This window comes from Mustelus asterias, chromosome X (assembly GCF_964213995.1).
Source record: "Mustelus asterias chromosome X, sMusAst1.hap1.1, whole genome shotgun sequence".
NCBI lineage: Eukaryota > Metazoa > Chordata > Chondrichthyes > Carcharhiniformes > Triakidae > Mustelus > Mustelus asterias.
In genome coordinates, this window is record NC_135834.1 from 14677749 (window position 1) to 14821927 (window position 144179).

Below are 144179 nucleotides of genomic sequence, written 5' to 3' on the forward strand. Positions count from 1 at the left end.
ATTAGTATAGATTTAATGTTGTTTTGTCAGTGCAGACTTGATGGGCCGAAGGGCCTCTTCTGTGCTGTATGACTCTATGGAAGGTGGCTAGTACCAATGGCAGCATGCCTCAGCATGAGTGAAGGCCTTTGGGACAAACTGGAAAGAAAATGAAAGTGGTTTTAAGTATCGATAAACTTAGTGTTTCCACAGGAGTACAAAAGAACTGTTTGACCTGCCACTCTTCAAAGGGCACAATAATGAAAGTGAATCCTTTTTGTCGCATGTATCTCTTCTCTGGTCTCACCATCTCCCTCACCTTCCCCAACACTCCTGCTAAGTGCTCGTTGTGCTGACAGTATGACAGTAACAGATGATGCCTTACTAAAATTACCAGGCCACAGTACAGAGGCATTACAATCGCTCAAATTGGGACACTCTTCACCCACACTCCTTCCAGTTTCAGTCAACCAAGTGGGTTTGTGTAAAACAGAAGTAAAACGAAACAAATTAAACGGATATTCAACCGAAAATAAAAATACATGATCAGAATTTCCTGTATTTTTGAAAGGCAAGTCAGAAATGTTCTCAGAAACTCCAGTCCCATTGGGTTAATGAGTGCCTTAAAATAGCGCCAAAAGGGATTTGTCCAAATGGGTCCCATTGGAAACAGCACATAGAAACGGCAATAGAGACAAGCTTTTTTTCAAACACCCACCATAGTAAATTATTATTCTATTACAAAAGAAACATTTCTTCTGAGACTATTGAGGCCATATAGTGAAGTGACACAGTGCACCTGTTCAGGTTTGTGGAAGGAGGAAATGAGTTACTAGATTTCTTTCACAAGCCTTCCACTCTCTGGCTTCATAGAATCATAGAATGGTTACAGCGCAGGAGGAGGCCGTTTGGCCCTCTGTGTCTATGCCAACTTTGTGTAAGAAAAACTTACCTAGTCCCGCTCCCCCACCTTTTCCCCACAGCCATGCTTTTTTTTCCTTTTCAAACAATTCTCTGAGTCTGCCTCCATGTCACTTTCAGGCAGATCCTAACCACTTGCTGTGTCAACAAGTTTTTCCTCATGGCGTTGTTGCTTCCTTTGCCAATCACCTCGAATCAGTGTCATCTGGTTCTCAGTCCTACCTCCAATGGGACCAGTTTCTCCGGATCTACTCTGTCCCCAACCTCTCATGATATTGAAAAATCTCTTAGATCTTCCTTTCTCCAAGGAAAACAGCCCCAGCCTCTCTCACCTATCTATCTAACCGAGCAGAATTGGTGGGGATCTAAATCTGATTTTCTGACAAGCTCTTTCTTCTCACCAGACCTAGCTTTAATAGTATTTGGATCGTCAACAGAAATAATTATGATTCACAGTAAAATAACAGCAAAACTGGCTCTAACATTTCTCATTCCCAAATGTTCATTCATTCAAGAATGCTTAGCAGGTGTTAACAAACAAAAGCACGCTGGCGTACTTATCTTCACATACTTACTGGATTCCTCCTGCCATCTCCTCGTTGGCGATTCCCAGGCCTGGAATTGACTGTCTGCACACCAGCTCCCTGTCCAATGTGTCAATTTCACTTTATTCGTTCAGAATCTTTATTAGAAACACACATGTTGACTTCTGGTTTCAGTGGGACTTTCCCGGCAGTTGTGGCAAACAGCGGTAAAGTCGGTGGAACAGGAAATGTTGAGCTCTGTTCCGTTTTCATTTTGAATCGCCCTCTTTTATTTCTCCCCAATTCTTCTTCCTGTCAAACATTCACTGGCAACCTGACCAATTCTTTTCTGATGCGGTACCCCTTTCATAGCTTATAGTCACCCTGGGTTCGCTTTCAGACTCAGGCTATGTCCCTTTCTCTCACACACCAGAGTCAGCTTTGCTTATTCCAATAATATCAAGCACAATTTTTAAAAAAATCATGGCCCAACTTTTGTAGGAATTGAATAGCGAGAGGCTCATTTGTTGCATTCTGGCTATACAGTGCCTCAATTTAACATTTCATTGAAAATCGGCACCTTTGACAAGGCAGCACTCCCCAGATTCAAAGAAAATACTGCGGATGCTGGAATCTGAAACAAAAACAGAAAATGCTGGAAAATCTCAGCAGGTCTGACAGCATCTGTGGTGAGAGAATAGAGCCAACGTTTCGAGTCTGGATGTCCCTTCGTCAGAGCACAACTGTTCTGATAAAGAGTCATCTCGACTCAAAACGGTGACAGCACCCCCTAGTGCTGTCCCGGCCATTGACAATGTCGCACTCCCCCAGTGCTGTCCTGGCCTTTGACAAGGCAGCACTCCCTCCCCAGTGCTGTCCCGGCCATTGACAATGCAGCACTCCCCCAGTGCTGTCCTGGCCTTTGACAAGGCAGCACTCCCTCCCCAGTGCTGTCCCGGCCATTGACAATGCAGCACTCCCCCAGTGCTGTCCTGGCCTTTGACAAGGCAGCACTCCCCCAGTGCTGTCCCGGCCATTGACAATGCAGCACTCCCCCAGTGCTGTCCTGGCCTTTGACAAGGCAGCACTCCCCCAGTGCTGTCTCGGCCTTTGACAATGCAGCACTCCCCCAGTGCTGTCCTGGCCTTTGACAAGGCAGCACTCCCCCAGTGCTGTCTCGGCCATTGACAATGTAGCACTCCCCCAGTGCTGTCCTGGCCTTTGACAAGGCAGCACTCCCCCAGTGCTGTCCTGGCCTTTGACAAGGCAGCACTCCCCCAGTGCTGTCTCGGCCATTGACAATGTAGCACTCCCCCAGTGCTGTCCTGGCCTTTGACAATGTAGCACTCCCCCAGTGCTGTCTCGGCCATTGACAATGTAGCACTCCCCCTGTGCTGTCCTGGCCTTTGACAAGGCAGCACTCCCCCAGTGCTGTCGCGGCCATTGACAATGTAGCACTCCCCCAGTGCTGTCCCAGCCTTTGACAAGGCAGCACTCCCCCAGTGCTGTCCTGGCCTTTGACAAGGCAGCACTCCCTCCCCAGTGCTGTCCTGGCCTTTGACAAGGCAGCACTCCCTCCCCAGTGCTGTCCTGGCCTTTGACAAGGCAGCACTCCCCCAGTGCTGTCCTGGGGGAGTATCAGCCTAAATTATAGATAAAAACAAAAGATTATAGGCTTATTTTAGAAGCTGGCAGGGCCCATTTTTAAATATACAGTATGGGTATCAATGGAGTCAGCAGGCCCAATGCAATTTTAGCTCAGTGAGGAAGACAGGCCAACCCTGAGGGAAGCTGATGGGGCGAGAGAATACTTTTCAATTTTGACACCTAGATTCACCATTGTTCACTTCCAAGATAAGTATAGCAAGACTATAAAATGTTTACTCTCCTCTGTCTCAACAATAGGACTTCACCTCTCAACGTGATGTCACGCCAGTGCAGACATGAAGATACTACATTTTTAAAAATGATTCATTTTAAAGTGGACCCTGATGAACTGTAAATTGGCTACTAAGGGGTTACCTTTTGCAACTTCAGCAGCCTAGCAAGCTTTCTGGAAAGTTTCAAATTGGATTATAATGGGCAGGAGTTTCCCTCGAGTGGAAATGCCTAAATTGAACTCTTCTGTGGAATTTCACACCTCTATTGTCAATGCTTACTCCAAAACACATGGATAATAAACTCGCAGACTCTCTGAATCCAGATTTACCGTGTAACAAAGGAGGGCTATCAAGACAGAGTATCCTCAGTGAAGTGCTAAAGACCACCATCTACTTTCTATTGTATATCAATGGCTTCCGACTGTGTGGCAAACTCCTTCTTCACTATGAGTGACCATCATTTTCAGTTCATTGTGGGACAACGGCCATTCATCACATGATTAAAATTGCCTCTTGATTACGAAATCCTTTTATCCAAAAACGGAGAGACTGGGCAGTCTGTAGAACAGTCTGTAGAAAGACTGTGCCATCCTGCCTTTCCTGTGAGCTTTAAAGTCTCTTAAAAGCCTCCTCCAACCTGTTTCGAACAACTCTTGAGTTTGCCTGTAAGAAATTGGACCTCGGGTTACAACGGGCATCAGAGCGTCTACGTGACCTGCTGAACAATCTTTACTCCGGGATTGACCCCAGCCATCTGAACTTACCCAACTTTCAATTCCAGAGTCGGAAAAGCTTCCTCCTTCACTGGCATTTCATAGAAATATGAACTGCTAATAATTATGGTTTAATATTTGTACAAGGGCGCTACAGTCTTTAATTGTATTTGTCTTGGGTGTGTGTTGTGTGATTGGCATAGCAAACAACCTATCTGGGGTAAAAGTGTGATAAATAATACATTCATGCAGTCTTGGCTGGAGTCAAACCTGTTCTTTCCTCTCCGGGACGAGTGAGCTAACTCACTGTACCATTCAGTCCATCTGAATTATCTGTCTCTGATGATATCAACTGTGATATCACCAGCAAGACCGCAAGAAACTACAAAGGGTCGTGAACGTTGCCCAGTCCATCACGCAGCCCAGTCCATCACGCAAACCAACCTCCTATCCATTGACTCCGTCTACACTTCCCGCTGCCTCGGAAAAACAGCCAGCATAATTAAGGACCCCACCACCCCGGACATTCTCTCTTCCGCCTTCTACTGTCAGGAAAAAGATACAAAAGTCTGAGGTCACGTACCAACCGACTCAAGAACAGCTTCTTCCCTGCTGCCATCAGACTTTGGAATGAACCTACCATATATTAAGTTCATCTTTCTCTGCACCCCTAGCTATGATTGTAACACTAAATTCTGCATCCTCTCCTTAGCTTTTCCCCTATGTACTCTATGAACAGTGTGGTTTGTCTGTATAGCGCAAGAAACAATACTTCTGTATTCAAATACATATGACAACAATAAGTCAAATCAAAGCGATTGTATATTTGTCAAGTGCAAAGATGCACTTTCACAGACTTCATTAGTGAACACAAAGGGTAGTTATTTATAAGAATTGCACAGCAACCTCATAGCTATAGCTAGCTCCCAAAATGTCTCTTTGTCTTTGGAGCTTCTCTCACCATGGCGTGATTCCACACTCAAGTCCCGATTGGTCGCACAAGCCATGTGACCCTTACTCTGCTGTGTTGCCCTTAAAGAGACAATCACCACAGTCAGTAACTGACTGTAATTGTAATCTTTAAAGGGATAATTGACTTTGAGCAATAGTGTAAAACAGGAAATATTGATTCAGCCACTAATTATATATCTCTGAGTCAATGATTGATGTGGATCCTAACTGCACGGAATCGACAGACTCCTCTAAAACAATTTCCCCAATGACGTCCATGAGAATTCACTGCATGGATAGAAAAAAAACAGAAAGATTCAGACAAAAAGAATGTTGAAAAGTTAAATGCAATCACAAGACTCCTCCTTTAACTTCAGTGAGGACAAGTGGTTAAACTCTGGCTTGCAGAGTCAGATAAGCAACACATACTCTTTGTCATCTTGCAACCACAGACTGATAGCAGTATTTTTCCCATATGATTTTTTTTTCATAGTAAACTAACTGTTAAAAGAAAAGTATACATGCTACTTTGGTGGTTAAATGGCAGCTGGTTCAAGACTGTGATTCAACCAAGCAGTTCAGATAACAACATCATAAGCCACAAAAGTCACAATAGGGTTGAAGTACAGAGAGATGGTCAAAATGGTCAAATGCTCTGACAAACACAATGGTCCTGATTTTACCAGCACGCCCGCCTGAAGCTTGCAGAACAGCATTCTCCTTTGGCCTCGGGCACGATCTTAGGAGCCTCGGGCGGGCATGCCGGTAACATTCCGGCCATTGGCTCTGACACTGCTGGGGCCATGGATTGGTCATTTTGTCAGAGTGGTGCTGTCTGTTAGTTTGGTTGATATCCTAAAGTTCTCATGATTGTCCTTGGCTTTCAGGGAAAATCTTTATTGAACTCAATCTTCCACTCGTTACATGTGGTCAATGATCCCTTATATGACAGCATGGGTTAGATCAAGTCCATGATAATGAAAATTACATGTGGCTTGTGAAGGGCTTATTCTTCCCCTGGTCCTGGTGGTGTCAATTCCTTGCCCTCTACTTCCTCATCCAAGAGATCTTTCTCTTCATGTGAGCCCAGAAAGTGAGTGCAGGACGCATTCATAGCTGAGCCAGATTCTATCCTCATAAAGTCCACACCTCCACGATCAGGAGCTGGAACACTCCTCAATTTTTTCCTGTCCCTATCCTTCAGGCACGGAGACCACTTCCACAGCCCCCTCGAGCAAGGGATCAAACCTGGGATCTTCCTGAATACTCACCGGCTGAAGCAGCTGAGCTTCTGCTTTGTTATTCTGCCTAGGAAATAACATTTCCTTGGGCCGGTGATAGCATCCTCACTTATAAGTCAAGAGGTTTGGATGCAATTCCTTGAGAGCATCATCCAGGTGGACACTCCAGCGCGGTACTGAGAGACTGCTGCACTGTCTGAGGTGCCATATTTCCAATAAGATGTTAAACCAAGACCCTGTCTGTCCTGGGGTGATGTAAAAGATCCCACTAGACTATGTTGAAGAGGAGCGGGGAATTTTCCCAGTATCCTTACCAATATTTATCCCTCATCCAACATCACTAAGAAAAATAGATGATCTGGTCATGAATCGCATTGTGGGACACTGTCACGTACGAACTGGCAGCTGCAATTCTCTACATTACAATAGTGGCTACACTTCACAAGTACATAATTGGCTATAAACACTTTGCCATGTATAAAGTGCAATTTATTTCTTAATCTTCCTCCCTCCCAGTAAATGTGCACCCAAGTCATACCATCTGACCCATTACTATTATCAGCAGTGACTCCCGGTACAGTATATACAGCACATTTTCAAAGTTTCCCTCCAAGTTTGGTAGAAAGTCCGAGAGAAATAGAGAAAGTAAAATGGAAAAGCACGTGGTGCAAAGGAACATTGTGTGTCGGCTTGTGGTTTGGACGCAGACAGTGTGTGCAGGCCTCGACTGGCATTCACATTGAAGCTTCCTCAGAGAGGTGAGTTTCTCCAATCTCAGCTCCTAAGCACCACTAATTGACAACTGTCAGGTCAGAAGGCTGTGGGTTCAAACCCCCCCACGCCAGGCCAAATGTCCGGTGCAGTATTTAAGGGAGTGTTGCACCATCAGAAGTGATGCGACATCAAGCTGAGGCCCTCGCTGCCTCTTCCAGTGGATGTAAAAGATTGAATAGCACTATTGGGAAAGAGAGCATGGCATTCTCAAGGTGTCTTGGTCATCATTCCTCCCTCAACCAACACCAGCTAAAACAGATTCTCTGGTTGTTTGTCTCACTGCAGTTTAGAGGTCATAGAGTCATAGAGGTTTACAGCATGGAAACAGGCCCTTCGGCCCAACTTGTCCATGCCGTCTAGTTTTAAACCCCTAAGCTAGTCCCGATTGCCCGCATTTGGCCCATATCCCTCTATACCATCTTACCCATGTAACTGTCTAAATGCTTTTTAAAAGACAAAATTGTACCCGCCTCTACTACTACCCCTGGCAGCTTGTTCCAGACACTCACCACCCTCTGAGAGAAAAACTGCCCCTCTGGACCCTTTTGTATCTCTTCCCTCTCACCCTAAACCTATGCCCTCTAGTTTTAGACTCCCCTACCTTTTGAAAAAGATATTGACTATCTAGCTGATCTGTGCCCCTCATTATTTTTTAGACCTCTATAAGGTCACCCCTCAGCCTCCTACGCTCCAGAGAAAAAAGTTCCAGTCTATCCAGCCTCTCCTTATAACTCAAACCATCAAGCCCCGGTAGCATCCTAGTAAATCTTTTCTGCACCCTTTCTAGTTCAATAATATGCTTTCTATGATAGGGTGACCAGAATTGCACACAGTATTCCAAGTGTGGCCTTACCAATGTCTTGTACAACTTCAACAAGATGTCCCAACTCCTGTATTCAATGTTCTGACCAATGAAACCAAGCATGCTGAATGGCTTCTTCACCACTCTGTCCACCTGTGACGCCACTTTCAAGGAGCTATGAACATGTACCCCTAGATCTCTTTGTTCTATAACTCTCCCCAACGCTCTACCATTAACTGAGTAAGTCCTGCCCTGGTTTGATCTACCAAAATGCATCACCTCGCATTTATCTAAATTAAACTCCATCTGCCATTCGTCAGCCCACTGGCCCAATTGATCAAGATCCCGTTGCAATCCTAGATAACCTTCTTCACTGTCTTGGTGCCATCTGCAGACTTACTAACCATTTGTGAATGCTTGCTGCCATACTTGCCCAGTGTCACTGAACTACAATTGCCCTTAGTATCTCTTAGACAGGGATGGGAGAAATAATCATCCTCGATCACTATCCAGTAACTCCTGTTGGAAAGTGGGTGTGTAAATGTCACAGAGGGACAGGGTTCAGATAGACTGTGATGCCTCCCACAGTTGAATAGCCAGGCTATTTAGCTCACCCTTATGGCCATTTGGCCAAGGGCACCCAGAACCCATGGAACCCACAGCATCCAACGCAAGCACCTGCACCTTGAGAAGCCCAGGCTGGGGAAAGGGAAACTGGAGTTGGAAAAAAGCATCCAACAATCTTCCAAGGTTCCTGATCTGGAGCAAGCCTTTTTTTTTGCTGAGTCGATAAGTTTTAAAAATCTGTTCACAAGCCTGTCTTTGGTGTTTGAGAGGTAACTGCTTCACCTCGGAGCTGTACAGATCAGGAAGGTCCCAGGGTATCCCCGATCTGTGTGGTGTTTAGCTGGCCAATTGGGGAATTCACAATTGTCTGAATTAGCGAGGGGAAAATACGGTTAAATTTCCCACTCTCGCTGTAGAGTGAATCCTTGCTGGATGTGCATCGATGTGGACACCAGAATCAGGCTTGGTTGAGAAGTTTCACTCAACCCTGTGTAGTCAAATAGCCCCTTAACACTCCCACACGAATGATGGTCATTTGGATGAGGTTCCAGAGGGCATAAAACTTCAGAAGGAGCTTCCAGAATAGAACAGGAAAATTGTAAAGCAAAAGACCGAGAAGGAAAAAAGAACAAGATCTGTTTGTTACATGTGTCTGTTTTCTCGCTGTCTTTTCTTCAGTCGAGTTCCCGACCTGAATTGAGTTGGGGGGTATGGGTGGCATGGTGGCACAGTGGTTAGCACTGCTGCCTCACAGCGCCACGGACCCGGGTTCAATTCCCGGCTTGGGTCACTCTCTGTGTGGAGTTTGCATGTTCTCCCCGTGTCTGCGTGGGTTTCCTCCGGGTGCTCCGGTTTCCTCCCACAGTCCGAAAGACGTACATTGACCCGAACAGGCGCTGGACTGTGGCGGCTAGGGGAATTTCACAGTAGCTTCGTTGCAGTGTTAATATAAGCCTTACTTGTGACGAATAAATAAACTTTAAAAAGACTTCCTCTTTCACTGTGTTTGCTTCTTCTCTCAGCTGTTTGGCTGGCAATGGGATGATGTGCCCCGATACCAGCGAGGACGATAGCGATATAGCACCAGTGTTGATCTCTGCAGATACACACAATGAATTTGCCACCATGTGCTGCTTCCTAGTTTCTCGTCTGGTACTGCAGTCGAAATATTATCTTAAAAGAGAAAGTAACATGTTCTTCTGTTAGAATCAGTTTTCTTTTTCTCTGAGTTATTTACGAGGGACAGGATGTGTCCTGTTTATTACAGCCCTGCGACTGGCAGATGGAACCTGAACACAATGGGCGGAATTTTACGACCTCTTTGCGCCCGTTTTTTGGTCGGACAATGTCGTAAAATCAGGCGTAAAGTGGCTAGCGGGAATGGCACCCATTTTCATGCCCATTCCCATCTTACATAAGAACATAAGAACATAAGAAATAGGAGCAGGAGTAGGCCATCTAGCCCCTCGAGCCTGCCCCGCCATTCAATAAGATCATGGCTGATCTGACGTGGATCAGTACCACTTACCCGCCTGATCCCCATAACCCTTAATTCCCTTACCGATCAGGAATCCATCCATCCGCGCTTTAAACATATTCAGCGAGGTAGCCTCCACCACCTCAGTGGGCAGAGAATTCCAGAGATTCACCACCCTCTGGGAGAAGAAGTTCCTCCTCAACTCTGTCTTAAACCGACCCCCCTTTATTTTGAGGCTGTGTCCTCTAGTTTTAACTTCCTTACTAAGTGGAAAGAATCTCTCCGCCTCCACCCTATCCAGTCCCCGCATTATCTTATAAGTCTCCATAAGATCCCCCCTCATCCTTCTAAACTCCAATGAGTACAAACCCAATCTCCTCAGCCTCTCCTCATAATCCAAACCCCTCATCTCCGGTATCAACCTGGTGAACCTTCTCTGCACTCCCTCCAATGCCAATATATCCTTCCTCATATAAGGGGACCAATACTGCACACAGTATTCCAGCTGTGGCCTCACCAATGCCCTGTACAGGTGCATCAAGACATCCCTGCTTTTATATTCTATGCCCTTCGCAATATAGGCCAACATCCCATTTGCCTTCTTGATCACCTGTTGTACCTGCAGACTGGGCTTTTGCGTCTCATGCACAAGGACCCCCAGGTCCCTTTGCACGGTAGCATGTTTTAATTTGTTTCCATTGAGATAGTAATCCCATTTGTTATTATTTCCTCCAAAGTGTATAACCTCGCATTTCTCAACGTTATACTCCATTTGCCATATCCTCGCCCACTCACTCAGCCTGTCCAAATCTCTCTGCAGATCTTCTCCGTCCTCCACACGATTCACTTTTCCACTTATCTTTGTGTCGTCTGCAAACTTCGTTACCCTACACTCCGTCCCCTCCTCCAGATCATCTATATAAATGGTAAACAGTTGCGGCCCGAGTACCGATCCCTGCGGCACGCCACTAGTTACCTTCCTCCAACCGGAAAAACACCCATTTATTCCGACTCTTTGCTTCCTGTCGGATAGCCAGTCCCCAATCCACTTTAACACACTACCCCCAACTCCGTGTGCCCTAATCTTCTTCAGCAGCCTTTTATGGGGCACCTTATCAAACGCCTTTTGGAAATCCAAAAACACCGCATCCACCGGTTCTCCTCCATCAACCGCCCTAGTCACATCTTCATAAAAATCCAACATGTTCGTCAAGCACGACTTTCCCCTCATGAATCCATGCTGCGTCTGATTGATCGAACCATTTCTATCCAGATGCCCTGCTATCTCCTCTTTAATAATGGATTCCAGCATTTTCCCTACTACAGACGTTAAGCTGACCGGCCTATAGTTACCCGCCTTTTGTCTCCTTCCTTTTTTAAACAGCGGCGTAACATTAGCCGTTTTCCAATCAACCGGCACTACCCCAGAATGCAACGAGTTTTGATAAATAATCACTAACGCATCCACTATTACCTCTGACATTTCTTTCAATACCCTGGGATGCATTCCATCCGGACCCGGGGACTTGTCCACCTTCAGTCCCATTAGTCTACCCAGCACTGCCTCTCTGGTAACATTAATTGTATTAAGTATTTCTCCTGCTGCCAACCCTCTATCGTTAATATTTGGCAAACTATTTGTGTCCTCCACCGTGAAGACCGACACAAAAAACTTATTTAAAGACTCAGCCATATCCTCATTTCCCACTATTAACTCCCCCCTCTCGTCCTCCAAGGGTCCAACATTCACTCTAGCCACTCTATTCCTTTTTATATATTTATAAAAACTTTTACTATCATTTTTTATATTAATTGCTAGCCTAGCTTCATAGTCTATCCTTCCTTTCTTTATCGCTTTCTTAGTCTCTCTTTGTTGTTTCTTAAATTTTTCCCAATCACTTGTTTCTCCACTATTTTTGGCCACGGAAAAAAATTTGGGCACGACCGGGAGCTCGCCCAAAACAGGAGAGACGTCAGTTTGGATGTCGGGGTGGGGCGGCTGATGTTGATCACGGAGTCCAACCTCGGACTCTCAGCACGGATCAGAGGGGGGGGGGGGGGGGTTATGGGGAGTCTGTGTTGCAGGGGGGGCTGTTTTGCTGGGGGAGCTGTGGGGAGGGGTATGGGGCGGGGCTGTGTTGCTGGGGGGGTATGGGGAGTGTGTGTGGCTGGGGGAGCTGTGGGGAGGGGTATGAGGCGGGGCTGTGTTGCTGGGGGGGTATGGGGAGTGTGTGTTGCTGGGGGAGCTGTGGGGAGGGGTATGGGGCGGGGCTGTGTGGCTGGGGGGGTATGGGGAGTGTGTGTTGCTGGGGGAGCTGTGGGGAGGGGTATGGGGCGGGGCTGTGTTGCTGGGGGGGGTATGGGGAGTGTGTGTTGCTGGGAGAGCTGTGGGGAGGGGTATGGGGCGGGGCTGTGTTGCTGGGGGGGGGGTATGGGGAGTGTGTGTTGCTGGGGGAGCTGTGGGGAGGGGTATGGGGCGGGGCTGTGTTGCTGGGGGGTATGGGGAGTATGTTGCTGGGGGAGCTGTGGGGAGGGGTATGGGGCGGGGCTGTGTTGCTGGGGGGGTATGGGGAGTATGTTGCTGGGGGAGCTGTGGGGAGGGGTATGGGGCGGGGCTGTGTTGCTGGGGGGGTATGGGGAGTGTGTGTTGCTGGGGGAGCTGTGGGGAGGGGTATGGGGCGGGGCTGTGTTGCTGGGGGGGGTATGGGGAGTGTGTGTTGCTGGGGGAGCTGTGGGGAGGGGTATGGGGCGGGGCTGTGTTGCTGGGGGGGGTATGGGGAGTGTGTGTTGCTGGGGGAGCTGTGGGGAGGGGTATGGGGCGGGGCTGTGTTGCTGGGGGGGGTATGGGGAGTGTGTGTTGCTGGGGGAGCTGTGGGGAGGGGTATGGGGCAGGGCTGTCTTGCTGGGGGGGTATGGGGAGTGTGTTGCTGGGGGAGCTGTGGGGAGGGGTATGGGGCGGGGCTGTGTTGCTGGGGGGTACGGGGAGTATGTTGCTGGGGGAGCTGTGGGGAGGGGTATGGGGCGGGGCTGTGTTGCTGGGGGGGGTATGGGGAGTGTGTTGCTGGGGGAGCTGTGGGGAGGGGTATGAGGCGGGGCTGTGTTGCTGGGGGGGTATGGGGAGTGTGTGTTGCTGGGGGAGCTGTGGGGAGGGGTATGGGGCGGGGCTGTGTTGCTGGGGGGTACGGGGAGTGTGTGTTGCTGGGCTGGGGACGAGCAGAGAAGGTGGGAGCTGAGACCTCGGCAGAACTTCGAGCAACTGTCGGACATCGCGTGCCGCCGATGGCTCTGACTCCGAGAGGAGACAGTGCGATACCTGTACCATTTGTTACAGGACCTGGCACCTCGGGGCACAGGGGGGCACCCACTCCCAGTGGCTGTGAAAGTGACGGCCGCCTTAAACATTTACACCACCGGGTCCTTCCAGACCCGCCAGTGGAGACCTTTGTGGTATTTCCCAACCATCCATCCACAAGTGTGTGAAGGAGGTCACGGATGCCCTGTATGCCCGGGCTGGCCAGGATATTAAATTTCACCTGGACCAGGCCCAGCAGGAAGCCCGGGCTGCAGGATTCACAGCCATCACGGGATGCGTGTGTTTGGTGGATTGGCCATGGTAAATTGACCCTAGTGTCAGGGGGATTAGCAGGGTAAATGTGTGGGATTACGGTAAATAGGGCCTGGGTGGGATTGTGGTCGGTGCAGACTCAATGGGCCGAATGGTCTCCTTCTGCACTGTAGGTATTCTATGCCAAATGTGCAGGGGGCTGTAGACTGCACCCATCTCGCCCTCAAGGCCCCGGTCAAAAATCCAGGAAAATTCATGAACAGAAAGGGCTTCCATTCAATAAATGTGCAATTGCTGTGTGACCATCAGCTGAATATTATGCACATCTGCGCCAGATACCCTGGCCGCGTGCAGGACAGCTTCATATTGAGGAGTTTGGATATCCCGGAGGTCTTTGAGGAGGAACCTAGGGTGCAGGAATGGCTCGTGGGGGAGATGGGGTGAGCATTAGCCAGCTGCCTACCGCACCCCATGGCCTGTGATGCCCTTAGTGAGTGTCCTCTGGAGGGCCTGGACATTGAGGGCCCTGGCCGGCTTCCAGGTGTCTGGGATGTTTCCATGACACCCTCTGAACCCTGCTACCCCCGAGAGGCCCCGGTGTCAGGAAGGGGGGAGTCAGAAGGTCTCCTGGCTGGAAGGCCCCAGCATGGGCTCGAGCCTTTCCTCCTCCCTTGGGGTTCCTGTGGAGCCCCTGGGTCACTCCATGGGACGACGGAGCTTCCACATAGAGCTCCAGAAGCTCCGGCGTCACCTGGCCTTGCCAGTTCTGGAGGACCACCTGTGTCCTACCCATGGTGGTTGAGCCCTAAGCGATGGCCACCTGAGTCGGGGGCCACCTGTCAATGGCACCAGCAAGTGCCTTCTGAGACTGGGCCACGCAGTCCCTCAGCCATGACCCTCTATGAGTGGGCCACGTTCTCAAAGACTGCAGCCATAGCCCGCTGTGTCACAGTGCTGTCCCACTGGGTTTCCTGCAAGCTCTCGAGCCTCTCAGCCATGGGCCGCAGAATCTCGAGAAGCCTGTTCAGTCCCTCAGCTGTGGCCTGCTGTGACTCGGCCATCGCTTGGAGCCTGCCACTTATGGCGAGGATCTCCTGTCCCAGGCTTTCCACTGCGGACGCCACCCTTGCAGTGTTGTAACCTACTTGATATTTCTCCATAAAATGGAAGATTGACAGATGCTCACTTCTATGCTCCAGCCCGACCATGCTGTCACTAATGGTCCACATGCCCCCCAGCAAGCTCCAGTGCCCGCTCCTCAAAGGGGGTGAGGACTCGGAGGTCAGGCTCGCCACCTGCTGTCTTCCCCTCTCCAACAGGCACACAAGGTCAGAATAAATCAGTGGTGGGTCAGAGCATTGATCTTAAGTGACAAAAGTTGAGTTGGGAGGGGCACAGAAGCAGGAATTAAATCAAACAGTAATGGATGTGTGCGCAATGGAGCTGACTGACACGAGATATGATCTGGATTAGAAAGATAACATGTATCACTGTATGTAAAATTCCTTCATTTGATTAAAATAGGCAGCTAAAGAAGTTATTAATAGTGTACTGATTATTTAAAATTGATATTTCAAAGATGTGGAGATGCCGGCGTTGGGCTGGTGTGGGCACAGTAAGAAGTCTCACAACACCAGGCTAAAGTCCAACAGGTTTAATTGGCATTACGAGCTTTTGGAGCACTGCCCCTTCTTCACTCACCTGATGAAGGGGCAGTGCTCCGAAAGCTCGTGATACCAAATAAACCTGTTGGACTTTAACCTGGTGTTGTGAGACTTTTTACTGATATTTCAAAGGCAGCTAGGTTCTTAAATTGTGTACATCGAATGCTGTCTGTGTGGAGTTTGCACATTCTCCCTGTGTCTGCGTGGGTTTTCTCCGGGTGCTCCGGTTTCCTCCCACAGTCCAAAGATGTGCAGGTTAGGTGGATTGGCGATGTTAAATTGTCTCTCAGTGTCAGGGGGACTAGCTAGGGTAAATCCACGGGGTTATGGGGATAGGGCGTGAGTGGGATTGTGGTCGGTGCAGGCTCGATGGGCCAAATGGCCTCTTTCTGCACTGTAGGGATTCTAAGATTCACATTGCTGTCTGTGAGAGATTACTGTGTACAAATTGGCTGTCACGTTTCCTATGTTACAACAGTACCTACATTTCAAAAAGTAATGCCCTTTGGGATCCCCCGAGGTTGTGAAAGGTGCTACAGAAATGCAGTCCTTCTTTCTATATGGTGCTTGCCATTTTACAGACTGGTTGGTTTCACAGTGTGTTGCCCAGCAGACAGAGAAGCTCAGTATTCCAGCTACCTCTCTGTACCACCCCATCACATCCAAAGTATTTTTGCACAATGATTTTGTTTGTTGTTTTTTGAGCTGTCCTTTATGGAGACAGGCTTTGGCAGTCAGTCTGCACCATAGCATCCCACAAACAGCAACAAGATGAATGGTTACTTCACCTGATTCTGTTGCTGGTATTGGTTGAGGGAGGAATTTGGCAAGGCACGAGAGCTTCTTTCTTGTCTTTGAGTTGTGTCACCTGACCAGATAGATGGGGCCTCTACTGAAACATCCTAAAAGCATCGGCCTTAAATCCCATTTAGTATTTCAGGGGAATGGCAAAGCTACCATGGCAGACTTTGAAGGGCACGGTGATCTCCTGGTGTCCAGGCCAACATTCATCCCTCAACTAACACCACTGAAAAACAGGGTGACTGCTCATTCATTTCAATGCAATATTAAAGTACCTTGCTGTGTGCAAAGTAAGTGCTCAATTTGTCTGTGAAGGCAGTGGTGTAGTGGTATTGTCACTGGACTAGTAATCCAGAGACCCAGGGTGATGCTCTGGGGACATGGGTTCGAATCCCACCATGGTGAAATTTGAATTCAATAAAAGTTGAATGAAACCATTGCCAATTGTTCCCATACAGTGGCTCACTAACGTCCTTTAGGGAAGGAAATCTGTTGTCCGTACTTGGTCTGGCCTACATGTGACTCCAGAGCCACAGCAATGTGGTTGATGCTGAAATGCCCTCAGGGATAGGCTATAAATGCTGGCCCAGCCAGAGATGCCCACATCTCATGAACAAATAAAAAAAACATGACAGACATTGTACTTCAGCAATGTTGTATGTTCACTAGGTCTGACAAAGACGTTTGGAGTCTTGTATTGTTGAATATTAAGTGTACAGCTCAAGCTAGGAGCTAACTCCATGCTTGCTTCTACACAGGTCTCTCAGCAATCCACAACTGACTTAGGTCATGTGTCACGACACCACTGTGGGTGGTACTGTTTCCCAGTCCCATAATAACTCTTGCTATACCAGATAGCCTTATAAGCATAGTTAATTGTTTATGAAGCATTCTGAGCAGTAATAAGGCACTATAGAAATGCAAGTTATTTTTTTCCCTAGAATGCATAACCTTGGTGTTCTATTTAACCCCAAATTAACCTTCCAACCCCACATTCTCTCCATCATCAAGGCCACTTCAATCTCCATAGCATTACCATGGGCAGCACGGCGACACAGTGGTTAGCACGGTGACACAGTGGTTAGCACTGCTGCTTCACAGCGCCAGGGTCCCGGGTTCGATTCTCGGCTTGGGTCACTGTCTGTGCGGAGTCTGCACGTTCTCCCCCCGTGTCTGCGTGAGTTTCCTCCGGGTGCTCCGGTTTCCTCCCACACTCCAAAGATGTGCAGGTTAGGTGGATTGGCCATGCTAAATTGCCCCTCAGTGGCAGGGGGACTAGCTAGGATCAAGGCATGGGATTATGGGATTGGGTCTGGGTGGGATTGTGATCGGTGCAGACTCGATGGGCCGAATGGCCTCCTTCTGCACTGTAGGATTCTATGATTCTATCGTTATTTGGATTCAATGACTGCCCATTTTAGCTTGCCTGCTGCTGAAACCCTCATCTATATTGTTGCTTCCAGACTTAACTATTCTTATGTACCCCTCGCGGCGTCTCACATTCTACCCTCCGTAAACCTGCACTCAGCTAAAATTCTGCTGTCCATTTCCTGGATCGTTCCAAGACCTGTTCATCCACCTCCCCGTGTTTGCTGATTTATATTGACTCCTACTCCACCAACACCTCGATTTTACAATTTGCTGCCTCTTATTCAAATCTCTCATTGGCCTTACATTGCCTTCTCTGTAACTTCCTCCTGTCCAACAACCCGGAAAAATATCTGCGCTCCTCCAAATCTGGCCACATTCCCGATTGTAATTGCTTGGCCATTGGCAACCCATGCCTCTATCTTCCTTAGCCCTAAGGTCTTGAACCTCTAAACCTCTCCACTTCTCTCTCCTCCTTTAAGTCACTTACGAAGACTACACCTGTTTTAATCTCTCTTTATGTGGTTCGATGTCAGACTTTGTCTGGTAACACTCCTGGGAAGTGCCTGGGGACATTTTTACAATGTCAAAGGCACTAAATAAATGCAAGCTGTTCTTGTTGTTGCTATCCTGCATGATATAAAGGTAACTATGGGAACAAACAACAGTTGCCTTATGCAAATATATATTGGGTTACATGTTCATTTTGAATTAATATATGGAATTAATTGCAAGTGCTGTTGGCTGCCTTATTTTTCTCACTTTAAATACAATGTTACCAGAGGACATGGACGTCATAAAACGGAGATACTTAATCACTATTTTTGTGGAGAAACACTATCTCTGACGTGATTTACTGTCTGTTGTCTTACTGTAATGTGCCTCCCACTGCCCTTGTTACCACATCTGTTAATGAGTTGAGGGCCATATTTTCACATTACAGTAAAAGTAAAGGCAGGGAAGTTAAGAATGGAGTTAGAGATTTCAACCACAGTAACACTGGGGTTTATTTTACTTCCGGAGAAAAAGTGATAGACTTACTTTGCATGATATTACATTCATCGCAAAAAGAAACCAGCTATTGGAAAAACTTATGCAGCTGAGTCAGAATGTTCAAAGTCTAGATGTTATCTTGAAATTTAGTTTTTACAGTAACTGAGAATGTCCAAGCTCTCCTGGGAATCAAGAGCAGATCATGTTTCAGTGTCACCTTATAATTTATAAGGCATGGATTAAGATAACCATCCATCTACTTTTACTCAATTGGTTCAAATGCACAAATACACATGCAACTTAAGTACATTAAAGCAACAGTAAAACGCCCGACAAATAAAACTAGTATTGGTGAGCTTTTCCCAGAGTCATCACAGATGCCAACAGCGTGAGTTCAATTCCCGTATCGGCTGAGGTTATTCATGAAGGCCCTGCCTTCCCAAACTCGCCTGAGGTGCCATATCTTCAGGTTAAATCACCACCAGTCAGCTCTCCCCCTCAAAGGGGAAAGCAGCCTATGGTCATCTGGGACTATGGTGACTTTCCCTTACCTTTTACAGAGTCATACAGAGCAGGAAATTCCCAGGTTCCATCCACATTATGTGTTGAGTTAGCAGTTTACAATCTGATTATTTTAGCAGCACTATAGTTAACAACAGGCCAGAGCGAGGATCGAATAAAACTAGCTTGGGTTCCACTCTGGTCATGATCCAGCGAGTCGTGTGTGTGTACTGGATTGGATTTGGGGTGGCACAGTGGGTTAGCACTGCTGCCTCACAACCCCAGGGACCTGGGTTTGATTCCCGGCTTGGGTCACTGCCTGTGTGGAGTTTGCACATTCTCCCCGTGTCTGCGTGGGTTTCCTCCGGGTGCTCCGGTTTCCTCCCACAGTCTGAAAGACGTGCTGGTTAGGTGCATTGACCCGAACAGGCGCCGGAGTGTGGCGACTAGGGGAATTTCACAGTAACTTCATTGCAGTGTTAATGAAAGCCTTACTTTTGATGAATAAATAAACTTTAAGTTTAGAACAACTCACTGACACTCATCATATACAGGCTCAATCTTCCTTTTTTAATTCACTCAGAAGAGTTGGGTGTCACTGGTAAGGCCAGCATTTAGTGCTCATCCCTGTACAACAGATTGGCTGCTGGATCAACTAAGAGGCAATCACATTGCTATAGGCCCGGAATCTCATGTAGGCCAGACCAGGTAAAGCCAAGAGATTTCCTTCCCGAAAGGACATTAGTGAAGCAGGCAGATTTTTACAACAATCCAATAGTCTTGTGATACTGACACTCGCTTTTGAAGCGAGATTTATTTAATTTAGTTAACTGAAATTATATTCCCCCAGTGGTTGGATTTGAACTCATATCTCCAGATCATTTGTCCATTCCTCTGGATTACCAGTCCAGCAACATACCCACTTATGCTACCATACCCTTAAAAGAATGAAAGAAGGTTGCTCAGGAGAGTAACTGACAACCAGATAGCAGCCACTGAACTGTATCCCAATATTAGTCAGAACATTCAAGAAAGAAGGGAAGAAAATTCAAGCAGAAAATAAAGAATCAGTGCCAGTATTGGAGAAAATAACAAAGCTGCGAGTAGGATCCATAGAATCCCTACAGTGCAGAAGGAAGCCAGTTGGCCCATCGAGTCTGCACTGACTCTCTGAAAGAGCATCTTTCCCAGGCCCACACTGGACTCTATCCCCGTAACCCTGCACATTTAACATGGCCAATCCACCGAACCTACACAGATTTGGACACTAAGGGGCAATTTACCATGGCCAATCCACCTAACCTACACATCTTTGGACACAAGGGGCAATTTAACATGGCTAATCCACCTAGCCTACACATCTTGGGATACTAAGGGGCAATTTACCATGGCCAATCCACCTAACCTACACATCTTTGGACACTAAGGGGCAATTTAGCATGGCCAATCCATCAAACCTACACATCTTTGGACACTAAGGGGCAATTTAGCATGGCTAATCCACCTAACCTACACATCTTTGGACACTAATTGGCAATTTAGCATGGCCAATCCACCTAACCTACACATTTTTGGACTGTGGGAGGAAACCGGAGCACCCGGAGGAAACCCACGCAGACACAGGCAGAATGTGCAGACTCCACACAGTCACCCAAGGCTGGAATCGAAACCAGGTCCCTGGCGCTGTGAAGCAGCAGTGCTAACCACTGTGCCATCCCGAAGGCAACAATCCTTTAAACTGCAAAACTGTCCTTTGTATCCAGATATCAGAAAGCTACCTGTGACTATTTTCTAGCATAACGAATATAATAAGGTGCATTTATCGAGCACTTTAATGTAAAAAAACATTAGTTTTAAAGTCCAAAAGACGTGCTGGTTGGGTGCATTGGCAATGCTAAATTCTCCCTCAGTGTACCCGAACAGGTGCTGGACTGTGGTGACTGGGGGATTTTCACAGTCACTTCATTGCAGTGTTAATGTAAGCTTATTTGTGACACTAATAAATAAACTAAACTGTAAAAATGTCCCAAGGCACTTCATAGAAGAAATTTTCTTTTAAAATCCAAAAAAGGTCTCTTTCTCCAACCCCTGGAATATGTTACATGTTAAAGCTCCCTGCATCCACTGCTTATGGGATTGTCGCGATTAATTATCAAAAGGATTACATCTGCATCTAATTGAAAATGTCCGTAACAAGACACTGGTTCTGGAATGACACTAATTCACACTAATTACAGTATTAACGTAATAGCATCCCATGTATCAGCATTGTTTATTAATCATGTTATGTATAAAAGCCTTCATGGATGAGCTACTGCTGAACAAAAGAAATTAGGAGACTAACCAGACTAATGACTTCCTCCATGCACTGTATGCTTATAAAGTTGTCCTTATTCTAGCCAATCATCATTGAATCTAGATGCTTATTGAACTACTCAATATCAAATGCAAACAGAAGGAGGAATTCTCCAATCTGGGGTTAAGTCCTGTGGCGGGGGTTGGGATTGTGGAATATTTCCCAATGCAGAAGCCAGTCGGAAAACTAGGCCGTATCATTCAGCCATGCCCTCATTAATTATGTAACCGTTTGTTCTGCACCATATTCCATAGCGGGGCAGACTTGGTGACGGGTAGTGCGCTGCTGTATCCGGGCACCATATTGAAAAGCCCAACATGACTGACCCACAATTAAAGAAAGAAGATGGGCTTCCTGAGAAAGAAGATGGATCTCTAGGAACACTCTGAGGCTGGAAGTTGGACCTCTTCATCGACACTGAATCTGGAAGATCCACCTGTAGATGCTGCATTCACTACTGTGGTATTCCGGGGTCCAGGGTTGCTGGTGGCCTCCATTCCCAACTCCAGAGGCAGACCCAGATATTATTCAGGTGAATCCCGACATGTACATGACATGTTGTTCCAGATGTTTTCTGCACCGGAGTGTTTTCCCGTTGGCGTCACGGAGAATCAGGCGCGGGTGGAAGATTCCGGTTGGGCCTTCATCTGCGTCCCATTAGCGGGATGCAAATCAGTTTCACGCTGGCCTCCAGCGAGTTTCCCGATCCACCATGGCGGGAACCACCAGAGGATACTGCAGGAAATTCATGCCGCCATGAAACCGATTTTTGTACTCCTGCCAAATTCTCCACCCACCCCGCACCCCTGTCATTGAACCGGCCAGCGGCGGGATCCTGGGAGAGTTTCACCCTGAGAATGCTGGAAAGTGAGCGAGTTGGTCAGAATCTGAAAAAGCAACTCCTGATTAATACCTGACACTCTGTTCCGATGCACGATCTCACCCTGAACATTAATCTCGCTCTCTCTTTCAGAGGCCAGCTTTCCGTACCAAGCATATTCCAGCTTTGTTTCAGATTTCCAGCATTTTTTTTCTTGTTATTTAAGGCATGCTATTTACATCAACAGTGATAATATTTTACAGGTTACTGTCCCATTTAATATGGATAACATCTCAATCGTTGCATCATGAGTTGTGAACTTTGATGCTAAATAAAGTAATATTGATGCTGTTAAGGGAAGATAGATATGTACATGAGAGATCGAGCTCCCACCCTAACAGCACTGTGGGTGTACCTACAGTAAGAAGTCTCACAACACCAGGTTAAAGTCCAACAGGTTTATTTGGTAGCACGAGCTTTCGGAGTGTCACTCTTTCTTCAGGTGAAGAAGGAGCGACACTTTGAAAGCTCGTGCTACCAAATAAACCTGTTGGACTTTAACCTGATGTTGTGAGACTTCCTACTGAGCTTACCCCAGTCCAACGCCGGCATCTCCACATCATGGTGTACCTACACCTCAGTGATGCAGCAATTCAAGAAGGCATCTCACCACCACCTTCTCAAGGGGAATTAGGGATAGGCAGTAAATGCTGGCCGAGCCAGTGATGCCCACATCCCAAAGATTTTTTAAAAATAGAACGTTATGGTGATAGGGTGAGATGAAGAGGGGTGGAAGGAGGTTCATGGGGAGCATAACGCCAGACCAGTTGGACCGAAATGCCTGTTCCTGTGCTGTAAATACAGTGTGACTGAGAGATCTCCCTTTACTTGGTGAATCTGTGCTGATCAGAACAAGACATATCAATGCTAGAGAATAGATTATTGGGGCAGCTAACAGGGCGGGGAGGGTTCTGTAGCCTGTGATGAACCAACATACTCAGGGGCGGAAATAGATTAAAAGCTAAAATAACAGTGTTACTCACAAAAAGAACATTGTGATTCAGTGTGTGGGCCTTGCCTTTGAACTTGACCTTCACCCAGCTACAGATACTGGAAATTCAGAGCCATATACACAGCCATGTGATCGGTTTAGACAACCTTTTTTTAAAAAACAGAAGCAACGAACTGTGGATATTTCATGAAAGCAGGTTTGCAAAGTAATAGTGCACCTCCGAGTTGGAGCCCCAGATACATGTGCATGGTTACCAATGGCTAATAGTAAGTCATTACTATTTGTAGTAAAAACTGGTATAAAAGCAGGAAACATGCAGAATGGGGAAGAGAACACAAAAAATAATGAGCATAAATAAATATATCCCCAGGTCTGTCATCACATTCAGTCTCACAATCTTACACTGGCCTAGGTTGAAATTTAGCCCAAGCTTCTGGGATAAAATTCGCTTCTGTTTCTGTATGGATCTTATTTAGAATCCCTGCAGTACAGAAGGAGGCCATTCCGCACCAAGTCTGCACCGACCACAATCCCACCCAGGCCCTATCCCCATAACTCAACATATTTACCCTGCTACCAAAAGAGAAAATGCTGGAAAATCTCACCAGGACTGGCAGCATCTGTAGGGAGAGAAAAGAGCTGACGTTTCGAGTATTTATCCTGCTAATCTCCCTGACACTAAGGAGCAATTTATCATGGCCAATCCACCGAACCCGCACATCTTTGGACTGTGGGAGGCAACCGGATCATCCGGAGGAAACCCACGCAGACACGGGGAGAATGTGCAGACTTTGCACAGACAGTGACCCAAGCCAGGAATCGAACCCAGGTCCTTGGTGCTGTGAGGCAGCAGTGCTAACCGCTGTGCCACCGTGCTGCCCATAATAAATTGAATTTTGGATAAGCGCAAAACCAGTTCCAAGTTTGTAGGGACTCAAAAGGATTAAATTGTCTTTAATTTAGCAATAATTGAGCATGTTGAAAGTATTGTTCCCTGTGATTGCCTTTTGGGTTGTTCAGTCCTTTTATGGCACCGTGCAATCCCTTCAAGATTGCAATGCATGGACACATAGAACATAGAACATAGAAAGCCACAGCACAAACAGGCCCTTCGGCCCACAAGTTGCGCCGATCACATCCCCACCTCTAGGCCTATCTATAGCCCTCAATCCCATTAAATCCCATGTACTCATCCAGAAGTCTCTTAAAAGACCCCAACGAGTTTGCCTCCACCACCACCGACGTCAGCCGATTCCACTCACCCACCACCCTCTGAGTGAAAAACTTACCCCTGACATCCCCCCTGTACCTACCCCCCAGCACCTTAAACCTGTGTCCTCTCGTAGCAACCATTTCAGCCCTTGGAAATAGCCTCTGAGAGTCCACCCTATCCAGACCCCTCAACATCTTGTAAACCTCTATCAGGTCACCTCTCATCCTTCGTCTCTCCAGGGAGAAGAGACCAAGCTCCCTCAACCTATCCTCATAAGGCATGCCCCCCAATCCAGGCAACATCCTTGTAAATCTCCTCTGCACCCTTTCAATGGCTTCAACATCTTTCCTGTAATGAGGTGACCAGAACTGCGCGCAGTACTCCAAGTGGGGTCTAACCAGGGTCCTATAAAGCTGCAGCATTATCTCCCGACTCCTAAACTCAATCCCTCGATTAATGAAGGCTAGTACGCCATACGCCTTCTTGACCGCATCCTCCACCTGCGAGGCCGATTTAAGAGTCCTATGGACCCGGACCCCAAGGTCCTTCTGATCCTCTACACTGCTAAGAATGGTACCCTTCATTTTATACTGCTGCTCCATCCCATTGGATCTGCCAAAATGGATCACTACACACTTATCCGGGTTGAAGTCCATCTGCCACTTCTCCGCCCAGTCTTGCATTCTATCTATGTCTCGCTGCAACTTCTGACATCCCTCCAAACTATCCACAACACCACCTACCTTGGTGTCGTCAGCAAACTTACCAACCCATCCCTCCACTTCCTCATCCAGGTCATTTATGAAAATGACAAACAGCAAGGGTCCCAGAACAGATCCCTGGGGCACTCCACTGGTCACTGACCTCCATGCAGAGAAAGACCCCTCCACAGCCACTCTCTGCCTTCTGCAGGCAAGCCAGTTCTGGATCCACAAGGCAACAGCCCCTTGGATCCCATGCCCTCTCACTTTCTCAAGAAGTCTTGCATGGGGGACCTTATCGAACGCTTTGCTGAAGTCCATATAGACCACATCCACCGCTCTTCCTTCGTCAATGTGCTTGGTCACATTTTCAAAGAACTCAACCAGGCTCGTAAGGCACGACCTGCCCCTGACAAAGCCGTGCTGACTACTTTTGATCATACTAAACTTCTCTAGATGATCATAAATCCTGTCTCTCAGGATCCTCTCCATCAACTTACCAACCACTGAGGTTAGACTCACCGGTCGGTAATTTCCCGGGCTGTCCCTGTTCCCTTTCTTGAATATAGGGACCACATCCGCAATCCTCCAATCCTCCGGAACCTCTCCCGTCTCCATCGACGATGCAAAGATCATCGCCAAAGGCTCCGCATCTTAAGAAATCACTGCTGGTGCCTCGCCTGCTTGCCCCATATGTGGCACATTGCCGCACAGCCCTGCAGCTGAAAGAGAAAGTTGCTTGGGACATTAATCTACATTAAAAAAAGGTGCTCGGTTTAGCAAATCTTGTAGATTGGTCATCTGGCTCCAAGAGTTCAGAAGAGGCTTGGCAAATTGAAAAAAGACATGGAGCCGCTCCTCCCTCCTGGGGGTATCCCAGCCAAAGTGACAAATTGAGGAATGTCATCCAGATCAACAACTTTTGGGGAACCTCACCTGGGCGGGTCATAACCCTGCGGAACTCCTGCAGTGATGTCCTGGGACTGAGATGAATGACTTCCAACAACCATAACCATCTTTCTATGTGCCAGGTATGACTCCAACCAGCAGAGAAATTTCCCCCCTGCTTCCCATCGACTCCAGTTTTGCTGGGGCTCCTTGGTGCCACACTTGGTCAAATGCAGCCTTCATGTCAAGGGCAGACACTTTCGCCTCACCTCTGGAGTTTAGCTCTTTTGTCCATGTTTGAACCAAGGCTGTAATGAGGCCAGGAGCTGAGTAATCCCCATGGAACCCAAACTGAGCATCAGTCAGCGGGTTACTGCTAAGTGCTGCTTGACAGCACTGTCCGTGAAACCTTCCATCACTTTACTGATGATCGAGAGTAAACTGATGGGGCAGTAATTGACCAGTTTGGATTTGTCCTGCTTTTTGTAGACAGGACATACCTGGGTGATTTTCCACATTGCTGGCTGGATGCCAGTGTTGTCGCTGTACTGGAACAGCTGGTCTGGAGGTGCATCTGGTTCTGGAGCACAAGTCTTCAGTACTATTGCTGAAATATTGTCAGGGCCTATATCCTTTGCAGTATCCAACGCCTTCAGCCCATTCGTGATACCACGTGGAGTGAATCGAATTGGCTGAAGACTGACATCTTTGATGTTGGGGCCAACTGGAGGAGACCGAGATGGATCATTCACCCGGCACTTGTGGTTGAAGATTGTTGTGAATGCACTGATGTGCTGGGCTCCTCCATCGAGGACGGGGATATTTGTGGAGCCACTTCCTTCAGTTTGCTGTTTAATTGTCCTCCACCATTCACAACTGGATGTGGCAGGACTGCAGAGCTTAGATTGGATCTAAATAAAAGCAAACTACTTGAGAAGCTGGAAACCTGAAATAAAACAGAAAATGCTGGAAAACCTCAGCAGGTCTGTCAGCATCTGTGTAGTGAAAAGCTAATGCATGGTAGCCAGCAGGTTTCCTTCCCCATGTCCTGACCTAATGTCACGAGATTTCATGATTTTTTTTTATTTGTCCATGGGATGTGGGCATTGCTGGCTGGGCCAGCATTTATTGCCTATCCATCAACCATATTGCTGTGGATCTGGAGTCACATGTAGGCCAGACCAGGTAAGGACAACAGATTTCCTTTCTTGAAGGGACATTAGTGAATTAGATAGATATTTATGACAATGGTTTCACGGTCATCATTCGACTTTTAATTCCAGATTTCTATTCAATTAAAATTTCACCATCTGCCTATGGTGGGATTTGAACCCAGGTCCCCAGAACATTATCCTGGGTCTCTGGATTACTCGTCCAGCAACGATACGACTACGCCACCGCCTCCCCTAGAGCTGATGTTGAGGATTCCCAGAGCAACTCCCTCCTGACTGTATACCACTGTACCACCACCTCTTCTGGGTCTGTCCTGTTGGTGGGACAGGACATTCCCAGGGATGGAATATACTCACTGAATTATGGACTATGTCAGGCTGTTTGACCAGTCTGTGGGACAGTTCTCCCAATTTTGATTTGATTTATTATTGTCATATGTATTAATATACAGTGAAAAGTATTGTTTCTTGTGCGCTATACAGACAAAGCATACCGTTCATAGAGAAGGAAAGGAGAAGGTGCAGAATGTAGTGTTACAGTCATAGTTAGGGTGTAGAGAAAGATCAACTTAATGCAAGGTAAGTCCATTCAAAAGTCTGACAGCAGCAGGGAAGAAGCTGTTCTTGAGTTGGTTGGTACGTGACCTCTGACTTTTGTATCTTTTTCCCGACGGAAGAAGGTGGAAGAGAGAACGTCCGGGGTGCGTGGGGTCCTTAATTATGCTGCCTGCTTTGCCGAGGCAGCAGGAAGTGTAGACAGAGTCAATGGATGGGAGGCTGGTTTGCGTGATGGATTGGGCTACATTCACGACCTTTTGTAGTTCAGTAAAGATAGGCAACAACACCTCCTCCACGATCAACCTCAACACCGGTGCCCCACAAGGCTGTGTTCTCAGCCCCTTACTATACTCCTTATACACCTATCACTGTGTGGCCAAATTCCCCTCCAACTCGATTTTCAAGTTTGCTGACGACACCACCGTTGTGGGTCGGATCTCAAACAATGATGAGACAGAGTATAGGAATGAGATAGAGAATCTGGTGAACTGGTGCAGCAACAATAATCTCTCCCTCAATGTCAACAAAACAAAGGAGATTGTCATCGACTTCAGGAAGCGTAAAGGAGAACATGCCCCTGTCTACATCAACGGGGATGAAGTAGAAAGGGTCGAGAGCTTCAAGTTTTTAGGTGTCCAGATCACCAACAACCTGTCCTGGTCCCCCCATGCCAACACTATAGTTAAGAAAGCCCCACCAACGCCTCTACTTTCTCAGAAGACTAAGGAAATTTGGCATGTCAGCTATGACTCTCACCAACTTTTACAGATGCACCACAGAAAGCATTCTTTCTGGTTGTATCACAGCTTGGTATGGATCCTGCTCTGTCCAAGACCGCAAGAAACTACAAGAGGTCGTGAATGTAGCCCAATTTTGGCACAAGCCCCCAGCTGTTTGTAAGTAGAGGAAGTAAGGAGGACTTTGCAAGGTCAGGAGGGCTGAGGTGCCATCGTCATTTCTGTTTTAGCAGCTGCTGGGATGGGATTTGACCTTGTGTCTGGACAGCAGTGTCCTGGGCCTCTGGATTACTAATGCAGTGACGTTACAACTAAACCACCTCCTTCCCCTTTACCAGTGACATGTCGGCCATCGTGTTGGGCCTGGATACATGAGGCAGCTCGAATGAGTTTGAGGGGGAACTAGGAGCGAGCTTCAAATCAGCTCGAGCGAGCATCATTATCTCCCTTGTTCTATCTGTTCAGCAGCTGTGAATGCTTCTCACTGTCCCTGGTCTCTCTGGTTTGAAAACTTGATTCATTTATTCCAAGGATCCACTCTTTATGAAGAATTCTCGATAAACAATGTGCTACACATTCCCCGACCTACAGCCCGCTATCCTGTGATGTGACTGAAATAACAAGACTTATAGGGAGGGGATTTGTTCCAAAGTGACAGACATCAATAACATAAATTAACCTTTAACTCGTGGCACAGCCCAGGTGCAATATTCCAAACATAAGAAAGGGCTGGGAGACACTCACAAGTCATTAAAAGGAAAGGTGTGAGTAACTGAATGAACAGATTTGTCTAATCATATGGCATTTCAATCACAGTTTTAGCTACATATCATACAAGTTAATTTCGCAAACCACGGTTAATGATCTGATAACATGCAAATTAACCAGCTGGAGCTTCCAAATATTTTCACACTGCCACTGCACAGCAGCTGAAACCAAATCCCTCACTTTACTTCCCTATAGATGTAAAAGGGATTGGCTGGTTGACAATGTGACGGGGAAAATGACACTGCTGCTGTGAGTAATCCTCTCTGACTCAAGCAGGACATTGGGCGGTGTCAGCAGCCAATTTTCCTTTATTATTCCCAACTAACTCTCAACGAAGCACCCACATCAGAATAGTGTATGGAGTAACGAACCCTGAGAAGGAGTGCCAAGGCAGCAACCTCAGCAAAGAGTAAGGCTGATGATGTTGCTCACTTAGCAGGCATAATCAAGGACCCCCACACACCACCGACACATTCTCTTCCACCTTCTTCCGTCGGGGAAAAATATATAAAAGTCTGAGGTCACGTACCAACTGACCCAAGAACAGCTTCTTCCCTGCTGCCAGCAGACTTTTGAATGGACTTACCTCGCATTAAGCTGATCTTTCTCTACACCCTAGCTGTGACTGTAACACTACATTCTGCACCCTCTCCATTCCTTCTCTTTGAATGGTATGTTTTGTCTGTACAGCGCACAAGAAACAATACTTTTCACTGTATCCCAATACATGTGACAAAAATAAATCAAATAAGGACACAAACCATAAAAATACTTTCATCGCTCAGAAAGTTTATTGTGTATGTTAAATAGATTGTTGACTCCACCATCAGTCTCTCTGTCCCAGGTGTCAAGTGTTCCCACGGCAGGTTGTCATTATTCCTCCTTTGCGATCAGTCAGAATATCATCTCAAGTTTTGCAGTGAGCTGTCTTTTTATTTATTCATTCATTTATTTATTTATGGGATGTGGGCGTCGCTGACTGGGCCAGCATTTATTGCCCATCCCTAACTGTCCTCCATTTCTGAGGGCATTTAAGAGTCAACCACATTGCTGTGGCTCTGGAGTCACATGTAGGCCAGACCGGGTAAAAACGGCAGATTTCCTTCCCTAAAGGACATTAGTGAACCAGATGTTTTTTTCTGACAATCGACAATGGTCATTGTTAGACTTCTAATTCCAGATTTTTTTTATTGAATTCAAATTTCACAATCTGCCGTGGTGGGATTGAAACCCGGGTCCCCAGATCTTGCCTTGGGTCTCTGGATTACTAGTGCAGTGACAATACCATTGTGCCTGGATTACTAAAGGCGTCACGGTGGCACAGTGGTTAGCACTGCTGCCTCACAGCGCCAGGGACCCGAGTTCGATTCCCGGCTTGGGTCACTGTCTGTGCGGAGTCTGCACGTTCTCCCCATGTCTGCGTGTCCGGCTGCTCTGGTTTCCTCCCACACTCCAAAAGACGTGCTGGTCAGGTGGATTGGCCATGCTAAATTCTCCCTCAGTGTACCCGAACAGGCACCCGAGTGTGGCGACTAGGAGATTTTCACAGTAACTTCATTGCAGTGTTAATGTAAGCCTACTTGTAACACCAATAAATAAACTTCAAAAACTTTAGTCCAGTGACAATACCACTCCGTTGTCTGTTGACCAATGAGACCTATTTTTGCTCGAAGCGAGCGTTTGCAGAATGAACACTCGAGATGGGATGATGGTTTTTCAGACGAGGCTATTTTAGCTGATCCTTAAAGTGAGAAGACACTTGCATCCCAGCAGTCTGGCCTGGACTTGGTTCTATCTGAAAAGCCAGAGTTTAGCATCACCCGATTCCCTTGTGTACTGTTTTAATCTGTTGGATTAACAGATATTTTAAATTAGCACACAATACGTTTAACAAATCATTAGTCAGCAAAGGAAATGAAATCTCAGTCAGTTCTGGCAGCGAGAGAACTGTATACATTTCATTATTCTTAACAAAGGATCTATCAGGGCAGAATATAAATAAACAGAGCCCATATGGTTGGCATTTAGTGCAACAAACACAAAGTGGAGAAATGTCATAAATTCAGAGCATGTTTGTGCTGCAATGTCTTGGCGAGTTTGAAAAAAACAACCCGTTTTAATGATTCATATTTGAATGTAATACATGAATAGTTGCAAAGTCATCCCAGAAACCAGGTAAGGGCACAGGATATGGTTCCAAAAATCACTCCAGGTTAAGCCATTGCCAACAGCACCATTTTTCTGGCAAAAACAGTGCAACAGATTGAAAGCTATTGAAATAAATAGGTTTTTTTTTACACAAACAGATTGCAAATCCGTTGAAATGTGGTGGGGTTTTTTTTGCTGCAGTCATCCAGACAGAAGCATATTGGGCCTGATCTTGAAGTAGGGCACCTGGCGGTGTGTGCCGTTAACTTTTTCCCCCTGCACCCTTCAGCTCAAAATATTGCTTAAGGAAAGCACAGGACGGGGCACTTGGGACCTTGATGAATGACAGTACCTGTCTCCATAATCTGTGAGAGTTAATAGAAAGGTTCAGCGAAGGTTTACCAGGCTGATTCATGAGGAGAGATTGACTAGGTTAGGATTGTTTTCACTGGAGTTCAGACGAATGAGTGGGGATCTCATAGAGACTTATAAAATTCTAACAGGACTAAACAGGGTAGATGCAGGGAGGATATTCCCGATAGTGGGGGTGTCCAGAATCAGGGGTCACAGTCTGAGGAATCGGGGTAGGCCACTTAGGACAGAGGTGAGGAGACATTTCTTCACCCGGTGAGCCTGTGGAATTCATTACCACAGGAAGTAGTCGATGCCAAAACATTGAATGTATTCAGGAGGTGACTGGATATAGCACTTGGGGCGAATGGGATCAAAGGTTATGGGGAGAAAGCAGGATTAGGCTATTGAGTTGGATGATCAGACCGGATCATAATGAGTGGCGGAGCAGGCTCGAAGGGCCTCTTACTTCTATCTTCTATGTTTCTATGAAAAAAACAGTGGAACGATGGAGACAGATGAATTAGAGTCAAATCGGGTACAGAAAGATAAATGGTGGGTGGAGAGGAAGGAGCGAGATTTGAGGGAGAAAAAAAATGTTCAAAAATGTGAAATTTGATACTATTAACAAATGTAACAATTTATTACAGACAGGAATGAGACCAGGTGGGGGGAGGGAGGGGACCCACTGCCATTCTACATTGGGATCGCGGGCAGAGGGAAGAGGGCGATTGGGGCTGGCCATCCAGGTGGGTGGCTGATCTCCGCTCTGACAGATCGGCGCAGGTACAGTGGCCCACTCAGAGCTATGCTGCCGGCCTTTCCAGCAGGAATGGGCCCCATCCCCGATTTCCAGAGTGAATCACGCTCCTGCGCTCTGTGGTGCACAGAGTGTTGGAGATGCATTCTGGAAATCACACTTAAAAAAAAAACCAGCGGGATTTACTCCCATTTTTCCGCACGTTGGGAACTTAGAATGTTTGTGGGAGAATCCCGGCCTCGGTTTAAATTGTTTGCTTTCTGGTCTGTAAAGATTGCCATTTCATTAACAATTCGTTAGAAGGGTACTTCAGTGACTAATTAAGAAATTCAATGGGCAATAATGTACAAGTTGGATATATCACCGTGTCTTCGCAGTTGCTGGGTCAAAATCTTGGAATTCCCTTCCTAACAGCATTGTGGGTCTATCTACAGCACGTGGACTGCAGCGATTCAAGAAGGTAGCTCACCATCACCTTCTCAAGGGCAACTCTTAGTACTGTAGAGGATCAGAAGGACCTTGGGGTCCGGGTCCATAGGACTCTAAAATCGGCCCCGCAGGTGGAGGTGGTGGTTAAAAAGGCGTATGGTGCGCTGGCCTTTATCAATCGAGGGATTGAGTTTAGGAGTCCGGGGATAATGATGCAGCTATATAAGACCCTCGTCAGACCCCACTTGGAGTACTGTGCTCAGTTCTGGTCGCCTCATTACAGGAAGGATGTGGAAAAGATTGAAAGGGTGCAGAGGAGATTTACAAGCATGTTGCCTGGATTGAGTGGCATGCCTTATGAGGATAGGCTGAGGGAGCTCGGTCTTTTCTCTTTGGAGAGACGTAGGATGAGAGGAGACCTAATAGAGGTATATAAGATGTTGAGAGGCATAGATCGGGTGGACTCTCAGAGGCTTTTTCCCAGGGTGGAAATGGCTGCTACAAGAGGACACAGGTTTAAGGTGCTGGGGGGTAGGTACAGGGGAAATGTTAGGGGTAAGTTTTTCACACAGAGGGTGGTGGGCGAGTGGAATCGGCTGCCGTCAGTGATGGTGGAGGCAAACTCAATAGGGTCTTTTAAGAGACTCCTGGATGAGTACATGGGACTTAATAGGATGGAGGGTTATAGGTAGGCCCAAAAGGTAGGGATATGTTCGGCACAACTTGTGGGGCCGAAGGGCCTGTTTTGTGCTGTAGTTTTCTATGTTTCTAACTAGGGATGGGCAATAAATGCCGGCCCCAGCATGTCCCATGAATGAATAGAAAAAAAAGTTCTTCAAAGGAATAGGTAAGGACGAAATGCCATTTATGCAAAGCAAACAATGAAGCAACATCAATTGAACAGAGTTCTGGAGATTCGCAACTCATGCCATATCCCTTCATCCCTTAAACTTGTTGACCGCTGCACACATTTATAGGGATATGCATGGTTAACACACTTTGGTCTATTATGTTTTTCCAATTAGTTAGTAATTGAGATGCAACAGCCCAACATCCCACACATTGTGTCGCACAAGTTGATGCCAGGATACAGCGATTTTGCAGAAAAGCACCAGCCGTGGTGGAAATGCTGGTCGCTGAGCAGATTGGAGCAAGTTACCTGCCCTAATTGAGCCATTTCTTCCCGAAAGGTCCCTTAACCTTTGCTTTCCACCATGCCCAACAGAACATTCCGTGCCAGAGCCTCAGTCTGAGGGGCACTGTGGAAGCCAACCTGCCTCTTGTCCTCAGCCCACCCTGAGCTGCATATTCTTTAACAAATTGGGGCAGAGAATCAGTGAGGATTGTTTCAGCACACTGTATTTACAAGGCTAAATATACAAATGTACACACCACATTCTCCCTGACCTCAGAGAGAGAACTTTGCATTCTAGGCCCAACCACCTTCAGTTACTTCAGGAATGACCTTCACTCCATCTCAAGGTCAGAAGTGGGGATGTTCGCTGATGATTGAAGGGTCACCCAGACTCGAAATGTTGGCTCTATTCTCTCTCCACAGATGCTGTCAGACCTGCTGGGATTTTCCAGCATTTTCTGTTTATGTTTCAGATCCCAGCATCCGCATCCTGCTTTTGCTTTTATCATAGAAACATGTCATTTGGACCACCCAGTCCATGTTGGTATTTATCCTCCATATGGGCAATCTCCTAATGTCGTTTATCCACTTTGTTCCCCAAACTCCTTACTCCCTTTTCCTTCAACTCCCTATCTAAACTATTCTTAAAGGTTGTCATTGTTCTTACTTCAATCACTACTTCTGGCAATGCATTCTTCAACCTCAGAATCTGCTGCATAAAAACATTTGTCAACTCGAGTAACTTATTTGATTTGATATCTATGCCACCTTGTTCTGGGCCCTTCAAATCAAGGGAAATGTTGAATCTTTGACCTCTATTTTCTGAATTGTTGCAGAGCAAGTACAAGAATCAATGAATTAGCTTAACATTATTTCAATACAAGTATTTCCTGTTTACCAATTCTCTACAACACGTCCATTATTTTACCTTCAGAAATTTGCTACACCCACTTGATTTAGTGGGTAGGAAGCAATTAACAGTGGGTAGGTCAACTTCACTGTGGTGATTATGGAAACAATGCCTGAAAGATCACACACCTGAACCAATACTTAGAAAACTCTGGCAACCACAGGGTCCTAATGCTTGTCCAGTTCGGTTGGCTCCAACAGCTGCCACTTATTGAGGATTTCCCCTGTGTGTCACCTGGAAGAAAATCAGAAAGCCACAGGTTCACAAATCGTACTGAAGAAATTATCAAGTGCTTAAAGTGGCTGCCAATATTTGTTCTCTGTGAAGTCAGCAGAGAGGGGAAAAATAGGACTTCAGCATCAAGAGTTTAAAAAGACCTGCAACTGCTGGAATTCACACATAATTCCAATTTCAACATGAACTCTTTGAAAACAAAACATTGATCCCAGATCACCCATCCAATATTCAGCGTTTGTGTACCCCAACCAAGAGGAAGAAGTTCTCCTACTGTTCTGGCCAATATTCCCCTCTCATCTCATCAGATTAAATATTTTAGTTATCTCACTATGTTTTTCACTCTCTCCTTTCCTTCTCCCTTATGTACTCTATGAATGGTATGTTTTTGTCTGTATAGTGCACAAGAAACAATATTAAAGTTTATTTATTAGGACGGCACGGTAGCACAGTGGTTAGCACTGCTGCTTAACAGCGCCAGGGACCCAGATTTGATTCCTGGCTCGGGTCACTGTCTGTGTGGAGTTTGTACGCTCTCCCCGTGTCTGCGTGGGTATCTTCCGGGTGCTCCGGTTTCCTCCCACAATCTGAAAGATGTGCTGGTTAAGTGCATTGACCCGAACAGGCACTGTGGCAACTAGGGGAATTTCACAGTAACTTCATTGCAGTGTTAATGTAAGCCTCACTTGTGATCAATAAGTAAATAAACTTTATAAACAAGTAGGTTTACATTAACACTACAATGAAGTTACCGTGAAAATCCCCTAGTTACCACACTCCAGTGCCTGTTTGGGTACACTGAGGGAGAATTTAGCATAGCCAGTATAGCTAACCAGCACATCTTTTGGGATTGTGGGAGGAAACTGGAGCACCCAGAAGAAACCCACACAGACTTCGGGAGAACATACAGACTCTGCACCGACAGTGACCCAAGCCGGGAATTGAACCCAGGTCCCTGGTGCTGTGAGGCAGCAGTGCTAACCACTGTGCCACAGCCCAATACATGCAGCAATAATAAATCAATTCAAATCTAATTCTATTTGTGGGACTTCAGGATTTACAAAATAGCTGCAACATTCAATCAGTAACAGTTGCCCTTCAAAGAAAGCCAATGGATGTAAAGTACCTTGGGAGAGAGACTTCAGAAGGTGCTAAATGAATTCCAATTCTTTCTTTGAAAAGGCTGAATGGAATTACATTGGCAAATTTCAGACTTAACATTGTCCTCAATGTTGGCTGTCCTGTCACCCAATTATGAATTGGACCTTACCACAAACAAACGTTACTGTATTATTTTGTACACGTCTATCTCATTATTTTCCATTTGGCTGAAGGCGGGTGGGAGAGAGCTTTCTTTGAGAAAAAGTGCTTTTGAAATCGTGAGCTTCCTCTTCTGAGGGAGGGATTGTTAGGGCGCTAGGACCCGACAGAATCTGTAAGCAGCTCTACACCTGCTACAACGGTTTGAGACGCTGCAGTGTGTGTCTCACTCTGTCTCCGTTGAGTTAGTGTTCAGGAGAGGTTCAGCCCCATTACTTAGGACGTCTAAGATTAGTAGTTTTGGTTGCTTGCCCTTTCCAAATGCTGGTGAATTGTTTGTAAAACGGCTCCAGGATGAGGACAGTCTGAAGTTTTCTACACTTCCTACATTTGCTGCTCTTCCGCTCGGATCTAAGGTACTTTTAGCCGCTGGTCTCCTTTCGATTTCAGATAGATGGCTGGGTAAATGGGAGCCAATTTGTAACAAGGGATATTTTCAAAGTTCTAAGCGGAGGGTAAAGTGAAACTGAATTGTGATTGACTCAAGAAATTGACACACAGGGTACGTGTGAAACTTTTAAAAAAACAATTCTATGTCTTGTTTTGAGGAAGGGGACATTGGCATTTCAGGGGGAAATGCCTTGTCATTTCCGCGACGGGTGACACTTACTCCTCGGTAAGTCTCTCTTTCTCATGAAGTTTTCTGAGTGACATTTTAGGGAATCTCTGTGTGTTGGCTTTAAGGAAAAGTTAACTCTCTTGGAGTTGATGTTTAGGTTTTGCAGTTGCGTTTGTGTTTCCTGTGGCTTGCAGATAACGATGCCACATGTGTGACTTTGATGCAGCGAGATTGAAATGCTCAAAGCTTTCTGTATTGGGTGTGTGGAATTGACTGGAGACTCTCGAAGGGCTGCTCCTTTTGAATAATTTAATGCTTTGGAGTATCTGTTAAACCAGTTTAGATGATTTCAGGTGAGTAAGATGGAAACTTGTGTTTTTTTTTAAACTAGAGTTTGATGGTTTTACTCTGAATTCTTGGCTTTGCTCGTTTGAAGAGAGACCATATACATGTGTCCCCTTTTTAAAAATGCAATGTTTTGTATAGTTGAGCTAAAACTAATAATGGGCATGGTGGCACTGTTCTGAAGCTCTAGGTTCCAAATATACCTAGATTAAAATAATTTTAAGTATTTGAATGTCCATAAATGACTAAATTGGTTTGCTTTCCGAGCATCTTAAGTTAGCTGCTATCAGCTGGCGTCAGCATTGCCTCTGGGTTAAGGAGGGAGAAATTAAGTTCTGACTCCTCTACTATCCAGGACATTAAGTGAGGACAAGATCAGGTTTCGTGTGTAGAAATAGATCAGTATAAGCAGCAATAACAACTTACCAAATTATCTTTGTAAACATGTTATCAAAACTTGTATTTACTCAAAAAAGTGTTCAAGTATTGCACATATCGAGTTATGTAGGGAAAAAAGGGCTATTTTGTCCATAGCAAGATACTGCAGATAGTGACAATAGTCTGTTTTCATGGGCATAGCTGGGGGTATATTGGCCAGGGCAATGCCCTGTTCTTCAAACTAGGCCATGGGATCTTTAACATTCACCTGAACACACGGACAAAACCATGTTTTAATGCCTCACCAAAAGACATCACCTCTGACAATGTAATGCCTCTGTTGTACACAGGTGTGCCGGACTAGGTAATGTTGCATCCGGAAGTGGATTTGAGCCAACATTCTTCCTTCTGACCCAGAAGTCCTAAAAAGAGGCCAACTAAAGTTAGTTGACTTGTTTTCTTTCCTCTTCCCACAAAGCATGATAAATTGCCCCACTAACGAGTTTGTGGTGACAAATGCACGCTTGCTGATACCATAAATGTTTGGCCCAGCCAACCTGTTATCTTGGGTGTGGAGAACAAATTCCATATTCTACGTGTATGAGACTTCATATCCATTTGTTACTGGTTAGATTAAGAATCCTACACTTGTCAATCTATGACACAATGGAAAGGTATTACAAAGTTACTTTCAGAAGTAACTATGACTTTTATGGGATCCTTATTTTGAAAAATGAAGATACAATTTTCATGTATTGGTGTTTCATCATGGTAATTAATTGTGTGTTTTATTGTGGTAATTAATCGTGATAGTAATTCAAACACTTGTGTGATACGAGGACATTTTTCGATTAATGTTGAACTTTCCCTAGAAAGTGGCAAGTTATTTAAATTCAGTTTTCTGTGCAGATGGATTCTGATTTACAAAGAAGCTTCGGGAAAAACTTGCAAAGCAGTGAAGTCCATGCATTGAGAGATACTACTCATGGAATATCTGCTGATGCATTAAAATACCTAACACCTTATTAGAGCATTACAAGTTACACTATTCAATCATTGCTTCTTGGAAGTTGTGTAACTAGACATGTTGACCATTCTTTGCGAAGGAACATGCCACAAGTGGTAGCAATGCGGTTCATGACTAGTGAATCTATTTTTTGGTGAGGGAGGAATGTTAACTAGGGGCATTCCTTGATCATTGTATAGTGCCATGAATATCTACTGGCGCAAGCAGGAGACTTTCTCCAACATGTGGCACGGTGGCACAGTGGTTAGCACTGCTGCCCCACAGCTCCAGGGACTTGGGTTCAATTCCCGGCCTTGGGTCACTGTCTGTGTGGAGTTTGCACATTCTCCCCGTGTCTGCATGGGTTTCCTCCGGGTGCTCCAGTTTCCTCCCACAGTCCAAAGATGTGCGGGTTAGGTTGATTGGCCATGCTAAGTTGCCCCTTAGTGTCCTGGGATGTGTAGGTTAGAGGGATTAGTGGGGTAAATGTGTGGGGTAGTGGGGGTAAGGCCTAGGTGGGATTGTGGTCGGTGCAGACTCGATGGGCCGAATGGCCACCTCCTGCACTGTAGGGTTTCTATGATTGATTCACTCTGTATAGTGCTTGCAAGGTGTCAGGTTTTGTAAATCCCCTGCAAAACTGGTGCCTTTTGCTCTTCCCTTGGCCAGGGCTGACAATTAGCCCTAATCCTGGGGGAAAACGTGTATGATGCCCATTTGTTTCTCTTGTCTATCGCAAAATGTAACAATCCGAGGACCAGTTTGGACAAGTTGACTGACGGGTGACATTTCTCCTGTTGGTCAACAGTTGGTGGCCACTTGGCTTTGAAGAAAGGGGGGTAAAAAGACACAGTGCAGTATGCTTGTAGCCCCTGGTGAATTATGTCAAGCTGAATCATCAATGTGAATGCGGGCAATGTTTTTTTAAAATCAGTTCATTGTTCTTGAATGAATTATGGAGAGATTAATATTTGCAAAATTATGGAATAAAATCTAAATAGGGTGCCTGACTTTGTGTTCACATTCACTGTGAATGGAGGAGAAAGCTCCATTGGCTTTTGCTACCAAATAAACCTGTTGGACTTTAACCTGGTGTTGTTAAAACTCTTGCTGTGTTTACCCCAGTCCAACGCCGGCATCTCCACACCATTATAATCCAGCAGGTAGAAAAGAACCAGTTGTACTGCCACCAAAAGAGAAAATGCTGGAAAATCTCAGCAGGTCTGGCAGCATCTGTAAGGAGGGAAAGGAGCTGACGTTTCGAGTCTAGATGACCCTTTGTCAAAGTTGTACTGCCACATGTTCAGGTACATCGTGACAACAATTAGAACTTAAGTGGATGTGCATTGCACTAATTTCCATCAATTGTTTTTGCATGATGAAGGCTGGTCTCCTGTCTGTGACACTTCTTGAAGGGTGGGTTCCTTTTAACTGTAACTGAACTACTCATTGAAGAGCTACTGAAATGGACCATGAATTTTTGAACAAATGATTGAAGTTACTATACTTGATCTGCAGATTTATTCTTGCCTCTGCATGGTTTTACTACTTGTAATAAATTTCTGTTAGTTTAGCCTGATCTACATGATTTGTCAGCATGGTGTCTTCCTGTAACTTCCTGTAACCCACAGTCCAAAGATGTGTGGGTTAGGTTGATTGGCCAGGTTAAAAATTGCCCCTTAGAATTCTGAGATGCGTAGGTTAGAAGGATTAGCGGGTAAATATGTGGGGGTAGGGCCTGGGTGGGATTGTGGTCGGTGCAGACTCGATGGGCCGAATGGCCTCCTTCTGCACTGTAGGGTTCTATGTTTCCTACTACTTTGTCAAGATCAGGAGTACATTGTGCCTGTCCCAATAGTCAACCTGTGGCACAATATTTCAGTTATTTCACACATCGGGTCAAGTTCCAGTTCGGAGAAAGCATGAGGTTGTCCAGGGGAAGCTAACTTTTGTAGAGAAAGTGAAAAGAGTACTGGAACATACTTTGAATTGAAATGCTGCATCAACCCCAAGCACTTGATTACACCCCATGAGATAGGTAGAGTTACTCCCCGAGCATTATGATTCCAGAAGGTTCAGGAGGAAATTGTGCCAAAATGTCATCGTGCACAGCATGTTGTGCCAGCATACACTATACCGTCATGTGTCAAAAAATAAGTACTGGCCCATATTTCTCCACACAACAAATTCTCACCCAAGAGATCATAGAATCCCTACAGTGCAGAAGAGGCCAGTCAGCCTGTCGAGTCTACACCGACCACAATCCCACCCTGGCCCTATCTCCATAACCCCACATATTTACCCTACCTAGTCCCCCTGACACTAGGGGACAATTTAGCATGACCAATCAACCTATCTTTGGAGTGTGGGAGGAAACCAGAGCACCCAGAGGAAATCCACGCAGACATGGGGAGAATGTGCAAACTCTACACATAGTCACCCAAGGCCGGAACTGAACCGGGGTCCCGGGTGCTGTGAGGCAGCAGTGCTAACCACTGTGCCACCGTGCCGCCTGATTGTGGAGGATAATAGAGTGATGGCACACAGATACTACTGTAAGGATAGTGGCAGGGCCTACATATAGACCTCCTCTTTTAAAGGCTTCATAGCAAATGTCTTCAATTTCTCCAATACAGATACTGAAATGACAGCACCGAGGCAGGGTTTCTGACGTGCACAATTTGGGGCAACGTAGAAGAGGCTTTTACTCTGTATCAAACCTGGGTTGTACCTGTGCGAGGGGTGTTTCCGTTTACCAGCTCCAACACCTTTCATCCAGAGCAAAACATTCAAGTATAAAAGAAGCTGTTTTTTTTTCCCCCCCCATTTAATAAAGGTTTTAAAATGACTCAGAACTGGCTTTGAATGTGTCTTTTGAGAAGACATACGGTGTCATTTTTTTTTTGAAAAAGCAGCAGTGGGAGCACAGTGGGTGTTGTGAAAGCTTAACTGAAGAATGAGATCATAGACTGAATCCTACAATCAAACTGCCTCTCAATTACAACCCACTATATAACCACACAGCCATTGCAGCTACACAGTTGTACCGTCAGGAGTTTACACTCCCAAGTTGCTTTTTAAAAAACATTTTAAAAATTGAAAGGTTTTCGAATTATCCCTGCTCCAACTTTACTTTCAGCTGTTGAATCCAACGTGACATTAGGTTCAAACTCAGCTAACTGTTGGTTTTATCTCACAACCCTAATGTTTTACCTTTGTGCTACCTTCAGGGGAAAAAAACAATCTCCACACCTTGCCACCCAGTTTCAGAAAACTTACTTCTGTCCAGTGACTGGTCACAAACTCTGAACATCGCTTCACTAACTATCAAAATATATTGGTACTTAAAAATGCAGTCTGAAAGGGAAAAGCAGAATTTGTGTTTTTAATATGTTGGGGGGGGGGGGAAGCCACGATGAGGAAGAATGCCAAGGGGCCCCGAATGTCTATCTTACTTGGAGCCCAACAAACTCCCCCTTTGCCCTTTTTTCCCCACCCGCCCAATACATACAGCAGCACGCTTTGAGTCATAAATCTGAGGAGCATGAGGTACCAGTCTGGTACTCAATTAATCAAACTGTTCCAGTTCCAATTACTTTTTGTAGCGAGGGACCAGAGATGAAAGGAACTTGGCCCTAGCCAAAAGAGATTTGACTCTATTAGATTTGGATCCCTCAGGTGGGACAGTTATTACAGGTAAAAGCTCTGACTGTTTCTCAAAGTGACAGATAGTAAATTCAATTTGATATTTTCCATTTGTCCTGATGGGACTAGGACTTTCCTACACAAGCAGAGTCGCTTTGATTTGAATTAGGTGTTTGCACTCAAAACAAGATTTGTTTATCCCACCTGTCTTTACCCGAAGGCAATTCCAGTTTTATATCTGTCTCATTCTAACAAAAGCTGCTTTTTTTCAAAATTGAAACTGAATGGGAAGTGGGGTTTATCACTGCTCTGATCCAGAATGCACTCACCTTTTGAGCCAAGGGTTTGGATGAGCTGCTAAGCTTTTGGCAGTTCCATAACCAGCCTCTTAATCAGCTTCCTCTGCACTGCCCTTTAGTCATGATGTGGAGATGCCGGCGTTGGACTGGGGTGAACACAGTAAGAAGTCTCACAACACCAGGTTAAAGTCCAACAGGTTTATTTGGTAGCAAATACCATAAGCTTTCGGAGCGCTGCTCCTTCGTCACATTTCCACTCCATCTGACGAAGGAGCAGCGCTCCGAAAGCTTATGGTATTTGCTACCAAATAAACCTGTTGGACTTTAACCTAGTGTTGTGAGACTTCTTGCTCTGCTCTTTAGTGACAGCACAGCAAGATTGGGATTTTGGTGTGTAGAAAAATTGGCATGAGTCTATGGTTTTCTATTCAGATACAGCAAGTTGTTACACCAGAATTGGGTATTGTCACAGTCAGTGCTTTGAATGATGCACAAATGTCATTACACCCATTTTGATGTAACCTGCCCCACAGGAAAGGACATCATGTGAGTGAGGCATTTATTTCTGTTTTTCTAGGTCTAAAATGTTATTGATGGAAAACATGTATTCTTTTATTTGTTGTTATTGGTCATGCTCTAGGGAAGAATGATCATAATATGATAGAATTTTACTTTCAGTCTGAGGGTGGGAAATGTGGGTCTGCAACTAATGGCATAAACAAAAGCAATTACAAAGGTATGAAGATGGAGTTGGCTAAAATAGGTTTAAAAGATAAGATGGCAGATACGCAGGTACAGACACTTAAGGAGATGATTTATAACTTTCATCAAAGATGTGCTCCATTTGAGAAAGAGAAACTCTACAAGAAGGATGAATCATCTGTGGATAGCCTAGGAAGTTAAGGATGGTATGAAATTGAAAGAAAAGGCGTACAAGTGTTGTTTAAGATTGGTGGTAGACCAGAAGATTGGGAGCATTTTAGAAACCAGCAAAGGACAACTTAACAAAAAAATGAAGGGAGAAATTAGAATATGAGGGTAAACGAGCAAATATTTATATAGAAAAAACAACAGCAAGGATTTCTCAGTATATAAAGAGTAGCTGACGTAAGTATTGGTCCCTTAGCGGATAAGACTGAGGAATTAATAATGGGAAACAAGGAAATGGCAGCAACTTTGAGCAAGTGTTTTGTATCTGTCTGCATGGTAGAAGATACTACAAGTGTCCCAATAATTATAGAAAATCAAAAGGGAGAGAGGAACTTGAAACGATCACTGTTAGAGGAAAAGTACTTGGGAAAACTATTGGGCCTAAAAGCTGACCAAGTCCCTTGGACCTGATGGGCTGCACTAGAAGTGGCTACAGAGATGGCGGATGGATTGGTTGTAATCTTCCAGAGTATAAAATCATGAGGGGCACAGATCAGCTAGATAGTTAATATCTTTTCCCAAAGGTAGGGGAGTCTAAAACTAGAGGGCATTGGTTTAAGGTGAGTGGGGAGCGATACAGAAGTGTCCAGAGGGGCAATTTTTTCTCTCACAAGGTGGTGAGTGTCTGGAACAAGCTGTCAGCGGTGGTAGTAGAGGCGGGTACAATTTTGTCTTTTGAAAAGCATTTGGATAGTTACATGGGTACAGAGGGATATGGGCCAAATGCGGGCAATTGGGATTAGCTTAGGGGTTTTAAAAAAGAAAGGGCAGCATGGACAAGCTGGGCCAAAGGGCCTGTTTCCATGCTGTAAACCTCTGACTCTATAGGGAACTTTGGAAAGGTCCATGTGGATTGGAAAACTGCAAATGTTACACTGCTATATAAGGAAGGAGGGAGGCGGAAAGCAGGAAACTCTAGGCCAATTAGCATTTTTCCGATGACACATGTTAAGCTAAAATCCATTCTTAAGGAAAATAATAGGGCATTTAGGAAATCATCATGCAATCAAGCAGAATCAAAGTGGTTTTATGAAAGGAAAATAGTATTTGACAAATTTATTAGAACTCTCTAGGATGTAACAAGCAGAGTGATTAAAGGGAAACCAGTAGATGTAGTGGAGTGGCACAGTGGTTAGCACTGCTGTCTCACATCACCAGGGACCTGGGTTCGATTCCCGGCTTGGGTCGCTGTTTGTGCGGAGTCTGCACGTTCTCCCCATGTTTGTGTGGGTTTCCTCCCACAGTCCGAAAGACGTGCTGGTTAGGTGCATTGGCCATGCTAAATTCTCCCTCAGTGTACCCGAACAGGCGTCGGAGTGTGGTGACTAGGAGATTTTCAGTAATTTCATTGCAGTGTTAATGTAAACCTACTTGTGACGCTAATAAATAAACTTTTTATCTGGATTTCCGAAAAGCATTTGGTAAAACTACCACAGAAAAGATTACGGAACAAGATAAAAGTTCATGGTAAATATATTCATGTGATTAGAGGATGAACTAACTAACAGGATGGCCAATTAATAGTCAGAATAAGTGGACCATTTTTAGGTTGGCAAACTGTAACTAGTGGGATCCATCAGACACTAGTGCTGAGGCCTTGGCTATTTACAATCTATAAAAACTTTCGATGAAGGGACAAAGTAGCAAAATTCGCTGATGATGCAACGATAGATGGGAAAGCAAGTTGTGAGGAGCAGAGTCTGTAAAGGGATGTCGATGGGATAAGTGAGTGGGCAAACATTTGGCAGATGGAGTATAATGTGAGGGGTATATGAAGAACAGTGCATTGAGCTAAGGCCAACAAATTTAGCCCAATACTGAGGCTTGGGTAGTGGCTGCATTCTGAGGCATGACTTTGAAAGCTGCTTGCATGTTACTCTTGTGGTTTTATGAAATCATTTCCTGTCTCTTTTTTTGCTGCCAACTACTGATCCTGCAGGCAGCTTTAGCAACATGACCAAAAGACACATTAAAACTCCAGTGGGGTAAAACCAGGCTGTGTAACATTTACTGTATCAATGCGCTGGTAAGACATTTCCTTGCAATTTCTTCTGACCCTGACATTAACTGGCATTGGGCACTCTCAGGAATTTGAATCAAATATGTTGCTCATATCACACGTTGAACAATCTCCAGAGAGAATGATGCAGAATATTAAGATTGCATCCATGGATGTCAGGAAAAATTTGCTGAAAGCCTTTGGCATTATTAGTTTTAATGGCAAACATACAATGTGATTCTGAGGCCCCTTTTCAGTGTAGGTTGGATGTCAAAACCAGGCTAAAGTGATTATCCCAAATGCTTCCATCAGGTTCCTAGCTCCTATTTAATGACACCAATAAGCTCAATCTGTTCTCCTGTGAGTGTGGTGTAAGAAAACCACACAACTTCACTGTCACAGTGGTTGGCACTGCTGCTGTCAGGGACCCGGCTTCAATTCCGGCCTTGGGTCACTGTCTGTGCGGAGTTTGTATATTCTCCCCGTGTCTGAGGGAGTTTCCTCCGAGTGCCCTGGTTTCCTCCCACACTCCAAAAATGTGTAGGTTAGGTGGATTGGCCATGCTAAATTGTCCCTTAGTGTCCAAAGATGTGCAGGTTAGGATTAGTGGGGTTACGAGGATGGGGCCTGGTTGGGATGCTCTGTCTGAGAGTTGGTGCAGACTCAATGGGCTGAATGGCCTCCTTCTGCACTGTAGGGATTTTATGATTTACCAAATAGATGCATGTATTCATCCTGAAGGTTTTTTTTAAAAAAAACCTTCATGTACAACATTGCCAAGTGGGCGAAGGACAGGGAACTGGTGCAGGAGGTGCTAAGTTAATGGCTATTTTACAGTGCAATAAAATGAACCTCTCCTCTAGCACTGCCATCTTGTGGTTCCACTCCTCTACCTGCATGATCACCTCCAGTGTACCCAAAGGTTCCATTCATGCTCCCCTCCTGTTCCTTATGGATGTGGTTCCCCACATAGCTACACCGGCAATACCCAAATTCAACTCCCTACAGCCGCATGGGGTTCCATAACCTTTGCTGTACTCCACGATTGCCTGTCTGACATCATATCATAGAGGAATCATAGAATCCCTACATTGCAAAAGGAGGCCATTCGGCCCATTGAGTCTGCACCGACCACAATCCCACTCAGGCCCTATTCCCCATAATCCTGCATATTTACCCTGCTATTCCCCCCCCTGACACTAGGGTCAATTTTACTATGGCCAATCAAACTAACCTGCACATCTTTGGACTGTGGGAGGAAACCGGAGCACCTGGAGGAAACCCACGCAGACACGGGGAGAACGTGCAAACTCCACACAGACAGTGACCCGAGGCCGGAATCGAACCCGGGTCCCTGGCGCTGTGAGGCAGCAGTGCTAACCACTGTGCCACCCATATGTGGATGATGCAAACTTGTTTGCCATTCAATATTGGCAAAACCAAAGCCGTTCTGTTCAACCCCTACCAGGAACTGTATCAAGCCCCTGGCCTCATCCCTCTTCTGCTGATGGTACATGGACTCAATCTGATGCTGAGAAAGCTGTCTCAAATCTAGTTCACCACTAAGGCCGTTTACTTTTTACTCTAGCCTGTCAGAGTTGATACTTTGGAACAGCATGCCATCATTGATATCTATAAAGGACATTGACTTTGGTTCTTAAGGTTTCAGTTGCCATTTCACCTAAATTATGGAAGGAAGCATGAACTGGAACCATTATCTAGGCAAACTTAGTAGCCATTTTGGGCCTCCCTCAAAATGCTTCCAGCATTGAGGTGATGGCCCGGTTCACCGGCATTTGCTTTTGGCCATTCAGGAAGGAATGTTGGCCAAAATGCAAGGAGAAATCTTTTCTTTTCAAATAATCCAGTGGAACCTTTTAAGGTTCACCTGAATCACAAGAATAGACGAATGAGGGATGACCCCTCTGAGTTAGGACTCCAGCACTGAAAATCTGCATCCAGATCCTGTGTTTTTTGAGTTCTGTTACTTAGTGTGGGTTCAGGCCTGACATTTCTACATTGGATCAATTTATGCAGAAGCTATTTCTTGGTAGAGTGTGTGCTTGGACCCTGTTTATAATGCGACTCAGTGTTTGCTGTGAACTTGTGTTTGCACATTTACCATTATCCTGGTTTCAATGCTGGGTCACAGTTGAATGTGCATGACAAAGCCCATGGAAATGAAGAATAGGCTGAGTTTTGGATAGCTGCACACACACACACAACTTCCGATCAGATGAATAAGTTGATGGATGTTAACTGCAGCTCACTAACCTTGCATGTTTGCTCTCCAGCAGGTGGTGGTGAGGGTTATCCCAGTTTCTGCATAGCACCTGAAAGGACCCTGTTAAAGTCGACCTTTTGATCGTGCAGCTTTTCCCCTCTTCCAACAGGGGAAGAGTATGATCTCCACATAGCAACTACTCACGGTGAAAAGATGGAATTGAGCTTATTCTGTGGGGAATCACGAAGGCCTCAGTTCCCTTGTTCAGTGTTGCAGTGTCCCCAAGACTGGTTCTGAAGCAAGACAATGACAGTAGTGCAAAATGCTAACTGCAGGTGACTAAATGTATTCCTGATGGATAATGGACACTTGTTAGGCCTGTGGCACAGCGGTTAGCACTGCTGCCTCACAGCACCCAGGAGCTGGGTTCGATTCCGGCCTTGGGTCACTGTCAGTGTGGAGTTTGCACTTTCTCCCCGTGTCTGCGTGGGTTTCCTCCGGGCGCTCCGGTTTCCTCCCACAGTCCAAAGATGTGCGGGTTAGGTGAATTAGCCATGATAAATGCATGGGGTTACGGGGATGGGGCAGAGGGGAGGCCGTGGGTAAGATGCTTTTTCAGAGGGTTGGTGCAGACTCGATGGGCTGAGTGGCCTCTTTCTGCACAGTCGGGATTCTATAGTCTTTCTGTGGTATTGTATGAGTGAATATAATTTGTTTTCCACTAAATTAGTGCATAAGGCTGACATGGTGTCACCACAACCACATTTGTCACTAGTCAGTGATTTCTGTTGGGCCGCACTGGTTTAAAAAGTGTCCCTTAAGCAGAGCACTGAGTAATTTTGCTGTGTTACGACAGAAATGCTTGAAGCATTTGTAAGTGGGACTTCCTTGTTCTGAGATTATTATTCCAGTTGCTCAAGAGTTCCTAGCTCTGACACGCCTTCCACTTGTCAAACTAAAGTGCAAAACTGCCACGTATAAGGTTGTTTGCATGACATCACCTGTAGACAAAAGGTGTGTGGGGAAAACTTACAACGATTAATTCTGAACCCTGATACTGGAGGGAAAGGATAGCTGTTTGGTGAGAATCTGGTAAGTGGGTAAATTCCACTCTATTCCCCAAAGTTTAAAACAGTACGCCATTTGATGGTAAGTTTAATAAGATACATAAAAGGGTGGCACAGTGGTTAGCACTGTTGCCTCTCAGCACCAGGGACACGGGTTCAATTCCTGCCTTGGGTCACTGTCTGTGTGGAGTTAGTACATTCTCCCCGTGCCTGTGTGGGTTTCCTCCGGGTGCTCTGGTTTCCTCCCACAGTCTGAAAGATGCGCAGGTTAGGTGCATTGGCCATGCTAAATTGCCCCTTAGTGTCAGGGGGACTAGTTAGGGCGGATGCATGTGGTTGTGGGGATAGGGCCTGGATGGGATTGTGGTCGGTGCAGACTCGATGGGCCGAATGGCCTCCTCCTGCACTATAGGATTCTATTCTATTCTTAAAAAGTACTAAATTAAGTAATGATTTAAAATGCACATTAAGGGGAGCAGGACAGGTGATGTGTCAAGGCTGCAAAATGTGGGAGCTCCTGAATATCAGTGTGATCCAGGGCAAACACATCTGCAGTAAGTGTTCGCAGCTCGAGGAACTTCAGTTCCGTGTCGTTGACCTGGAGGCTGAGTTGCGGACACTGCGACACATCAGGGAGGGAGAGTGTTACCTGGGCACTTTTGTCTCAGGGTGCGGCCATAGCCCTTAGGATAGGTTCTTCTGGTTTGGAAAGTAGTCAGGGGCAAGAGGGTGTGACTGCTGCTGAGGCAGATAAAGAGACCCAGAAGGCAGGAGTGTCAGTCTCTGCAATTGTCCAACAGGTTTGAGGTTCTTTTGGCTTGTTCAGATCAGCTGACTGACCGTGGCACCTTGGTACAGGAAACTATTCCGGTTGGGGAGCACACAAGAATATAGTGATAGGGGACAGCCTGGCGAGGGGCACTGACACTTCAGAGAGAGTCCAGTTCACTGTGGTGCCTACACAGTGCCAAGGTGGGCCATCTACCCAGGGCTGGAGAGGAACTTGCAGTGGGTGCAGAAGGATCCTGTGGTTGTGGTGGTCCATGTAGGATCCATGTGACCAATGAGAAAGGAGGTTCTGCATGGTCAGTGAGAGGAGCAAGGCACCAGATTAAGAAGCAGAGCCTCGAGGGTAATAATTTCCCGATTATTACCTGAATTGAGGGGAGGTTCAGTTAATTAATAATGGTATAGCGCATTAGAGAGGGATGACCTAAAAGTTCAGGAAGCCATTTGGATTAATGATAAAGGCAAGAATTTGATTGTGGGAGTGGTGTACAGGCTGCCTAATGTATGGGACGGACTAATAAGAGAAGAGATAATGGGGACCTGTCAGGTACAGTGATAATCATAGATTTTAATCTGCATCTAGATTGGAGGGCAAAGTTGGCGTCAATGAGGAGTTCATGTTTTCGAGAGATTGTCACATTCGGTCAGGTTGTACTAGACCTGGTATTATGCAACAAGTCCCTACAGTGCAGAAGGAGGCCATTCGGCCCATTGAGTCTGCACTGACCACAATCCCTCCCAGGCCCTACCCCCACATATTTTACCCACTAATCCCTCTAACCTATGCATCTCAGGACTCTAAGGGGCAATTTTTAACCTGGCCAATCAACCTAACCCGCACATCTTTGGACTGTGGGAGGAAACCGGAGCACCCGGAGGAAACCCACGCAGACACGAGGAGAATGTGCAAACTCCACACAGACAGTGACCCGAGCCGGGAATCGAACCCGGGACCCTGGAGCTGTGAAGCAGCAGTGCTTTTTGAAGGGATATTTATGAATCCACAGAATGGACCCACTCCGATGAGGAAGAAACATTCCTTGGGGAGGACCCATTATTCATGGTTAACTAAACAAAGTTAAAGACAATATTAAACTTAAATAAAAAGAGCATTTTTTGCAAAGATGAGTGGCAGGTCAGAAGATTGTCATTCTTTGCTCTTTATATTCTTTCCAAAAAAAATGATAAGGAGTGCAAAAGAATGAGAGAAAGTTAGTCAGTAATATAAAGACAGACAGGGCGGCATGGTAGCACAGTGGTTAGCACTGCTGCTTCACAGCTCCAGGGACCTGGGTTCGATTCCCGGCTTGGGTCACTGTCTGTGTGGAGTTTGCACATTCTCCTCGTGTCTGCGTGGGTTTCCTCCGGGTGCTCCGGTCTCCTCCCACAGTCCAAAGATGTGCGGGTTAGGTTGATTGGCCATGCTAAAATTGTCCCTTAGTGTCCTGAGATGTGTAGATTAGAGGGATTAGTGGGTAAAATATGTAGGGATATGGGGGTAGGGCCTGGGTGGGATTGTGGTCGGTGCAGACTCGATGGGCCGAATGGCCTCTTTCTGTACTGTAGGGATTCTATGATTTCTATGAGTATGAGTTTCTATTGATTTTTAAAAAAAAATTAACAAAATGGAGTGTTGATCCTATAGAAAGCATGTCACAGGAATTGGTAATCAGGGCTATGGCAGATTAATTAAACAGGTATTTTACATCCGTCTTCACCAGAGAAGACACCAGTAACATCCCAGAAATAGCTGTAAATCAGGAAGTGGAAGGGAGGAAGGAGCTTTGAAAAATTACAATCAGCCTGGAAGTGGTGTTGAGAAAATTGTTGAACCTGCAGGCTGTCAAATCCCTGGGTCTGGATGGATTTCGCCCTAAGGTCTTGAAAGAAGTATCTAGTGAGATAATTGATGTAAATAAAGGCAAAATACTGCGGATGCTGGAATCTGAAACAGAAAATGCTGGAATCTCAGCCAGTCTGGGGAGAGAGAACAGAGCCAACGTTTTGAGTCTGGATGACCCTTTGTCAGAGCTCTAACGAAGGGTCATCCAGCTGCTGAGATTTTCCAGCATTTTTCGAAATAGTTGATGTGTTGGTTTTAGTTTTCCAAAATTCCCTAGATTTGGGAAAGATTCCATTAGATTGGAAGATCATAGAAACCCTACAGAAATCATAGAAACCCTACAGTGCAGAAGGAGGCCATTCGGCCCATCGAGTCTGCACCGACCACAATCCCACCCAGGCCCTACCCCCACATATTTACCCGCTAATCCCTCTAACGTACGCATCTCAGGATTCTAAGGGGAAATTTTTAACATGGCCAATCAACCTAACCCGCACATCTTTGGACTGTGGGAGGAAACCGGAGCACCCGGAGGAAACCCACGCAGACACGAGGAGAATGTGCAAACTCCACACAGACAGTGACCCGAGCCGGGAATCGAACCCGGGACCCTGGAGCTGTGAAGCAGCAGTGCTAACCACTGCGCTACCGTGCCGCCCTATATAGCAAATATAATCCTTTTTTTTCAAAAGGGGAGAGGCAGGAAGGTACAGGCCAATTAGCCTAGCATTTGCAATAGGAAGCCATGTTAGAAGCCATTATTAAAGATGTTCTACAGGCCACTTTGAAAAATTCAAGGCAATCAGGCAGAGTCAACATGGTTTAGTGAAAGGGAAATCATGTTTAATTAATTTACTGGGAGTCCTTTTTGAAGAAGTCACATATGTTGTGGATAGAAGGGAACCGATGGAGGTACTTGGTACACCTAGATTTCCAGAAGGCATTTGATAAGGTGCCACATCAAAGGCTACTTGCAGAAAAGAAAAGTTCATGGTGTAGGGAGTAACATATTGGCATGGATTGAAGATTGGCTGGCTAATGGGAAACAGCTCTGACGAAGAGTTATCCAGACTCGAAACGTTGGCTCTATTCTCTCTCCACAGATACTGTCAGACCTGCTGAGATTTCCCAGCATTCTCTGTTTTTTGTAATGGGAAACCAAGTGGGCATGAACAGGTCTTTTTCCGGTTGGAAGGGTGTGACGAGTGGGGGTGCCACAGGGATCAATTTTTTAACAACTTGTATAAATGACTTGGATGAAGGGACTGAAGGTATGGTTGCTAAATTTGCTGATGACACGACGGGTAGGAAAATAAATTGTGAAGAGGACACGAGGCTATGAATGCACATAGGTTAAATGAGTGGGCAAAAATCTGGCAAATGGAGTATAATGTGGGCAAATGTGAAATTTTGGCAGGAGGAATAAGAAAAGAAGCATATTATCTAAATGGTGAGTGATTGCAGAGCTCGGAGGTGCAGAGGGATCTGGGTGTCTGAGTGCATGAATCACAAAAGGCTAGTATGCAGGGACAGCAAATAATTAGGAAAGCCAATAGGATATTATTGTTTATTGTGAGGGGAATTGAACACAAAGTAGGGAGGTTATGCTTCAGTTGTACAGGGCATAGGTTAGATCACTCTAAGGTATTGTCTACAGTACTGGTCCTCTTATTTAAGGAAAGATGTAAATAAATGCATTAGAAATAATTTGGAGAAGGCTAACTGGACTAATGCCAGGAATGAGCGAGTTGTCTTATGAGGAAAGGTTGGAGAGATTAGTTCAGAAGAGGAAGAGGTGACTGGATCAAAACCTTTCAGATCCTGAGGGGTATTGACAGGGGGGATGTAGATGTTTGCTTGTCAAAGAATTCAGAACTCGGGGTCACTGTTTAACAATAAGGGGTTGCTCATTTAAGACCGAGATAAGGAGAAATGTTTTCTCCAAGGGCCATGAGTCTCTGGGACACTTCCTCAAAAGGCACTGGAAATCTTTGAATATTTTTAAGGCGGAGGTGGATAGACTCTTGATTTAACAAGAGGGTGAAAGGTTATCGGAGGTGGGCAGGATTGTGGGGTTGAAGTTGCAATCAGATTAGCCATGATTTTATTGAATGGTGGAGGGGCTGAGTGGCCTACTCCTGACATCGAGTTATTCAGACTCAACGTTGTCTCTATTCTCTCCCCACAGAGGCTGCCAGACCTGCTGAGATTTTCCAGCACTTTCTGTTTTTGTTTCAGATTCCAGCATCCGCAGTATTTTGCTTTTATATTTGGCCGACTCCTGTGTATGAGTATTCAGGATGTGGGCATCGCTGGCAGGGCCAGCATTTATTGTCCATCCCTAATTGCCCTTGAGAAGGTGGTAGTGGGCTGTCTTCTCAAACTGCTGCGGTCCATGTGGTGTAGGTACACCCACAGTGCTGTTAGGATAGGAGTTCCAGGATTTTGACCCAGCGACAGTGTAGGAGTGGCTTGGAGGGGATCTTCCAGATGACGGTGGCTACTATATCTCCATTTCCGTATATTTATAATCAAGACCATTACACAGTCTTTAAATGACTGTGCCAGAGGTGGCCCATACTCCTGTCAAAATAGATGAAGTGGTGCCAATGGCCCCAGTGGCACGCCAGCTGGCTCAGCAGGTAACACTTTCATTCCCTTGTTAACACCATTGTGAATCAGGATGAGGTCTTGGTTTCTACAGGCCAGGGTCATGTGCTTTTATTTGTGTGTTGATAGTCTGAGTAATTTTCCCTCTGATGTAGGGAAGTTCCATGTCCAGAACGCGTAAGGCACAAATTCACCAGCTTGGCACATGCAAACTTATAGACATGCGCTTGTTCATTCCACCCAGGGGCATAAACTGGGCAGAATCAAGAGCTGAAATGAATGGAAGCAATCCTAAGCACAGCATCATGCTTCATTATTGTATTAAGACTGTTGGCCTGAGTCAGCCTAGTAAATGGCCCGTCGGAATACAACTTGACCTTCAGTAGGTTCTCGATTCGGGACTGGCAGCTCTGGGTGGCTCACCTGGTTGATGTGTAATGCAATGTTCTGGGCCAGCCATCCAAATGTCCAGTGCAATTTTTGCTTTAAAAGTTTTGCTTTTTACTTTGTGTTGGGGGAGGGGAACGGAAGTGAGTGAAGGGGATCAACGTTTTTTTCCTCTGATAGGAAACCAGTATACGTGGACAGCAAGCTTATAAGATGGTGCTTTAAAGGAACCAATTCACCTTTAAATGGAAGAAATGTAGGTGCAGCCTGTGTGTCGGTATTTCCCAACCTTCAAACACTTAATGAATAATTTTAGATCTCAGCACTGCCTTATTGTTTTGTGTATACAGTTTTAAATGAGTTTTGCAGTAGATTATCTGATGGTCATTAAGGTTAGATGAGCTCTCATAAGTGCCCAATACAGTTGAATTTTTATCCTCCGCCTTTTATTTAAAATAATCAATTCTATTTTACACGATGTGTACTGTGAAGTCCCTAAAGCTTTACGCAGCTGAGAGATGCTGCAGAGTACTGCATGGGGGGTGAAGGAGGGGGAAAGTTGAATTAGGAAGCTAGTCACCTCTTGTAGAACATGTAGAAGCTACAGCACAAACAGGCCCTTCGGCCCACAAGTTGCGCCGAATTTCCTTACCTTCTAGGCTCATCTATAACCCTCTATCTTACTAACCTCCATGAACCTATCCAATAGCCTCTTAAAAGACTCAATCGAATCCGCTTCCACCACCACTACCGGCAGCCGATTCCACGCACCTACCACCCTCTGAGTGAAAAACTTACCCCTAACATCTCCTCTGTACCTACTCCCCAGCACCCTAAACCTGTGGCCTCTCGTGACAACCATTTCAGCCCTGGGTAAAAGCCTCTGAGAATCCACTCCAATAGTACACCGAGTACTGAAAATCCATGAGAAGGAAAACAGAGACATCAAATTCCTGACGAAAGGTGACAACAATGCTGTTGATGACCGGGGCCTACCTTGTGCAGGAGGGTAGTGCATATAACTCGCCCTCCCCAAAATTTATCTTCCACAATAAATATAAAAAGTATTTTTGAGTGGAATGATGAATAAATCTATCACAGGTCCTAACTTCAAAGGAATAGTCCTGACCCCTGCAAGTTTAAAATTCCCGTCCTTGAGTTCAAATTTCTCCATAGCCTTACCCCTCTATGTAAGGCCATAAGACATAGGAGCAAAATTAGGCCACTCGGCCCATCGAGTCTGCTCCACCATTCAATCATGGCTGATATTTTTCTCATCCCCATTCTCCTGCCTTTTCCCCATAACCCCTGACCCCCTTATTAATCAAGAACCTATCTATCTCTGTCTTAAAGACACTCAATGACCCGGCCTCCACAGCCTTCTGTGGCCAAGAGTTCCACAGATGCACCACGCTCTGGCTGAAGAAATTCCTCCTCATCTCAGTTTTAAAGGATCGTCCCTTTAGCCTGAGGTTGTGCCCTCGAGTTCTAGTTTTTCCTACGTACACGTCCACTCTATCCAGGCCTCGCAGTATCCTGTAATCTTCGATAAGATCCCGCCCCCCCCATTGTCCTTCTAAACTCCAACAGTACAGACTCAGTCCTCAACCGTTCCTCATACGGCAAGGTTTTCATTCCGGGGATCGTTTTTGTGAACCTCCTCTGGACCCTTTCCAAGGCCAGCACATCCTTCCTTAGATATGGGGTCCAAAACTGCACTCAATATTCCAAATGGGGTCTGACCAGCTGAACTGCTGTTGTATTCTAGCCCTCTCGACATGAATGCTAACATTGCATTTGCTTTCCTAACTGCCAACTGAACCTGCACGTTAACCTCAAGAGAATCTTGAACAATGACTCCCAAGTCCCTTTGTGTTTCTGATTTCCTCAGCATTTTCCCATTTAGAAAATAGTCTATGCCTCCATTCCTCCTTCCAAAGTGCATAACCTCACACTTTTCCACCTTGTATTCCATCTGCCACTTCTTTGCCCACTCTCCTAACCTGTCCAAGTCCTTCTGCAGCACCCCCTGCTTCCTCAATACTACCTATCCCTCTAATATCTTTGTATCTCTGTAACCCCTTCCCTCCAGCCCTCCAAGAACTCTCTCTTCCTCCACTTCTGGCCCTTCAGCATGCCCCACTTCCTTCCTGGCCGTGCCGCTCTCCCTCAATAAGTGCAAGTGTGATGTTTCTAATTCCAATATCAGCCCATGTTGTGACCTGCTGAGTGAGGTTGTCAATTTAATATTGGTTCGTTTTGTGGGGTTTTTTCTCTTTTCTAAAGTTTATTCATTAGTCACAAGTAGGCTTACATTCACACTGTAATGAAGCTCCCGTGAAAATCCCCTTTTTTGAGGGGATATGAGTTCTCGATGGCAAGCCCAACATTTGTTGCCTATCCCTAATTGCCTTCAAAGTTGGTGGTGAGCTACCTTCCCAAACCACTGCTGTTCTTGTGGTTTAGGTATGCCCAGAGTGCTGTTAGGGAGGAAGTTTGAGGATTTTGAGCCGGTGATGGTTCCGAATCAGGAATGTATGTGGGTTGTGGGGGAGCTTGCAGGTGATGGTGTTCTTGCTGTCCTTATCCTTCTAGGTAGTTGTGGGTTTAAAAGGTGCTGCCAAAGGAGGCTTGGTGAGTTGCTGTGGACTTGCTTCAATGATTTAGAGTAGGGCTGCCCATCTTGTGTACCAGCCAGCAGGGAATGGAGACATTGACCCCACCTGGGCTGAAAGTTAAACTTCGGTCCCAAACAGCAGTGCCCTGTACGAGGCCACTGCATCACCCAGTTTCTGATTTTGTACCTTTGTAAATTGATGCAGCAAAGCTGCTACTGCCTTTACAGAGTTAATATGCAGAGAAATGTCTGGCAGGGCTGTGTTCCAACTTTTGCATCCTGCAACAGAAATGATTCCAGTCCTTGCCCAAGGATACAGACATTACTAATGGGAAAAGGTGAATGTACAATGCTGAAACTGAGGATTTTTATAAAGGGCAGAGCTAGAAAGGAAAAAACATGTCAGTTTGGAGACACAGCTCTGTCAGCATGAGGTCCAGGGCAGCCTTGCCTGCTGACAATTTGAAGAGCTACCTTGTCAACCTGCAAGTTGGATCTGGTAAGAATCCTCTTTGATTTACACGTTTGATATGTGTTTTGTAATGAAGTTCCAGATCTGGTGGCTGACTGCAGACTTTGAGAAACAAGCCAGTTGAACCAGAAAGCACTTTTTAATCGCCCTTTTCCTGCTGTATTTGTAAATAATTTTTCAACTGTCTTCAAATTAATTTGCAGTAAGGTGGTTATTTATACCTTTGACAATCTGGAAAGGAGGGGATACTTGAAGGGACTTTGCCGTCACATTACAGTCTCCAGAGTATTGCACTGTGTCATATGGGTATTGTACATAAACTCTTGAGAGCCCATGAAGGGTTTAATTTGCATTCTCTAACAATTATTAAGGATCTGTTTCTTTTTCTCTTCAATATCTGAAGTCATCAGAAGGCCCCTTCTAATCTGGTTAGCTGTATAACAGGCAGGTGAAGTCAATAAGTGGGTTACACTAAGTTACTTCATTCTCCTTTGGAAACTTCATTGCACCTTTCGAGGTCCGGGTGTTTTGTGTAAAATGGTTGCTTTCCTGCAGAGTTCAGGCCATTCCCTGCATACTGTACAATTTCACTTGTCAAGCAGCATTAATGGGGATTATTTTATCTTCCATGTGCACGGGGAACAGCAGAAGTATTTCTTTTCACAGATACGTACCATATATTCCATCTTGTACATGATCAGTACTTTGGCAGCAGGAACTGATCTGAAAGAAATAAGTCTCTGCTTTATGCCTCAGCTTTGTGTAGCAGTTTTTCCAGTGTGTTCTTATCTCAATGCTCAATTTGTTAACGCCCATTGATTTTAATGTAACTATCTCGAATGTGTTGACGTGTTTAATCTCTGATGCAGAAATGTGGCGGCTCTGTTTATTATATTTGAGTGCAGCTCACTGGATCCTAAGTCAAGTGTTGCTGAACAGGATCTCTGCACTAGGTTGTATTATCCTCTGTTAGTATTGTAGATGTTCCAGAAATGGAATAGCAGCATCCTGTCCACACCAATATATACCATGTGATTTGGCACTGAACCATCCACACCAGGGATATTTCCCATTTTGGTCCCCTCGTCTCTGCTGAGCTAAGGGATTTTAATAGTGAATTACTATTTAGTAACTCCTGCTGGAAGGTGCACATTAGAGAAAATCCGGCTTTTGTGTGCTGCTTTTTTGCAGTAGAATAGTCTCTAACATCCACCACACCCATCCCCCTGCCCCATTTGAATTTCATAGAATCCCTACAGTGCAGAAGGAGGCCATTTAGCCCATTGAGTTTGCACCAACAACAATCCCACCCAGGCCCTATCTCCGTAACATCACACATTTACCCTGCTAATCCCGCTGACACTAAGGGGCAATTTAGCACAGCCAATCCACCTAACCCGCACATCTTTGGACTGTGGTAGATGATGCACTATCAATCAAGCAAAGACTAGTTTGTATGCAAGAACAAATAGGCTTTTATTCGCAAAAGACTTGGAGCACACCCATGCTGATGAACTGGTCCAGAGACTGAGGCAGGGAGCAGTCACCTTTATACCTGGACCAGGGGGAGGGGAGGAGTCTCCGGCAGGGGCATGCCCAGGCATGTCACACACACGCACAGGCAATAGGAGGAAACTGGAGCAGCCGAAGGAAACCCACGCAGACAATGAAGAACATGCAGACTCAGCACATACAGTGACCCCAGCCGGGAATCGAACCCAGCTCCCTAGCGCTGTGAGGCAGTGGTGCTAACCGCTGTGCCAGTGGTTTGACTATCCAGAGAGATGTATGAGAAATAGCGTGTGCAATGGGGAACGGATCAGTTAGCCTGCTGCTTCCATAGTTGATTGATGTGACCAACCTTTATCTGCTGAGAAGAGAACCCTGGAAACACCTGAATACCTTGTGTCCTTTGCTACATGTCCAAGGCCAGTGGACTTCCTTGATTGACAACATCACAGGAAACATTTGAGTTGTTACACAGCAATGTTCTGCTCTGCTGGAACAATAATAAAAGCAAAATGCTCCGGATGCTGGAAATCTGAAATAAAAACAAAATGCTGGAAAACCTCAGCAGCTCGACATTAACTGTGTTTCTCTCTCTCTCTCTCTCTCTCCCACAAATGATGCGGAGTCTGAGTATTTCCAGCACTCTGTTTATTCGGGGGGGGGGGGGGGGTTGCGGAAGAGGGTGGGGAAGGAATTCATACCATGCTGGTATGGTGATGTCTTGAGAATGACATTGGACGAGCAGCCCAGAGGTTGAGAATTGAGCTTGCACCATGGTAAATCATGAAATTGAATTAGTAATGTGCAGACTGATGCCAGGGAACAGAAATCATTACGAAACCGTTGGGTTGTCATGGAAAAGCCAACTGATCCATCTATCATAAATGCTTACAGACATTAATCTTCTGCTTTGATTAACAGCAGTGCCCCCCCTGTCCACTCGGTATTTTTGGTTCAAACCTGTACTCGGTCCCAATCACCATCTCTCTTTATGGCTTCAGTCGATATTATTGGGACTCCTCTTGTCTCGATTCCAGCAAGTTCTGTTGCCAAAAGCTGAGAGCTGGTCTTGCGATACTGAATGCAGCTATTTGCTGTAATGAGTTATTCATTGTGGATCGGCAAATGATGTCATCATGGTCCCACTTTTTGAATCCTGGCTGTGGTTTGAGAAAACAGGAGGGAGGGTCGTGTTTGAGGGTTGCTGCAGAAAGGTTGCTTAACGCAATCTGAGTTTGTTTCCCGTGGGCGGGAGATGACTGGTGGCAAGATCATAGAAACCCTACAGTGCAGAAAGAGGCCATTCGGCCCATCAAGTCTGCACCGACCACAATCCCACCCAGGTCCTACCCCCATATCCCTACGCACATTACCAGCTAATCCCTCTAACCTACGCATCTCAGGGAACCAAGGGGCAATTTTAGCATAGCCAATCCACCTAACCCGCATATCTTTGGACTGTGGGAGGAAACCAGAGCACCCGGAGGAAACCCACGCAGACACAGGGAGAATGTCTGTGTGGAGTTTGCACAGTGACCCAAGCCGGGAATCGAACCCAGGTCCCTGGAGCTGTGAAGCAGCAGTGCTAACCACTGTGCTTTGGCAAAGTGGTTAGCGCTACCTGCCTCTCGGCGCCAGGGACGGGGATTCAATTCCAGTCTTGGGTCTGTTTCCTTTACTCCACTCACAGGCTGGTATCGGTGTGCAGCAGTACCTGTGGGGTCTCTTTCCAGCGGGCTCTGAAACTTCAAAGCCGAGGAACGCCGCACTGGGGCAGTTTCCGCCAGAGAGAGAGCGCTGGGCCTGGCTCACTGTTTATACCTAACCAGTGACCTGGACCTTATTCCACACCAGGTATCCTGACCACCACCAACGCCTGGGTGATTCTCTCTCTCGTTGGTGGAGCAAACGGCCACCCTGTAACCACCTCACTCAGGTAGTTTCCACGAGAGAGAGAAAGAGGGAAACTGCACTGTTTATCCCTGAGCAGTCGTTTCCCCCGAGTGAGCGTTTTCGAGGCGCTCAGATCACCCTTGGTTCCAGACTCCAGATTTACGGTGAGAGCTCTTGGAATTGTGACCCCGCCAGAGTAGGGATGAGAGAACAGAAAAGCAAGACGAGCTCCAAACGGGTTTCAAAGTTACACTAATTTATTCAAACAGCAAATCCACCTTCCCAACACCACACCATACAATAACAAAGCTTATACTTTAAACTATTTTCTATGGGAGGAAACACTATCGGCACAACGCAAATTCTTACTTTTACAAAGTCTTATCACACTTAACTTCACTAAACACCACCCCCTTTCAACCCTCGTCCTCTACCTTATATCGGGAACTTCAGCCGGCGGAGGTACTTACAACTTTGAGAGCGGCTTTACTTGTCTTGATGCGGGTCCAGCTGGCGGGCAGGAGCGGGTACACGTGGTGCGAGAGCTGAAGAGCCAAGTGCCAGGAGGGAGAGGCGAAAAGCTAGGAGAGAGAGCAGGCACACATCGAGAGAGAGAGCGCGTGAGCCGTTGCTTGCTTGTCCTTTTTAAACCTCCCCGGTGATTCTCTCACACAAAACAGTTTCTGATCACTGGTAGTTTTGATCGACTGGAATAAAGGGCCGGAACTGTCAGGGCCGCGCTTAATCGATATTTTAATGTCTTTTAAATGTTTTCAGAATCGGCCTGATTGGTATCCCATCAGCGAGATGGGTCTTAATGTTGCCCGTGGATGGACTGATCTCTGTTCTCATTGTCTTGCTGCTGGGCTATTTACTCCTCGTCTGCTGGCCATGGTTTCTCCTTTGTTTCCTGTTGATTAGATTATCCCTGTCTCGACCTTCTCGTTATTCCCAGCCTCTTGCATATTCATGTGGCTGTAAAGGTCCTGACAGCCAGCAGGCCATTTTAACAAATTGTCCATTCTCCTCATCCCTGGGTTCTTTAATCATGGAGGATTTGCCCTAAAACTTACAGGTCACACTGTGGAGTTTGCACATTCTCCCCGTGTCTGTGTGGGTTTCCTCCTACATTCCAAAGATGTGTAGGTTCTGTGGATTGGCCATGGTTTTTAAAAAGCAAAATGCCCCTTAGTGTCCCAAGATGTGTAGGTTAGATGGATTTAGCAATGGTAAATGTGTGGTTTTGCAGGGATAGGGCGGGGGAGGGGGCTTGGGTCAGATGCTCTGTCAGAGAATCGGTGCAGACTCGATGGGCCGAATGGCCTCCTTCTGCACTGTAGGGATTCTATGATTCTATTCTGAGAGACTGGTCTCTGCTCATTCATGATCTCATCCTGGGGCTCACCAATATCAAACTGCTTGAAGCTTGTGATTTGTAATGTAACTAAATGTGGCCGCTATGTAGTCCGTTGAGTATTGAACGCCGTCTTGGACGAGGGACAACCACTCGGGGGGCCCCCAGAGAATTATACCATCCTCCAAACTGAGCTCATCCTTTTCAGTCAAGTAGGGTTTCATCTCTCCTGGGAGTTATCCTCCGAGATCAGGATCACGTCAGGCTCACTTTTGGATCTCTTTGTGTCGAGGTCTTGATCTGCTTTGTGGATACCAATAGGGGGTCTCAAATTTAAAGTCATCTTAACTACTACTTGTGTGCTGGCAGAGGAGTAGGGTTCACGGGCAGCGGAAGGCAACTCAAAGCATCAGCATTGGCTATTTGGGTCCCCGAGTGGTGTTCTAACAGCTATTCGTAAGCAGCAAGTAGCAGAGCCCAGCACTCTATTCAGGCGGAAGCAATAGGGAGGATTGCCTCATCCTCTTTGAATCACCCAAGTAGAGGTATGTGCTCTGTCGCTATTATAAGGTGCCTAGCATAGACATACTTATGAATTTTCTTTACGCCAAAGATCCCTCTTTCTCAATTTGCAAGCATCTCCGCTCGGCATCTGAGGGGGTCCAGGATGCATATTCAACGGGTCTTTCTGTTCCATCTTTCCAGCAATGCAAAAGCACAGCCCCGATTCCGCAAGGGACGCATCACACGTCAGGATGAGTTCCTCCTTGGGGTCAAAATGGGCTAACAGGTTTGATGACAATAATTGTGTTACCTCGTTGAAGACCTCAGTCTAAGGTGCCCATGATGTGCGGGTTAGGTTGATTGGCCAAGCTAAACAGATTGTCCTTAATGTCCTGGGATGCGTCGGTTAGAGGGGTTAGTGGGTAAATATGTAGGGATAAGATGGTAGGGCCTGGGTGGGATTGTGGTCGGTGCAGACTTGATGGGCCGAATGGCCTCTTTCTGGGCTGTAGGGATTCTAAGATGACCAGGACGTTGCCCAAGTATTCTGCCACTTTAGATAACCCCTGAAGTATGTTCTCCATCGTCTGCTGGAATATGGGCCATGCTGACAAGACCCTGAAAGGCAGGTGAATATATTCATGTAAGCTCTTGTGTATTGATCGTAACGTACTTTCAGGATGCTTCATTTAGTTTGCGTTGAAGATAAATATGGCTCATATCCAGCTCAGTGAACATTTAGCTGCCAGCTAACTTGGCGTACAAGTCCTTTTTTTTTAAAATTCATTCCTGGGACATGGGTGTCACTGGCTGGCCAGCATTTATTGCCCATCCCTACTTGACCGAGGGCAGTGAGAGTCAGCCACGTTGCTGTGAGTCACATGTAGGCCAGACCGGGTAAAGACAGCAGATTTCCTTCCCTAAAGGGCATTAGTGAACCAGATGGGTTTTTCTGACAATCGACAACAGTTTCATGGTCATCAGTAGATTCTTAATTCCAGATATCTCCACTCCTGGACATTGGGTACCTGTCTAATTCAGAGGCCCAGTTGACCGTTAACTTATAATCCCCACAAGTGCAGTCTGATTTATCCGGCTTGAGGATGGGGATGATCGGTGCGGCCCAGTCTGTAAATTGTATGAGTCTATAGTGCCTAGATCTTCAAGATCCCGCATTCGGCTTCACTTTCTCTAGTAGGGAGTAAGGTACAGGTCTTGCTCTATAATATTTGGGCGTGGCATCGAAGTCAGCATAAATTTGGGCTTGGGCCCCTCTTATCTTCCCAAGTCCTTTCTGAAAAACGTCAGGATGTCTGTTAAGGACTTCATTCAGCCCTGATCTCCAACCAATTTAACCGGATTTGCTGCAGCCAATCTCTCCCCATTAGGCTTGGTCCTTGCCCATGCACGACAGTGAGTGGGAGTCGGGCTGATTGCTGTCAGTAGGTCACTGGGGGTCATTGCAGTGCCCTTTTATCCCCGGTGGTTCACCTGTGTAGGTGGCTGGTCTGGCCTTTGTGTTTTCCAGTTTTAAAAGTTGAATACTGGTTTGGAGGTAGTTATGTCTGCTCCCCGATAATGGAAACTGCAGCTCCTGTGTCCACCTCCATTTTTAACGAGTGTCCTTTTACCAGCGGTTTTACCATTATTGGGGTGCTCTTGATCGTAATCATACAATTTAGTTGCTTTGTTGCTTGATCTGGCAGTGGATGTACCTCCAAGATATGGGCCGGTACTGGCCTTGGTCTCCTTCTGGAGCAACACACTGTCTACTCCTACAGCTGTGCCTTGGCTGAGTGGCCTGGCTGTGCCTACAATGGTCCAACTTTTGGCACTTGCAACCTTCCAGAGTATTATTTCCTCCACATTTGGGGGTATCGTTGCATTTCTTCGACTGCCTGGTGACATGAGCTGTACTTGGATCTTGTAAGGGAAACTCTGATGTTTACTTGTGCAAGCTGCCCTCAGTTGAGGAATGGTCACTACATAGCTCCTCTCCTATCTGGAAAATATCGCTTTCAGACACTCTTTGCAGCTCTTGAGACCCTTTTTCTGTCCTTTCCAGTGGCAAGGCTATTTCATTAGCGTGCTCAGTCCAGATCAAATTCTGCCAATCGTTTTTTTTGGATTTTCGAGTTGTTCATTGACACCAATTTGTGTCTCTGTTTCGTTCAGAGATGACTCTAAAATCGGCCCCGCAGGTGGAGGAGGTGGTTAAGAAGGCGTATGGTGTGCTGGCCTTTATCAATCGAGGGATTGAGTTTATGAGTGCGGGGATAATGATGCAGCTTTATAAGACCCTCGTCAGACCCCACTTGGAGTACTGTGCTCAGTTCTGGTCGCCTCATTACAGGAGGGATGTGGAAATTATTGAAAGGGTGCAGAGAAGATTTACAAGAATGTTGCCTGGATTGAGTGGCATGCCTTATGAGGATAGGCTGAGGGAGCTCGGTCTTTTCTCCTTGGAGAGACGAAGGATGAGAGGTGACCTGATAGAGGTGTACAAGATGTTGAGAGGTATAGATCGGGTGGATTCTCAGAGGCTTTTTCCCAGGGCTGAAATGGCTGCTACGAGAGGACACAGGTTTAAGGTGCTGGGGAGTAGGTACAGAGGAGATGTCAGGGGTAAGTTTTTCACACAGAGGGTGGTGGGTGAGTGGAATCGGCTGCCGTCAGTGGTGATGGAGGCAAACTCGATAGGGTCTTTTAAGAGACTTCTGGATGAGTACATGGGACTTAATAGGATTGAGGGTTATAGGTAAGCCTATATATAGGCCTAGGTAGGTAGGGACATGACCGGCGCAACTTGTGGGCCGAAGGGCCTGTTTGTGCTGTATTCTATCTATGTTCTATGACCCGAATCCACAATGTTCTGCCAAATTCTGTGATGTATTCCCCGGGGTTTCTCTCTGTTGATATCTCTGGAGTATAACAGAGGGCTTTGGATCGCACTGGTTTTTAATCAAATGTACAGGTTCATTGAAATCAGAGAGACCTGGGTAAGTCAGGCTTTTTATGATGCTGAATGTCAGGGCCCCACATGCTCTGAGTATGATTACTGTCTGTCTTTCGTCTCTCTCAATATTATTTGCCTGGAAGAGGTAGCGCATGTGCTCTGCACATTGGGCCCAGTCTTCTCTGTTCGCATCATAAGGTTCGAGTTTACTGAAGAAAGGCATTTTTTTCCTTATCAGAGAGGAATTGCTGCTTTCTGCTGGATGACAAAGCTTACCAGGACTAGAAGAAAAGAAATCTTGTTCACTTTTGTCGCCAATGTAATAACCTCACCACGGCCAGTCCTCCAGTACAATACTGCTTTATTAAAGCAAAGGAAAGACCATGTCTGTGGCTTGCAACAAATCGAGGCCTGTGCTCTGGACCTACATAACCCCAGTCCAGGCTGAGAGTGCTGGTTTAAACTCCCGCCACACACCTCTCACTGGGCGAGCTCCCGCTCACTCAATTGGGAAAATTGTATTCCTGGAATCTCACGGAGATCTATTTAAAGTTTATTTATTAGTGTCACAAGTCGGCTTCCATTCACACTGCAATGAAGTTACTGTGAAAATCCCCAAGTCGCCACACTCCGGCACCTGTTCGGGTTCACCTGAGGGAGAATTTAGCACGGCCAATTCACCAAACGAGCACATCTTCGGACTGTGGGAGGAAAAAACCGGAGCACCCGGAGGAAACCCACGGAGAACGTGCAAACTCCACACAGACAATGACCCAAGCCGGGAATCGAACCCGGGTCCCTGGCGCTGTGAGGAGCAGTGCTAACCACGATGCCCTCTCTATCCTTTGTGCCTGCCATTATACATTCCGAGTACTTTTTCCTTCAATATTGCCAACGGTACCCATTCTGCCAGTAAGATAACCCTGTTAAAAATTAGATGGGTATCCAGTTTCTGACTGTTTCAATAAAAGAACACAGTTTGTGTGTAAGCAGGCCCATTTTGTGCACTGAGTTTGTATGGCATCTTTTTCTTCTTTTAAAGAAGTGTCCCTGGTTTTCTGAGCCTGTTGATTATCCCCACTGAGTGTGGAGAGCTAGTTGGTTAGGAAAAACACCCTTTTGTGTACCTGCCAACCTGTTTTTAAAAAAATAATAATTTTCAGGATGTAGCGCATATTGCCCATCCCTAGTTTCCCTTAGAAGGTGGTGGACTGCTGCCCTGACCCACAGCTGTCCATGTGGTGAAGGTGCTCCCTTCCTGTTGGGCAGAGAATTGGAGAGTTTGAACCCAGTGTCAATGGAGATCAGCAATGGGTATCGGCAAGTGGGAATGGTGAGAGATGTGGCTGTGATGCTCCCATGCACCTGTTGCCCTTGTTCTTCTCGGAACCCTACATTTCTAAACCAAATTTAGTCCCCTTCTCTCCTGAAGATTGCTTGCTGCTATATAGTGATAAACAGCCCTCCAGTTTCCAGTGATCAGTTTGTGTGTGTGAGAGAGAGAACTTGGACAATGTCCACAAACTGTTCAATCAAAGGGCCATCATAGTTGAGGTCCACCCTTACCTGACAGCATCCAAAAGCGAAAATGCTGGAAGATCTGGCAGCACCTGTAAGGAGAGAAAAGAGCTGATGTTTTGAGTCCAGATGATCCTTTGACAAAGTATCCAAACGTGCCCTTTTCCAGCAGGAATGGTTCTAGTGATCAGGGGTAATCCGTTCCACAACAGAGTTAATTTACCAAGGGGACCTTTTTGAAATGAAAAATGTAAATTGAAAGACTAATCTTTATTGTCATGAACCTTCAATCAAAACTTGTACTACTTTGCAAAGATTTTGAGTTGAACAAATAATCTCTCCGATTCATTAATGTAAAGGGTAGCTGCTTGGGTCCATAGTCACAATAAAATTAACGCACCATAAGAGAGAATTATTTGTGGGTACGTACTTTACTAGGACAGTGTCTTCATACAGAGTGTCTTACAAAGCAGGATGAGCAGGGAGCGACAAAGATTATTTTCAGACTACATCTTTGTCAAGCAGGGAAAAGCTGTTAATGACTTTACTGAGTAACGTGGATTAATGTTGGCTTTGGGAGTTTCTTGGTCTTTGTATTTGAGCTAGCTAATATCTGCATATAGATTCACATTTCCACAGGGATTGTAAGTTCATAAGATATAGGAGCAGAAATAGGCCATTTGGCTCATCGAGTCCGCTCTGCTCGATCACGGCTGATGTGCTCCTCATCTCCATTTTCCTGCATTCTCCCATAACCTTTCAACCTATGACCAATTAAAAATCTGTCTAACTCATAGAAATCATAGAAATCATAGAAACCCTACAGTGCAGAAGGAGGCCATTCGGCCCATCGAGTCTGCACCGACCACAATCCCACCCAGGCCCTACCCCCACATATTTACCCACTAATCCCTCTAATTTACACATTTTAGGATTCTAAGGGGCAATTTCTAACCTGGCCAATCAACCTAACCCGCACATCTTTGGACTGTGGGAGGAAACCGGAGTACCCGGAGGAAACCCACGCAGACACGAGGAGAATGTGCAAACTCCACACAGACAGTGACCCGAGCCGGGAATCGAACCCAGGACCCTGGAGCTGTGAAGCAGCAGTGCTAACCACTGTGCTACCGTGCCTACCGTACAACTCTTCAAATGTACTCACTGTCCCAGCATCCGCCGCACTTTGGGGTAGCAAATTCCACAGATTCACAACCCTTTGGGAGAAGTAGTTTCTCCTCAAGTCTGTTTTAAATTTGCTACCCCTTATCCTAAGACTATGACCTCCCATCCTAGACTGTCCCACAAGAGGTTCCACATCTACTTTATCCAAACCTTTTATCTTCTATACCTCAATTTGATCTCCCCTCATTCTTCTAAATTCCAGAGAGTATAGGCCTAAACCTGCACCTGGTCAAGCTGGATTTTATTGTTTGATGTTGCCTATGTTTACAGGTTAATTGTGTCCATAAGATTATTTGATGGCTTTTGAAATTCTAATGTCTGCAGATGGATGAAAGGGGCGGCACGGTAGCACAGTGGTTAGCACTGCTGCTTCACAGCTCCAGGGACCTGGGTTCGATTCCCGGCTTGGGTCACTGTCTGTGTGGAGTTTGCACATTCTCCTCGTGTCTGCGTGGGTTTCCTCCGGGTGCTCCGGTTTCCTCCCACAGTCCAAAGATGTGCGGGTTAGGTTGATTGGCTGTGCTAAAATTGCCCCTTGGTGTCTTGGGATGCATAGGTTAGAGGGATTGGCGGGTAAATATGTGGGGATATGGGGATAGGGCCTGGGTGGGATTGTGGTCGGTGTAGACTCGATGGGCCGAATGGCCTCTTTCTACACTGTAGGGTTTCTATGATTCTAAGTAAAATGTGCATCACTGCAATTAGCATCGCTCCAAATGTAGTTCCAATATGCATGGTCTTGGCCCTTGGGAGGAGTACATGCTTCGAAACTGGGATCGTAGATGATTAATCTGGTTTTGGGAATTCTTTTTAACAAAAAATATGAAGTTGTGGGATTTTTCTGTCATCTGTAGATTTCTGCTGCTTATTGCCTGAAATGGCTCAGTGACAAGTAGCTACGTAATGCTTTATCAGAGTCTCATTGTAATCAAAATCACTTTTGAAGCAATTTCATATTCTACGAGTCAAGAATACAACTTGTTTTTGCTGTATTCTGTTTCTATTTACATTGTAAAATTAATTGGACTTTTGGTTTGGCCTTCTGAAATAGTCCAACTGTGATATTTACTGTCTATTAGGAGTGGGCAAGAAACGTCCTGCAGTGTTTGGAGTTTAATATTGTGGTGAAGGGGGAATATAGTTCTGAGATCCTGTCCCCACTCTTGGCATTCATGAGGGTTGTAAGTTTCAAGTCATCGAAGTCTTGTCTGCTTATGGAAAATTCCTTTTATCTGTCAATGGATGACGTGTTGGGAGGCAGCAGTTGTGTGAAATGTGAAATTTGCACATTTTGTAAATCGACCATTACCTTTCACCCTCTGGAACTTTGGGTTTGATTTCAATCCCAAATGGATGGACTGAGTTGTCAATGGAGTGTGCTAATTGGAAAGAGTAAGGTAGTCTCTCATTCCTAGTGGATGCAGTTCCATGCTGTTTGACGCAATGGATTTATTTATTTGTTCATTCATTGTGTATCACTTTTATTTTTTGCCCATGAGTAAAATTTGTTGTGGATCATTATCGGTGAATTAGCTGATCTCAGGTCGTGCAGACGACCTCTGTTCTGGGCTAGGGAAGTGGTTTTGGAGTTTCCACCGCCCTGATTAAGGTCCCAACTGACAAGTGCATGTCAAGTGAGGGTGGATTCTGGCTTGACTTCAATACCCTCCTTGGATGAGTAGCCTCTGATGCACTGTCTCTAGACTTGCATATCAGGTAACAGTGGGCAGCTGGCACCTGTACCCAAAGTCAGCCAAGTGTGCCCATGAGCAGAAGGAAAGCTGGGCACAATAAGGTAAGAATATTAAATGATTGTGAAATTGTGCTTGAGGAGAAAACTAATTAACAGTATTAGCCCTCTGCTTAGAGTGTGCACATCCTGTCTGTCATGTCATACATCCTATAAGGTCCCAGGTTTTTTGCTAATCTATTAACCAGGACCTTGCTGCAGCTGCTGTCTGCATTGTTTCTGTCTCCAGTTAATTAGTTCCTGTAATATGCTATCATTTTAGGTAAGGAGTGTTGTTTGCAGAGTAATACAGTAGTTTGGATGTGGTCTAGCAAACAGTTGTTTTTCTAGTTTTCATTTTCACAGTTTGATGTGGAGTCGGGAGGCGAGGGGTGTTCCTCCTGCTTCACCTCACTCTCTAGTTCTGTGAGCAGTCCTCCTGTAGTTGGTCCACCCATTAACCCCATCACCGCAGCTGGACTTAATCTGAGGCAAGCAGATCAGAATTCATCTTGTTGAAATGGGCAAGCAGCTTCTGAGTGACTGGCATCAGCAGTTCATCAAATGCTGCCTAATTTCCGGTGAGCGTTGAGTCTTGCAGTTGGGGCATGTCTCTGCCGAACCTGGTTATGCACCTGCAAATGGGCCATAACTGGTTTTTACCACTTAGTGTATTTGCATACTACTGATTGAGTCACATGTCCCTGTTGCATGGATTGATAGAGATGCTGTCCGGTCCAGTGTGGTACTGACCCACTAAGTCCCAAGTTAAAGTTTTTTATTTATTAGTCACAGGTAGGCTTACATTAACACTGCAGTGAAGTTACTGTGCAAATCCCCTAGTCGCCACACTCCGGCGTCTGTTTGGGTACACCTGAGGGAAAATTTAGCCAATGCATTTAACCAGCATGGTGGCACAGTGGGTTAACACTGTCTCACAGCACCAGGGACCCGGGTTCGATTCCCAGCTTGGATCACTGTCTGTGTGGAGTTTGCACATTCTCCCTGTGTCTGCGTGGGTTTCCTCCGGGTGCTCCGGTTTCCTCCCACAGTCTGAAAGACGTGCTGGTTAGATGCATTGGCCATGTTAAATAAAATTCTCCTTCAGTGTACCCGAACAGGCGCCGGAGTGTGGCGACTGGGGGATTTTCACAGTAACTTCATTGCAGTGTTAATGTAAGCCTTACTTGTGACACTAATAAATAAACATAACCAGCACGTCTCACCTCCAGTCAGCAAAAGTTAGCTGATCTCAACTGGAGTGGCAGTTGAGATGCTCCATTTATCTTTGTGCCTGACCTGTAAAAGAATATCAGTCCACCAGTAAAAGCCGATGGATAGTACACGGGAGAGGACGGATTGGACTTGGTGGTGATGCCCACGTAATGGAATTGTTGATCCTCTCTGTTGCTATTTGCGTGCGAACAAAAGCACGTGGAAACATTGAGGGTAACCGACACTTGAAGTGTCTATACCGTCGAGGCAGGAGGGGAGAAGATAGGGGTTAGAAAGATTGGGGATGACTTATTTAAATTATCATTCTTCTTCCAGGTCCCTGCATTTGAGCTTTGGAAAACAAAATGGAGTGGCCTTCTGCTGTGGAAACGTCGATGTGAATAAAACAGAACAGCTTTACAGGAAACCTGGAAATCTCAGTATTGTTCATATTCAGTAACACTTAACCAGCAACCATGAGGCTGTTTTTTAGGAAACGTTTTGGTCCAGTCAAACTTGCCATGGTCGGTATAATATTTGTGATTTTTATATTCATTCTTCAAAGAGATATTGTCAAAAGAAGCCCGAAGGATGACTCTTGGTTTAAAGACTTGTCGGGCAGTAAGGACCGCATGCTGGGGATTATGTTTGGAGCGGTGAGCAATATCCGAGATTCAATGCCCAAGTTTCAGATCATTGCTCCAGATCGCGGGGAAGAGCTTGTTGATGACAGCAAGTCTTGTTTGTCGGGGTTTTACACCGGGGCAGAACTGAAGATCTTTCTTCCTCGCCCTCCTGAAGATCCCAATGCCCCTGGTGCTGATGCAAAGGCGTTCCATACAGACAATCTCTCACCAGAACAACAGGAGGAGAAAACACGCGGCTTTGACAAGCACTGTTTCAATGCCTTCGCCAGTGACCGCATCTCCTTACACAGGACCCTCGGACCAGACACACGGCCTCCAGAGTAGGAGATCAATATTCCCATTTGATCGAGTTGTTGAGATTGGGGTTCTTGGGTTTTTATTGATAGAGTTTGTGTTTATTAACGTGAGGAACATTGGTGCTGGGAAATGAAAAATGTTCCCATTTTGGGCACCAAGACTCTGTTTTAAGCACTCGGAGATAAAAAGCTCCCTCTAACGTCTGAGCTTTTTAAGTGCAATAATACTCGCACCAACTATCCTTCAAACCCTGGAGGTGAGATTTCCATTTCGGCATAGGGTTGGTTGACTGCTGTTGCGTGTCAGTCAAAAATGGGTTTCAGACTACCCGAGCTCTTCTGTTGGGCCTTTGCAGCCAGCAGATTAGCTTAGGCAGACCCAGGTAGAGGAAAGGTGATTCCCCTTTCTTTAGGGGAAATGTCTAGACACCATCTCTTCAGAGACGGCCTGTTTGCTACCATGGGTGTGAAGTCCGGATGCCTCCCAGTGCACCTCCATGTATTTTAGTGTTTGGTTAAATTCTTGTGCTTCACAGATTGTAGAGGTGTGGTGCAACCTCAACACAAGAGAAAACCATTTATTTCTTTCTTTCCATGGAATGCTGGGTCAATACAAGACTTTGGGGTTGTGATCAGTCCATTCAATATTTTACATTGTGTTGCTCCCAGTCACAATGGAAGTTGCCATTTTTAAGTAGTTATTTTTCCATTTGCTCTTTAAGTCCCGATAGAATCCTTTTATGGGGCTTTACCATTTGAATCTCTTTCCCTTCAGACTCCATCTGGTGACATTGTTGACCAAAAGGATGTGTCCGAGAGAATTTCCATTGGTTGAATATATGGGGAGAGGCTGACATTCAGTCAGTCTAAAACCATCTGGTCAATCTCCAGAAAATACTGCTGTGAGGTATTCCATGCCTAGCTTTGGAGTACAGTCATCTTTTGGTCAATAGTTTGTGGGTTTTGGGTGGCACGGTGGTCAGCACTGCTGCCTCTCAGCACCAGAGACGCGGGTTCGATTCCCAGTTTGGGTCACTGTCTGTGTGGAGTTTGCACATTCTCTCTGTGTGGGTTTCCTCCGGGTGCTCCAATTTCCTCCCACGCTCCAAAGATATGCGGGTTAGGTGGATTGGCTATGTCAAATTGCCCCTTAGTGCCAGGGGGACTTGCTCGGGTAAATGCATGGGGTTGTGGGGATAGGGCCTGGGTGGGATTGTGGTTGGTGCAGACTTGATGGGCCGAATGACCTCCTTCTGCACTGTAGGATTCTATGGTTTGAGTCTCACTCCGGGATTAGAGTACTTAGTGTAGGTTGATGACTTCCATGTCATGCTGAAGTGAGGTACTGTGCGCGTGTGTAAGTGTAACCTCGATGTTCCAATTGGTGTCATTCTGATGCTTGTGTTGGTCCGTTCCATGGGTTAACACCGGTGTTAAAATATCACCAATTTGGACAATCTAGACCTGGTGCATGAGATGGAACGGAAAATGCTCCATTTTCCCAGCACTAATATCTCCCAGCTGGGGTGTAGGATTCACAAGGAAAGCAAGGATGTTTGAGAAATAAATCTTTTGGGTTGTCTTGCACAGGTGTATTGAACAAAGATTCAAGCGTTGCCCTCCTCTACCTACGACCAGTGTGATTATAGTATTCCACAATGAGGCCTGGTCCACCTTGTTGAGGACAGTGTACAGTGTGATGCATACCTCTCCAGCCATACTCCTCAAGGAAATCCTATTAGTGGATGATGCCAGCACAGATGGTGAGTGTCTAATAATTCCAAGAACACTGCTGCATTTAAAGTACCTTGTGCTCAAGGTCAAAACAGAGAACCTTTTTAAAACAAAATGGAATATTAACCTTTACTGGGTTTAGTAAGGGGTCAGTTTCTCATATATCTGGTCTATCATAGTCGTAAGGTAAAAATGAATTAACCGAGTCTGGGGAAGAGTATTCCACAGACTAATGACCCTCTTGAGTGAGAATAAAATCTCATCTCTGTCTTAAATGGGAGACACCTTATTCTTAAACTGTGTGCCCTAGTTCTCGTTCCTCCCACAAGAGGGAAACATGCTCTCAACATCCACCCTGTCAATTCCCCTCAGGATCATGGAACATAGAAAAACTACAGCACAATACAGGCCCTTCAGCCCACAAAGTTGTGCCGAACATGTCCCTACCTTAGCGATTAGGGATTCGAGATGTTTCAATGAGATCACATCTCATTCTTCTCGATTTCAACGGATAGAGGTCCAATCTTTCCTCGTGAGTCAACTTTCTCATCCCAGGAATAAATCAAATGAAGTTTCTTTGAACTGCTTCTGAGACCAATACTGTGCACGTTACTCCAGATGTGGTCTTACTAAGACCCCGTTCAACTGTAACAAAGCTTCCCTACTTTTTATATTGAAATGAGCAACAAACCTTCTGTTTGACTTCCTAATTGTTTTCTGTACCTGCATACAAATGCAAAGTGAATGAGTTCACGTTTTTGCCAGGTACTTCCCTTATCGGACCCTGGCACCAGCAACATTTCCAATGGGTCAGTGGGTGTATACATTGTCGGGTTTCTCTTTATAATTTAGCCCCTCACCTCTGGTAACATCCAAGTGAATCTACATTGTACCTATTTTATATTCTAGTTAGAATTGGTCGCCAAAAACAACACTCAATACTCCTGCTGCAGTCTGATTAAGGTCTTGTATATGTTCAGCATCATCTACTATTTTTCTGTCTGGGACAGGCTGGATGAACTCTCTTTTCCTGCTTGTCAAATGTCTGCATTCTCTACATTTTTGCACAGGAAACCAAGGCATCTGTCTGCCTGTCTTATTGCTGTATCTACTTCTGATTCCTTAGTGATGGCCTGTACATTGGCTCTGCTATTCCATTTAAAATCTTAACATGCAGGATCGGCTTCCTTTCCTTATTCTTGCTTCCAAAAATGTCCTTGGACTTTTCACTCTTCACGTGAGGGAATGCTGCAGACTGATCAAAAAGGCATTTTGGGCCTTCTCCTGTATTTTCCCATTAATGCTGCAGAAGTGGAAGAGTATTCTGTTCCCTAGCATTGACTCCACTGTCCTGCGTACATGTACACAAACACACACCTCCGGTCACTGTCTGTGCAGAGTCTGCACGTTGTGTCTGTGTGGGTTTCCTCCGGGTGCTCCGGTTTCCTCCCACAGTCCAAAGATGTGCAGGTTAGGTGGATTGGCCGTGCTAAATTACCCCTTGGTGTCCCACGATATATAGGTTAGGAGAATTAGTGGGGTAAATATGTGGGGTTACGGGGATAGGCCTGGGTCAGATACTCTGTTGGAGAGTCGGTGCAGACTTGATGGGCCGAATGGCCTCCTGCTACACTGTCGGGATTCTATGATGTCCCCCACACCACGAACTGACCACTTCCTCCTCCCCGATACAAACGTCCCCACTCTGGTGTGAATGTTGCAATGTTTCTATGCAAATTTTGAGATGCATTTTAAGAGTGTATGTCAAATATTTAAAAGGTACACCGGAGAGTGATGGTGTGCTGTGTCGTGTGTCACCTCTGCTCGGAACAGCCCAGAGCGCCATGGGCTGTGCATTCCATTAGCAGTGGTTGGGGAATAGACATTACACAGATGAGGGATGAAAAGCTGAACCTTTCCTGCTCCCCTTCCTCCCGCCTCTATGCTTGGACCTCTGATGTACTGTCTCTCACATCCTTAGCCGTTATGCAAATATTGTGGGCAGCCAGAAAAGCTCGAGTGACTTCACAGTTGAAGCAATAAAAGCCACATTTCCATCTCTGAACAGAGTTGGATGAAGCTGGAGCTCTGGCTCGCTCGCTGCCCTTTGATCTCTGGAGTGAATTGGGGAAGTGATTGCTGTTGGTTTGTTAACATCCTACTGATCTCCAGCTCCTCCCCCAGCCCAGCTGTTTTCCTGTTCACTTGTCGAAATAATGTAACATCATGCCAGTTTTGTCTTTCAGTTACAAAGATAGTAACACAAGTCCTGTGGTCGGTTCAAACCTGTTGCGCAGGATGAGTTCATTGTGTGAATGTACCCTACTTCCTGCTGGGTGATGGGGGAGGGTGGGGGGTAGTTTACACGGTTCTTGTGGCAGTTGTATTTTAAACCTCGGGTTTATGCGTCATGGACTGCAGGCAGTGAATCTTTTTTCGTGTTAGTCAAAGGGATTTTTGTGTTGGGGAATGGAATATTTTCAGTTTCGAGCAACCAGAATCTGGATTAACACTTCCAGGGCAGCTACAGCACGGCTTTGATCTAATAAAGATCCCTCTATACTCCTAACAAATGGTCCCAGGGCAGCTACAGGTAACAGAAGGAAGCCACTTGGCTCCTTATGCCTGCTCCCTGAAAGACTAGGACCGGAATCTTACCACCGTTCACACCGACAGGATTTTCCGACCCCGCCACTGTGAACAGAGATTTGGTTGGCCGCCAAATTCTCTGACCTTGCTGCAGCGGGAGTGTGGCGTGAATAATGGGTAAGATTGTGCTCTTAGTAATTTTGTTCCTTTCCCCAATACTTCAAGTATTTATCTACTTTTCATAGAATCCCTACACTGCAGAAGGAGGCCATTCAGCCCATCATTCCTGCACCGACTCTCTGACAGAGTGTCTAACCCAAACCCTCTACCCTGCCCTATCCCCATAATGCCATGCACTTACCATGGCTAATCCCCCTAATTTACACACCTTTGGACTCTAAGGGACAATTTAGCACGGCCAATCCACCTAACCCGCACATCTTTGGACTGTGGGAGGAAACCGGAGCACCCAGGGAGAACGTGCAAACTCTGCACAGGCAGTGACCCAAAGCCGGATTTGATTTGATTTATTATTGTCACATGTATTAACATAGTGAAAAGTATTGTTTCTTGCGCGCCATACAGACAAAACATACCGTTCATAGAGAAGGAAATGAGAGAGTGCAGAATGTAGTGTTACAGTCACAGCTAGGGTGTAGAGAAAGATCAACTTAATGCAAGGTAGGTCCATTCAAAAGCCTGACAGCAGCAGGGAAGCGCCAAATCTGTAAGAAATTACATTAAAGCATTATTAGAGCGTTTAGAAGAGTTAGAATGAAGTTTTAGAAGCATAGAACGAGAGTAAAAGATAGAATTAGAAGGTATGCTGGACACAGCTTGCAAGAAGTCTCCTCGTTCCAGTGCCATCTTGGAAGAACCCGGGTCCCTGGCGCTCTGAGGCAGCAGTGCTAACCACCGTGCTGCCCTTCCTTTTAAAAGCTAGAATGGGTTCTGCTTGTGCCATGTTTATTGTAGAAGATCTTGTGTGTTGTTAACCCTCTGCATTTAAAAAAAAAAAATTCTCCGAGCCTCCCTGCTTCATTCATTTTGAGATTTATTTTCAATATGCCCTGCCTGACTGCAGTAGCGATATAAAAGGTAATTTTCCATTAGCTTTCAAATCTTGTGACTGAATCCTAAACTGTTAAATAGGCAGTTTTATTGATTTATAGAACTGATTTCTAACAAACTGCTACAGAGGGAGCTGTAAAATATATCTGCTTATATGCTCCATTAATCCAATTGCACGTTTAGAGTTGAGACTTTTTTTGCTATTATTTCTAAGGCAGTTTGATTGTTGGACAGACCTCTGGTAACTCGTGTATAAATTACTTGATTAGATTGCACTTTTGTCACATTTTCATACTTTCATTTTAAGGCTATCAAGTAAAGTTTATTTATGAGTCACAAGTAGGCTTACATTAACGTTGCTGTTAAAATCCCCTAGTCGCCACATTCCGGCGCCTGTTCGGGTACACTGAGGGAGAATTTTGCACGGCCAATGCACCCTAACCAGCACATCTTTGGACAACAAAGTTTCCACTACTAACCCCGTTTTCTGAAAGTGTTGACTATTATTGGGCTACGGTTTATCAGGCTCTCAATTCTCGCTGGTATCTTGCCCAATGCCCACCTTTGAGGTCAGGTGATAGTGTTGATGAGCTATTGAACTGTGATTAGCATCACCCCTGAGTCTGTTCTCTCTCAATGTTAGTATAAACATACTTTTCCAATAAGGATTTTTGTGTTGTGATCTGGAGCGGGATCTTTTTCCATTGGTAGAGGAGTCAATAACCAGGGGGCATAGATTGAAGGCTGAGGGGATTTGAGGAGAAACTTTTTCACCCAGAGGGTGGTAGGAGTCTGGAACTCGCTGTTTTAAAGGCTGGTTGACTCTAAAACTCTTGTAACATTTAAGAAGCATTTAGCTATTCACTTGTGCTGCCGTAACCCCAGGGCTATGGGCCAAGTACTGGGAAATGGGATTAGTGTAATCCGATCTTTGCAGACCAGTGTGGACAGTGTTTCAGACAAAGCTCGGCACAACATCGTGGGCCGAAGGGCCTGTTCTGTGCTGTACGGTTCTATGATCTAAGATGGGCTGAATGGCCGCCTTCCGTGCTATAAATGTCTATGAATCTCGGAAGCTGTTTTCTCTTCCCCTCTAGCTCTGGGCTACTGAGGCCAATTGCTGCAACCCAGCTATTGTGTGAAGCTGAGGTCAGCTCATAGCTCAGAGCAGCTCTTGGATCTGGGGACCTTCGGTTTGTATAGCTCAGCACTGCAGTGGGTGGTGCCTGGACTTGCTGGGCCACTGATGAAACTGGCGAAACGTACATGGGAATAAATTCAAATCATGTTGCTGTGCCACATTGCTTAGTTATGATTTATAGAGACAATTGACACCTCCTCGATCACCATTGCAAATTGAAGTAGCTGCAATCAAAAAGTGGCAAAATAAACGATCTGCTAGCCACTCTTCATTTTAATTGTGATGCCAAACAATGTCGCGAACTAAATTTTGAATAGTTTAAAATTATTGAAATGTATTGGATTCTGATTTTTGCCAGACTATTTAAAAGAACAACTGGATGAATATGTAAAGCAGTTCCGAATAGTGAAGGTTGTCCGCCAAGTGGAGAGGACAGGACTGATAACTGCAAGACTATTGGGGGCTAGTGTGGCTACTGGAGAAGTGCTGACCTTTCTCGATGCTCACTGTAAGTATGTTCACATTTCTCCCATGTGTCAAATCGGCAACTGTGCAACTATATTTAAGCAAGTATTCTGTCTGTAGAAAATGAATGTAAACCCTTTAGAAATTGTTTTGTGGCTAAAAAGGATGCCATTCTTTAAAACAAGAACTATCCTTTTGCAGTTGAATCCAGTTGATTTTTTTTAAAAAAGCTATTATACTGTCCCATTCACATCCCCAGGATTACCCAATGCTTCACAGCTAATGAAAACTGTTTGAAGTGTGGTCATTGTTTGCATTGTAGGCAGATGTAGCAGCCAAGCACGGTGGCACAGTGGTCAGCACTGCTGCCTCACAGTACCAGGGACCTGGGTTCGATTCCCGGCTTGGGTCACTGTCTGTGTGGAGTCTGCACTGTCTCCCCGTGTCTGCGTGGGTTTCCTCCGGGTGCTCCGGTTTCCTCCCACAGTCAGAAAGATGTGCTGGTTAGGTGCATTGGCCATGCTAAATTCTCCCTCGGTGTACCCGAACAGGTGCCGGAGTGTGGCGACCGGGGGATTTTCACAGTAACTTCATTGCAGTGTTAATGTAAGCCTTACTTGTGACTAATAAATAAACTTTAAAACTTTAAATTTTCATGGAGCAAGATCCCACAAACAGCAATGAGATAAAGACCAGGGTTCTTTTTGAAACCTGGAATGGGATTTGAATCCAGCACCTTCTGACTCTGAACTGCAAGTGCCACCAACTGAGTCAAGTTCAACCTGCATATTAACAGATTAGGGCTGGAATTTTCCACCTTTTTATGCCCCACCCTTGCCAGCGTAAATGGAGTATTTGGTGCTCGGTCAAATCCCCGTTCACTGCAGCGGGTCTGGAGATTCTGGCCCTTGGTCAGGGGTTGACAGAAGTGTTGTTGAAGAAAGGCCATTCTAAGCTCATCCACCTCTCGCCCTTATCACATTCTCAAAGCTAAATGAATCTTCCAGCCATCATTGGGCCAAACAGAATATGAGGCATAGAAGAATAGAGTTTGAGAAGTGAGAAAGATTTCCACTTAATAAAAGTTTGAATAACATCATCGAAACCCGACAGTGCAGAAGGAGGCCCATCGAGCCTGCAACGACAACAATCTCACCGAGGCCCTATCCTCATAACCCCACATATTTACCCATCTAATCCTTCTAACCTCCTCATCCCGGGACGCTAAGAGGCAATTTAGCATAGCCAATGCATCTAACCCGCACATCTTTGCTTTGCTTTTAAAGCAAAAAGCTGGAAAGTGAATCTGACCCCCAATTTTAAGTAGAAGCAGCATGGTCAACAATTTATTTAAAATAAAAACACTGTGGAGGTCAGGAAGATGAGCTGGATGCCAGGGCAAGTGGCACACAAAGCAACAGCGAATGGAGAATTGCAAGGAGGCCAAGGAAGATGGTATGTTGTGGGCCCACTCGAACTGGGATCAGTTTTATATGAAGGCCATTCTGCAATTGGAAATGAGCTAGTACCAAATAGATACTTGTAACTACTGGCCTCAGTCCCCAGCAGCCAACTGGTAAGAGTTGAGGGCTTTCTTACCAGAATTGGTGAGTGAAGTGGCAAGTAATAGATTTCAAAAAACCAACACTCTCTTTGCATATCAGGATAAGGCAATAAGTTCAAGAGCTTTTGTGAAGTGCTTTGGGGCATCTTGAGGTTGCGAAAGCCAAACATCTGCAGTGCTATATGAGACTTTTCCCCAAAGGCCGAGTTTAATTGTGTGGGAAGGTGTCAGTCCCAATCTTCAACCTTGAAGTACGTTCCTAATCTCTGTGGGATTTTAATGGCGAGAGGAGGGATGAATTGAGTAGATGTAAGAAAAAGTCTTTCGGGGAGAACAGATTCACCAAGGCCTGGGAGTAGGTTACCTGCCTCCCTTGCTAGTCAGGGATTGGTTTGTGCCGCTTGGAAGGCCGAAAGAAGGTGAGAAAGCTTTTCAAAATAGGATAAAATGTAACCGGATTCCAGTTAAATTTAGTTCATTCTAAAATTACTCTGAAGGTGTGGCCTGTTCTGCTGCTTAAATAGAGATTGAATTCTAAATTGGTTCAAAATACCAGCTGCTATTTATTTAAAGCTGAACAGATGAGCACTTGTTAACGGGAGTGACTGATTACTGAATCAGTGCACTTACACTACCTTAAAGTTTAAAAGTAACTGGCTGGACCCCAAGTTTACTTTGGGTTGTGACCTATACGTGCATCAATATAGTATTTGGAACCCCCTTTTAAATTTCTATTGGTTATTCAAATCCCTGAACCGCATGCTACTGTCTTGTAGAGAAATTCAGTTTGTGTTTTATTTCCCTCCCGTGAGACATAGTTGCTTTCTCCATCTAACTCATTCTGGAGATGTACTTGCTGCAACTGGCTTCTGTCCTGTTGCTCGACTGCAAATCTTTTCTCCCTCCTTGTACTAAAGGTGGTTGATTGTACTGGGATACAGTTCCATGATTAGTGGTAACTCTCCCAATACCTCCTCCCCCAAGAAGCCAGCTTTAAAAAAACATATAAACTAGCATGAACGTCATCCGTCAACGGGCTGTTTGTCCATGTGTTGCATCACTTGGGGTGTTACAGCTGATGTGATCCCCAGTTTCACCAGATCTCCCTGCTCTGGGCTTTCCAGCAGCTAGTAATCCCAAAGGGAAACCTGCCTGATCTAGGAATACTGAGACCAATTGTATGCTCCATTTAGTAGCTGAAGCATAGATGAGAATAAAAGCGGGGGAACCTTTCTGCTGTGTACTGCTCAGCAGCAGAGCACGCAATTACCTACTAAACCTCGAGGGAATTTACTCTTATTAATAAAAGTGAATGTTTGTACTTATTTTGTTTTAAATGACTGTATTAATTCATTTGAAATGAACCAAGCCAGATCTCTTTATTCTATCTTGAGATCTGGGGCATTGCTACCAATGTGGGTTATAGGACAAACAGCAGAATACGATGGCAATTGAATAAGGAATTGTCTAGTGCAGCAATATCTCAGTGAAAGGGATGGTCAAGCTGAACGCTGATCAGGTCACCCAGGGCTGAAGAATTGAAGGTGCAGGGTAGTAAAAATGTGGAACTGTCTCCCTGAGGAGGGCTAATTAAGCATTAAAAGGAAACTGTAAAGCTACCCAGGAAGTACGTTTAGTGGCCGATTTGGAGGAAAAGCAGGGGATTAGAGTTATGGAGCAAAATGTTCCTGTAGTTAACAGAAATGGCAAAATAGGCTGGTTGGAGCAAATTGCTTGTTTCTGCTGATGTACCAGTCTATGGTTTGGCTTATTGGACAAGCCGAACCACAGCCTTTTGGAAGGGAAATAATAGGGGAAGGCGAAATTCCTTTTTTTTACTTTTTGTCCACATTTTAGCAAAAGCCATCTTTTTCTAATTTATCTAATATTTAGGTGAGTGCTTCAATGGCTGGTTGGAACCTTTGCTGGGAAGAATAGCTGAAAATTGCACTGCCGTGGTAAGCCCTGACATCACTACCATCGACCTCAATACCTTTGAGGTATCCAAACCTGTCCGATATGGAAGGCAGCACAATCGGGGTAACTTTGACTGGAGTTTGTCATTTGGCTGGGAGGCCATTCCGTCTCATGAGATAGAAAGAAGAAAAGATGAGACCTATCCCATCAAGTGAGTGTCTTGTTTGTTTGTTGATATTGAATTTATCCTCCACAGTACTCTAGCTGAGAAATGGAATGGGACGTCCAAGGACTGACTACCTAAGTGAAACATTGGGTCAGTTATAGTCCACCCAACTATGTAGCGAAATCATGAGATTGACCCAATGGTTTGCATTCCCACTCTGGCAATCTTGAGCCCAAAGAATGGCTCATGAGGGGACATTTTTGTTCCTAGGATTCTTGCAATCATGAAGTTGAATTCAGTGAATCTGGTTATTTGTGACTTGGTACCAGAACGTGCCACTCGATTGCTGTTTTTTTTTTGACTGGGTGGGGAGAAGAAAGTAAAACTCCTTCATGAATGGACAGTAACCTGCCATCCATACTCATGGCATTCTGGCTGACTCTTAATGCCTTCAGGCCAGCTGGAGCTGGGCAATGTTGGCAGTGTTGCCAACATCTAAGGAACAATATTTTAAAAAAGATGTTCTCCCATCAGTGGCTTAGTAATAGAACCCAGGTCGGGGTCTGTGCTAACCCACTGTACCACTCAGAGTTCATTGTTGCCTTTAGACATCCTGAGCCCAAAGAATGGCACATGAGAGGGGACACACAAAAAACTGTGGGTGGCACGGTATCACAGTGGTTAGCATTGCTGCCTCACAGCGCCAGGGACCCGGGTTCGATTCCCGGCTTGGGTCACTGTCTGTGTGGAGTTTGTATGTCCTCCCCGTGTCTGTGTGGGTTTCCTCCGGGTGCTCCGGTTTCCTTCCACTGTCCGAAAGACGTGCTGGTTAGGGTGCATTGACCCAAACAGGCACCGGAGTGCGGCGGCTAGGGGCATTTCACAGTAACTTCATTGTTAGTCACAAGTAAGCCTTACTTGTAAATACACTTTACTTTTAACATCCATATAAAAAATGGGTCATGCACAGGAATGTTTCAGTTAGACACAAAGCTACACTTCAGAGGCGAGCTCAGTGGAGTCAATGTCCTATTGTTACACCCAATAACACAAATCCCCTTTCCTGATGAGGTTATTTATTTAAAAAAACCCTCAACTGTATTCTCAAAGCTCACACAGATGCTTGTGCTGCAGATCCCACTCTGCACAGTGCTGAAGAATTATCCAACCACCGTGGCTCTGGCAAGCATCAACTGAATTTTATGAATGATCTGTGTTGCATCAACCATTATCCACACTTATTACAGATTGCAAATATATCGGCCAGAATTCTCCCAACTCTTTCGCCCCGCCACCGTTTCCAGTGAGAATATAGAATTTGAACAGAAAACTCCATTTATTGCAATGGAATCGGAGAATCCCAGCCAAGGGCAAGGTCGGAGAATTCCAGCGATCATCTTTTAGGAGCTTTTTTTCCCCTTCAAAATAGCACAGCGAGCTTGAGGCAGTCAATAACTGAGCACTAGAGACCTGAAAGTCTCACCGTAAGTCTTTGGGGGGGGTACAGGAGAGAAAAAGGAATTGGCTCTTGAAATATAGAATCCCTACAGTACAGAAGGCGGCCATTCGGCCCATCAATTCTACATCGACTCTTTGATAGAGCATCTTACCCAGACCCTATCCCTGTAACCTCAGTATTTATTCTGCTAATCACCCTAACCTACACATCTTGGGACACTAAGGGGCAATTTAGCATGGCCAATCCACCTAACCCACACATCTTTGGACTGTGGGAGGAAACCGGAGGAAACCACACCCCCCCCCCCCCCCCCTCAGTGAGAACCAAAACTCTCTTCACTGCAGAGGGACTGGAGAATCCCAACTGCAGGCAAGGTCGTGCATAAGGCTGCCTATTTTGGTGGTGTGGGGGTCACCTGGACACCTCAAACCATAGCCCAGGCCTTCCAAAAAGCAAAATGGGAAACATTGGCAAAAAAATAAGTGGGGAAGGTCATAAATCTCCGAGCATCTTGTAGATTCCATATAATTTACAGTACCCTATGAGCATTTCAATATGATTGTTGATGTAGCCAAGATTTTGACCCCTGTAGTGGGCTTGTGGTTGAAGCTTGCTTGATGGTTAACCTCTGTGTGGGTTTTTCATAGTTCCTAACAAAATGGATGGAGTATTGACGCTTCTTCCCACCCATAGGTTACAGACTATAATTATCAGAATCATTACTGTACTGAAGAAGTACAAGTGTGACGTTGCTAGGGTAAAATTACACCCTAGTAGTCTCCTACTCCTATTAAATATTGTAATTATATATTTTTGTGTATAACCTATTTTTTCCTCTTGCTTATGCGACAACTGACTTTATTTATAATTGTATATAATCCAAAAAGGATGGCTTCTCCATAATGGATTTTTAGTTTGATTCCAATTGAACATTATAGCTGGAGGCACCATAGCAGAAGGTGGATGGTTTCTGAGTAGAATCTGCAAGGAGGCTACTGGACTGGCCAAAAAGACTAACCAATGCTAAAATGATGAGCTGGAATGGTCAGCACTCCAAAGATGTGCGGGTTAGGTTGATTGGCCATGCTAAAATATTGCCCCTTAGTGTCAGGGGGATTAGCAGGGTAAATGAGTGGGGTTATGGGAATAGGGCCTGGGTGGGATTGTGGTCAGTGCAGACTTGATGGGCCGAATGACTTCCTTTTGCACTGCAGGGATCCTATGAAACTAATTCTTATAGCGAGAAGTGTGCCCCATAGTTGAGTGCATCCCGGTTGCGAAGGTCAAAGGTGAGATGGGGAGGGGGGTGGGGTGAGGTGTGGGGAGAGAATGATCAGCAGAAAACTAAATGATCCGGCAGAGAGGCAAGCAGATTAGTGAGGCCTTATGATATCTACGGCAAGGTTGGTTATAATGACTGTCCAATTGACCAGAAGGCTTCATACTGGCATCTGCACGTAACCTGCTATGCTATGAGGCTCGAGGGGTGTTTCTGTTTTCAGTCACTTCTCTTGTTTGCAAGGCCAACCAACAGTGATACTGTATTGATGGTGTTTTGCCCCAAGTTTTTGTTTTCAGGAATAACACTTTTTTTAAAAATTAGTTAACTGAAGATTTTCACTGTAGGTCTAAATTTGGCAGAAAATTGCACCACAGAATTGACACATTAACAGCCTGCAATATTATATCAAAGTGCCAAGAAATGGAATAAGTGAAACACGCCATGAATTGCAATGCACCATAATTTGGGATATTTGCTCCACTCCTTCAGCAATAACCTTGCCTAAGCTGCTAAAAGCTTGCCTTATCGCTCCGCCTACCACTGCAATCGGGGGCAATCGCCAATTATTATGTGATGTAAGTGACTCAATGGTGTGAATAACCTGGTATTGACGTGGTTTATGGCCCTTGCATGACTCAGCCTGGGAGGCTAACAGAGGGACTATTAAAGTTGTGGAGCCTTGCACCAACAGTCAAAGTTGTTCATTCGCGTTTCCTTTTTATAATTCACTGTTTTAGTGATCTTTTCTTGCCAGTTTTGCCATCCAGAGTCCCAGCAGTGTCTCGCCATCATGTGTGCACTACCCAAAGGCAGGTCTTTGGCTTATTGTCTGTTGATTAATTCTGAACCATTTTCTTGGCAGCTTTTGTCAGTGGTGGTTTGCTATTGCCTTCCACTTGTCAGTATCTAATGGCAATTAGTTGCAGAACTCCCTTTCTTTCCTACATGTTAGGAAGGAGAAAGTATTGCAATGGCCTCGCGACTGAGCATTCCACCATTCCGCAGCGATGTAGGGGTAAAGCACTTGAGGCCCCATCGCTTGAACCATTTTTGTCACTCCTGCCCACAGCCCAGGAAAGTGTACAAGGAGCAATTCCGGCACTGCTGAAGAAGCTGTGTGTACACAGGTAATGTTTCACCAGGGAAGTAAAGCCTGAAACCACAGTCCACTTCCCACAGGGTCTTGTCAGTGGCAACAAAGGTGATAACAGCTCTCAATTTCTATAGATCCTCTTCCTTTTGGTCTGACTCTGGAGACCCCCTGTAATATCAGTGAAGGAGCTGCATTCAACAGGTGACCGATGCCCTCTTCCACAGGGCATCCCACTTCACTTAAATATAAAATATTCCATGCAGGGCAAAGAGATTGACCAATTTCCACTGGATTGCTGGCTTCCTCCGGGTGCAGGGGCTATCAGTGCAACCAACTTGCCCCACTAAGCAGCCAGACCAATAATCTGATTGAATAAGTGGTGTTTTACCAAATGCACTGGTCAAACGTTAATACTGGTCCTGTCTATTTTATGATTGCTTTGATGGGATGTTTGATTTGGACACCATTTTGATCCCCTCTCTTGGCGTCCCATTCACTGAGCGAGAGTTGATCCTTCCTGTCGATGTACTAGTTGTTCACGATGTCCAACTGAAGCTCCTGAACCTTATCTCCAAATCGGGGAAGCTATCATGGCACCTTTGTCTTTTTCCACCATGAATTATTTAGCCGGGAAAGGCGAGGCGGATGGATGCTGAAGGGACAAAAGTTTTGCAATCATCTTCCTGTGACATTTCTGGGGGGGAAAAAATGAAAGAGCAGACACCAGATTTGTAAAAACTTTTTATAAAAGGCTGAGAAGTAAACATTTTGAACTTGATTTCAGAAGTTCCAGCTTGTTTAATCTCCCGTTGCCTCCATACAAGTTGATGTCTGCATGCTGCTTTTGATCGTGCCATGTAGTTGATCTGTGGGGCAAGCCATGACTGCAGCAGGCATGAGGTCCCTGATGCATCACTGACCTTGCCATGCTGTAGACTGATTGTTAAGCAAATCACGGCGTCAAGTCTAAAGCGGCATGGATGGCAAGCGCAAATGTCTGCGAATGGCATGCATGATCATACATTGCACTGCAGCAAATCCAGGCCCAACATCATTTCCTCTCTGACAGCAGCATGACGCGAAAGGCTTTTATTGATTGCAGTTCTTTAATCATGAGTTCTTTTGTTCCAGTTGAAAATCCAGATGGCTGGTAATTGCAGCAATTAGTGGCCATTAAACCCAAGTTTCTGAATCTGAAGTCCAGTCAAAATGCCACGCAGTATGTGACTGCAGTCCAGCTTTGAATTTAGAGTCAAAGTGAAGAAATCCATCAGCTCACTGGTGTATCCCAGACATGGGGCGGGATTTTCTGGCCGTACTCGCAACCGGAAAATCCTGTCCGAGGTCAGTGCACCTTTCCACGGTCCATCCCTCGCCCACGATGATTCCCGTGGTGGGTGGAATGGGAAAATTCGCCCAATGGTGTCATTTTTCAAAGGGACTCATGAATGAATCGCCAAACATCTAGTAATGTGCCTATTGCAAGATTGTTTTGATGGGCTGTTTGAAATGTTTTGATCCCTTCTGTGAGATCTATGACTTCAACTTGCTTTTAGACACCCGTCTGGAACTGGGGTGACATGGTAGCACAGTGATTAGCACTGCTGCCTCACAGTGCCAGGGACCCGCATTCAATTCCTGCCTTGGCTCACTCTCTGTGCGGAGTCTGCACATTCTCCCCATGTCTGCGTGGGTTTCCTCCCACAATCGAAAGACGTGCTGGTTAGGCGCATTGACCTGAACAGGCGCCAGAGTGTGGCGACTAGGGGAAGTTTATCGTAACTTCATTGCAGTGTTAATGTAAGTCTACTTGTGACAAATTAACTTTAATACTGGGTGAAACAAGTCACATAATGCAGAAAGCTGAACTGAAATCCAAGCCAGAAGTGAGATTTGACAGATCCTAGTGGATACTCTCCCATGTTAGTCTATGGGCGAGGATTGTAGTAAATAGAATTGGGAATATCAGGCTGATGTGATAATGGATCACTGTTCTAACACTAGAAATGAAGTGCACAGTTAAGATAGAGAATTCAGATCTATACAATACATGACTCGAGAGTGCTTGAGGAAGTCACTGCAATGAGGAACAGGATCACTTTCACTTTGAGATAAAACACAATTTTAAGACCAAATCTAGATCAGTGGAATGAAAGTTGAGATGTGGTGCGAGTCCATTAACAGTGAAAACTTGGAGAAAAGCTCGTGTTCAAGGATGAGGTCAGCCTGAGTTTACTCAGTTGAAACACTGATACGGGCTGAATATCATTATTTTCATCACCGTATCTTTTTGAAAACTGAGGCCCATGTGTAACAGTGGAGCAAATGCCATTGATTTAGTTTCACAAAGCCTACCCTGGGGTAACAGAAAATAGTCTCTCTCTCGTTTTACGTCAGTTTGTCCTGTTCAAATACAAAGAGATTTTTACCTGGAGTTTGAATGCAGCATCACTGAATAATGGGGGCTGTCTTGAGACTGCCTCTATTAAAATGGATCAACAGCTGAGGAGGTTTGTTTTGTGTTTGGAACTGTCTTGAAATGCTCTCGCTCCTGTTTCCAATCATGTTGAAACTGCTCGGGTATATCATCTGGCTCCAGTTAAGGTCTGAAGAATTCCACTCTTGAGAAATGGACATTCTTGTATCATCCTAGTACTGCTTCAGAAGTCGGCTGGTGGGAAAGTATTTAAGTTATTAGGGACATTTGCTTTGAGCTGTCAACACCGCTACTTCATGGGACGTGGCAGGGTATTTAGATGTTTAAGGTCCTGGATATGACCCCGTCTTGTCTTCATGCCACCCATCTCAGTGGGTCCCTTAAGGTAATGTACCGGTTTCATATGTGTAGCTAAGAACATAATTTATTGTACCAGTGGGAATTCTAAGAACATTGCTGCCGTTATACAGGGCCTTGGTGAGGCCTCACCTGGAGTATTGTGTGCAGTTTTGGTCTCCTAGTCTGAAGAAGGTCATTCTTGCTATTGAGGGAGTCCAGTGAAGGTTCACCAGACTGATTCCTGGAATGGCAGGACTGACATACGAAGAGAGACTGGATCGACTGGGCTTGTACTCGAATTTCGAAGAATGAGCGGGGATCTCATAGAAACACATATAATCCTGGTGGGACTGGACAGGCTAGATGCGGGAAGAATGATGGGGAAGTGCAGAAGTAGGGGTCACATTCTAAGAATAAGGGATAAGCCATTCAGGACTGAGATGAGGAAGAACTTCTTCACTCAGCGAGTTGTGAACCTGTGGAATTCTCTACCACAGAAAGCTGTTGGGGCCAGTTTGTTAGATATGTTCAAGAGGGAGCTGGATGTGGCCCTTGTGACTTAAGGGATCAAGGGAGTATGGAGTGGGATACTGAAAGTGCATGATCAGCCATGATCATATTGAATGGTGGTGCAGGCTCAAAGGGCCGAATGGCCTACTCCTGCACCTATTTAATATGTTTCTATTACTGTATCTGCTGTGGGACCACGATCAGGTACGAGGACTGCAGCAATTCCATGGTCCAGGTCCTCCTCCACTTCCTGAGCAACTGGGGATGGGAAATAAATGTGGCCTTGCCATTGCCCAGATCTTGAACAAATAACAGAAAATCCAGTCACACAATAGACAGCAGATATGTATTGAGGCATTTAATGGCCACCCAAGTCTTTTTTTGCTCAATAAATGTGATGAATTTGCTACATATGAGGTAAAATTTATCAGCCATTTGAAAACAGTACAAATATTGTGGGTCTTCTCTCTTTAGAGAGTTGAGTCTCTCACTGGTCATGCGGGTGAGTTTCAATTTGGCACAAAATGAAACTATGCAATCTCTCTCCGGCCAATAGAGTTGATATTTAGTTTATTTTCAGGACTCCCACGTTTGCCGGTGGCCTCTTTGCGATCTCCAAAGCTTACTTTGAACTCATTGGAACATACGACAACCAGATGGAAATATGGGGAGGAGAGAATGTGGAAATGTCATTCAGGGTAAACGCAAATGCTTATGTTTCTAATGCTCACGCCTTGGTTGTGTCTGTTGATAAGCTTTAAATATGAATTGAGGTCCTGTGGCCTAATGTGCAAAGATATAGCCTGTTGTAGTAGCAAGCTGCCCAGGCCAAGAAAGCCCAGAGTCCATTCCTGGTGTGTGCTCAGTTAGCTGATCTCCCACTCAGGCACCAGTTAAGATGCCTCGATTGGCCTCGATGTTTTGGGGAAAACAGGCAGGGGGGGAAAAAATCAGCCAATGTTCCTGCTCTTGATCACTATTCAGTGGGTTCTGCTGGAAAGTTTGCGAATGTTTGACAGCAGGATCAGATGCCCTCCAGGAAGCGAAACCCAGGCTTGCGCATTAAAGAATGGCTCGAATGAGGTACCAAAAGGCACCCACACAAATTTACCCCATCATAGTTTTTCTTCCAAAGCTGCAAACGCAAGTGTTTTTTTTTTTGCCTCGTCAAGTTTAATATAGTGGATCTTGTTACACTAAAAATATTTGCAGTGCACTAGCAAACTGTAATTATTGACTAATCTTGATATTACTGTTAAGCAGTTGACAACTGAATGTCCTTTTGACCTTTTCAGCGAGACTCGCTGGTATTTTGGTGTTTGGATTCTGGAGTGAGGAAGCCCAAACCCCCTCCAGTTTATGTGGAGACATCTCTGATTGTCCTTGGCCCATATTCCCAAACTGAACAAGTAGGCTTCTAATGGCTGTCATACCCAGTACCCAAATTCTATTTTTAAAAGTGAGTGGATGTGAATCATAGAATCCCTACAGTGCAGAAAAAGGTCATTTGGCCCATCGAGTCTGCATAACACCACGTATTTACCCTGCTAATCCACCTAACGTATACATCTTGGGACACTCGGGGGCAATTTAGCATGGCCAATCAACCTAACCTGCACATCTTTGGACTGTGGGAGGAAACCACATAGACACGGAAAGAACGTGCAAACTCCACGCAGTCACCCAAGGCTGGAATCGAACCTGGGTCCCTGGTGCTGTGAGGCAGCAGTGCTAACCACCGTGCCACCTTTTTATTATAAATTTATAATGTCTCAAATCTTTTCTCTGCCTATGTAATTGTTTGTTCAGAGCTCAGTGTGTAGAAATGGTGGTTAAAAATGCAATTTTGTAGCTGTATTTGGCACTGAAAGATGTCGCCATAAGCCTTAATTGGCACTGACTTTCATTGGTGTGTAAAAGATGCATTTTGACTACACCATGAAATCATTTTCTGAAAATCCTAATAATATAGTCTCTGTGCTTTCAGTGTCTGATGAATGCAGGTAAATTATCGAGACAAAAGTTGACAGGTTTCAATTGGCCTTGGCTCAGTAGTAATGATGCAGTCACCAGCTTCTGGGTTCAAGCTCCACTTTGAGACCTGAGCTCATATATCCAGGCTGCCATTCCAATGTTGGTGCCATCTTTCTGTTGAGGCATTAAACTGAGGCACTGTCCGACCCCTTGGGCGGACATAGAAGATCCCACAACATTATTCCAAAAAAAAAAAGGGCAGGCAAATTCTCTTGGTGTACTAACTCGATCTAAAATAGGTGCCATCCCTCATCAGATCTGCTTATTTCATTGCTGTTTGTGATGATTGCTGTGCGCAAATTGCCTACGTTATAACAGTGACTACACTTCAGAATTACTTCATTGGTTGAAAGGACTTTGGGACATCCTGAGGTCGTGAATGATCCTGTATATCTGTTATAGGAAAATGACATTACCACCAGTTTATATATTTTAAGAGCAAGTCTTGTGTTATCCTGGTAGACCCACTTCTGTCTTTGTCACTTTGTCCATTTCTGTCTGATTACACTCCTGAGAAGTGCCTTTGGATGTTTTTCTCTGCTGAAGCCACTACATCATTTGTAGTTCTTTCCAAGGGATGTGGGAATCGCTGGCAAGGCCAATATTTTGTTGTCCATCCCCCAATTGCTCTTGATTGGAGTGGCTTGCTAGGAGTTAAGAGTCCACCACAATGTTGTCGGTTTGCATGCAGATTTCCTTCCCTGAAGGACATTAGTGAATCTACATCAATGCAGACGAAATCTTTCCCAGCTGTTTCTCCTGCACAATCCCCAGCCGCTGCTTCACCCCAAATCTGTTTTCTCCATTCTGTTCTTTCAGCCCCTCCTAATACGCACCCCCTAAACCAAGCGAGCAAAACGCCATTTAACCGAGTGGGAATGGCCCTGAGTGCACTTTTTGGGAAGATTCGGGAACGTTTGGTAATTCTGCAACCTGTTCCTTCCAGGATTATTTGGAGGAGAAATCTAAAGGAAATATTGTTTAATTGACTGAGTTTTATTTTGTAGTGGGGTGGCGGGATAAATAGAGGAGAAATGCATACATAGAATTCCTACAGTGCAGAAAGAGGCCATTTGGCCCATCGAGTCTGCACCGACCACAATCCCACCCAGGCCCTATCCCTGCAATCCCACGTATTTACTCTGCTAATCCTCCTGGCACTAAGGGTCAATTTATCATGGCCAACCCGCCTAACCTGCACATCTTTGGAGCTGTAAAGGGAAAGCATTTAATCCTGTGTTTTGATTTGAAGAGGAACAGGATCTTTCAATCCTCGTTTCCAATGTGGTAAAGTTGCACAAATACTAACATATGGATGATACGAAGGGAGAGCAGATCTTGCCTGGGTGAGTTGTGGGTGAGGGGAAATGAGACCATTAATGTAGTAGTATTGCTTGCACTCAGAAGAGCTTAACTTGCTCACTTGAACTTGTCTTTTTCTAAGCTGGCTGGTGAACATGGAATGTGCTTTAATCTTGTGAAGTATTGTGAAAACACTGCTGTATACTTCTTGTATCTGAAAAATAATTTGTTTTGGGTAGCAGCATTTCTAACCACTTAGACCTACATGGAATGTCTGGGCTAATTGACGGAGCTGGTGCTTTAGGGTTAGATATTTGAGGCGTTGAGGTAAGATCCACCAGAAGGTGGCGCAGTCGTGCAGTGTCATTAATGTCAGTGTTTCATTCCAAAGAATATATTTTCTGAACCTAACTGCATAGCTGTAATTAAGCTTTTGATGCCTATATTAGCAGATGGATGCGATTAGTGTCTATTCTGTAAAACATGAAAGAATTGGCTCTTTCTGGATACTCTGTGGGCTGACACTTTAGTGCAGTACTAAAGGAATGCCATATTATTTGCCATTTTTCCGATGAGGCATTCGTCCAAGGCCCCATCTGGCCCCTCGGTTGGGTGTAAAAGATCCCACAGCACTTTTTGAAGAAGAGTGGGGAGTTCTCCACGGTATCCTGGTCAATATTTATCCCTGAACCGATTATTTGGTCGCTAATATATCTAGATTTTTGCTGTGCGCAAATTGGCTGCTGCTTTTCCTACAACAATGACTACGTTTCAGAAGTTCTTCATCGGCTGTGAAGTGCTTTGGGACATCCTGAAATTGCGAAAGGCATGATTGAAATGCTCAAGACTCTGATGAATGGGTCGGTTGTGGTAGAAGACAGATTGTAGGTTCATGGACCCAAAGAGAAAATGCTGGAAAATCTCAGCAGGTCTGGCAGCATCTGTAAGGAGCGAAAAGAGCTGACGTTTCGAGTCCAGATGACCTTTTGTCAAAAATAGTGGGAGATATTTATACTGCGGGGTGAGGGAATGAAAGATGAGTCATAGCCACAGAAACCAGGGGAAAGGCTGCTAGTGGCTGTCCATAGAGAGAATAAAGGGTGTGATTGGCCAAACGGCAGAGAAGCTGAAATCAGAGGGTAAGCTGTGACAGATGGTTCTTTTTGGATAGTAAAGCAAGGTGAGATAAATGGCCTTCCTCAGCTGTGCTGATTTTATAAATGGGAAACAACTGAAGAATAAAGGTTTTTTTTAATGCAGAGCACAAATAGTCTCTAATGGGAACAAGATCAAGTTAGGAAGGTATACAATGTAATGAAATATAAGCTAGGGGCAATTATTGTAGGGGATGTTCAATGTATGTTTGTGGGAGAAGGTGGGGCGAGCAGGGTGCATAGGAGATGAACAGGGTTCCTGACGTTGGTGCCCTCACCAAATTTAGTGCCAAAGTTAGAAACCATATAGGCTTGGGTGAAGGGTTAGTGTATGAAGTGGGAGCAAAAACAACAGTACAACTGGAGATGAAATTGAGAATACTCTGAACACAGTCATGGTTGAGCCTAGAAGCATGGAAGATCTCATTGTTCATCCACAGTGCTGTAAACAATCTTTACCTGGACTGATGGTTCACTTACTTCAGGCTGCCCGAGTCCATAACTACTCACAGTCAACTCCCTCAGATCATGCTGTCTTCAACCACTATTCAAGCAAGAATGTATATTTAAACCGGATGTGAGGTGACTACAATCGTAATTGGGTCCATTTTTGTCTCAGTAATACAGAGCAAATTTTAAAAAAAAATCAAAAGTCTTTCCCACATTTTAGTGCAGCATGAAGAGGGCTAATAAACCAACATTACTGGGAATTGGCTATAGTATGTGTGCCCAATAAAGGAAATCTGTATCCAATTTAAAATCTCATGTTGCCTACTGTTTGGTATTGGCTAATGACCACGTTACCTAACTTGCTTTGTTTTAGGTCTGGCAATGCGGTGGACAGTTGGAAATCATTCCCTGCTCAGTGGTGGGCCACGTATTCCGTACCAAGAGCCCTCACAGCTTCCCCAAAGGTGTTCAAGTTATTGCTCGCAACCAAGTGCGCCTGGCTGAGGTCTGGATGGATGACTACAAGGAGCTGTTTTACAGGAGGAACCAGCAAGCCGAGAAGATGGCCCAAGAGGTGGGCAAACTGCAGTTCATTCTTTAAAATGGTTATAGCTTTAATCCCGCCCCCATGTTTGCATAACCAGGGTTTCTGAAAGAGGACCCTGTTCCCATCATTCCAGTTTCTTTTCTAACAGAGTTATGTATCCCTAGGCGTTAGTTCTTCTCAGTTGCAGCCAGCTACTTACTGAATTTAATGTGGTTTCGTATTGCATTACGATCAGAATATTAAACCGATCCGCTTTGACAGATTACAGAAATATATTTGCTCACTATGAATAAAGATAAGCGCACAGTCCAGCAAACACTTAAAATATTATGCAAATATCAGTGTCCATAATGCATTTTATTATCATTTTTGTCAGTGTAGCTAGGAAATATCACTCTTTCCTGATGGTTGACAGATGAAGTCCTGAGGAAAATCTAATTTAACAGGGGTCGCTTTCAGTAGCGTTCAACAGGACAGTTAAAAGTGGAGTGAGAAACAGTCCCTTGATCACAGAATTCTGAAAGAACTGCTGTTTGAGATGGAAGCTTTTTGTTCACATCAGTCTACTGATAAACCAATGGGATCAAAAGATCATCTTTAATCTCTGCAATGAGTAAATCTATATTGTGTTGTCACATTCTTCTCTTCTGTCACTCCCTCATCCTCTTTCTCCCTCCGCTGCCCCCTCACTCCTGGTGGGATCATTATCTGGATTCGCTCCCACCATTCTCCTCCAGTACATTGTGATGATATGTGCCCCGTACAATACACTGAGGTAACCACGACGTGGGAGTAGAATTTAGCAAAACCACAGCATTGTGGTCAGAACACACTAATACAAATACAGTTGGAATCTCTGCACAATGCTTTCTTTCCATAATAGGATACAGCACCTCTCATGGCAACTGTTTCCCTGGCCCGGCCCAGTTTTAAATAATGTGTGGAGTATGTTGTTCTTCTCAGCACCCCTAAACTCACCAACTCAACAAGCCATCCAAACTCACCAACCAACTCAACAAGCCATCCAAACTCACCAACCAACTCAACAAGCCATCCAAACTCACCAACCAACTCAACAAGCCATCCAAACTCACCGATCAACTCAACAAGCCATCCAAACTCACCGACCAACTCAACAAGCCATCCAAACTCACCGACCAACTCAACAAGCCATCCAAACTCACCGACCAACTCAACAAGCCATCCAAACTCACCGACCAACTCAACAAGCCATCCAAACTCACCAACCAACTCAACAAGCCATCCAAACTCACCAACCAACTCAACAAGCCAACAGAACTGATCTTCCAGAGGAAACCAAGTTCAAAGCAACTCTCTGCCATGGGGAAACCTATTTTGAGTTAAAATTAACTGAGATGTTCTGCCCATTCTCCATTGCAGCCAAATCAATTGCTGACTCATTTCAATGTAGAATACACTACATAGAATAGTAGCTTTGGTATTCACCTATTGCTCTGTTTCTTTTTAGAAAACTTTTGGAGATCTTTCAGAGAGGTTTCAGCTGAAAGAGCGTTTAAAATGCAAGAATTTTACCTGGTATCTGCGAAATGTGTACCCTGAAATCTTTGTGCCTGACTTTTCTCCAGTGCGTTATGGGGCGGTAAGTAAAGTGATGTTTGCTGATAACTAAATGCAGTGGTGCTGCTTCATTGCGAGTAATGGCGATAGAATTCTATTCATCCCCTCGACCGTGGTGTGATACTTGCCCCTTCCATTTAGTTTCTCTTTTTAGGATTTTGGAAGCAGAAAGGGCTATTTTGCTCCAAACAAAATACAATAGCCACTTTCACCTAGGAAATTTTCTTTACCTTTCTCTGTGACATTTCAAACCAGCAAGCAAGTACAGAGAGGCTGGAGACTTCAAATTCCATTCAAAATGCAATAGAGTAGTGTGGTAACGTGGCCCCTTTAAGGGTCGATCCTTTGCAGGCCACATGATCGGGCTGGACCCTATGGAGTGGCTGCGTAGGAAACTGGACCAATAGGGAGCGAGGGTGTGCGTCCCGGGTCAGGGAGGACCTTCAGTTGGAGCCCGGGGACGAAGAGAGTAGACATGTGCATATGTTTTTTCAGACCCTTTATCATGATGTGGAGATGCCGGTGTTGGACTGGGGTAAACACAGTAAGAAGTCTCATAACACCAGGTTAAAGTCCAACAGGTTTATTTGGTATCACGAGCTTTCGGAGCACTCACTCACCTGATGGAGCAACGCTTCGAAAGCTCGTGATACCAAATAAACCTGTTGGACTTTAACCTGGTGTTGTGAGACCCTTATCATATACATATTAGTTGTTAAACTCTTTTTGGAGCCACATTAAGTCACCTCCAGTTATTGCAAGCTTCTGTTCCTGCTTCTGAAACAGCTCAGCACAACCACAAAGACTAAAAATGGGTTGGGAAATTAGCCGGCCCCCTTATGGGGAGGTGATTCTGCCAATTTTTCTCAATGCTCTGGATCTGGGTAATTCAATATGCCCAAGTTTGGAGCACAAACATCTGCACCCATTTAAAAAAAAAATTCAATGAGAATACTAAATATATAGATCATTTATCTAATCTCAAATTCTGAGTCTCAATTTAAATTTGTGCATCTATTTTCCATTGTCGGCAAGAATCAGTTTCAAGTCTTCTGAGCACGTGCGCAGAAGGGTGTCGGTGGCCATCTTGCAGGAGACAGAGGTCAGATAAGGAGCTATGAAGTGTTTAAATCAACTTGAAGTTCTGAATAATGTTTTCTAACCCGTTTTGAAGCTCCATTTTCCATAATGTTAATGGGCTTTGAAATGCCTTGATGCACTGGCTTGAATTTCCCTTCTTGCCTTTAGCAGAGGTGTTGATCAATTTCCAGTTAACGGAGAGAGGTCTTCAGTGACCTGTACTAAGCATTCGTGTGCGAGTAACCCATAGCATAATGTCAAAATCCCATTAAATATCCTTAAGTACTCCCATTTTTAATGTTCCTCGTAATGACTATCGTCCAGTGGCTCTGACATCCATCATTATGAAGTGCTTCGGAAGTTTAGTCATGGCACGAATCGGTTCTAGATTCCCGGATTGCCTGGATCCACTATAGTTCGCCTACCGCCGCAACAGGTCCACAGCAGACGCCATCTCCCTGGCCCTGCGCTCAACCCTGAAACACCTAGATAACAAGGACACCTATGTCAAACTCCTATTTATTGACTACAGCTCAGCCTTCAACACCATTATTCCCACAAAACTCATCTCCAAACTCCGTGGCCTGGGGCTCGGCTCCTCCCTCTGCGACTGGATCCTGAACTTCCTAACTCACAGACCACAATCAATAAGGATAGGCAACAACAACAGCTCCACGATCATCCTCAACACCGGTGCCCCACAAGGCTGTGTTCTCAGCCCCCTACAATACTCCATATACACCTATGACTGTGTGGCCAAATTCCCCTCCAACTCGATTTTCAAGTTTGCTGATATCACCACCGTAGTGGGTTGGATCTCAAATAATGACGAGACGGTACAGGAATGAGATAGAGAATCTGGTGAACTGGTGCGACAACAATAATCTCTCCCTCAATGTCAACAAAACCAAGGAGATTGTCATCAACTTCAGGAAGCGTAAAGGAGAACATGCCCCTGTCTATATCAATGGGGACAAAGTAGAAAGGGTCGAGAGCTTCTAGTTTTTAGGTGTCCAGATCACCAACAACCTGTCCTGGTCCCCCCATGCCGACACTATAGTTAAGAAAGTCCACCAACGCCTCTACTTTCTCAGGAGACTAAGGAAATTTGGCATGTCAGCTACGACTCTCACCAACTTTTACAGATGCATTAAAGCATTCATAGAATGCATAGAAAGCATTCTTTCTGGTTGTATCACAGCTTGGTATGGCTCCTGCTCTGTCCAAGACCGCAAGAAACTACGAAAGGTCGTGAATGTAGCCCAAACCATCACGCAAACCAGCCTCCCATCCATTGACACTGTCGACACTTCCTGCTGCCTCGGCAAATCAGCCAGCATAATTAAGGACCCCACGCACCCCGGACATTCTCTCTTCCACCTTCTTCCGTCAGGAAAAAGATACAAAAGTCTGAGGTCGCGTACCAACCGACTCGAGAACCGCTTCTTCCCTGCTGCTGTCAGACTTTTGAATGGACCTACCTCGCATTAAGTTGATCTTTCTCTACACCCTGGCTATGACTGTAACACTATTCTGCGCACACTCCTTTCTCTTTCAACAGTATGCTTTGTCTGTATAGCGCACAAGAAACAATACTTTTCGCTGTATACTAATACATGTGACAAATCAAAATCAGTTAATCCCTGCATGATGTGAAAAACCAAAGCATCGATTTAAATTGAATATACTTGCCTTTTGAGACAACAAACATAATTGTTCTGTACACTTCAAGTTGTCACTTTCTGAAGCTAACAATTTTCTCTACCTACACTTTATAAAAATCTATTTGTCTGTGTTGGTGGGAGCGTGTGGGTCCATAGTTGCTGACAGTGCTTCCCTCTGAGCCCTTTTTAACTATAACGTCAAATTGTTTTTAGTTGTCTTTTTTAAAATCCTTTGCATTTCTTAGTTAATTATAATCTGACGAAAGCTCTCCTTGGTGACTGTTCAAACTTCAGCCTTCAGGATTTCTTCCTTTTAGCACCACTCTCCTCGAGTCTCTCCAGTATCTCTTGACCCCTCTCATCCCCTTTTCCCTCTTACTTGGTGCCTATGTTGCTAATAGTTGTCCCCTGAAACACTGGGTACCTTTTCTCTATGTAATGCATGCTGTAGAAATGCGTGTTCAATTAGTGAACTTGCGATCCATATTTAGAAATTATTGTCTTAGAGTGGTGGACAAACCCAGATCAGGTTATTGCAGTTAGTCACACAGTAAATTTTTACTGTACCACAGACACAAGGTGCTGGAAACCTGGAGTTCTCCCCTCAAAAGGCTGTAGTTGCTGGGACAGTTGGAGTGTTTGGGAATGACATTGATAGATTTATGTTGGATAAAGGTATTGGGGGATATGGGACTTGAGTAAATTAAGTTGAGGTACATATCAGCTATGATCTAATTGAATGGTGCAACAATGTTGGAGGGGCTGAATGGCTTTTTCCTGTTCCGAAATGTGCGATAGTCTTGGCCCCTGCTGCACCAGTGTTTCAATTTCGTAACTGTTCGAAATTTAATGAAGGATAGCTGGTTTGCAGAGTGTCCTTGGGCACAGAATTAAGACTATCCAGCCGATTGATATATAGGATCCTTGCGGTCTTTAGTCAAACCTGCATCCTATCGATGTGGACTGTATTCGAACCCAGTTCCCAGGCAATGCTAATTTCTATTTCAATATCAATGCACTAACGGACACCGCGCGACAATTGCCAGGCAGGAGTGTTCCCTTCCTATCGGGGAACACTTCAGCAGTCAAAGGCATTCAGCCTCCAATCTTCGGGTAAGCGTTCTCCAAGGCGGCCTTCAAGACACACGTCAACACAGAATCGCCGAGCAGAAACTGATAGCCAAGTTCCGCACACATGAGGACGGCTTCAACCGGGATCTTGGGTTCATGTCACGCTACTTGTAACCCCCACCATTTGGCCTGGGCTTGCAAAATCCTACTAACTGTCCTGGCTTGAGACAATTCACACCTCTTTAACCTGTGATTATCCCTCTCTCCATTTGCACTGTCCGTACCTGTAAAGACTCGCATCATCGTTATCATAACCATTCTCTTGCAATTGTGTCTTTACCTGATGAAGGAGCAGCACTCCGAAAGCTCATGATTCCAAATAAACCTGTTGGACTTGAACTGGTGTTGTGAGACTTCTTACTGTGCCCACCCCAGTCCAACACCGGCATCTCCACATCAATGCACTAATTGCCTTTGTAATCACTCCTCACTGCATTTCAACAATGTTGCAATTTGATTTTGTTATAGACTGTAAAAAGCAACAAGTGCTGAACTTTTGATAAGTTGCATGTTGTTTTACAGATTAAAAACAAGGGAACGCAAAATTGCCTGGATGCTGGGGAAAACAATCACGGTGGGAAGCCTCTGATAATGTACCCGTGCCACGGAATGGGAGGCAACCAGGTACAAGGCAACAGCCACTTGAACCCGCTAGCAGTGTTCATCCCGCACGGTCTGCGCTCTGGTTTTTTTTGGTGTGTTACACTAGTAATGAGTTTGTAGTCAACTTTACGATCAATATTGTGTGGGGAAGGAGGAGAAACCCAATCTGAGAATTGGGTAGAATATATAGACCAATCAGTGGCAGATGAAATTTAATATGGATTGGTTTAAAAGTGTTGCAAGTAGGGAGAAGCCCTGGTGATTGAATACTCTATGTGCCGAGTTAACTAAGGATGAAGTTGAGAGATCTGAGGCTGTTCATTCACAAGATGCGGCCTTAATTGACCTTGAGAAGGTGATGAGTTGCTGCCTTGAACCACTGCAGCCTGTGTGGTGAAGGTAATCTCATAGTGCTGTTAGTTAGAGAGCTCCAGGACTTTGGCCCAATGATGATGGAGCAGCAAAGTTTGAAGGCAGGATGGGGAGGGAAATTGCAGGTGGTGATGTTCCCATGCGGCTGCTGCTCTTGTCTATCTCTGCAACAGAATTTGGAAAGTGCTGTCAAAGAGGTTGTGGTGAGTTGCTGCATGATGATTAATGACTGGATGATTAACACTTGAACAGCTTTAGTGAGTTTCTGCATGGTGATTACCAACTAGATGATTGATGTTCGAGAACAGCTATTAACAAAGCAAACAGAAATGCTGAACTTTTATAGCCAGGACAGTGGAGTGTAAGTTGGAGGAAGTCATGATTTGACCTTTTTGAGTGCTGTGTCCAATTGTGGTTACCAAGACACACCGATACATTCAAGGTCTGTGAATGGTAAAGGGAAAGTTTTTGATGCTGGTTCCTTTCTAACTGGGTTAGAAAGATAAGTGGAAATATAACTGGTTTAAGTGGGGGAAGAAAAGGTGTAATGACTGCTTCTTATACAGTTCACCTAGTTAAGGCAGTGAGTGGAAGAGTCCGAGACGAGGAAAGCCCGAGGTTTAATGCCTGGTCAATTGGGAAAACCAGACAGATTTCTGTCTGTGATCCTTATTGGATGATCCCTACTGGAATTAACATGTGGGCAGGATTGGGCTTGGATGTGATGCCTTCTCCTCTTACTCTCCCTAGCTACAAGTTGGTCAAATAGTGTGCCAACACTTGCTGTCTAGGCTCACAGCTGGAGAACAGCTACTTGGGCAAGATACTAGAGAGTGCCTGGCACCTGTGGAACCATATCTCAGCAAGGAGTCGATGCCTTCAGGAAAGATGGGGAGAAAAGTTGGTGCAGGTAGGAGGCCAAAAGTCATGTAGGTTGGCATTGTAATAAATGCTACTATAATGGCATCAATGCTTGGGGTAGAGAGAGAGATCAGACGTGTGAGTTGTCTTGATATTTTTTTGTTTTCCATTGAAATTTTCAGTATTTTGAATACACAACCCAGTCTGAACTACGCCACAACATCGGGAAGCAGCTGTGTCTTCACGCCGTGTACGGCCCCGTTCGATTAGAGATGTGCAAATACAAAAGGAAGGATACAGGAGCACCGGGAGAGGAACGCTGGGAAGTTTTAAATGTGAGTGTTGTATCTGGGTAGGAAAGTGTTTTGTGGGAGCTGGGTGGGGATTTAGCAACTTTCTCTCCTCCCCTTCTAAAATTAATTTGTTTCCAGTGTGCAGTGCAATGGCTGCCTTCCATTATCTTGGTAAGGAGTCTAACAACACCAGGTTAAAGTCCAACAGGTTTATTTGGTAGCAAACGCCAGTGTCGTTTGCTACCAAATAAACCTGTTGGACTTTAACCTGGTGTTGTTGGACTCCTTACTGTGTTTACCCCAGTCCAACGCTGGCATTTCCACATCATTCCATTATCTTGAACATTGTCGTTTTTCATGTGAATCTTATCAAGAGTATTGGCAAGTTATTCCACTACTACCGACCCTGCCCTCATCCAAACTTTGCAAACACATCTCTAGCAGGAGCGACTGCCTGAAATCCTGAATGGGAATCTGGGCTCACTTTTTCCCTTCCCTAACCCAGAGGCAGTGCGTCAAAGAAAAGAACAAAGAACAATACAGCACAGGAACAGGCCCTTCGGCCCTCCAAGCCCGTGCCGCTCCCTGGTCCAAACTGGACCATTCTTTTGTATCCCTCCATTCCCACTCCGTTCATATGGCTGTCTAGATAAGTCTTAAACGTTCCCAGTGTGTCCGCCTCCACCACCTTGCCTGGCAGCGCATTCCAGGCCCCCACCACCCTCTGTGTAAAATATGTCCTTCTGATATCTGTGTTAAACCTCCCCCCCCCCCCCCCCCCCTTCACCTTGAACCTATGACCCCTCGTGAACGTCACCACCGACCTGGGGAAAAGCTTCCCACCGTTCACCCTATCTATGCCTTTCATAATTTTATACACCTCTATTAAGTCTCCCCTCATCCTCCGTCTTTCCAAGGAGAACAACCCCAGTTTCCCCAATCTCTCCTCATAACCAAGCCCCTCCATACCAGGCAACATCCTGGTAAACCTCCTCTGTACTCTCTCCAAAGCCTCCATGTCCTTCTGGTAGTGTGGCGACCAGAACTGGACACAGTATTCCAAATGCGGCCGAACCAACGTTCTATACATCTGCAACATCAGACCCCAACTTTTATACTCTATGTCCCGTCCTATAAAGGCAAGCATGCCATATGTCTTCTCCACCTGTGCCGTCACCTTCAAGGATCTGTGGACTTGCACACCCAGGTCCCTCTGCATATCTACACCCTTTATGGTTCTGCCATTTATCGTATAGCTCCTCCCTACATTATTTCTACCAAAATGCATCACTTCGCATTTAGCAGGATTGAACTCCATCTGCCATTTCTTTGCCCAAATTTCCAGCTTATCTATATCCTTCTGTAGCTTCTGACAATGCTCCTCACTATCTGCAAGTCCTGCCAATTTTGTGTCGTCCGCAAACTTACTGATCACCCCGGTTACACCTTCTTCCAGATCGTTTATATTAATCACAAACAGCAGAGGTCCCAATACAGAGCCCTGCGGAACACCACTAGTCACAGGCCTCCAGCCGGAAAAAGACCCTTCCACTACCACCCTCTGTCTTCTGTGACCAAGCCAGTTCTCCACCCATCTAGCCACCTCCCCCTTTATCCCATGAGATCCAACTTTTTTCACCAGCCTACCATGAGGGGCTTTGTCAAACGCTTTACCAAAGTCCATATAGACTTTAGTAAAGTCAAATTGTTGTCTTCCACAGTCCCCTGAGCTTAACGTCAGTTAACTCCCCAAATTCAGGGAATCGAACCTTGGACTTTCCCTCATGGCTTTGTTACTTGCAGGACAAAACTTTCCAAACCCAATAAGGAAATTGCTCTTGTAATTATTTGAGATGGATTACAACTGCGATGGAAATTGAAGATGAGGTGTACAAGAGGGGAAACTTAAAAATACTGACTAAGTAGCCATTGCTTTGACTTTTCTCAGTTTTCTCTGAGTGGTTACCCTCCAAACTACCACCTCTTATTCCTGCTAAGCTACAAATACAAAATGACCTGCATATTGCATTGAAAGACTCCTCCAACTCAAACAAAAACAGAAAATGCTGGAAAATCTCAGCAAGTCTGACAGTATCTGTGGAGAGAGAATAGAGACAACGTTTTAAGTCTGGATGAATCCTCTTCAGAGCTGTTTTTCTTTCAGAATCCAGCGTCCGCATTAATTTTGTTTTTATTTTAGCCATTGACTCAAATTTATTCTTCCCCAGAAGTTTGAAACTGGAGAATTCTTTACCATTCTCTGTTTCCCATTGTCCTGTAACCTGTCGGACTTTGAAAGCTAAGCTTGGTGCTGAACCCCATCTAAAAGTTTATTTATTAGTGTCACAAGTAGGCTGACATTCACACTGCAATGAAGTTACTGTGAAAATCCCGTAGTCGCCACACTCTGGCCCTTGTTTGGGTACACTGAGGGAGAATTTAGCATGGCCAATGCAGCTAACCAGCGCGTCTTTTGGGAGGAACCCGAGCACACGGAGGAAACCCACGCAGACATGGGGAGAACGTGCAGACTCCGCACGGACAGTGACCCAAGCTGGGAATTGAACCCGGGTTTCTAGCGCTGTGAGGCAGCAGTACTGCGCCGCCTGCAACTACTTGGTTTACCTTCTTACCATGTTGTATTTTTTTCAACGTTGCTTATGTCCTGCGTTGCGGGCCTTGGGATGTTCACCTTGCTTCTCATTTTCACAAAAAAAGTTGGCTGGTTTTGAATGGGAAGGAGGTGGATGGACACTTTATGAACTGGTCATCTTGCCATTATCTCACTGTGGGAGCTTGCTTTCTGCAAATTGGCTGCTGCGTTTCCTGCATTACACAGTGGCAACACTTCAAAAAGTAATGAATTGGCTGTAAAGCACTTTGGGACATCCCAAGCTTCCGAAAAATGCTGGATACACTCTTACCGGCAGTTCACACCCAGCTGCAAGTGAGGACGGAGAGTTTGGCACTTGGCCAGATCTCCGTTCACTGCAGCAGGACATTCTCACTCTGTGGGTTTCCTCTGGGCGCTCCAGTTTCCTCCCACAGTCCCAAGATGTGTAGGTTAGATGGATTGGCCATGTGTGGGTTACTGGGATAGGATGGGGGAAAGAGGACCTGGGTAAGACTCTGTCAGAAAGTCGGTGCTGACTCAAAGTGCAGAAGAGGCCATTCAGCCCAAAGAGGACCTGGGTAAAATGCTCTATTGGAGAGTCGGGAAGTGGCCGAAATGGCCTCTTCTGCACTGTGTAAGGATTATATGAATCTAAAGGTGATTATAAAGTTCCTGAGTGTAGTGGATTAGTAAAGTGTCATTTCATCCCTGGGACTTGAATACTAAATTGACGCTCTTGCTCAGATATTTAGATGATCGATTGCTTAGATAAGATAGCAGACAGCAGCCATACACGGGTATAAGTCAGCAACATCAGGAGACGATGGGAAAATTTGGGAGATGGATAAAGCAGTATTTTAACTTGTGAATTTTGTTTTCTTTTTAAGGACAATCTAATAAATTCTGCCACAAATCAGTGCTTGACTGCAAGAGGCCAGAACCCAAGCATAGCCCCGTGCAACTCTGCAGACCCATACCAGCAGTGGTCTTTCATCTAATGCCAGCAAGGGAGGAGCTGAGCCTGAGGAAGCATCCAAAATGTTGAATGGACAACACTCAAGTGGCCTGATTTTAAAAACCCAGCCTTTCACTGTCGAACGTTTGTGTGATTTGTGGATTTTGCCTCTGGTGTCGAGAGCAAATAATTTCATTTATGTTTTTTTTAAAAAAAAGAAATCTCGTGGATTGAATGGATTTCCATAATATTTTTTCAAGTTTGAAAAATTCTGTCCAATTTGCTCTGGGATTTCAGGAGGTTATCCCCTTCTAAATATTTTGTATTTTAAAATTTCTCTTCCCCACTGCCCTGGTCTTTAAAAGAAAATGTCATTTGTACTGAGAGAGAGTGCATTAGTTTTCAGGAACTTCCCCATGTTCTGGAAGACTTCCATATGTCAGGTTTGGTTGGATTTTGATTTTAATTGAATCTGATTTATTTACCACTTTAATCCTGCGTTTGACCCAAGGCAGGGCAGTAACCAAGTCTGATACCATTTCAGCGATGCACTTTCATATAGGTGGCAAGAATGAGAATGATTTGGTCCAATCTACTTACTTCTGAACCTGTTAATAGGGAGTTGAGAGACTTTTACCTGAAATCATGTCTTGATATTTTCCTTTGCCAAATAATGGTTGGAAATTCCTCAAATTTTGGTGTGGGGAAGGAATCTTTTAATATGCAATCGTGCACATTTCAAATTTAGTCAAGTTCATTAGCCTTGATCGTCTGAACCATTCCATGTTGCCTGACATCAAGAAACTCCTTGAACACCATGAAATAGTGAGTGCAGAGGCGGGCACGCAATTATCTGGGATTCCTGGTGCTAGATGCTGTGTCAATGAAATAGAACGTGCTAGTAAATGGAAAGTGTGGCAGCCAGCTCCCTGAATGGTGAATGCCCAACATCTGCCAGAAACATACAGGCAAGGAAGGGATTTCTCCCAAAGTGAAGGAGGATTGGGAGGGGGAGTCCATTCAGAAAGTCTGCATACAATTGCTACTGGAACGGAGTACTGATGGGCTTGGATCCTGATCTAGTCTGTGTATCCTTGGTTTAGAATGGTAGATTTATAGATTGAAACGGTGGTAAATTCAAAACCAGTTTGGTTCAGAAGGTTGTGGGTTCAACGGTGCTCCCAGGGCTTTTCGTAAATAACCCAGCTTGACAAGCAACACTCAGTACTATCAGGAGTATTGTCTTTTGGATGAGATCTTAAAAGGAGGCCCCATCTGCCCCCTCGGGTACATGTAATAGGTCCCATTATTGGTCATTCATCTTGTTGCTGTTTGTGGGAGTTTGCAGTGTACGAATTGGCTATTTTATAGCAGTGATGACACTTCAAACGTCATTAATTGGCTGTGAAATGCTATTGATATGAAAGATGCCATATATAGATGCAAGTTTGTTCATTCCATTTGGAGCTCAACTATGATGAGACATTAACACTATAATCACGGTGTATCTGTTAAAATCCAAATTTTGAAGTTGGCAATCTGGCACCAAATATCTATATGCCAGGGCACTATCCTATAAGGTGGTGTCCTGTGAGGTTAGAAACCCTCTCAGGTATTCACCGGGAGAGATTTCAACAAGAAAGGCGGGGGTAAGAAAGTGCCACCTCGGAAAATTCACATTATAAGCAAGGGAATGATGCTGAGGGTTGTAGAGCAGAGGGACCATGTTAAAGGGGACCAGAAGAAGCACTGAAGTTCCTTGAATCATTTTTTTATCCAGGTGAAACTCCACCAGCAGAAACTTGGTGACACGTGTTTTGGTTGTTGATATTTTCCAATTTGTACAAATCTGCTAAAAGATTATCTATCAAATGAGAGGCAGGAATTGAAGGGGAAGGTATAACGCTAATCGATGGTTGAGTTTCTGTTGGCTCCAGGTCTTGTGAATGGGGAGCTGCTGTTGCTGGCGTCGGAATTTGCCTGTCGATCACTGCTGCCCTTGAACTGGGTGAGCTGCGGTGTTGTCATGTAACAGTGTTACTTCTTGATGGGAACTTCCTTACTCCAGTACTTTCTCCACTTTGGTTGACATGAAATGTTTGTGACAAAGGATTGAAACTCCTGGTTACATCATCACATTTGGAAGATTAGTATAATGAAAATGTGTATTGTTCTCACTGAAATGTAGACTGCATGCTCTCTTTCTCCCCCCCCTCCCACCGACTCAGCAAGCATATCCAGTGAGCACGCCCAGGTTTGTATCTTAGTAGGGGATGGCAATTGAAGCACTACTTTTGAGCAAAATGCCTCTGGCTTGAACTAGCTAGCCACAATTCCCGCTTCTGATCCTGATTAATCTGCGCAAGTGTGGGCAAAATCGGGATCAGTACTCATGAAACAGCCTGCCAACACTTGCCATCCAGACTTGGGCATAATTCCCACTTGCGTGAGATGTCGGGGGTGGCTGGTGTCTGTGGAACATGCCCCAGCAAGGGGAGTCAGGACCTATAGAAGGGCAGGAGAGAAAACTGGCAAGGGAAAATGAAATCAAAGTGTGCATTTAAAACGTGCGCCCAGTAACAATGCACCGACCAACAAATAAAGCAGGATGGGGTACGAGAATAACCTTGATTGCTGTTGCAATTGGGTTTCAATTTGTGCTTGAACACAGTTGACATTGTATCCTGCAGAGAACCATATGTGAGGCAGCTTTAACATTAAATCATGGTAGGTACGTTACAAGCAGTGTCTTCTCCAAGTTAATAGTCATCTAAATCGTTTCCAGTCAGTCACTGATCAGTTCGGGAATTGTCTGGGGAAAGCATTTGAATCAACTTTACGGGTAAACATGGAGATTTTTCTTCTCTCTCAAGGTACATTGCACCCAGCTGCATTTCCACAGATGAGTGATCAGTAAAAGTGGCTCTGTTCTGAAGTTGTGTAACTTCAGATAATTGAAATGCTTACAATCAATTTTGCACATTGAGCTGTATATGTGTGTGAACAGCAGCGTTGAAATAGGCTTCAGGTTAATTTTGGATTACTGTGTCTGAAATCGCTAAGCTTTAATAATTGGGGATTGACAAAGGTCGCCATGCGGAACCCTTTTAACTGCATGAGGCTGTTTTGACTCTGGATCTCCCAATTGAACTTTTTTCATATTTTAGATTGATATATGAAAGCTGTATATTTTTCTAGACTTTTTCAATTTTCGAATACTCTGCTGTGTGGTTGCACTTCTAACGCATGTGGCTATGATATCCCACCAGTAAGCAAGCACCAAAGAATCTCTGTCCTCACCTTACAGTATCATGCTAGTAATAAGTCATGAAGGTACCAATGTGAGCCTAAATTTACTCTTCCTGGACTAACTTGCAGCGCATCCAATGACACTGCAATCCATGGTCAATCTATCCAATAGGTTGTCTATATTCTACTTGGACAGTCTGCTTTATGCAAAATAATTGGTGGTGGTATCTGGCTTAGATGCCAATTGTGCTTTGTTCTAGGTCCTGGTCTACTCGGAAGATGTGGAAGATCTCTTGAGGGCGGGATGTTGCTATTACACCATCTTCCCCATGCTGATCTTCAATTGAATACTGCTTCCTCCAGACATCTGGATGGTATTCTAATTCCTAAATCTGAGATCTAACGGCATTCAGTTTTATTTATTTCTGAATTAATTCTATACTTCACTGCAGGTGGCCCTCCGTTGTATATGTATTTCCTGTCATATGCTTATTGTACAGACCACATCTGCAGCAAAGTGTAGACCATTCTTTTAAAAATGTAGGAAAGGTGGTTAAATAATTGGAAAATTGAGTAAATTGCTCACAAATCTTGCCAGTTCAACTTGCTGTATTAAATTCTTTGAAAGACGCAAGACAACACCCCAGAGTTCAATTCCCATTTTGTGTTTCTTAGCTGGGGGCAAGAGTCAGGACACTTATGATTAATTTCAGTGGGGGGAAGGGGGAGAGTGCGGAGATTGGCCATGATCATGCTCTTCACTGATGTCCTAGCTAATATTTATCCTTCAACAAACACCTAAAATAAATCTCTGGTCGTTCATTATGTTGTTGTTTGTCGGGCCTTGCTGTGTATATATTGTTGCCACATTTCTTGCATTCCAATAATGGTCACACCTCAAGTAATTCATTGACTGTAAAACGCTTTGACCAGACAATGAAAGGTGCTACATGAAAGACAAAAATAATGAGTATTTATGTTTAATGAGACCTGCTGAAAGCATTGTAATTAGTCCAGAGTGAGGAGTATAGATATTTGAGTATGCCCATTGGCATCTATTGATCCATATCCCGACATAGTCACTATTGGGCTATGGGGAGAATTGGAGGAGAAAAAAGCACAAAGGTGGAATTGAACTTTTCCAAAAGGCGGCTTTCTTGATTAGAAGCTGTAACTGTTCCTATTAAGTACTGTTTCCTACTATCAAGCACTTCTGAACATTGTTTTTTGCCTTATCTGATTTTGAACGAAACTTACTGCGACAATAAAATCAATGTTCTAATTGTGGGAGCGCTATTGATTATTTTCTGTCTTTCGTAATCCATTAGTTTGATACAAATGGTGTAATGTCTGCTCAGTGCTGACTATCGCGTGATTGATTGTGGAGCAAAAGAAATCCCTTCAGAGCCTTCCGAGTTCCTTCAGCTATTAATCAATAACCTCATGGAAAAGGAACCTCTAGGTGACAGCAATCATCACATTATAGAATTTCGCATTCCTTTTGAAGGTGAGAAGTGTGGGTTTAAGATGAGCATTGTAACTTGAATAAAGGTAATTATAACAGTATGAAGGCAGAGTTGACTGAAGTGAACTGGGAAGCTAGGTTAAAAGGTAGGACAGTGGAGATGCAGTGGCAGACTTTTAAGGAGATATTTACTATTAGCAAAGATTTATCCCAGTGAGAAAGATACTTGGGCTGCATCATCTTTGGCTAAATACGGAAGTTAAAATAGTATCAAATTAAAAGAAAATCTGCAAAGATTGGTCAGAAAATTGGACAGATTTTAAGAACCAACAAAGAATGATTGAAAATAATAGGGAGAAATTAGAGTACAAGTGAAAGCTAGCTAGAAATATACAAACAGTGAGTTTCTGCACATATTTAAGAAAAAGGGTAACTAAAATGTGTGCTGGCCCTCTTAGTCTGGGAAATTAATAACGGAAAGCAAAAATGTTGGAAGTGTTATACAGGCATTTTGCATCTGTCTTCCCTGTAGAAAACCTTCCAAAGATACTTGAAAACCAAGAGGTGAACGGGAGGGAGGAACTTAAAACAATCACCATCCTCTGGGAAAAGGTGCTGAGGAAAAGTATTAGAAGTAAAGTCCTCATGGCCTGTTTCCTAGGGTCTTAAAGGAAGTAGCTGCAGAGAAAGTTTGCACATTCTCCTTGTGTCTGCGTGGGTTTCCTCCGGGTGCTCCGGTTTCCTCCCACAGTCCAAAGATGTGCGGGTTAGGTTGATTGGCCAGGTTAAAAATTGCCCCTTAGAGTCCTGGGATGCGTAGGTTAGAGGGATTAGCGGATAAATATGTGGGGGTAGGGCCTGGTTGGGATTGTGGTCGGTGCAGACTCGATGGGCCGAATGGCCTCCTTCTGCACTGTAGGGTTTCTATGATTTCTATGAAAGTAAAGGCATTGATTATAATCTTCTAAAATACCATAGATTCTGGAAGGCTCCCAGCAGATTAGAAAATAGCAAATGTAACACCTTTATTCAGGAAAGGAGGCGGACAAAAAGCAGAAAACTATAGGCCAGCTAGCCTAACATCTGTCATAGGCGAATTGCTGGAATCCATGATTGAGCAGGTGAGAGCAGGATATTAAATAAATTGTATTTCAATCAGGCACAGTCAACATGGTTTTGTGAAAGGAAAATCATGTTTAACTAATTTATTAAAGTTCTTTCAAAAAGTAACGAGCAATGGGAATAAAGAACCTGCGGATGTGCTGTACTTAAATTTCCAAAAGGTATTCAATAAGGGGTCACATCAAAGATTGCTATGCAAAATAAGAGCTTGTGATGTAGAGGGGAACATATTAGCATGGATAAAAGCTTGGTTAGCTAACAGGAAGCTCAGAGTAGGGATAAATGGGTCACTTTCAGGTTGGCAAGCTGTAGCTAGTGGTGGGGCCTCAACCATTTATAAGCTGAGAGGTGCAGAGAATGTGACTTTAAAAAAAACATTTCTTAAAGGTACACTAACATCACAGTTCCCATTTCTAATTCTTATTCAGGAACTGTTGCCACTAAGCGGATGGGTGTCAGACGAATAGCAGATTGGCTTGTGACGCATGGTTCCCAGCAACCTGGCAACATTCGCTGTCTATCCTCACCATGAAGTATCACTTGGATGAGCTCCTGGAGTGTAGCAGGTGCTTCTAGAACTGTCCCCCAGCAAGAATCAGCACCTTAATGAGACAAAAAACCAAATCCCCGATGCGCTCCAGTTCAAGCATTAGTCAGGCAAAACAAATGGAAACTAGAGAGTGGGGTCATGGAAAATCATACTGTGCTCCCATATCCTTTCCTCTATATTTAAAAACTGTTCCTTTGTTCTCCTGTAAGTTGCTGATTTTATACCTGTGTGGACCTATAAAAGAAGGCTCGTCAGGTAATCAATAACTTTGTTAGACTATTAAAGCATTGTGTTTGTTTATAACTTGCATGCTTATGCCAGTATTATCACCTGAGTTGCATCCCTACCTTGAGTTCTCATTTTAACTTCCAGAAATTTTGAAGGCCGGTGGAAAAACGACAGTCTGAAAATCTTGCTGATCCAACTAGTCTGCCATTTTGCCATCCAATATTCAATGTATATGGTTCTCTGTCTGTAAAATACAGGAATTCCTATGGATATTGGAGCATTGACTACTCATCAAGCCAAAGAAGTTTTTAAAATTTAAACGTATGCACACAATATAGGTTTGGCCACCATGTTGAAGTGGTATCGCTTCTCTCGATGTGCACTTAATGATGTGAACCTCTTCCTAGGCTGTAACGTAATCAAGGGATGTTGATAGAAGCTCAGACACTTTTTACAGACAGTTTCAAGGTCTCTCATACTTGTCATTTGCAATAAGAATAGAAAATACTGGAAAAGCTCAGTGGGGCAAGCAGCTTGTGTGGAGAGAGAAACCGAGTCGATGTTTCAGGTCGATGACTGTTCACCAGAATTGAGAAGAGTTAGAGAAATAATAGCTTTTGACCAAGTACAAAGGCAGGGAAGGGGAGAGGGTGGGGTGAGGGAAGATTAAAAGGAAGGGGGATGGTGGGGTGAGGGGAGGGAAGATTAAAAGGTCTGTGATGAGGTGCAAGGCAGAAATGAGTAAATGACAGGTTGCTGGAGGGAAAAATGAGATGGTGATGAAGCGGGTGAAGAAACAAGATGGGACTATTAGAGGTGTGAATGGGAAAGTAGAATCATCACTGACATTTGAATAAATGGTTTTGGGATTTGTTGTTCAACTCAATTTTGAGTCCATCTAATCGAAAGATGACGTTGTTCCTCGAGCTTGTGTTGAGCTTCGTTGGAACACTGCAGTAGATTAAGGACAGAGAATTCAGTGAAAGCATATAGGTGGGGAATGAACGTGACAGGCAACCGGAAGCTCAGGGTCATGCTTGCAGACTGAACCAAGTGGGCGGCATGGTGGTTAGCACTGCTGCCTCACAGTGTCAGGGACCCGGGTTCAATTCCGGCCTTGGGTGTCTATGTGGAGTTTACACATTCTCCCCGTGTCTGCGTGGGTTTCCTCCAGGTGCTCCGGTTTCCTCCCACAGTCCGAAGATGTGCAAGTTAGGTGAATTGGCCATACTAAGATGTGCGGGTTAGGTTGATTGGCCAGGTTAAAAATTGCCCCTTAGAGTCCTGGGATGTGTAGGTTAGCGGGTAAATATGTGGGGGTAGGGCCTGGGTGGGATTGTGGTCGGTGCAGACTCGATGGGCCGAATGGCCTCCTTCTGCACTGTAGGGTTTCTATGATTTCTATGATGAAGTGTCTTTGTTATCCAAGTGTTCCAGGGTTGAGTGTAGGGCCAGGAAGATGGCATCTGTTGTGGACCTGTTGCGCCGACAGGCAAACTGTACTGGATCCAGGCAGTCTGGTAGGCAGGAATTGATTCGTACCGTGACTAACTTTTCGAAGCACTTCATAATGATGAATGTCAGTGCCACCGAATGATAGCCAGGCACGCTGCCTGGCTTTTCTTTGGTACTGGGGTGATGGTTGTCTTCTTGAAACAGGTAGGTACCTTAGATTGGTGTAAAGAGAGGTTGAAGATGTCTGCGAATACCCCCGCCAGCTGATCCGTGCAGGACCTGAGTGCTCTTCCGGATACCCCATCCGGGCCAGTTGCTTTCCGTGGGTTGACCTTTGAGAAGGCTGCTCTGACGTCAGCAATGGTGACCTTGGATACAGGTTCACCCGAGGCTTCCGGGATGGAGGGAGTGCTCTCACTGACCTTTTGCTCAAAAAAGGCATAGAATGCTTTGAGCTCATCGGGGAGGGGTGCATTGGAGCCAGTGATTTTTACCTGCCTTCATCTTGTAGCCTGTTATGTCTTGCAGACCTTGCCATTGTCAGCGGGAGTCCGTGTGGCTAGCCTGGGATTCTAGCTTGGTCCAGTACTGTCTTTTGGCATAGAATCACGACAGTGCAGGAAGAGGCCATTTGGCCCATCGAGCCTGCACCAACAACAATCCCAGCTTTGATGGATCTCCGTAGATTATATCTGGCTTTCTTGTATAGGTCAGGGTCACCTGACTTGAATGCCTCAGACCTGGACTTCAGCAGGCAGTGGATATCCCTGTTCATCCATGGTTTCCGGTTGGGAAACACGCGGATTTACTATTTTTGGCACAGTCTTCTACACACTTACTAATGAAGTCAGTTACTGTAGTGGCGTACTCGTTCAGGCTGGTCGCAGAGCTTTCAAATACTGACCAGTCTACTGACTCTAAGCAGTCCCATAGGAGGTCATCTGATTCCTCAGACCAACATTGCATGACTTTCTTTGACTGATTCTCCCACTTCAATTTTTGCTTGTAAGTCAGGAGCAGGAGCACAGCCTTGTGGTCTGATCTACCAAAGTGTGGGCGGGCGATAGAGCGGTCGGCATTTTTGATCGCAGTGCAGCAGTGGTCAAGGATGTTTGAGCCTCTGGTGGAACAGGAGATGTGTTGCTGGTATCTTGGTAGAACGCTCTTGGGCTTGGCCTGATTGAAGTCCCTGGCCACAATGAATAAGGCCTCGGGATGTTTCGTCTCGAGGCTTTTTGTGGTGGTGTATATCTCGTCCAGTGCGGTCTTCACATCCGCGAGCACTGAGGTGTAAACTACTGTCAGCGTAACATAGGTGAACTTCTGCAAAGGATGATCTGTTGAATGTGGAGGATGGTAGGATGGAAAATGAGGACAAGGAACCTTATTGTGGTTTTGGGGGGCAGGGGAAGAGAGGAGATCAGAACTGTGATAAATGGAACAGATGTGTTTGAGTGACCTATTAACTACATTGGAGGGTTAATCCTCAGTTGAAGAAAGAAGTCATATCAAAATCATTGGTACGGACTGTGACATTGTCAGAACAGACGCAACAGAGATGGAGAAACCGGGAGAATGAAATTGAATCCTTGCAGGAAATGACTGGGAGCTGTGGTAGTCAGAATTCCCACTCACCTGAAGAAGGGGCTTGGAGCTCCGAAAGCTTGTGTGGCTTTTGCTACCAAATAAACCTGTTGGACTTTAACCTGGTGTTGTTAAACTTCTAGCTGTGGTAGTCTACATAGCTGGAGGAGTTACTTGGCTTATAATGTATATTGGTTTATAACCTATCTCCAGAAATAGAGACAAAGGAGTCAAGGAAGAGAAGTTGATGAAACTTTCCAGTTTGGGGCGAAAGCAGGTAACATGTATCGATGCAGTCATCGATATATGGGAAAAAGAGGCGAGGGAGAGGACCTTGTTATTTGCAAAGCACGTTAAACAGTGTTAATAGCTCCCTGCTTTGTTACTGACTTCAGCTGCTCTCATTGTTTAAAATACTGTGCTCAGTTCACAGTTTAGCAGTCCAGGCAGCTTGACTTGCATCAATAAAAAAACCTCAGTTAAGATAGGGCAACTCGATACAGATGATAAGAAAGAAAGAACTTGCGTCTATATCGTGCTGTTCGTGTCTAATTGGCGCACAGCCAGTAAAGAGATAAACTATGAGATAATCTGTTTTTAGTGATGTTGGTTGCAGAATAAATGCTGATTTTGAAAATTGGGGCGACTATCCTGATCTCTATGAATGGTGCTGTAGAGGCTTCTACATCCACCTGAGGAGGCAGACAGGGCCTTGGTTTAACATCACACCCAACAGTTAGAACCCTGAGAGGGCTGCACTTCCTTAATAGTGCACTAAGCTGTCAGAATAGATTGTGTTCAAATCCGAGAGTGGGCCTTGTCAAAGGTTAAGGGTACTACCACTGAACCGAGGCTGACAATTTGATGAGTGGTATCAGCCAGAGTAGCAGTGTTATACTTGACCTCAGTGACCCAGAGTTAAGCAGAGAAGTATCATCCAGGCTCCCCCCTCCTGGTCACTATCCAACACTCCCTGGTTGAGAGAAAACATGTATGGGTTGAAGATGTGGACAGAACTATCAGCAAGCAAATAGTTTGTGACAGTCATTGTCAAGATTCACCAGTAAGTAACAACCACCAGAGCCCTGTACAAGAGGGTGGCGAGGATTAGAACATTACCCCAGCGAGGAGCCAGCATCGATGTAGATAACATTTCAGATTGTTGATTTATTTGTTGTTTGAATTCCAATCAGCTGGGATCCTTCACATATTAAGTGATATTACAAAATCTAATGATGCATATTACAAGATATCTCACTGTACAGTCAGTGTATTTCCCACAGTTGATAGCTTAATGGCATGTCATGAACAATTCTTTTGATCAGGAAAGAGTATTAAACTGCACACAACCAGCAGAACTGCCAAAATGTTGAGACTGGTTATTTTGGGAAGCCTTGCTTTGCTCGGTGAGTAGAAACATTTATATTTTACAGTACAACTGGGTGTTGAGCAGGCACTGATTTTGTCAACATGGATCCAAGCTGGTTCAGTGTGATCCGGACTCATCCTGTCTCGTGTGACATGAACTTCAAAATTCATTACTCATTCAATGAAGGTTTCTCCACATAAGAGCCCATCTTGTGAAGCAACTCCAAGAGAAAGTACGCCTTCTATAAGGATCCCTCCTCTGCTACTGCGATATAGGGATACAAATGGTCGCAGCCACACCAGAGGGTGTAGTTTTACTCACTCTCGGATAGAAGACTTTTTGGGAACAGTGATCTGAACAGCTGCTCCAGAGACATGGGCATATAATGCAGGCTGCCACTTCAGTGCAATATTGAGAGAATACTGCACTGGTCGTAGGTGCCCATCTTTTAAGATAAGACGTTAAACTGAGGCCTCCCTCTGCCCCCTCAGATGGTAAAGAACCACCAGCACTATGGCACAGTGGTTAGCACTGCTGCCTCACAGCACCAGGGATCCAGTTTCGATTCCTGGCATGGGTCACTACCTGTGTGGAGTTTGCACATTCTCCCCATGTCTGTGTGGGTTTCCTCCAGGTGCTCCGGTTTCCCCCCACAGTCCAAAGATGTGCGGGTTAGGTGGATTAGTCATGCTAAATTCTCCCTCAGTGTACCCGAACAGGCGCCGGTGTGTGGCGACTCGGGGATTTTCACAGTAACTTCATTACAGTGTGAATGTAAGCCTACTTGTGACTAAAATAAACTTTACTATTGGAAACTGAACAGAGAGGTCTTTGGGAGTTCTGGCCAACATTTATTCCTCAACCAACACCACTAAGGCATAGATTAGTTGATCTTTTAACTCACTGCTGTTTGTAGGGCTTGTGCGCATATTGGTTGCCAAGTTTGCCTCTAAAACAGTGACTCCACTTCAAGAGTACTTCATTAGCTGTGAAGTGCTTTTGGACACCCTCAGGGCGTGAAAGACATTCTACAAATACAAGTTCTGTCTTTGCATGGAATGGGGAAATCACTGCTGTCAACTGTAACCTGACTCAAACATGCATGTGTATTAGCTGAAGGTAGCAAGATGTTGTGGTCAAAACCAATGGTATAATATCCTGAACATAATTCATGCAATATTATATTATAGGATACATAATTACATATTCCACTTTCTAGTTATTTAGTTGCACGTGAATTTAAACTCCACAAAGCAGTAAATAGTTCTCAAGTATATAATTCAGCACCAGTCACTGTATGACTGACGTACGTTTGATATGAAGTGGCAAGACTTGACAAATGCACAATAGATATAATCCTAAAATGTTGTCTTAATTCTTTCAACGCAGGGCAGTGCTTTGAGCATCAACGTATCATTGGAGGAATTGAATCTCAACCCAATGCTTGGCAGGTATGAAACGTTTTCTATCCTTATCTTTCTGCAATAATGAAAATTACCGATGGCCTGATTTAGAAAAGGAAACCAATTCTCAGTGACAAATTGGAGTCTGTGGGTCAGAAGCTTCTATCGATTAAAGATTGATCCTCATGTATTGTATTAAATCATTTCCATATCTTTAGTATTTTCTGAATAGAGTTTTGCAGTACAAAAAGAGGCCCTTCGACCCAATGTATCTGTGCCAGCCATCAAGCACCTATCCATTCTGATTCCATTTTCCAGCACTTGGTCCATAGCCTTGTATGCTATGGCAATGTGGGAAGAAAATATTTAAAAATTCAATTTTCCAAGCCATTAATCCATATTTTTTAACAGGTTTCGCTTCAAGGCTTATCTGGTAACTAGTATCATACATGGTACACTGGTTCATCCCAGATGGGTAATGACTACTGGCCACTGCATAGACCGGTAAATTATTTTTATTTTGTTCTTTGACTCTTACGAGTGTTTGCGGCTGTCCCACATCACTTGTGAATCTTATTGCGAGCCTTCCCAACTTTCCTACCATCCTTCTTTTGAGGACTGTTTTCTTTCTCTTTTCCAAAACATTCATCCTCTCACATCTCCTTTATATCCTTTCTCATTCCTGAGCGCTTGCTGTATCAACCCTTTCCCAAGAATCCAATGAAATATTAATGAAATTTATAATATCTCCTTGGGGGTTTGTAGGTCTTTCTTACTTGTTTTCTCTCTCCTTAATCTGTCTGCAGAAATAGTTTAAATTTGCAACAACAAAAAAAAGCTTTGCCATTGATGACTGGGTGGTGTTTGCTGCACAAAATAAGTGAGAGGAGGTTCCACAGACCTTCACTGTGCAGAGGTATGAGGTGGGTTGTCCAACTCAGTGTGCGCCTCCTTGGGCAACTATGTCCTTGTGTTATCATGGAGATGTGCTGAACTAAGGGAAGTTATTTCTCTGAGGGGGGAAAGATCAGTGACTGGATTACTTTCATGCAGCTCTGAGTAAGTACCTGGAAGTAGATTGTCAATCCGCTCATCCACAGCTGATGCATGGCTCAAGGAAACCAGTAAAGAAAGAGAGCAGCAAGAATATTTTGGAAAATGATTGTGCACTGTGCAGAGCCAAAAAAAATCACCCGAGGAAACAGAAAATGAACACTTTCTGATGCACAGTTGAAGAATAACAGAACAACGGTAATCGCTAGGGAAGTTTTCCTTACTTCCCCCCACTCTGATGGGGCTTATACATCGTTCCTGCTCTCTGACATTACAAGCTGGAAAATATAAATCATTGTGTATCCACTTCATCCTTTTATATTATCCTTCATGCAAATCTTGTTGTATTTTTCATCTCGTTTTTACCAAGAATAAAATCCTCAAAACTATCTGGAAATTTAATGTCACCAAACACTGAGCCCAATTTTAACTCTGAGCACGTAAATGGATTTTGAGTGAGTTATAATCTCATCCCCTAGTTTACTTTATTTTGCTTTGAGATGGTAAGCCATAGAATCATAGAATCCCTACAGTACAGAAGGAGACTATTCGGCCCATCGAGTTGGCACCGACCACAATCCCACTCAGGCCCTATTCCCGTAACCCCACATATTTTACCCTGATAATCCCCTGACACTAGGGTCAATTTATCATGGCCAATCCACCTAACCCACATATCTTTGGACTGTGGGAGGAAACCGGAGCACCCAGATGAAACCCACGCAGACATGGGGAGAATGTGCAAACGGCTTACAATTGCTTTTTTTGACAAACAGACCAGGCTTGATATACCGTGTTGCGCTGGGTGACCACAACATTTATGCGACGGAAGGTCCTGAGCAGCACATATTAGTTGATAAAGTTGTGCTGAATAAGCAGTGAAGTGGAGACCTTTCTATTGGGTAAGTGCAATATATGTACATTTATTTACCTTTTATTTATTTGTCACAAGTAGGCTTACATTAACACTGCAATGAAGTTACTGTGAAAATCCCCTAATTGCCACACTCCGGCGCCTGTTCGGGTACATTGAGGGAGAGTTTAGCATGGCCAATGCACCTAACCAGCACGCTTTTTGGACTGTGGGAGGAAACCGGAGCACCCGGAGGAAACCCACGCAGACACGGGGAGAACATACAAACTCCACACAGACAGTGACCCAAGCCTGGAATCGAACCCGGGCCCCTGGCGCTGTGAGGCAGCAGTGCTAACCACTGTGCCACCGTACCTTGGAGCACTAATAATAATCAAAAATTCTCATGTGAATTCTGAACATATGCAATCAGTATGCTCGAGAAACAGGAAACCCCTCCTGATCAATCTGATAACCCAAAGGCCAAGTATTTGTAAGTGATTAGAGTAAGTGATTAGTAAAGATCAGACTTGAGTCACAAGTGAGCAGTAATTCATAACCCTGAGTGTCCATCTTGGAGTCCGGGTTCACACATTGCTGCAATAAAATTTTATACAATCTGAAGCAGGATAAAGGCAGCTAACTTAAATGTCAAGCCACAAGCGAGAACCTCACAATGGGGTAATTACTTTACTCCAGTTTACATATCATGTCCTGGAAAAGGAAATGGCCTCTATACAACAAAAGAACTCTTGCTTTGGTATATTGAGCCTCTAAAGTAGTAGTGTGTAGATACATTTTTATCATTAGCTAGAATGATCATTTTTGGGATATGTCACGCTCTGTTATTAGTGAAAATATTGAAAAGCTATTTATGTTATGTAGGCACGACATCGCAATGGTCCGTCTTGCTCAAGATGCAGTTCTCAATGACAAAGTCCAGCTTGGATTACTGCCACCAAAGGGAGAGGTTCTGCCAAATGACTACCTGTGCTATGCCACCGGATGGGGTTACACATTTAGTATGTGCTTTTGGATCTAAGCTAGTATTATAGAAATGATAATTTTAAGAAGGCCATTTGACCAAGCGTATCTTTATTGGAGATTGGCTCTTCAAATTGAGCTAGCCATGTTAGTTAGTAGGTGAAACATGAGTTTCATAGTAAAAATCCCCTAATACTCAATTGAAGAACAGCAAGCAATATATTTTATCTGAAAAAAATTCCCAAATGCATTACTCACCAGGGAATTGGGAAGAAGCAAGAAGACAAAGCAGACAGACTCATTTTTCAGAAGCTTTGTGTTGAACCAACACTGAGCATGAGATTAAAACAGATCATTCTGAGAATAGTTGCTGCACTAATTTCCTATCTCTCTTTTCATTGCTACGGTCTTGCTTGAAATTTAGCCCAAACTAGTAGGATGGCAGTCACCCATTTCTGCTGGTTGTAAGGGTTCCAAATGAAATGACATTGCAGCAGTCTCAACCCAGTTTTGAGGTTGGCGGGGGAGGAGTGTGGGGGGCTAGTCCATAGCACAAAACTGCCCAAATTCTGGCTAATATACATTCAAAGGTCACCCGTATAGTCCAGAAATTCATAGATGCAGGCTTGGAAATGTTCTTCAATCTGCTTGTTGGTATTAATATTTTGGAGAAACCTAAGAGTTAGCCCAGGACACTACCAAGATTGAAAAGAGTTGGAAAGCAGATGAAATAAATCAAGAAGCAGTAATTAGTTGAATGTCAAAGCTTTAGTTTGGAAAGTCAGTAGAAATGCAGAACATAGGCTTTGGGAGGCAAGCTTAAAGTTCTAGGGAAAGAACTGACTTAGAGTAGGAGGCAATGCAATGTACCTTGATTTCGACAACATGGAGTTGCAGGTTCAGGCAAGAGAGCGTAGGAGAGTATATATCGCTGAAGGAAAACAAGAATGACAAATTCAGACTGCAATGACCATAGAATAAATGTGTACTAGACTAAGATCAATTTAAAAAAGGAAACATTGTATTAATTGGTTGTTTTTCCTCTATATAGATGGTGGTGAAGTGACTCCAACTCTTCAGCAGACTCCAATTTGGACTGTTGACTACAAAACTTGTTCCAGACCTGACCTTTGGGGCTACTATGTTAATGACATCATGGTGTGCGTGGGAGGAGATGGTTTCGTCTCAGGCTGTCGGGTAATGGTCTCAGATGTTTTCCATGTTAATGTTTTACATTTTCTGAACCATTTTCCAGGATTTTAGAGTTTACTGTAATTCTCCTACCAAAGCCAAAGACGGTAAGTTCAGCACACCAGGTCCCAGGGAGAGTCCAACATCAATTGCGAAAAAGATATGCTGCAATATTTTCAGAAATACCCAGGAAAGGTGTACTAGACCCATCCTGGATGTGAGTCAACAACCTTGTCTTTTGGTGAAAGTAGGCTTAGGAAGTCTCTCATCTATCCTGTGTTGTGATGTATCTTGGAGCTGGAGAACACATCCACATCTAAGGTTTGGCCATTTTTCCCCCACAGCTTTCTGCTTTTTTGGGCAGATTGCAGAAGGAACTGAATTAGTGGCCCCTGAAAATCAATGAACCCAGTGTAAGGGTTTCCCTAGCTTTACATCTTGTTCTACAACATTTCTCCTAAGAGGAAAATGTAGTGTAGTCTGCAGCCCTCTCATGATAAATTTTAAAGTCACTGAGATTCTAGTGGCTTTGGGGCTCACTCTGATCCTCTTGCGGTGCATAAAAATAGCAATTGTGCTCTGGAATTCTGAGGGTCTGTGTGGCTGAAACCAAATCCTATTCATCAACCTTAAGAAAGGTTGGTTCCTGGTACTGTTTTCCTTACTATTCCACTCTCTCTCTCCCTGTAGCGTGGAAGTCAAACACTGACGATTGGTATCTATGTATTATCTTCTGCGCTGTACATTTTACATAACTCTTTCCAATATATTTTGCATCATTCTCTCCAGTATTAGTACACAAGTCTGTTGCCTATCCTTTATTATATTTTATATTTTTTGGTATCTGGAGTGCAATTTACATGAACGATTTCTAGTGTGGGTGGTAAAGAATTGAAGCACTTGCACACCTCTGGGATTCATTTCATCACGTGTCAATGCAAGAGCTGATTACACACACAAGTGCCAAATGGGCAGGTTTTACACCGGCAGGAATTTACAATCCTGCCAAAATCAATGGACATTTAAATGGCTCACGCATTTCATCGTTCCGCTCCCGCCGCAACAGGGCCATGCAATTCCACCCAAGCACACAAAAACAGAGTTAACGTTTCAGGTCTGTAATCCTTTGTCAGAATGTCATCAACATAAAGGTTATTGACCTGAAATGTTAACTCTGCTTCTCTCTCCACAGATTATCATAGAATCATAGAATTGCTACAGTGCAGAAAGAGGCCATTTGGCCCATCGAGTCTGCACCGACCACAACCCCACCCAGGCTCTATCCCCGTAACCCCACATATTTATCCTGCTAATCTCCCTGACACTAAGGAGCCATTTAGCAGGACCAATCAACCTAACCTGCACACCTTTGGACTGTGGGAAGAAACCCGGAGGAAACCCATGCAGACACGGGGAGAATGTGCAAACTCCACACAGACAGTGACATGAGGCTGGAATTGAACCCAGGTCCCTGGCACTGTGAGGCAGCAGTGCTAGCCACTGTGCCTCCTGAGGGTGTATTAATAGAGAACCTTCTCACAGGAAATTAAAGAAGTGGGATAACATTTATGACTTGTGGATTTAAAATGGGCTTGATGGGTCAATGAACCAATGCGTGCTATGCTTTATGTCCCTATGTTTTAACAGAGGCAATAGAAGAAAAGAATGGCAATGGGATTTCTGTCTTTTTTTTCTTGCAGGAAGATTCTGGTGGACCTCTGAACTGTGAGCAAGGTGGGAAGTTCTATGTTCACGGAATGACCAGCTTCATCTATGCAGGAGGATGCAGGTTCTACATGAAACCAACGGTGTGGACCCGCGTTTCCGCTGAGATAGATTGGATCAATGAGTTTAAATTCTTGTAACAATACTTCAAAATACAAAACAAAATGTATTTATTTGCTTCAATAAATAATCCAGTTGAGGTTTACATTGCCAATAAATCTATTTAGATAAAATCAGTCAAAACTTTGACTTTAATGATATTTTAAAACTATTTGGATCGCACAACAATGGCCGGGCAAAAAGTGAAGTAGCACCCAGGACACTTTTCTAGATGCTAGACTCACCCACTTCAAAATACCACTATCTCTAGCAGTTCAACACAACGCGGAGCATTTAATAGTGTGCAGTCCTAACGTTAACTCCTGTCACATTACTGTTTAAAGCAATATGTTTAAGGTCACACAGGAATCAACTAACAGCTAGAATGGGGTTACCAGACAGAACGGTTAAGGTCAGGAAGACTAGCTGTAGCAATAGGTGCTGTTAATGGCTGGTATTTTGGAAGAATGGGATCTGTTGGGCTGAAGGACCCTCTTCATCTGAACTTTTAAAAAATTCATTCATGGAACATGAGCTTCGCTGGCTGGCCAGCATTTATTACCAATCTCTAGTTGCCCTTGTTCAGAGGGCAGTTGAGAGTCAACCACTTTGCTGTGGCTCTGGAGTCACATGTAGGCCAGACCAGGGTAAGGATGGCAGATTTCCTTCCCGAAAGGACATCAGTGAACCAGATGGATTTTTCCAACAATTGACAATGGTTTCATGGTCATCAGTAGAATCTTAATTCCAGATAATTTTTTTTATTGAATTCAAATTCCACCATCTGTGGCAGGATTCGAACCCGGTTCCTCACAACATTAGCTGAGTTTCTGAATTAATAATCCAGCGATGATACCATTAGGCCATCATCTCCCCCTTAAACATACCTCATGAATTCCTGAAAATCATGCAAAATATGCAGGTTAGGGGCTGTTTCCAGAAGTGAAGCTGACCTGATACTTCACAATTCAGGCTCACAACAAAAGTCAGAAGCAAATGAGATGAAGGCTTGCAGAAATGATGTTTAAATTAGTAGTGCTGTACATCCCACTGCTAAAGGCAAAGTGAGGCGAGGTTCTGAGTGTCTGTCTATTGAATCAAACACATTTGGAAGGACACAAGTTGAAGAAACAATGAATTTTTCTTCAATAACTATGTTTTATTTTTCAGGTCATCACGAAAAGTTGATCGTTGAAGGGTGGTGATTCATACTAGGGATCTGGAGATTCATCCTATGTATCAGTAAAGTTCCATCAATAAAATACATTTCATCAAAAAGAGATGCTTTCTTATTTTTGCCTCTCAAAGTGAATGTATATTGTGGCTGGTAATGCAATCCGGTCGCAGTAGGTGTGGGACTGTTGTTCCTCACATTGTGTACAGTTGACGCAATGCAATCTTAATTTAAATGTAATTATTCTGTACTTGTGGCGCGTAGCACATAGTACGCAGGAAGCATGGGCAGCTTATTCAGCAGCAGCTCTTAAGACGATTGAGTGGGAAACTGACTGCAATTTCAAACATGGCAGAAGCAAAGCACAAAGGGCAATGGAAGTGTTATTGGGAAGGATTAAACTTCTTTGAGCAAAAGGGTGCTCTCTAGTCAAGAACACTGCCAGGGCAACTTGGATGGAGGTGATCAGGTGAGTCATTGTGATCTGACACGTGGCCCAAAACTGGAAGTAGGTGAGAAAGAATTTGCTGCCTTATGCAAAGCTTTCCATGAGTAAGAGAGTTGTCTTACAAGCGTCTTAATAAAATGTCAATGTAAGCATCACAAAGAGACAATTCCCAGCTCTCCAGCTAATGCTCATCTGCTTTCCAAATCGCCATGTTTCACTCTGCATTGCTGCCATTTCAGCACGTTTGTCCTGTGGCCAATGAAATGGGCCAAGAAATGGATGTTAAACACGCACGCGCACACACACTCTCATAAAATGGCTGCCTCTAGATACTTGGGTCACACACATCTCATATATTGTTTGATTTAAGAATATCAACTATACTAACACTGCAGTGCAGTACCATGGGAGCATTGATTTGTCAGACGTCTTACTTTCCGATGAGACATTAGACACCCATCTATTCAGGTGGATTGTAAAAGATCCCATTCTGCTATCTGAAGAACAAGGAGTGTTCCCAGTCTCTTGTGCAACATTCTTCCTTGAACCAAACCAACCTAAAAGAGATTTAACTAGAATTTCTTTCATTTGTTATAGCTGGGATCTTGCTTTGTACATATTGGTTGCTATGTTTGTCTGCAGAAGAACATTGTGCACTGCAAAAGTAATGCATTGGCTGCAAAGTGCTTTGGGACATCCTTTGGCATGATAGTGTCATAGAAACGTTCTTCTTATCCCAACATCTGTCCATGTTCTATCTGCTCGCAACAGAAGGGTGCACATCATCTGTACAATTGAATGAAGATGGAAGGGGTTCAACTAAGGTGCGAATCAGTGGCTTCCCTCTAACTTCATGGCTAGCTTCACTGTTTGCTTTGCATTCTTTCTTACATGCGTGCACTCACTCATTTACTCGCTCACACAAAGGCATACACTGCATCCTAAAACATGACAATATCATGTCATGTAAAGCTGTGTTTTAATGCTGGTGTTTTGTCAAAGTTTTATTGCCAATACTTGAAAAAAATGCTCTTGTTCTGTTCCTCTAGATGTCCAAGGATACGGTGACAGAATACAATGATCACCTTGAACCAAGCACCTCGCAGTACTCTGTATCACTTCATAGTGATACTCAGTGGGATCCCAAAGGAACCATTTACTGAATCACAGGAGGGAGTACTTTCTCAGGCATACAGCGTGAAAGAGGAGTTGGGGGTAACATCACCCGCTGTCCAAAGGGTTAGTTTGAAGGCACGTATAGCTGTTGAGTCCAGGAATTTGGACATCGCACAGTCTGCCTGCAAATGATGATTGGTAACTCTGTACCAAATTTTTTACAGTTGGGAACATCAGTAGAGGATTCCATTGCCTGCATCTGTGCAGTGCTACATAAAAACTGTTCAAGCTGCCCTAACCACAGTTACAAACAACAATCTCTGTGACTAAGGTGCATTATCCCTCCCTCCTTCTCAACGTCTCTGCAGCCTCTGAAGCAGTTGACCACACTATCCTCCTCCAAACACATCTCTTCTGTTATCCACTTCTAACCACGGCATCCCAAATGTTTAGCTGGAGGAAATTGGAAGACAAAAAGTATTGTCCACCACCACAAACTCTTTGTGATTGCTGTTAGGGACCAGATCAGAAACCCCAAGGTATGTTATGAAGTCAAACTAGACCCCAACTAATTTTTTTTTGGCATTAGTGTGAGGATAAGGTTTTTCACTCCAGGTGTAATTCTATTGACCTACTAGGAAGCTTTTATCAAAACAAACTTAAATATTTAACAATACAGTTTAACAAGAATAAAATGAATTGGCTTAACTTTTACCAATTGAAATACTTAAACATAACAAGATACAATTTTTAACTGCTAACCTAAACCTATTAGTTCCAATTTAAGCAATATTCCTCATAGACTTAAACCCCTCTTCAAAATCAGTTGGCAAACAATACAGGTTTACGTGCTGGTACGCAGGCTGTGAGAGCTCAAGGTTCCGGAACATCACTGGAGAGAGATATACAGAGAGGACACTTAAATAGCAGCCTCCAGAGAGAGAGGGGAGAGAAACACTTCTTGCTTCTTGCAAATGCAAGCAGAATCTGCCTGCTTGTCCCTGTAAGCTTAACTCCTCCCATTAGCACATGACTCATTCTCTTGTCTTAAACCCTACTCTGAAACCCAAGGGGACAGCCCAAAAAATAAATAAAATATAGCTTAGATTAAAACAAGCACCTCACTATCCAGAATCGATTATGCGTCTACATTCTCGGCATGTGGGCTGCATGGAACAGACAGATCGGCACCATTTAAACAGAGCCAGTTCTTAAAACATACCCAATATAAATATATTTCTTAAAGGCATAGTATCGTGGCATTGTCAATAACGCCATCCCCTCTCCAGCCACACTCTCAGGCTGAATCAGACTCTTTACAATTTCAACGTTCTATTTGCCCCTGGGGAGATCTTGTGGCTCAGTTGGTAGTATCTGAGCCACAAGCTCTCAGCCCACGTCCCACTCGAGGCCCTTGATGGACATGGAAGGAGTGCTCGTGATGTGGTTCAGGTAGATAATCAGTCTGCTAATACTTCCAGCACTTCCCCACCATTCCACGAAAGGGAAAAGTGTGCATGAAGAAATGAAACAAACAAACATTTTTGCCCAAGCCATAGGCTTCCAACCCTATATCGTTTCCATTACAAAGATCACCTTCCACAATGTCACAAACTCAATATTCCATATTCTATCCCCCACACCCATCATCCTCGTCCTTGCTGACCTACACTTGTTCCCAGGCCCTCAACACCTCAAATTAAAAATTCTCCTCATGTTTAAATAAATTAATGTCCTTGCCCTTCTCTGTCTCTGTAACATCCACAAGCCAACAACCTCTTACCCACCAAACTCTCTCCAACTCTGACACTGGCCTCCTGTGCAAGCTCCCTTCATCCTGGAGTGGAGTTTGCACATTCTCCCTGTGTCTGTGTGGGTTTCCTCCAGGTGCTCCGGTTTCCTCCCACAGTCCAAAAATGTGCGGGCTAGGTTGATTGGCCATTCTAAATTGCCCCTTAGTGTCCCGGGATGCATAGGTTAGAGGGGTTAGTGGGTAAATATGTAGGGATATGTGGATAGGGCCTGGGTGGGATTGTGGTTGGTGCAGACTCGATGGGCCGAATGGCCTCTTTCTGCACTGTAGGATTCTATGAATATGGCCTCCCCGTGTGTTATACAGAGGTACCAGCCAGACTGGCCTGTATCACACAAAGGACAGCATGCAACCTGGTGTATATTTCACTACGAATGTAAGAAATAAGAGCAGAAGCAGGGCATTCTTCCCGTTGAGCCTGTTCCACTGTTCAATAAGAGCATGGCTCTTCACTCCAAACTTGATCTCAACTCCAATTTCCTGCCTCATCCACATGTCCCTTGATTCCCACAGAGTCCAAAACCTACTGATGTCAGCTTTGTATATGTTAATACCTGAGCATTCACAATCCCCTGGACAGAAGAATTCCAAAAATTCACAACCCTCTGAGTAAAACAAATTCTCTTCACCTCATTCTGAAATGGCCAACTCCTTATCCTGAGAACTTAATGAAACTCTGTACAACTGCATCAAGACTTAATTACATGTCATTACCATGCAATATAGGACAAATAAGCTTTGTCTTCATAGCTGTTTGCTGTACCATATGTTAATTTGTATGGTGTACAAAAGACTTGAGGAGCAGGAGTGGGACATTTGACCCAGCAAATCATGGCTGTTCTGATTGTGGTCTTAACTCCACTTTCCTGTCTGCCCCCCGATAACCCCTCAAATCCCTTATCTAGCAAAAATCTATCTAACGTAAAAGAGAAAATGCTGGAAAATCTCAACAGGTCTGGCAGCATCTGTAAGGAGAGAAAAGAGCTGACGTTTCGAGTCCAGATGACCCTTTGTCAAAGCTCGAAGGCACAGAAAGTGGGAGATATTTATACTGCAGGGGGAGGGAATGAAAGATGAGTCATAGCCACAAAAACAAGAGGAAAGGCTAAAAGGCAGTGTCTGCACCTCTGAGCCTTTCCCCTTGTTTTTGTGGCTACGACTCATCTTTCATTCCCTCACCCTACAGTATAAATATCGCTCCAGTTTAGCTCTTGATTTTCAATTAACTTTGGGAAGTTTTCCAAGTCTTCTACAGTGAAGACAGACACAAAATACCTGCTCAACACCTCTGCCATTTCCTTGTTTTCCATGATCAATTCCCCAGACTCGCTCTCTAGAGGACCAACACGAGTTTTAGTCACCCTTTTCCGATTTAAATACTTGTAGAAACTTTTACTGTCTGCATTTATATTGGCGACACACGACAGCGCAGAGTCGCTGAGCAGAAACTGATAGCCAAGTTCCGCACACACAAGGACGGCCTCAACCGGGATATTGGGTTTATGTCACACTATTTGTAACTCCCACAGTTGCGTGGACCTGCAGAGTTTCACTGGCTGTCTTGTCTGGAGACAATACACATCTTTTTAGCCTGTCTTGATGCTCTCTCCACTCCCATTGTTTTGTTTCTTAAAGACTGGATTAGTTGTAAGTATTCGCATTCCAACCATTATTCATGTAAATTGAGTCTGTGTCTTTATAAGTTCTGTTTGTGAACAGAATTCCCACTCACCTGAAGAAGGGGCTCAGAGCCTCGAAAGCTTGTGTGGCTTTTGCTACCAAATAAACCTGTTGGACTTTAACCTGGTGTTGTTAAACTTCTTACTGCATTTATATTACCAGCCAGCTATCTCTCGGACTTTCTCCCTCATTTTTTTAAAAGTCATCCTCTGCTGGTTCTTAAAATCTAACCAATCTTCTGATCTACCACTAATCTTTGCAGATTTGTACTGTGTTTCTTTCAATCTGATATCCTTAACTTCCTTATTTAAACACAGATGATACATCGTTCTCAAAGAGTCTTTTATAGTCCCATTCATTTCTCCCGCACTTTTTCTTTGCTAACATTAATCACTTTGGTCAGTTAGCCCAGTTGGTTAGATGGCTAGTAAATGGTTCAGAATACTGGCAAGTCCATGGGTTTAATTCCTGTTCTGGCTTGGGAGGTAGACTTGGGGCCTGCGTCTTCACCTGCCCATGCTTGATGTGGAGTGGTGTCCTTCAAGCTGCATAAGCAATTGAGACGAGTAATTCAGAAACCTCGGATAATGTTCTGGGGACCCGAGTTCAAATCCCACCACAGCAAATGGTGTGAATTTAATCAATAAAAATCTGGAATTAAAAGTCTATTGATGACCATGAAACCATTGTCAATTGTTACCCATCTGGTTCACTAATGTCCTTTTAGGGAAGGAAATCTGTCATCCTTACCTGGTTTGGCCCACATGTGACTCCAGGCCTAGAATGTGTGTTAAATGGCCAACAAGCCACTCAGTTGTATCAAACCGCTGGAAACCCGATGAGGAATTAAACTGGGCAGACGACCTGGGCACCAGAAATGACTGGCAAATTCAGCCCTGTCATCCCTGCAAAGTGCTCCTTACTAACATCTACAGAAGGCCTTGTGTGGCGCAGTGGGTAGCTCCCCCACTGCTGGTCCAGACACTCCAGCTTGAGTCCAACCCCAGGAATCCTTCCACCACTTCACACACTATTCACCAAAGGATGAAAACAACAGTGGGTGGGATTTGTTTCCCTCTCCGCGGCGTGCTTGGCAGTGGCGGGAAGTGGACGCTGCTCGCTGGCGGCAGGATCTTACGGTCCCGCCATTGTCAATGGGGTTTCCCGTTGAACGCACCATTCTCTGCCGGGAAACCTGCAGCAGGGGTGCGCCATCCGCGGGACTGGAAGATTTCAGCAAGTGTGGATGTACGGACATGCTAGCTACAACAACTAACATCTGGGAGCTTAAATTGGGAGAGCTGTCCCACAGGCTAGTCAAGTAACAGCCTGATATCGTCATACTCTCAGAATCATGTACCAGACACCACTCGCCATCCCTGGGTATGTACTGTCCCAGGACAGACCCAGCAGAGGTGGCAGCGCAGTGGTGTACAGTCAGGAGGGAGTTGCCCTGGGAATCCTCATCATCAACTCTGGACCCCATGAAATCTCATGGCATCAGGTCAAACATGGGCCAGAAAGTCTCCTGCTGATAGTTACGTACCATCTCTGCTGATGAACACCACTTGGAGGGTGGCAAGTACTCCGAGTTGGAGACTTCAATGTCCATCACCGACACTGGCTCAGTCTCACTACTACTGACCAGACTTGCTAGACTGGGTCTGCAGCATCTGGTGAGGGAACCAACAAGAGGGAAATAGATAATTAACCTCATCCTCACCAACCTGCCTGCCATAGATGCATCTGTCCATGACAGCATTGGGTGGAGTGACCACGGCACACTCCTTGTGGAGACAAAGTCTCATCTTCACATTGAGGATACCCTCCATCGTCTTGTGTGGCACGACCACCGTGCTAAATGGGAAAGATTTCAAACAGATTGAGCAAGTCAAGACAGGGCAACCATGAGGTGCTGTGGGCCATCAGCCATCAGAATTGTACTCGGATCACAATCTGTAACCTCATGGCCTGGCATATCTCCCACTCTACCATTACCATCAAGCTGGGGAACAAGCCTAGTTCAATAAGGAAACAGGAGGGTATGAGGGGAGCATCACAAGGCATACCTAAAAATGAGGTGTCAAACTGGTGAAGCTACAACACAGGACTAATTGCATACTGAACAGTGTAAGCAGCATTGGATAGACAGAGCTAAGCAATTCCACAACCAACTGGTCAGATCTAATTTCTGCAGTCCTGCCACATCCAGTCGTGAATGGTGGTGGACAATTAAACAACCCTCGGGAGGTGGAGGCTCCACAAATATCTCCATCCTCAATGATGGAGGAGCCCAGCACATCAGTGCAAAAGATAAGGCTGAAGCATTCACAGCAATCTTCAGCCAGAAGTGGCGAGTGGATGATCCATCTCAGCCTCCTCCAGAGGTCCCCAGTATCACAGATGTCAGTCTTCATCCAATTTGATTCACTCCACGTGATATCACGAAACGGTTGGAGGCACTGGATACTGAGAGGCAATGGGCCCTGATAACATTCTGGCAATAGTACTGAAAACTTGTGCTCGAGAACTTGCTGCTCCCCTAGCCAAGCTCTTCCAGTACAGTGACAACACTGGCATCTACCCAGCAATATAGCAAATTACCCAAGTATGTGCTGCACACAAAAAGCAGGACAAATCCAACCAATAACCATCCCGTTAGATTACTATCGAGCCTCAGTAAAGTGATTATTCAGCAGATGCTCAGTTTGGGTTCCACCAGGATTACTCCTGACCTCATTACAGCCTTGGTTCATTCATGGACAAAAGAGCTGAATTCCAGAGGTGAGGTGAGAGTGACTGCCCTTGACATCAAGGCAGCGTTTGACCAAGTGTGGCATTAAGGAGCCCTAGTGAAACTGGAATCAAAGGACATTAGGGGGCAAACTCTCCACTGGGTGGAGTCATACCTAGCACAAAGGAAGATGGTTGTGGTTGTTAGAGGTCAATCATCTCAGCTCCAGGACATCTCTGCAGGAGTCCCTCTGGTTAGTGTCCTCCGCCCAACAATCTTCAGCTGCTTCATCAATCACCTTGCTTCCATCATAAGGTCAGAAGTGGAGATGTTCACTGATGACTGCACAATGTTCAGCATCATTCGCAACTCCTTAGACACTGAAGCAGTCATGTCCAAATGCAGCACAATCTGGACAATGTCCAGGCTTGGGCAGACAGGTGGCCAGTAACATTCGCACCACACAAGTGCCAGGCAATGACCATCTCTAACAAGAGAGAATCTAACCATTGCCCCTTGACATTCAATTGTTGAATCCCCCACTTTTAACATCCTTGGGGTTACCATTGACCAGGAACTGAACTGGACTGGCCATATAACTACTGTGGCTACAAGAACAGGTCAGAGACTAGGAATCTTGTGGTGAACAACTCACCTCCTGACCCCCCTCCCTGCCAAGATCTGCCCACCATCTACAAGTCAAGAGTGTGATGGAATACTCCCAATTTGCCTTGATGAGTGCAGCTCACACAACACTCTAGAAGCTCAACACCATCAAGGACAAAGCAGCCCGCTTGATTGATGTCCCATCCACAAATATTCACTCCCTCCACCACCGACGAACAGTGGCAGCATTGTGTTTCATCTACAAAATGTGCTGCAGGAACTCACCAAGACACAGAGTCATAAAGGTTTACTGCATGGAAACAGACCCTTCGGCCCAACTTGTCCATGCCGCTTTTTTTTTAAACCACGAAGCTAGTCCCAATTGCCTGCATTTTACCCATATCTCTCTATATATCCATGTAACTGTCTAAATGCTTTTTAAAAGACAAAATTGTACCACCTCTACTACTGCCTCTGCCAGCTCGTTCCAGACACTCACCACCCTTTGTGTGAAAAAATTGCCCCTCTGGATCCTTTTGTATCTCTCCCCACTCACCTTAAACCTATGCCCTCTAGTTTTAGACTCTCCTACCTTTGGGAAAAGATGTTGACTATCTGCCTTATCTATGCCCCTCATTATTTTATAGACCTCTCTAAGATCACCCCTAAGTCTTCTATGATCCAGGGAAAAAACTCCCAGTCTATCCAGACTCTCCTTACAACTCAAACCATCAAGTCCTGGTAGCATCCTAGTAAATCTTTTCTGCACTCTTTCTAGTTTAATAATATCCTTTCTATAATAGGGTGACCAGAACTGTACACAGTATTCCAAATGTGGCCTTACCAATGTCTTGTACAACTTCAACAAGACGTCCCAACTCCTGTATTCAATGTTCTGACCAATGAAACCAAGCATGTCGAATGCCTTCTTCACCACCCTGTTCAACTGTGACTCCACTTTCAAGGAGCTATGAACCTGTATCCCTAGATCTCTTTGTTCTGTAACTCTCCCCAGCGCCCTACCATTAACTGAGTAAGTCCTGCCCTGGTTAGATCTACCAAAATGCATCACCTCACATTTATCTAAATTAAACTCCATCTGCCATTCATCAGCCCACTGCCCAATTGATCAAGATCCCGTTGCAATCCTAGATAACCTTCTTCACTGTCCACTATGCCACCAATCTTGGAGTATCTGCAAACTTACTAACCACGCCTCATAAATTCTCATCCAAATCATTAATATAAATGACAAATAACAGTGGACCCAGCACCGATCCCTGAGGCACACCACTGGTCACAGGCCTCCAGTTTGAAAAACAACTCACTACAACCACTCTCTGTCTTCTGTCATCAAGCCAATTTTGTATCCAATTGGCTACCTCACCCTGGATCCCGTGAGATTTAACCTTATGCAACAACCTACCATGCGGTACCTGGTCAAAGGCCTCATTAGACATCACCTTCCAAACCCACGATCGCTACCATCAGAAGGAAAGGGGCAGCAGACACATGGGAACACCACCACTTGGAGGTTCCCCTCCAAGTCACTCATCATCCTGACTTGGAACTAAGGCCAGTATTTTACGACCTCGTTGGGGCGAGGCTTGTAAAATCCTGCCCGAGGCCAACGGAGAATTCCGTGCTGTGGGTAAAATTCCGGCACATATCACTGTTCCAAGTCACTGGGTCAAAATCCTGCAACTCCCTCCCTAACCGCACTGTAGGTGTACCTACACCACATGGATTTCAGCGGTTCAAGAAGGCAGCTCACCAACATCTTCTCAAGGGGCAATTAGGGATGGGTGATAAATGATGGCCTAGCCAGCGATGCCCACATCCCATTCATTAATTTTAAAAAACCTACCTACCTATCCAATTACTTTAAATTCCTCACTCTCATTCGACTCTTTGTTCCCCACTGTTGCAGAGGAGGAAGGGAGAATAAAAGTGAAAAATTACAATTTAAACATAGTTAAAATTAGTGCACTGCCTCCACCTAGTGTCCATTATGCAGAGTGCTTTCGCTTTCCTTCATTGCACGATCACAGTTGATTAAATTTCATACAAATTACAATCTATGCCCCGCTAATCCAATGATCCATTATTATAGAAATATCAGAAGAGCACAACCTTTTGATTCTTACTCTCAACAGCAAATAAACCCTATCTTTGAAAGTACAAGAAAGAAGCACCATCACACTTTCGACTGGGCTAAGATCCAGCAACAACCAAGAAAATTCAACATCAAAGCCTTAATCAAATTTCGTAAAGTGTAGGAATGGGTTAGATAATGTTTCTTCGACACTGTCCCAACAATGGGGGTCTCAGCAGCAATCTTAAAAAGAGAGCATCCTGCTCCACCAGAAAGACATTTCTCCTATTTTGATTTGATTTGATTTATTATTGTCACATGTATTGGGATACAGTGAAAAGTATTGTTTCTTGCGCGCTGTACAGACCAAAGCATACCGTTCAGAGAGTACATAAGGAAGAAGGAAAGAAGAGGGTGCAGAATTTTGGCCTTTTGGGAGTGAGATTGCCCACCCAGTATCAATTACAACTGAATTCGGGCAATATTGTTTCCACGCTTATTTTAATTTTTTTTTAAATCGGATGTTGCTGCAGAATGAAGCCTTGGTTCTCAGTTCAAGGTCCTGCTCAGACCATTCGCTCTCAGGCATGGGTGCAGTCATTTCTATCCCCCTTGGCCTGCAACAGGATAGAGAGAATGAAAAGAGATGACAAAGAGGAGGTCAAGCTGCTTGAAGAGGGAGGGGAAGTGCAGAGAGAGGGGGTCTCAGCAGAAGACCTTCAGGAAGCAATTCTGTTGCCTCAACCTCAGTGAGGAACATCTCCAACATCCTGTGGTTCACGATTCACTGTTGTATAAGAGCGATGCTCTGTACACAGAGGGGGGACCACATTGACCATAAGACATCGGAGCAGAATTAGGCCACTCGGCCCATCGAGTCTGCTCCACCATTCAATCATGGCTGATATTTTTCTCATCCCCATTCTCCTGCCTTTTCCCCATAACCCCTGATCCCCATATTAATCAAGAACCTATCTATCTCTGAGAACCTATCTAGCTCTGCATGCTCCCCCCCTCCCCCACTCCGTCCTGGCTGCATGCCACTTAAGCCCAGTATCTCCCAATGCGTAAATCCTGCCTCTGAGCTATCCTCGAAGATGTGCAGACTGTCATGATCCGAGTTGGTGGCTCTGAGTGTGAAATTGAGTGATGATGTTTCTTCATCATCAGTCTCTTCTTCCTGTCCCATCTCTTGCTCCTGCATTACTGCCTGATCAGCTCCTGGTGATCTGAAAACAAGGGCACACAAGTAGGGTTGTATTTGATTTTGATTTGATTTATTATTGTCACATGTATTGGGATACAGTGAAAAGTATTGTTTCTTGCGCACTATACAGACAAAGCATACCGTTCGTAGAGAAGGAAAGGACAGAGTGCAGAATGTAGTGTCACAGTCACAGCTAGGGTGTAGAGAAAGATCAACTTAATGCGAGGTAGGTCCATTCAAAAGTCTGACAGCAGCAGGGAAGAAGCTGTTTCTGAGTCAGTTGGTACGTGACCTCAGACTTTTGTATCTTTTTCCCGATGGAAGAAGTGGAAGAGAATGTCCGGGATGTGTGGGGTCCTTAATTATGCCGGCTGCTTTTCCCGAGGCAGCGGGAAGTGTAGACAGAGTCAATGGATGGGAGGCTGGTTTGTGTGATGGACTGGGCTTCGTTCATGACCTTTTGTAGTTCCTTGCGGTCTTGGTCAGAGCAGGAGCCCAGACCAAGTTGTGACACAACCAGAAAGAATGCTTTCTATGGTGCATCTATGCATCTATGGAGTGAAGGAAAGCAAGAAGTGTGTGCGCTGACACCATATGCACCTTGTATAAAAGAGGTTATGGGATGGGGGGATGTTGGATGTGAGAAAGAGGATTAGATGAGTATCCCATCATTTTCAATGCTTTCTGCCCCGTCTCTTGCCACAGCATCCCCCACCCCCTCCCCCCGCCCCCCACACCCATCACCCCCCGGCCAGTTAGGTGCTGCTGCCTGGGGTTGGGCACTGCCTTGTCCTGCAAGAGAAAGGGAAGTGTGCCAACGGATGTAATGCAATCTACTTGGGTGATGTGCCTGTCATGGTTGAATAGCAAGCTGTGAGCTGTGGGTGTGAGACTTGGAGCAGTGGTGTGTGTGTAAGGGTGAGGTGAACAATATGAATCGTTGTTGACAACAGTAGGTGAGGGAAGCGTCGGTGGTGAATTGAGCGGTGTATGAGGCTAGTGGTTCATTTGTACGGATATGGCATTTGGTGATGCAGTTACTGATCAAAGAACCGTTATAACACAGGAGACCATTCAGCCCATCATGTCTGCACTGGCTCTCCGAATGAGTATTTCAGTGTCACTCCCCTGCCTTCTCTCTGTAACCTGCCACATTCTTCCTTTTCATGTGAAATCATTGAACATCTTGCAGCAATGCATCCGGATCCTCTGGGCTACACAGCTGGCATTGACCATGATGTCCATCTGCTCCCATTGACTCCACAATGTCTGTCTGGAGGGCCTCCTGGTTCCCTGTGGATGAAGAATCACTTTGCTCCTGTCCAGCACCTGCACCAAGGCCTCGAATGCTGTGACGTGCTCCCTACCCTGTTCTGTCCTTATTCAATGTTCCTCCTACTCAAGCACCCTTCCCTCAACCCTTTCTACCACCTCCTGCAGCCAGAAAGCAGGCTGGTTTTTTATAGTGCAGTCTAACTTTAAGTGGTGCTAGCTTGTTCAGGCATGTAGCTACTCAGCGGGCACTTAGCGCTGCCTGCATGCTGCTATCATATTAATGGGGCAGCACACAGTTTGCATGTTGCCTGCACCAGAAGCAACAGGCATGAGCTAATTGTGCAGTGAGAATCCTGTTCCCAAAAATATTTTGCTTTTCATCATGTGATATAATATATCACATCACCAAATGCTTTATTCAATGATCCTATCTCTAAACTTGGCAAAATAGCCTGCAAGTCACATTACTGTACCCCTTTAATTAGACCCTGTTGTTTTATAATATGTATTCACAGTGTTGTCTGCCTCTTAAAAGGTGTTGAGCTGTGATTCTACTAGCTGTGGCAGCTCTTCCACATTTCACTTGAGTATTCATTCTCCATCAGCACCTTTGGATAGTAATTATCAGCAAGAACACCAGTGTGTATTCATGTGAACATCAAGGTTCAAGACAGTGGGTCGTGACCAGCTTTTCCCATTTCTAACCTGGAGAAATCTAAGCCACTCATAGCCTTTCCCATCCCCTCAGTGTCAATCACTCCATGATAATGTGCTAACCGAGTTACATTCCATACTTTTTCTCACGTGTGATTATTTAAAGGAACAGGACAGCACGGTGGCGCAGTAGTTAGCACTGCTGCCTCACAGCACCAGGGACCCGGGTTCGATTCTGGCCGTGGGTGACTGGCCAGAAAGCAGGCTGGTTTTTTTATAGTGCGGTCTAACTTTAAGTGGTGCTAGCTTGTTCAGGCATGTAGCTACTCAGTGGGCACTTAGCGCTGCCTGCATGCTGCTATCATATTAATGGGGCAGCACACAGTTTGCATGTTGCCTGCACCAGAAGCAACAGGCATGAGCTAATTGTGCAGTGAGAATCCTGTTCCCAAAAATATTTTGCTTTTCATCACGTTCTCCCCGTGTCTGCGTAGGTTTCCTCCGGTTTCCTCCCAGTCCAAAGATGTGTGGGTTAGGTGGATTGGTTATGCTAAATTGCCCTCAAGTGTCAGGGGATTAGCAGAGTAAATACATGAGGTTACGGGGATAGGGCCTGGTTGGGATTGTTGTCGATGCAGACTCGATGGGCCAAATAGCCTCCTTCTGCACTGTCGGGATTCTATGACGCTTTAGTGATAATGGATTCTTTCAGTGTACGTGCCAGGGACCCAGGTTCGATTCTCGGCTTGGGTCACTGTCTGTGTGGAGTTTGCACGTTCTCCCCGTGTCTGTGTGGGTTTCCTCCGGGTGCTCCGGTTTCCTCCCATAGTCCAAAGATGTACTGGTTAGGTTGATTGGCCAGGCTAAATTGCCCCTTAGTGTCAGGGAACGAGCAGGGTAAATACGTAGGGCTATGGGGATAGGGGCTGGGTGGGATTGTGGTTGGTGTAGACTCGATGGGCCGAATGGCCTCCTTCTGTACTGTCGAGATTCTATGATTTGCAGTCAATACAATTTTGTGGTGAACTGTTTACTCAGCAATGCCAGTATCAGAGGCGACAAGATGACACAGGAGTGCTTATGCATCGCATAACAGATTAGTTGGAACACAGAGCTTTTTAAATGTGTGCCCTCAAAATCTGGGGAATGCTGGCAAGGCTACATTTATTGCCCTCAGAACAAGATGGTGGAACTTGTTGAAGCGACTGTCCTGCTACTGAGTGATTTGCTAGGCCATTTCAGAGTTAACCATGTCATCTGGGGCCAACATTGCATGTAGGTCAGAGCAGCTGGGGGAAGCAAGTTCCCTTCCCTGAAGGATATTAAGTTTTTAATGACAATCTGGCAGCTTTCATGGTCATTTCAGTTCTGACGTCTGCCTACAAAATGGCAAGAACTGTTGAATTTACCTTCACAACTTATCACATGAGATTTTAATTCAAAACTGCCAGCTTGCAAGTTCAAGACAACACTAATTACAAATACCACGTAACATTACCACTCTTCACTGTTACAGAGAAACATGAGGCAGTGTGAGACACCATCCCACAAGCCAGGGGGAAGAAAGATCAGCAGGGTAGCCTTCCGGTCCTGGTCTCGCAAACTTCCTACCGACATTGTTCCCTGATCTGTGTCAGTTTTAGAAGTTTACAAGTAGGCTTACATTAACATGCAATGAAGTTACTGTGAAAATACCCTAGTCGCCACACTCCGGCACCTGTTTGGGTACACTGGAGGGAGAATTTAGCATGGCCAATGCACCTAACCAGCACATCTTTGGAATGTTGGAGGAAACCGGAGCACCCGGAGGAAACCCACGCAGACACGGGGAGAATGTGCAAACTCCACACAGACAGTGACCCAAGCTGGGAATTGAACCCGGGTCCCTGGCGCTGTGAGGCAGCAGTGCTAACCACTGTGCCACCGTGCCGCTCTGGTCCTTTTAGCCAGGAAAGGAACATGGGGGGGGACCCAGAAATGGATTGGGGAGTTAAATACTTACATTCTTAAAATGGTGGAATGTTTTTAGATTCCCTGACAAAGGCATAATTACTCATTTATTGTTTGGAATGGAGACTGATGCCACCTGCGGATTTTCTCACATTATGAGATACTGTCAGTGACCAGTCATGCCCAATGCTTGCTCGATTGCTATTAATCAGCAGACTTCAACAACAGTAACGTTATCGCAGTAACCAAATAAGCTGATAGTTGATTCACTTTGTGTCAGGTGTTTGACATATCTGGCTATAAATGCCAGGCAGCAGTGTCCAGAGTTCCTGCAGCACAACAGCCACGATGTTGCGACTGGTGAGTTTAGTGAGCCTTGCCCTGCTCGGTAAGTACAACTTCACTTTTTTATATTCATTAACAGGGTGAGGAGAAAACAACCTCGGAATCATTTAAGAACAAATTGTATGCTCCGATTAATCATAGAATCCCTACAGTGCAGAAGGCGGCCATTCAGCCCATTGAGTCTATACCAACCACAATCCCACCCAGGCCCTATTCCCGTAACCCACATATTTACCCTGCTAATGCCCCTGACACTAAGGGGCAATTTAATATGGCCAATCAACCTAACCCGCACGTCTTTGGAGTGTGGGAGGAAACCGGAGCACACAGAGGAAACCCATGCAGACACGGGGAGAATGTGCAAACTCCACACAGACAGTGACCCGTGGCTGGAATTGAACCCAGGTCCCTGGTGCTGTGAGGCAGCAGTGCTAACCACTGTGCCGCTCCAAGAGACTTTAGGGTCTTTCTCAATGGATAAACTAAAATGGGCCAAATGGTCTTCCTCATCCACAATTATCTTGTGAGCCACAAAGACAAAATGTTGGTCAGTCCTGTATTGTGGGGTTTTACAGTACCTGAACTGGTCTGAGAGTCCCTGAAGTTTGATTTGCCACATTGCTACAGAGATACAATGCTTTTTACAGACTTCCTGATGCTCGCCAGGAAGCCGGCTGATGAGCACTAAGGGGGCAAGTGCGTGGGCACCCTGATCTCCTAGTATACTGTGTACACTGTGTACACAGTACACTGGGAGATCTGTCACTCCCTTTCCTCCCCCCCCCCCGGATGTACTGGAAGAGAGTATATCCGGGGTACATGGGGGTTCTTGATTATGCTGGCTGCTTTTCCGAGGCAGCGGGAATTGTAGACGGAGTAAATGGATGGGAGGCTGGTTTGATTGATGGACTGGGCTTCGTTCATGACCCTTTGTAGTTTCTTACGGTCTTGGGCAGAGCAGGAGCCATACCAAGCTGTGACACAACCAGAAAGAATGCTTTCTATGGTGCATCTATGGAGTGAGGGAAAGCAAGAGGTATGTGCCCTGACACCATACGCAGCTTGTAAAGAAGAGGTTATGGGATGAGGGGATGTTGGATGTGAGGAGGATTAGATGAGTATGCCATCACTTTCAATGCTTTCAACCCAATCTCTTGCTACAGCATCCACCCCCCCACCCCCCCCCACCCCCCCCCCCACCCCCCCCCCCCCCCCCCCCCCCCCCACCCCCCCCCCCCCACCCCCCCCCCCCCCCTTCCCCCCCCTTCCCCCCCCTTCCCCCCCCTTCCCCAGACATCGCTACTCGACCAGCGCAGCGGGGCGGAAAAATCTCACCCGGTAAATGTTGGTCAGTAACGATTCCAATACAAACATTTCATCTCCTCAACGTTTACAGGGCTCTGTTCTGGAGATGAACGCGTCATTGGAGGGACCGAGGCAATTCCCAACTCGTGGCCATGGCAGGTATGAAACATCCAACTGTTCACATTCACCAACATGGATTAGCATCAGCGCTCTATAAACTGGCGAGAATTTGAATTAACAAGTATCCGCACCCATTTTCAGTACCTGGCTCTCACAACAGTGTTTTACTAAGGCCTTGGGAAGCAAAGGGAAATTTGCAATTAATTTCAAACAAAAAATAATTTTCAGTGACCTTTTTATCCCTGTCTACCCAAAGGTCGTGAAAAGGAAATAAATATCAGTGTTTTTATTCACTGCAAGTAATACTTAAACAAAAGCATCCCCCACATCTTTCGAAAAGCAATGATCCCATAGCCAAATACGTTAACTATTGGCAATTACTGGACAGCAATCAGGGGTCCTGGCTGGTTACCACCTCCCGAACACAGGGGCGCTGAGGCAAATTGCAGCTCCCTCACCAGGGTTTTAGTGCATGACCAATTGAATTCTTTTTTACAGGTCTCCCTTCAAGGTTCTGCTGGTTACTGGTACCATACTTGTGGTGGCACCCTGATCCTCAGGCGATGGGTGCTGACTGCTGCTCACTGTGTCGACAGGTGAATGATTTTGATTGAGACTCTTTGACAGATTAATGACAGGATTACTATGTATCAGTCCCACTATATTCTGTGAAACAAGCATTCTTGTTTGTT

The 144179-nt window shown here is 45.0% G+C and overlaps 2 protein-coding genes across 4 annotated transcripts in view; both read left to right on the forward strand.

Moving 5' to 3' along the window:
* Window positions 1–36408: 36408 nt before the first annotated feature.
* On the forward strand, window positions 36409–106839 carry LOC144482003 (polypeptide N-acetylgalactosaminyltransferase 6-like). 3 transcript variants are annotated; one of them, XM_078201245.1, is made up of 12 exons: window positions 36409–36589; window positions 36782–36849; window positions 71603–72233; window positions 73800–73972; window positions 79103–79252; window positions 82667–82901; window positions 90557–90674; window positions 95290–95490; window positions 96953–97084; window positions 101460–101561; window positions 102956–103108; window positions 106568–106839. In XM_078201245.1, the coding sequence occupies exons 3-12, from the start codon at window positions 71743–71745 to the stop codon at window positions 106676–106678; spliced, it is 1866 nt and encodes a 621-aa protein (XP_078057371.1). In that variant the 5' UTR covers window positions 36409–36589; window positions 36782–36849; window positions 71603–71742; the 3' UTR covers window positions 106679–106839. The 3 variants fall into 3 exon arrangements, with proteins under 3 accessions (XP_078057371.1, XP_078057372.1, XP_078057373.1); XM_078201246.1 differs by lacking the exon at window positions 36782–36849; XM_078201247.1 differs by lacking the exons at window positions 36409–36589; window positions 36782–36849 and adding an exon at window positions 47689–47953.
* A 35226-nt stretch (window positions 106840–142065) lies between these two features.
* The window catches only part of LOC144481851 (chymotrypsin-like elastase family member 1), a 23886-nt gene continuing 21772 nt past the window's right edge, over window positions 142066–144179 (forward strand). Inside the window, exons 1-3 of the mRNA XM_078201001.1 lie at window positions 142066–142105; window positions 143459–143526; window positions 143986–144083. Coding sequence (XP_078057127.1) covers window positions 142066–142105; window positions 143459–143526; window positions 143986–144083 — 206 coding nt within the window. The remainder of the gene's footprint in view (window positions 142106–143458; window positions 143527–143985; window positions 144084–144179) is intronic.

Coding starts and splice junctions, on each gene's coding strand:
- LOC144482003 (XM_078201245.1), top strand. CDS start 71,743: ATGAGGCTGTTTTTTAGGAAACGTTTTGGTCCAGTCAAACTTGCCATG. Junction 72,234..73,799: donor CCAGACACACGGCCTCCAGA/GTAGGAGATCAA, acceptor TGTCTTGCACAG/GTGTATTGAACAAAGATTCA. Junction 101,562..102,955: donor ACGGAATGGGAGGCAACCAG/GTACAAGGCAAC, acceptor TGAAATTTTCAG/TATTTTGAATACACAACCCA.